The sequence below is a fragment of the Abramis brama genome, assembly GCF_963993115.1.
Source record: "Abramis brama genome assembly, chromosome: 7".
In the NCBI taxonomy this organism is placed as follows: domain Eukaryota; kingdom Metazoa; phylum Chordata; class Actinopteri; order Cypriniformes; family Leuciscidae; genus Abramis; species Abramis brama.
Window position 1 is genome coordinate 19,877,605 of NC_139969.1, and position 135,806 is coordinate 20,013,410.

The 135,806-nt window shown below is 38.1% G+C and overlaps 1 protein-coding gene across 1 annotated transcript; it reads right to left on the reverse strand.

The window, feature by feature from the left end:
• Positions 1 to 22,689: 22,689 nt before the first annotated feature.
• On the reverse strand, positions 22,690 to 75,355 carry LOC311086151 (cadherin-18-like). The gene is made up of 12 exons (XM_084118879.1): positions 75,233 to 75,355; positions 69,131 to 69,615; positions 55,658 to 55,952; positions 53,820 to 53,939; positions 41,999 to 42,166; positions 41,500 to 41,687; positions 41,106 to 41,359; positions 39,503 to 39,639; positions 36,616 to 36,737; positions 33,631 to 33,745; positions 25,244 to 25,495; positions 22,690 to 23,460 (listed from the first exon to the last, which is right to left on the reverse strand). The coding sequence occupies exons 2-12, from the start codon at positions 69,359 to 69,361 to the stop codon at positions 22,958 to 22,960; spliced, it is 2,385 nt and encodes a 794-aa protein (XP_083975005.1). The 5' UTR covers positions 69,362 to 69,615; positions 75,233 to 75,355; the 3' UTR covers positions 22,690 to 22,957.
• Between the last annotated feature and the right edge of the window lie 60,451 nt (positions 75,356 to 135,806).

Consider the following 135,806-nt stretch of genomic DNA (forward strand, 5'->3'; position numbering starts at 1 on the left):
TTATTTCAAAATCAAACCTAAACCATCTATGCATGAATCTGACCACTAGTCTACAAGACGTTTTTTTTTTTTTTTTTTTAAGTTGGTCTCACATTAAGACCAAGAAATAATTAGTGAAGTGAGAATATGCTAAACAAAAGGTTGAAAGAATTTACTCAGACACTGGATCTAATACAATCCAGTCTCAATAGCCAACAAAGTGATCAGGGTGAGCCACCTTTGTATCCGCTGCTAAGGGAGTCAATGCATTTGGCTCATACACAAAAGCTTTAATTGGCCGTACACCTCCCACACACTCCAAATGCCTAACACTACTGAGAGCTTGGCATTGTCCACAGGTGCAGTCTGGTAGGGTTCAAAACCTCTGGTGGGACTCACTTTTTTGAAAGGGACACCAGTCATTATTTACCTGATGCATGCTGAGGTCCAACTTTAGCTAGCTTTTTACAAACACACTGAACTTTAGGAGGGCAGACTGTCTATTGAGAGCAACCATAAAGGAGTCACTGACTGCTATTAACACAACTTGCAACCTTCCATAATTCATGGGTTTGAACGCTACTACAATAGTAATGGAAAACATAGCCTTGAGATGTTTTCTTGTGTTTTTCTGCTGCACCTAACACTTGGGTTGTCGGTTTATTCCATATCCTCCTCGAGCCAGATTCATAAGTGCATTTTTTGCACATGCTAACTCATTTACCTCATTTATTATGCCCTGTCCTGATTATGCCACAACAACTTCACCATGGGCTGATAGCTAGTCACAAAGCTCTGTCTGTAAATATGTATGCACTGTTATAAATTAACTACAGTGTGTTTTGTGTAGTTGAGCTACAGTTTTATTCATACAATAAGTATACATGACAATGTATAATCAAATATTGAATGATTAAATATGCATTGCACATCACCTCTGTCTTTCAAAGCAAAACCAGGATTTGTAGTTATCAAGCTACAATCACATTTTCTAGGTTTGTTAGTCCAGACTGGTATGACTTTAACCAGACTAAAGAGTTTACACAAAAGACAAATGTTTTAATCCGGATGAAATTGAACTGTCTGTGTTTCAGACTCTTATTTTCCCTAAAACTATGTGACCAAGATTACAGCAGGCTAATCAGAATATCTCCACTAACTCTATCTGTGGGGATGCCTTCGACTTTTTCTAGTGAAACAGCGCCAACTAATCTAAAAAGGTAAATGCTGTGCTGAATTTCCACCGTGCTGGGTGTAATACTCCCCAGAACAAGAGTGTAAATGTCCTGTTCCTATAGACCTCCAAGTGGATGCAGTTGGGAATAAATCCCATATTAAAATGTGTCTTGTGTGCCTCCGACGAATCTCTGCAGCTTACAGAATATGAACACACATTATTCACACAATTCTACACTTGGTGTGTTTGATAAATTAAACATTTGGTAAATGTGATTATTCTGTTTAAAACATTTAAAAATCAGATATCAACACATGTATTGAATAGTTATGCTTTCATTATTGACTTTTCAAGTGAACATCAACAAATCAAATTTTGTTAATGGGGGATATGTGGGGTAAGATGCCCCTTCAGTATGGTGCAGAAGTTTTTAATACATTTTATAATTCATGTAGTTATGAGTACATTCAAATTTGCATTATTTAAATATACTAAACTTCAAATTTACATTGTTAGTATGGAAACATTTAAACATTTAACATTTAAATAATCTTAAGATGCTAATTGTAAATGTAAATGCTAAACTAATAATTGTTACGAGAAGCATTGTTACAAATCAGCACACTGTTCTTAAGGGGAGCATATTGCCCATTATCAACTTCCACAGATTTTCCCATAGCAAATTCAAAAGATGTCTGCAGATTCTGTTGGGTGTCACAGGCGTTTGCAAAGAAAGTTGAAACTAGATCTAAATGCAGCAGTTTTCAAAATGTATTTGATCAAAACTCAGGGTCCTCAGGACACAGAACAGAACAACCATGTAAAAGCAACAATAACAGACAACTGAACTGAACTGAACCGAACACAGAGCTTACAGTGAACCAAAGAACAGAGACACATAATAATCAATCAATGAATAACCAAGGCAACTGGAAACTGAACTAAACCAAAGACAATAGAATTACACAAAACATGTCACTCGTATTGTTTTGAATGGGGAAATGTGCAATGCTCAATATGGTGGAATAAGTCCCACCTTCTAAATAATAGCCAATCTGCGTTTGGTAAAGTCAGCGCGTCACTGCAGCTGCCGATAGAAGCTCCGGAGTTAGTCAGATGCACGCTTCCACTGCGCATGTGCATTAGCTTGATTCAGCCTGAAACATTTATTTTTCTGTCATGATTCGAGTGTTTAGAAACAAAATTTCTTTTACAGTTGTTGTCAGATTTCATTGATGATTTCAAATATGAAATTTAATCGTAAGCTTGGCAAACAGTTTTGGAGAATTTTATGTTTCCCCATTCAAAAAGATTGGAGCTGCACTTGCATGCCAGAGAGGCGTTTCAAGATGGCCGCCAAGTGAAATGACTAGTCTTAAAGGGGTCATATAATGCCATTTTTGTACAAGTTAATATGATTCTTTAGGTTCTAAATGAAAAGTTTGTAATATAATTTAATAAAAAATTCTCATTAGTATTGTAAGAAAACACTAATTTTACCTGGTCAAAAACAGCTCTGTTTTCAGCACGCCATTTAAGTGCATGTGCCTTTAAATGATAATGAGCTTTGCTCACCCCGCCCCGCTGTTCTGTGGGGAGTTATGACACAACACACGTGGAGTGTTGCCTCATAGATATCATATATAAACGCTAGATGTCTTATGGCGCAGTCACTTCCGGCATCACCATTCGGCCATCTTGTCACAGTGAAGCTGTGAATTAAGGTGAGTGATCAGCATGCACACAAATCCTCTTATCTCGCTGAAATCTTGACGGATTTACAAACGGTTTGGTTTCTTACAAACGTTATTAACGTGGCTATAATTCCAAATGCTTGAACATGTATGTTATAATTATTCATATGTATGCAGTGTATGTATGCAGTGTCATAACTACATCTCTGACGTTTATAACAAACCAAACCGTTTGAAAATCGGTAGAAAATTGAGCAAGTTATGGTTATTTAAAAGTACATGCACCATTAAACGAGTGAGCGAGCACACTGTGTTGAAACGCAGCTGTCAATTAACAATCGTGGGAGGGACGTCCGACCGTGTGACGTCACACGGTCAGACGGCTCGATTTGAGATGGGAAAACATATAAGGAGATTAAAAAAACCACTGGATGGATTTTTATCATTATATGATGGTTGTGTACAGGCACTGCCAACACACATTTCAGTACAATCAACTTGTAAAAGTGCCTGTACCATTATATGACCCCTTAAAAGGGACTTTGACTAAACGTGAAAAATCACCCAAACACCCAATGAACAGATAACACATCCATGTGCACGCAGCTCAAACAAGCCTCCTTATTTCAAGATCAAGATTATCTGTTTACATATAACTTAATTTTCCATTTTGTCAGGATATTCTAATTGAAAATAAAACTTGTGAGATGGGCCAAACCCCACCTGCACGCTCTCATAGCAGCCGCACATTTTACAGTTGAGTAGAGAAATTATTCTCTTTTTTCCTCCCTCAAAAGGAGAGTAAACTGCTGCGCTTCCATAATAATGAGATCAATTACACTTCTCCATCGTGTTTTGTGCCTCCATTCCCAATCGATTTTTTTGAGAGTCCTCTTTGAAGTTTTTGCCGCTCTGTTTCCAGAGCCATTCTGCTATTTGTCCTTGACTTCATGGAGGTTTGTACCTGATAAAAACATACCCAGGGGATGGAACATGCATGGTAAGAAAAAAAATCTGCAATCCTTTGAAGGTGCAGTGAGTAAAACGTTTTGGAGGCAACCCAAAATAAAAATTAAACTTCTCTTCTCCATCTTGCTATAATGTAGGAACTCGGAATGACAATGCCTTAAAAGGAGATCAAAACCCCTAGGGTTGCCCTTTGAATATCAGTCAGTTTCAATGTATTGCAGCAACCTCACTCTAATGCCCTAGTTCCAAAGTGAAAGATCACATTAAAACTTTCAATTTCTTCAAAGTGTAAAAAATAATCCCTTCCAACCTTTTTAGCGCAGGTATTTCTTTCTTTCACTCGTTTTAAGTATTATTAAGGTGCCACTGTAGTGAAACTATCAAACCAAGCAGCTTGTTGTTGGTAAATGCAGCGAACCAGTCAACTCGAACCCGTCACGAAATTTGCATAGGGAGATATTGTGGATTTCACTTGAAATGATTGAATTTCGCCTGCAAAAAAACAAAACAAAAACAAAAATCACAGAACAAAAATGTGACCTCACCTTTATTCCAATTTTTAACATAGCTTTCCGGAATATTCAATTCTAGACTGGTAAATTGCGCAATCCATTTCGCTGTAGCCATGAGAAGAGTTCTTCGGCACTACTTTCATGTCTCGTATCACACTGCGGACTCAACCCCAAACGTTTTACTCAAACACAACAGGTGCCATCTTGCATCTCAGTTACCAAATGACGTTCAGTTTTAAAATGACTGCGTATTTTTACAGTGTTTGTCTTGTTGAAGCCGATTGTTTTGTACATTGGACTATTTTTTCTTGGAGTCAGCTTTATGATAATATACAGGTGAAATGATACATTAATTTTTAACTCACATCTATATTTTATGTCCACATATTTAAACATTTGATGAGTAGAAAATGTACACATGCCTCCCTTTTGCAAGTTTTGTGAGCATTTTCTCCACTGCTCTTCCTTATATGTCACCAAAATATCATCAACTTCCCCATGCATGCCCCCATGACATCTCCGGCAGACAGCAATATGTCAACTTCCTTCATCACTCTCGTGTCATCAATCATCCCGCTGAAGCAATCAAGCCAAGCCAGGGAAAATTGTTTTAGGAGGGATTGTGGTAACTCTGAAAAAACAACATGTCATGCACAGAACTAAGAACTGAATATAAAAAAAACAAAAAAAAATAAAAAAAAACAGTATACTGTAAGCTAATGCTGTTGCTGACTGCAGTTGTGACTGCACAGTTGTTACACTGTCCTCAGACATTATATTTAAGTCTTGCTTTCAATATTGCTGTGCCATTTTGACAGGCAGTCAGTTTTAAAGCACCCTGATAACCGAGTAAAACACATTTGAATTTTTGTAGGACTGATATAATGCAATCCTATGGGGCTGGGGTTAGACAGACCAGTCAAAGAGCTGTGTCACAGTGGACTGACATTATTTTCTCATCCTTTTTGTTTCCTCCTCGCCTGTCAGCCTCCCCACTGTGGTAGACAAGCAGGATAGTAATCCTTCTGACTCAACCTACCCTGACATTCACAAAGCACCTGCGTCTGGATACAGACAAACAGCAGGATGCTTGTGCCTCCATATCAAGGCATTTAAGATGAGCTGAGTTTCACGCCTAGCTTAAGCTCACTACTCTATATTGGCCCTCCTGTGGTGCCAACATGATTCATTACAACCGTGCATTAAAACACTTTTTGGACAAACAAACTGCTTTCTCACTGCCTGCTGTGGAGTGAGCCTAATTTTAGGAAAATAATAAAGAGGGTAATAGACTGTGATTTGTCTTTTTACAAATTGTACGATTTAAGCTGTTTAAAATCTCTTGATTTGTTGTGATCGGTAAATGCCACTTTAGATCATGGTTGTAAAACATCTTGTGTTGTTTGTGGCTGGTCATGATAGAACTGATGTGATGCTAATTTAACAGCATAGCTATGGCAAATCAGTAAACAAGGCATCACGGTTAAAATAGCAAAGGGAACTATTCATTAACTTTTTTTAAAGGGGTCACTTGGAGAATTAAATTGAAATTCCTATTTAAATTGGGAGCTACGGATACATACAAATAGCACAATTAAATTATACTAAAAAAATGTGTCCACAAGATTCTAAGTGTGTCAAGCCTTAAAGCTATACTTTGACTAAACTCTATTTTACAAAGAATGTTACCCTGACTCACCTGTCATATGGTCACTTTAATGAGAGCTTGAAATGAAGCAAAAGCTTAATACATTCTGGATTTCATTACACCTCAATTAAGGATGGAACACCTCATTTGACTAAAGCTTTAATTTAATAACCTTCATCTAGATCCCATTAGGCATGCCTGTTTGACCTAAAAAACTGCCTTTGGTCACTTATATGCCTATGAATAGAGCTATAACCTACTTACAATAATGTAAAATGTTCTGATTTAAGCATATTGTGTCATTTGGAAAAAAATATGTGCTAAATGCAAGTGACTAATGTTGTGTGGCCTTAACTGTTCAAATTTCTGTGAATAATCTCATTGAGGACATTGACATTATGTGTTGCAAGGAAATACTATACCATCTGGATACAGGCTATATAAAGCCATGTCAGAGAGAGAGCATACATAGTGTAAAAACAACAACAACAGAAAACAACAACACTCAAGATGGTAGTCTAGGTATGTCTAGTGCAAGCTTAATGACAACAGACTGTAAAGTCTTTACCTCTTTAACTGTCTGCCTTATGCTGGGAAATATTGTCAAACCCAGCAACAGTAACCAAGTGGGAGGGGCTTAACAAAGGGTCGTTTATTACATCTCTACAAACTGCTGGACATTAGTCAAAGGTTATAGGCCATTAGTGCTGCACGATAAGCAGTGAAGCACTGATCAATACTGTAATGAATTATTGTGACAGGCTAAATGTACTAATGTCTAATAATTCAGTATAATAGACTTAACTTCAATCTGTATAGACTAAACATATTTCCATTTCTACAGTTTACTTTATTCATTCTGCCAGTGTCATTCCTCATTCAAGATTTAACGGTACCAACTGTCTGCTTACCAATTTTTTTTTTTCATTCTTGATTATGTGGCATTTCTTTTTCTTGACTACAGAGGTTCTGGTTGACTTCAGAGATTTCAGTCACACAACAGTGGCAGGTAAAAATAGCTCCATGCTCCAGGAACAGAGCTGACAAAGAACTGTGCCCAGGTGACAGGCTACAGAACCTGAAGGGATGGGTAAGTAATAATAAATTACTATCTCTTATCATGTATACAATATGCCAGAAAGCCATGATAGGCATAGCTTAAAATGTTTACATTTACAGGGTATTTACCATATAAAAATGAGTAATTTAATTTTGAACTAATCTAAAACAACAATATAAGCCTATAGTATTATTATAATAACCAGTAACCATAGATTACCTAATGCTTTAAATGTTAACAGATTAAATATTATTGTAAAGTGTTTCCATTGTTTCTTAATTATTTTTTTAAGGTTTTTTTTTTTTTTTTTTTTTACCTTTCAAACATTTGGGGTTGGTAATATGTTGATTATAAGTATATGTTTAAAATAAGTATTTAATGCTCACCAAGGTTGCATTTATTTGATAAAAAAAAATGTAAAAACAGTGACATTGTGAAATATTAGACAAAGTCCTGTCATGAAACTCTAGATGGGGCAGGCTGATAGGTCCTTAACTTAACCTGTTTGTAATCACATTATTCTCTATAGAGCACAGCTGATTGGTTCCTGCTGTATCAGTAGCCAATGAGGTTGTGTGCTCCACATTCAAATATTTGGTTAGCATTTGCTTAGCAGTACAGTGTGCTTTCAGGAACCCTCCACCTTCCCAAACTCCACCTGCATAGATCTGCTATTGGTAATTCATGTACGCTATATTGTACAGTAGCCGCATGTCTTACTTCCAGCTTGTCGTGTATGTATTGGCAGTAGCAAGTCCTGTACTTACTCTGTAGCAGTAGCAGATCTATTCCACCAAGACCAAATACATGTACACTCACCTAAAGGATTATTAGGAACACCATACTAATACTGTGTTTGACCTCCTTTCGCCTTCAGAACTGCCTTAATTCTACGTGGCATTGATTCAACAAGGTGCTGAAAGCATTCTTTAGAAATGTTGGCACATATTGATAGGATAGCATCTTGCAGTTGATGGAGATTTGTGGGATGCACATCCAGGGCACGAAGTTCCCGTTCCACCACATCCCAAAGATGCTCTATTGGGTTGAGATCTGGTGACTGTGGGGGCCATTTTAGTACAGTGAACTCATTGTCATGTTCAAGAAACCAATTTGAAATGATTCAAGCTTTGTGACATGGTGCATTATCCTGCTGGAAGTAGCCATCAGAGGATGGGTACATGGTGGTCATAAAGGGATGGACATGGTCAGAAACATTGCTCAGGTAGGCCGTGGCATTTAAACGATGCCCAATTGGCACTAAGGGGCCTAAAGTGTGCCAAGAAAACATCCCCCACACCATTACACCACCACCACCAGCCTGCACAGTGGTAACAAGGCATGATGGATTCATGTTCTCATTCTGTTTACGCCAAATTCTGACTCTACCATCTGAATGTCTCAACAGAAATCGAGACTCATCAGACCAGGCAACATTTTTCCAGTCTTCAACTGTCCAATTTTGGTGAGCTCGTGCAAATTGTAGCCTCTTTTTCCTATTTGTAGTGGAGATGAGTGGTACCCGGTGGGGTCTTCTGCTGTTGTAGCCCATCCGCCTCAAGGTTGTGCGTGTTGTGGCTTCACAAATGCTTTGCTGCATACCTCGGTTGTAACGAGTGGTTATTTCAGTCAAAGTTTCTCTTTTATCAGCTTGAATCAGTCTGCCCATTCTCCTCTGACCTCTAGCATCAACAAGGCATTTTCACCCACAGGACTGCCGCATACTGGATGTTTTTCCCTCTTCACACCATTCTTTGTAAACCCTAGAAATGGTTGTGCGTGAAAATCCCAGTAACTGAGCAGATTGTGAAATACTCAGACCGGCCCGTCTGGCACCAACAACCATGCCACGCTCAAAATTGCTTAAATCACCTTTCTTTCCCATTCTGACATTCAGTTTGGAGTTCAGGAGATTGTCTTGACCAGGACCACACCCCTAAATGCATTGAAGCAACTGCCATGTGATTGGTTGATTAGATAATTGCATTAATGAGAAATTGAACAGGTGTTCCTAATAATCATTTAGGTGAGTGTATATCAACATTGTCATATACATTACCATGTCATGATAGAACAGATTTTTTCTTAAATATATTTTAAAAGAAAAGTATTCCGGTGATGGCAAAGCTGAATTTTCAGCATCATTACTCCAGTCTTCAGCATCATTACTCCAGTCTTCATTGTTACATGATTCTTCAGAAATCACTCTAATGTTGATTTGGTGCTTAACTCTTTCCCCACCAGCGTTTTTAAAAAAAGTTGCCAGCCACCACCAGTGTTTTTGATCATTTTCAAGGCCCCTAGAACATTTTGTTGTATGAATATCTGAATATGCAATTTATCAAAAGAGAGAACAGACCCTCTGCTTTTAAACAAAAATACCTGTTTTATCCAAGCTTCATGCATTCTTTTTTATCAACAAAAAAGCAAAATTTTGAGCAAAATTTTAATTTTTTTTGGTCAAAGACTACATCTGGATTGGATTCAGAATGATGATCAAAACATAGATGGAGGTAAATAGAGTACATCAACACCCCTAATGCTTGCACAATCCTATTTAATTCAGTAACTTTAGACAGTTTTGATTTATATGCTGTTTAATTTTGATGAGTTATTTTACATATGCATGTGATTACATATGAGATCGTTTTTTTCTGAATCTTCTTCACATGTGCTTTGATCAGGAGATTCGGTACTCTATCAGAAGATGTGTCATAGCGTCTCCTACGGTATAAAAGTGAAAACACAGAAACCCGGAAAATTCCATGTTTGGCGGGGAAAGAGTTAAGAATAATTTATTATTATTATCAATATTGAAAACAATGTTAATATTTTTGTGGAAAGCATGATGCCTATTTTTATAGGATTCTTTGATTAGTTTAGCATTTATTTGAAATATTTTTTATGTCTGTGTCTGTTTTGGATGGGTTTAGTTCAGTTTCTGTGTTTGAGTTTGTTTCTATGGTTTCTCATTGATTGATTAAGTTGAACACCTGCTTCTTGTTTCTGTGGTAGAAATTCTCCTACACACTTGACTTAAAGGGTTAGTTCACCCAATAATGAAAATTCTGTCAGTAATTACTCACCCTCATGTTGTTCCAACCCAGTAAGACTTTCGTTCATCTTCGGAACACAAATTAAGACATTTTTGATGAAATCTGAGAGCTGGCTCACTCCTTCATAGGCTTCTAGGCAATTTCATTCTGCCGGTCCAGAAAAGTTAGTAAAAACATTGTTAAAATAATCCAAGTGACTACATCTGCGTCATCTTCTCAGTTCTCGTGCATGCATGATTTAAGGCTGATTTATACTTCTGCGTTGGACCTACGCCGGAGCCTCTACGCTGTAGGCAACGTGTTGGTTTTCATTTATACTTCTGCGTCGTTGTCCGCGTTGACGCGCAATTACACATGGAGAGGGAATATGTGAAACCCGAGGGAGGGGTTCAAGCAGACCAATCACAGCGCTTGCGGTCTGCGTAGAACTGACGCATTGTTACATTTTTGGAGAGGTGCACGTCAGGGTACGCCGAAGGGTACGCGTACTACACACAGCCTACGACTTAGCTACGGCGTGAGTTTGACGCAGAAGTATAAATTGGGCTTGATCTTGACGGCACTCGCAAGAAAATGGATAAGTACATAATGAAATTCACAAATATTACACCATTTAAACAATATATTAAAAATACACACTGAGTTTATTTATTTATTTATTTATTTATTACAGGGACAGTGCATATAATAAACATTTCTGTCAATATGCCAGAGTTAGCCAGAAGGCTATTTTTCATCTGCAGTCCCTAGACAGATGGTAAAAAGTCACCATAAAAGAGAGTAAAATTACATATTTACATAACAATATAAAAATGACAATACATTTAGTAAGAAATACTATTATGTTAAAATGTACAATCGAAACACAGCAAACCAACAATCAAACAAACATTAGACAAAAACATGACACATACACACACACACAAGGTAAGAAGCCAGCAGTGGGCAGCGAGAGCAGGTCTAGAAGTAAGTTAATGTTGACAGCTCTGATAATCAATGAGCCATTTCTTTAACTGGATCTTAATGTAATAAATGTGTTTAGATTTCTGATGGTTATGGGGGTGAGGTTCCACTCAGTAGCTCGAACAGAAAAAGCAGTTTGACCAAACTGTTACTAAAACAATCTTTGTCAAAGAATACACTTGTTTGTTCACAGTTTGAACGCTCTTGTTTCCCCATTTGTTTAATTTCAAGATCTGAGGGGAATTATCCATTGTTGCTTTTACGACTACAAAGCTGGGAGCACTAAATGATATTCAAAGTCACATTACACGCTTTTAACATTAAATAAAGCACATAAACAGTACCTGAGATTATCATTGCCACACTTTGTTTCTTGTCGCCATCGTGGCTGGTTAGGACACAAACTCTGATTAATATGGAAAAGATATATTTTATTGAGTGTTGCGTCGTGTGTAGTTAGGACACGTGAGATCTTTAGTGTTCCACTAACGTGCTGCGCAGCAGTAACCAGACATAGGCCTACTCCAGACAATGCCTTTCAATATGCTTTAATCACAGCCGGTAGAATCTCAGACCAATTTCAGAGAATTTCCCCTGACAAAGAGAGTACAACAGTTTTTCTAGAATAGGAACATGGCAAAGGTGACATGATTCATAAAATAATTTTTCTCCAAATTGATTACTGGTCTTTGTTACTGGGTAGAAGCACATTTGGATATCTCGATCATGAGGTTAAATATACATAAATTTAGACACCTGTCTAGTTTTGTTTCTCCCTTTTGTTATTTTCAGAGACACACATTCATTTTGGTCCAAGTGTTAGGGGCGGGCATTCAGTATTCAAATGCAAGAAATCCTAAAATTAAAAGTTAAAATTTCCTCCACATTTCGTTGATTTGATTTGTTTGTGTATTCAAGCCCTGTGTTTTTTTCAGTTCCTAGTTTGTTCTCACAGGTGGATACCGGTTGTTCTGTTCCTCTTTATCTAGTCCAAGTATTCTGAGCATTTTATTTCTTTGAGTTTTCTTTTCTTTTTGCATTTAGATCCAGTTCTTTTCCTTCATTTTTGCAACCGAGTGTGACAGTGTATGTCTATTCCATCATTTTTGATCAATTTAATGCTTCCTTGCTGAATAAAACAATGATTTTCTTAATAAAAAATGACATGAAATAATGAAATGTGAATGCTAACAATGAAAGGGAAACCAGAATGTGATAACTCGATTGGACAGCAAAAGGTTGATGACAATAGACTACATTACATGTCCTCACAGTATGTCATAGTAGACTCATTGGATTAGTGCCTCTACAGAGGAATGTCCTGGTGTGAGTAGTCTTCCAGTGTCAGAGCAAGCGTCAGATCTATAAACCTGCTCCCAGCTATGCCCGAAGGCACCACTTTCCCATTCAGCCAACCCCACACCTAGCCTGACAAATGATTACTACCATGGACAGACTATACTAAATCCCTCTCATGTGACAGATATCGCTGCCTTGAAAGAAATCAAGAAGAGTATGGAGACCAGTGGTCATGGTTTCAGTTAGTGAAAATGTGTATAGCAAGGCTTGAGTGGATGGGAAGGATTTTACAGGATTTGGATTTCATTTTTAGCACGTCAAGAATCTGGACTGCTTCCATTAGCATGGCACAGTCGTGCTATTAACCTGCTTGTTAAGTGTCCGGATCCAATTATCGCCTGAACAATCTGTCTAATCACACTTGTGTCATATTCTGCAATTTTCACTCGCAAGGTTTAAAAGGGGAAACAGAAAACACTATTTGGGCAAAAATGTTTCACAGCATCCAGTTTTTGCTGCAAAGTGTCCTGCCCAAATGTTCCACGGGGATGACGCTAATTGTTTTTCATAATTTCCATTGTCTGGCAAAAGCACCTTGAGTTGTCGCTATCTGCTCTCTTGATCATCTAAAAGCAGAAGTTGTTTCATTCAGCCATCTGCCATTTGCAACATCACTAGCAAGTTTGTGTGTATGCCTCGGGGATGTCTAGACTTAAATGGTGCGTTTTGTCAGATATGAGCTGCATGATATGTGCGGGTCTTTTCCTGTTTTGTTACTGTATGTAAATACTTAAATACGCAAACACTATGTCAATGTAAGACAGTCTACTAATACTCAACTAATACTCAAGTGTATCCCATAATTATATCATTTAAAGTATGTGACTCCTATAAGGAATAATTAAGAGGCTTTTATTGTGTACTTTTTTAGGGAACAGAATATCCTACTAAATAAAAAACCTGGATTGACCTTGGCGAGAAGTTACCATGATGTATCTCTCCTGCCTAGATTGGCCCCTAGTGCTCCTGTGACCAACTAGCCTATATAGACTTAATTGGAGATGCTCATGTTAGCAGTTCACTGTAGTTCAATTTCATTGAACAGTATCCACTTAATCATATTCTGATCCCATCCAGTCTGAGCTTAAGGGCCAAAGTTTTAGAAAACAGTTTTTTCTGGCCCAACATAGTGTAACAGGCTCAGGCCTGTTGCCATATTTTCTTTCACTGAGGGTAATGCTACTACACACCACTAGCGGTGCTGGGATGCTCTAGTGACTGGTATATGCCCAGGTGGCTGGTAGAGAAAGTCAGATTTGTTGGGCAGAGGAAGCATGGCCTACCTGCTGCGTTACCACAAAGCGCTTTGAGTCCTGATTGGGAAACATTGGTTTTAAGCTCAATCAGTGCAAGGAGTGTTATATTTTCCTTCATTTATTCTATGCCTTTTCTGGTTTGGTTTGTAATCATTGCGCATGCTTTTTATGTATTGTATTTATTTTATTTTTTTACAAGAGATTGCTTGCTTACTGGCTTCACTGATAATGCTATGTCTTCTATTTAAGAAGGACTCTTTATTTCCACTAGCATTTATACCGCTTTCATTCATTGATAGGAGATCAAAAAGAGGACTTCCATTCATGAACAATTTCTTTGCATTATTTCACCTTGTGGATCTCTTGAATACAGTAGCACAAGGATTATAAAGAGGGAACTTTTCTGTTGGATTACCTGAATGTTTGATTTGTTTAGATTGTAATTATTCTATGTTCAAGATCACCATCTCCATCTTCTCCGGACTATCTTTCTTATCATTGAACGATATCAGATAAGGCCTCCACATTCATTTTAACTCATGCACTGTTGTTTATATTGCTCCATATTAGGCTGGATTTCATATAATTATAGGTTTCAAGGACTGTAGGTATTTACATCTGAGCCTGTCTACGTCTGGACTGTTTATTTCTTTCTCATATGCTCATTGTGGGTTTTGTTTTCACCATCCAATGCAGTGGTAGTTTTTTTTTTTTTTTTTACATTATTTTCTATAAAATTGCAAAAGCCAATTTTTTATGGTCTATCTGTTTCATTTGATTTATATCTGGTTTGTCTATGTAAATATAAGATGGTGGGTCCCTTCCTAAATACTAAAGTACTCTTTATATTCTGCATAGAAAGTCTAACACACATTATTTAAAACATTTTGATATCTCTCATAAAAAAAGGAAAGCCTTATAAGTGCATTTGTAGCTCCACAAAGTCTCTGCCCTCTTGTTGAAATGGTTTCTAGAGAGAGCTCATTGTTCTTAGCGGAAAAGCGGTAGATAAACAAGTCTCGCACTAGAGCACAATATATGTCTCGGAAAGGGCATTTAGGTCCCGGGAAGTAATTACCCTCAATCTACGCACAAAAAGGCTGTGTGTCATCTATGGGCCAGTAATGAAATGGTCAATTATGTAGTTCATTATTTTTAATGCAAGCTGCCATGTTGAACAGGGGCGTGGAGAATCCACCAGCGTTAGCTCCTGCGCCATAAAAGTAGTCATCAAAGGCAGCGTGGGAAATTGCTGCACACTAGCAAGCTCTGTGTCGTACAGCTCATCACGGTTTGATTCCCCAAGCAATTTATGCAGACGGGATCAAATACATTTGACATTGCGGGACTCATTCAAGGTCTATTTTTGTGGCAATAGTACATCTGAGGAAGACAAACAAAGAGGGCAAAAAAGGAATATGACAAAAGAAGCACTTTTAAAACAAATATCTAATACTTGCAGGGTTTCGCATATATAATTATGAATGTGAAAACATTTTCAAATGTAAACTATTAATTCAAGATACTTTGGCCTGTTGTCATTTTGATATGGATATTTTCCCATCTTAAATTATGATATTCACTACAGGTAAAAAGTTTGGGGATGTACTTTTTTTTTTTTTTTTTTTTAAGATGCCTCCTCTCACCAAGGTTGCATGTATTTGCATGTATCAAAATACAGTAAAAACAGGAATACTGTGAAGTATTATTACAATTTAAATGAACTATTTTCTATTTTAATACACTTAAAATGTAATTTATTCCTGTGATATTAAAGCTGTATTTTCAGCATTCCAGTCTCCAGTTCAAAAGAATGACATTTATTTGGAATAGAAATTCCAAACCATTATTATAAATGCATTTTATTAACAATTAGAACCATTATGTTTTTCTATATCTTTTTTAATTCTTTAGAATACATTACAATGATTCACAGTTCAGAAATGAGTTCATCTGATAGATCCAAACATTAAGTGTGCGACTGTGGAACAGAACTGGGCCACTCGCCTCAGCCATGGCATTGATGAGTTCCTCTAACACTAATTGGACTGTATAATTAGAACAGTGCAGGCAAAATGAAAAAGCTGAGGGATATTAAAGGAGAATCCTGTCAACAAAATCTGTTGATTAGGATTTTTTTTCCCTCTGAGGCACGGATATGAAATTGAACTGAAAGACTATACTAAAAGCCTGGAAACAGATGAGGTCAGGTCCGTTAGGGTGCCTGTCTTTTCAGTGCCATTCTATTTTCTTTATTCAAGGAATAAAAGGTGAAAACAAAAAACAAGGACATGAAATGTAACCCTGTTGATGTGAAAATAGCATTGTGAGCAGTAAGAGTATTACAAATCTGTTCACACTGTCAGAACAGAATAAAACAGTTCTTAGATAATCACATAATGACAATAACAACAAAGATGATGATTCATGCGCAGGCAGGAAAGAACTTAAAAAAGATCATATCAACAATATCTTTCATAGATGAATTTAATGCATTTGACTATTTATTTTTAAATTTATGAATACCTGAATACATCTTGTGTAATCCAGTGTCATTTGTAAGTCACGGTTTACAGGCTTACAAGGTTTAAGTTGAGTTCTTTTAAAGTTTTCAGTTCCTAATAATAAATAATAACGTGTTATAACTCAGTCAGCTCTAATGAAAAACATTAATAAAGAAATGTCTTGCTATATGGCTAATGGTTGATTTGTTCAATTCAATGTGAATTGCCATTTTGCTTTCATAATGTGATGTTTTTTCTGGCACAGGATGCAGGATATGAAAAAATGTAATTTGAAGCTTATCCATGAATAACTGATTGGATTAAAATGATGATAATAATAAAAATAATAATAATAAAAAAAAAATAATTGATTGTGAATTTTGGGTCCATGACATGCAAAGGTTTTAAATAAAATGCATTTAATTTCTTTAAAGAAACACCATTCCAAAACATCCAAGTTAACTACAGCAATCATAATGTATCTTTTGCTAAAAGCAATTAATTTGTTATGCTAACCTAGATACAGCCAGAATTACTCTATTCTATTGTCACTGATCACCGTTTCATTACAGGGACTTCTGGGATATTTTGCTCAATATGCGATTCATTAAAAAATGTGCAAGCTACATCCATCAGACAAGCAGGTCAAAACTGTGAAGAGTCACCAGATTGAGTCTAAATCACATGTAATTGTCACAAAGTCAAGTCTCTCAAATCATCAAATCCCCAATCTGTTATATTTTTTTTTATATTATCATACAATTTGAGTAGACTGGTCTCATACAATACCTGAATGATTTCCTTTCATGCTTTGAACAATTGGTGAATTGCTACACGCCAATTCCCCTTTGAATTCATGAACAGTTAGTGAATTGCTACACGCCAATTCGCTTTGAATTCAAATACAATTAAGAAAAAAAAAAAAAAAGAAAAAAAAATCAAAAGAAGAATGAAAAGCGACATGGCAATCTATGTGTACTTCATCCAGCGTCAATCACTCAAATTGAACAGGTCAGTTACTATAAACCCAATGTGTGTTAAAACATTTGATTTGCTTTTGGTCGCATGATAATGATGTATTCGGCTCACGATAATCAGAGAGTTGATGAGCTGCCAGATTGTATAGGAAAAGTCCATGTCTGTGATGAGGCTAATCAACAGTCTAGATCATCGTCCCCCACCACCACCATCATCATTAACAGCAAAATAGCCACTTCTTCACTTCAAACAAAAACAACAAATTATCAATCAACACTGAAGGCTGAAACAGGAAGAAAAATGCACTGGTGTGTGTGAGTAGGTTTTATTCTGTGTTTGGTGGATGAGTTCATAGAGGCAGAGATATATAATTTTTGTTGTTGTTTTTAAAGTAAAAAAAATAATAGAATTGAAATTATATTAAATTATACATTTAAATTATATAGTATACATTTAAAATATTATATTATAATTTCTTTAAATATTGTTATACAATATATTATCCTCTAATTTTTCAATACCTTTCATGTTTCAGTTTTAAACTACTCCTAAGCAGTCAGATCAGTCAAGAAGGATGCCTGGGGCACACTGGCCTGATTAGAGAGGTGTGAGACAAAAATAAGAGCATTGATGCCATTATTATCATTACAATTATGTTTTGCCAATTAAATGTCAGGGTCTTAAATACCATGACTCTTTGCTGGCTGTGCTGTTGTGTTCATGGCCAGAATGTAACACTTATAATGTACCCAGTCAGAGGACCAACAATCACATGGTCATGTAATATTCAAGATGTGAGCACTTGCATCATCCTTGCTATATTAAAGTTTGAGCTAAACCTTGCATAATTGTCTTACTCTTAAAGGGATAGTTCAACCTAAAATGAAAATTAAATCACAAATTACTCACCCTGGTGTGATTATGATTAGAAGTAGGTTGGATTAGCTCAATACAGCGCCTACTAGGGTCACATAATTCGGTGGGTCATAGAGTTAGGCACAACACTGGTCTGGAGATATTAACTCAGTGAAGAAAGTAAATGGATACTTTTTTTTTTTTTTTTTTTTGATTTCTTGGCATTGTATTTCATGTTGTGTTTTTATTAATCTTGATTTGTCAAAACTTGTATGCTTTTTCTGGCTGAGATGGAGTGAACTGCAGTGCTAATAGAATCACACGAACGTTGCATTGCCGTTGCACAGACCAACGGCCAAGGTCAGGATTTTCATTAAATAATACATTAAATTTCATATCATATACTTCCAGAACACTTGGAATATTCAACACGTGTAGCATCATTCTGTGATACTTTTGTGTCCTTTTTAAAAAGCTTGATGCAGGTCGCTATTTACTGGCATTATATGGACGAGCGCAAACAAGATATATATATTTTTAATTCTCCTTTTGTGGTCCATAAAAGAAAATTAATACACTTGGGCCAGTAAGTGAGGTAGGGTAATTTATAACTTAATTTTCATTTTAGGGTGAACTAAAGACCAATTACAATGTTCAATGACACTCAAATGTATTCCATTAAAATGTATATTCTCAGTAAACTCTTAATGAGTTGTTGTCCTTATTAAATGTAACTTGACATGGCATATTTTAAAATTATGCCTTAAATATTTACATTTCTTTTCAACTTCTTAAAGGAACACTCCTCCATTTTTTCATATTAAAGTATGTTATTCCCTTAACTAAGACGAGTTGATACATATCTCTCTCGTCTCAGTGTGTGCAATCAATCGCTCTGGCGCGCGGCGACACTTTGATAGCACTTAGCTTAGCCCAGTTCATTCATTAGGGACCAAACAGAGATGAAGTTAGAAGCGACCAAACACCTCCATGTTTTCCCTATTTAAATACAGTTACACGAGTAGTTACACGACCAAGTATGGTGACACAAAATAAAATGTGCCGCTTTTCTAAGCGGGTAAAAAGGATAACTATAATGTATGGCGGAATAGCACTGGGAGCACTTCGACTCGGCGCAGTAAAAAGTCACGTTGGTTCTAATGACAGAAGTGAGAGGGAGAGGATTTTTCAGGCGTGACTTTTTACTGCGCCGAGTCGAAGTGCTCCCGAGTCCCAAGTGTTATTCCGCCATACATTATAGTTATCCTTTTTACACGCTTAGAAAAGCGCCACATTTTATTTTGTGTCACCATTGTGTAACTACTTGTGTAACTGTATTTAAATAGGAAAAACATGGAGGTGTTTGGTCGCTTCTAATTTCATCTCTGTTCTCTAATGAATGAACTGGGCTAAGCTAAGTGCTATCAAAGTGTTGCCGTGATTGAGTGCACGCACTGAGACGAGAGAGATATGTATCAACTCGTCTTAGTTAAGGGAATAACATAGTTTAATATGAAAAAACGGTGGAGTGTTCCTTTAAGAATTTAAAGCTTAATAACTCAAGTACAAAACAATCAAGTATAAAACCAAGCCTATGGGAATACCCATAAGCCCTTGTGCTTGAATAATTTAATTATGCATACTTGGTCAAAGCATAGGAGATTATGCGGACATGAAGTAGTTGTTTAATTATGTTAATGTTGTTTGTTACAGTTGATAGTCATGTTTTGTGACAATTCGCCGTTAGGATGATTAGTTTTCCTCTGGTGAACTTGGGTCCTGTTGAATTCAAGCCTTGTCTCCCTATACATTAGAATAAGAATATATATATATACATATGTGTGTGTGTATACATATAATGTACACGTATACACTCAGGGGCGGTTCTAGAGGCGGGGTCTGAAATCTGATTGGCCCCTGATTGGCCCCCGTTCCTAGGGGTGGGGGAAAAATGTATTCTTAGATGCATCGCGATGCGGACGTGGACGATTCTGAATCGATTCACAAATGTCAAAAATCGATTTTCTAAATATATATATATATATATTTTCCTAATAACGTAATATTGACGGAAAGCAAAAGGCGGAACTCTAAAGCGGACGTGCAGTGCGCGGACAGTCTGTGGCGTGCACAACAGAGTCGCGTGATGATGGCTGAGCAACAAATTCGAACGGCACCCTCTTCGTTGAAAGCTAACGTATGGAAAATTGGCAATTTCTTTGTGACCTATTTAGTATTTTTTGTATGAGAGCTGCTTTCTGTATTGTTTAGTTTTAACATCAATATGCTGTAAACCGATCTGTTATACGTAGCCTACGTTATACTGCCCTGCAATATGTGCAATGTCAGTCACAAAAAGTTACATTTTGACTGTGCTCTCTGCAGATGTTCATTCACTTTTTTTGTATAAGCTGTTTTTGATTGTGGTATACGTATACAGCAAACATTTCAAGTCATAATTCTTTATTATTTAGTTGTGAATAAGAGCGGCTTTGTATGTTAGGCTACTAATTATTCCGAATATGCGTAAGTCCACAAGCATTATGTTTGTATGAGAGCTTCTGGTACGTAATTCTATATTTTTGAACGAAAACTGTTTGTGAATTTGCTACAGCAAAATGTTTTTTGTCTGAAGGATTATATTGCTCATTGGAAATAACAGGAGGATGCTGGTTAGAAGTCTATTATTAAATGCTAGAGATTCAGAATATGCTGAAGTGAAGTTTGTATTAATTTACTACAAGTAGCCTATGCTGCTAGTACAGGCACACATTTATTTTCCTGTTGGTTCTTTGCAATGTTGGGACATATGCTGGCAAATGTAACCTTACAGTTGACTTGCCAAATCACTTCCATTTGTTTTATTAATAAAATTAATATAGGAGGTATTGGAAGTAAGTTCGTTATGGGTCATCATAAATACTTTGCTTTAAAAGTACAAAGTAGTAAAAAAACAACAAAAAAAAAACAAAACCTTAATAATCGATAATCGTTACCCTCTGAATCGTAATCGAATCGAATCGTGAGGTGCCTAGAGATTCCCACCCATCAATCGTCGACAAGAAGAGCAACCGGAGAATTCTTCACAACGATCACAGATGCAATTCCACCCCCAAACAATTAACAATAATATACTGTTTATAAGCGACGACATGATTATGAAACTTAAAAGGTGGAATTCAGAAAGAAGTGCATTGTGTCCTTTATGCACAGTACAAATAAATGAAAAAAAAAATCATTAAGAACTTTACTGGCTCATAATTTTTTATTAGAGCGTTTGAAAAAGGAATGACTGCCGAAATGTATTTGCACCGTACTGAATAAATTATTTTGTGTGCTTGAATGTACCCTGTATTTGGCCCCTGAATGTAACATGTGGCCCCTTAATGGCCCCTGTTACAGAAAAATCCTAGAACCGCCACTGTATACACTAACAATATTTCTATTATATTTTATATTCTCATTCATCACATGAATAAACAAGAATAAAAAAATATATATAAAATAGTTTAAATGGAAAATGGACTGCATTTATAGCGCTTTCACAGACCTATAGCCACCAAAGCACTTTACATATAGCCTCACATTCACAGACGGCGGTGTCAGCCATGCAAGGCGCCATCCAGCTCATCAGGAGCTGCTCAAGGTGTCTTGCTCATGGACACCTCAACACTTGGTCAGGTGGAACCGGGGATTGAACCACCAACCTTACGGTTTGTAGACCTACATGAACCACTGAGCCACTGATACAATCATAATAGTTTAGTTTAGTTTAATAGAGACTATTAAAATACCACATTAGGTAAATTTGATTATATGAGTCTTGATAGACTTAATTAATTTGGGGGAATTAGTTACCTGAAATCATTTGTGTACATTAAACCCATTAGGTCAAAAGTGTATAAAAATATAGTCTTGAGGAATCAATTAGCAATCCAGTACATGTTAGCCTGTCAAAAACAAGGTTCTCATCTTATCATTTTAACCTGTCAACCTATCATTTGCTGTCAGCAGGTATGTTTCCGGAATTGGCTTACTAATTAGCTAATGCTGCTGTCAGAGGAAATGATCCCATTTTTGAAAGTCCCTCAGTATTCAAAAAGTTGTCATCCTAAACAATCAAACACTACAAGTGACAGCCGAGCGCATTTAGATCAGTAAAAGCGGCCGTTGTGTTGTCATCATCATCATCACGCTGGCTATTAAAGCAGTCTGTAGGCTATTTATCTGCATGTTGTGAGGCTCGTGGGAATTGATCAGGACTGGATTGCAACACAGACTTTTCACAGTTGATTTATAAGTCCTAGGAAAGTAATAAAAGGTGCCCACTCAAGCATTTGAATCCAATTATCTTTCACAGAATGCTGTTGTTATCCAATTAAAACTCTCTCTGCTCATGAGAATTATAATACGTTATTTTTTTTGCTTTTCACAGAGGTGATTTATACTAAATGTTGCACACTATGTTCAGTGTCGATCTAGTATAGAAAGGCACATCATATTGGGTGAAAAATGAAAACTTAAACACTGGGCTGTGAAAACAGAAATCAAATTTCTATTTTGAGAGGGAAAATGATCAGCATAGTATGAAAGATGTCATCACTAATCAGCCGGGATATTGAATTGAATGCTTTTGTAGCTGGAAAAGGAGGAATATACAATAAAGGCATGTTTTACTTATCTGGAATCATGAATTTTATTAAGCAATAGAAAATATACACCAGGGAAAATAGCTTCCTTTATGAGTTCTCTTTTTTTTTTCTCAATTTTAAACTTTTTCTTCAAAAATCAACTTACTTCCACTTGTAGAGGCCAGTGAAAAACAACAGTCAAATAATCCGACAGCAAAACTGGATGACAAAAAACTTCAGTCTTCACTGCAGTCCCCTTAGACCCGACATCAGGGAAACGACACACAACTTCTGGTTTACGAAACATGCGCAGCCATTAGGGGGAGTGCTGCTGGCCTTTCTCTTGAAAGACTCTGCTAAGTATTTGTACCTCAGGGCCCCAGCTGTCTACCTTACTGAGGTCCAGCTCCGACTGAAGCTCCGGCAGGTCCAGAGAGCTGATGGAACCAGACGGGGAGCCGCGGCCCTCGTAAGCGTACGTCTGAAGAGAATCGTACGGCGGGCCCCTCGTGTCCCGGTCTGCCTTGACCACTTTGAGCTTAATCACCTCATGGATGTCCTCATCCGGTAAGGTCAACGATGGACTGAGAGCCTCCGTACCCATTGCCCTCCACTCCAACTGCAGGTCCTTCCTTATTCTCATCTCCTCGGCTGCCTCGGGGTTCCTCAGTGCCGCTATGTCAAAGGCCTCTGTGTCTTCCTCGCCCCCCCCCTCGTCGTCGTACGTGACTACGTTCTCTCTGATATCCTCCGACGAGATGATCAGGGGCTCCTTTTTGCTTTTCTTGCTACGCAGAGTGACAAACAGAACCACGATGGCTACAAGAGAGGAGACACAAGCACAGTTTGCTCGTCCATGTAAATGGTGATGTGAATTAGCTTTACAACTATTGTGAGTTAGTGACATATCAAATGGGAGTGCAGTCATCTACCCGCTGACATTTTCATACAGGGAAAAGCTTTGTCTGGGTAAATAATTACCTTATCATTTACGTACTGATGTGAAATCAATGATGTTTTGTCATAAATAGCCATGAGCCTCTTCTTTTGAACAGATTAGCCCTGTTCTAAGACCTAGTTAGCTGCAACATTAATATAATTATTATTAAAGTCCCCCTGTGGTGAAAATCAAGTTTTTAATATTGTTTTTATGTCTATGTGGTGTTTTTAATGTGCTTTAAGTCAACACCAGTGCACCAGCAACTGCTGTGAAAAAAAGAGTCTCAAAAATGCGGTTTGAAATTGCTGGTGTTCCTGACGTCTCAAACTACCTTGTAACCAATCACACCAACATGCCGGCGGGCTTTAGCATATCATTTACACCAAATTAGCAAGGGAGTCTCGAGAGATGCCAGGTTATCCCAGTATATTCTTTTGTTAAGAAAAATCGGGTACATTTAACAATATACTGTGTATACTGAGAGCCTCAGTATACACAGTTTACTGTGAGAGTTTACTGTGATAAACTATATGCCTTTCTCCACTGACGTTCTGAGTTGTTCAAAGCATTTATGATGATTGTTAGAAGGCAGACGAGCCTTCGTGAGATGGCGAACAGGAACATAGTTTGTGTAGCAATAGCAACACATTATTGTTTGATAACATAGTCAGCAAAAGGCAAATCATATTAATTACCATTATGTGTCCGACATTGTAAAGAGCGACACCATTTACCTCAGTAAGTTGGCTGAGTGAATCTGTGAGCTGGTGTGAGTGGAGGCAGGGCTAATTTGCATATTTATAGATCTATTATACTTAGGTAAACTAGTCTATGTTCATTAGATGAAACATAACTATATTACAGACATTTCTCTCAACTGGATGAATGTTTTCACTGAGTTCCATGAAGGATACATGCAATAACTCAACCCTATTGAAAACACCCAAACAGCCTAAGCTGTTTTTTTCTAACCAGCTTGCATAATATGTTATCTTCAGAAAGGTAGGTAGGCAGCTCACTAGACTTTGGAATGGAGCTATTGTTTTAGAGTATTATGCACTGCTCAGACAAAATCGTCTATATTGTGTTTTGCCATAAATGGTAATGAGCATCTAAATTCAGGAAGACAAAAAGACTGTTAACCAATATTTGAATGTCTGTTCAGGTATGTGCATGTTACGATTGTTGTTCCTGGTTTCAGCCTACACAGTTGTGCAGCATTCCTGAGTAGTGTCTATATTTGGTGTCCTTGTCAGTGGACCTGAGTGAGAGAGGGGGATTTCACACGTACTGCAAGGTGAAATTTCTCATCTACAACCAGTGAATTTCAAGCAGTGTTTCTTAGGATGCCAGATAAAAGAAATAAGCAGAGGAGAACAACTTGGATATACTGTACATCCTCCCACGATTCCTTGGATCTTTATAACAAATGATCTGCAACAATGTAAAGTTCATATTTTCTTGGTTATCTTGCAGTATAAATCCATCCATCCATCCATCCATCCATCCATCCATCCATCCATCCATCCATCCATCCATCCATCAAGAAAGAAAGAAAGAAAGAAAGAAAGAAAGAAAGAAAGAAAGAAAGAAAGTCACGCTGATAATTTATAAATAAAATATAAAATATAAATATCTTGGCCCTTGAGTTTTCAGTCTTACCCAAGAGGATGATCACACATAGCAGGATGGCAATGAGGGCTCCAGTGCTGAGACCAGCCGAGGATAGGAAGGCTTGAGCCCTGCACACTGGCGTTCTGGCGCCGCGTTGGCACGGACACACCCTGAGCGTAAGCGTGCTGGTGCTGCTGAGGAGGGGCTCTCCTCCATCCCACACAACCACGGGCAGCTGGTACAGCTCCTGTTCTGCCTGGCTGAAGCCCTGCCTGCGCGCCAACACGCTCACGCTGCTATCTGTCAGAGAGAGCAGAGGTTTTTTTTTGCTGGCTGCATGCATGACGACGCCGTGCAACAGAAGCCAACAAAACAATTCGCTCCCCATCTTCGGCAGTTGCCTCCGAGAATGGAGAACAGCTTTTCAAATATTGCATTCTGTTACTTCATTTTCAAGCTGTCTGATGTGATTTCGGATTCCTCACTGTTGAAATGACAACAGATATAAAACAGCAGCCACAGCACTATGATAGACAACAATGTTTAATAAACGGTTACATTTATTAATAATGTGATTGTGTAATGTTATTGGTTCGAGGCCAATATATTTAGGCTAATAAATTATTGCCAAATGATCATGGGACCCCATCATTTTCTAGTTGGCCTATCCACCTGATTTTGGCATGAGGAAGTAAGCTATTTTCTGTGAATGTGCGAGACTTCAGAGTCATTAGCCGATATAACTAGAATATCAAAGTGCAGTAAACTGTAAAACTTTTTGTGCTACAAATCAGTGTGTTTATAATTATGACAATACATTAAAATAATATGTAAGAAATACCAGTTTGCATATCAAACAGCATAACAAGCTGTTTTGTACAGCTAAAATGTACTGGAAGTGAATTACACCGGAAGCCGGACACATTCAATTTACAAATGGACTTGCCCCAGTAACGTGCGGTGAAATCTTGTCATGGGTAGGCTGTGACCTATCAATGTGGCATATGTTCATATTCATTCAGTTAATGAAGCAACCCAAGTTCATATCAGGCATCATCACATCGCTGCCTGCATACAGCAAAGTCATATGTGAGGCTAATGCACAATCAAATCTAATAATCAAATTAATGGACACATCTAATGATAGATATATTATACAACAAACAAATGTTTTGTGCGGGACACAGTAAGAGAGGGAGGCGGCGCGGTGTCAGCGAACCGACAAGCAGCCTAGTCACTATTGTGCAGTTTGTATTAATGCCATGGTTCAAAAAATAATGTAAAGGTTAAATAATAATTCACTTAGACTTTATAAGAAGCAATTGCGACTTTATTTCACACAATTCTGACTTTATATCTTGCAATTCTGACTTTATAACATGCAATTGCGACTTTATTTCACGCAATTCTGACTTTATATCTCGCAATTCTGACTTTATAACACGCAATTGCGACTTTATTTCACGCAATTCTGAGAAATAATGACAGAATTGCGAGATGTAAACTCGCAATTGTGAGATAAAAAGTCGCAATTATCTTTTAAAATGTTTTATTCTGTGGCGGAAACAAGCTTCCATACCTCCTGGCCTCTTCCTCCCATCCATCCTCCCTGACGCATAGCTACCGGGCCGGCCCAGCTATCGGTAGGCGCCGGCGGTGCCGTGGTAGTTACCTGAGAAAACGTTTTGGAAAACACGGGCTATGGACCCAACCAACTCTATAGGAGGGGAGGGGAGAACTCCCTCACATGGTACAACCTATGCAGAGGCTGCGCGCTGCGGTGTCAGAATGCGGAACGTGTGTAGCCTAATGTAACTAACGTGACAAATGTGAAAAAACAAAAATCCTCGACCGGCCCAAAAGTGAAGCGGCCCACCGGGAATTCTCCCGATTACCCACCCCGGGCCTGTTGACAGCCAACGCTAGGCGCCGCTAGATCGGGAAGTGCGGATTGAGTGAGAGCGAGTGGATCACGTGACATGAAGCAAGCTCGGTCTCTGCCTCAATGTTGATGATTCAAGACAGCATGAGAACTGACTGCGCATGCGCAAACCTACGTAAACTACGTTCTATGGACCAAAGAGGCACTGCTAACCTCTGCCTCAATGGCCATGGCCTTGAATTTCCTGCATGAAACAATGGTTTTAGGAGCAAACAATGGCAAATTGAGTATATTATATGTGTATTCCTGAAAATTTTTGTTACAAAAATTAATATTTGGAATAAAATAAATGCAATTAATAATGTGGTGACTTAATAAAGTTCTTGGAATTAATAAATGTAATGTCAACATTTCCTTTGGTGAGGCACTGCCTACCCTGCCTACCCTGACCGCACGTCCCTGACTTGCCCGCTCCTACGTTAAAAATAAGGTGGATACACAAATAAAATAAAATGTTTAATCAAGATTATTTTAAGCATGTGTATTGCACTGTACGGAATTTGTGGTGTCAATTTAATCAAATCATCAAAAGTGACAGTAAAAGGTTCTTCTGAACTTTCTATTAATCAAAAAATCCTGAAAAAAATATATCATGATTTCCACAAAAATATTAAGCAGTATAACTGTTTTCAACATAAGAATATTGAAATGTTTCTTTAGCTCCAAATCAGCATATTAAAATTAATTCTGACGGATCATGTGGCACTACTGAAAGTTCAGCTTCAGCAGTCAGATCATCCAGTCAGAATTTAGAGTCAGAACTACATGTATGTGTTTTCTAAATGCATTTTAAGCTGGGTACACCAGGAAATAATGCAGTAAATAATCATATTCATGTAGTTTTCTGATTCACATTGGTCCATGTTTAGTTGTGTATGATTTAAAAAACAAAAAACAAGAAAACAACTGTTTGCTTTTCTGCTATACCTCCCCAACAGGAGTATTGAAGCGCTGGTGTGCTGACAGACTGTACTCCCTACGGTGCTCCAACTTTTCTCATTTTTTGAGAGGCTTGTGCAAGGTTTTTCACCTTCTCTCTAGCTGTCGCTAGATTTCTTTCTTACATACGCATGCACCCACTGACAGGCAGGTCCTAAGCACCTCAGTGTATGCATGGTCATGCAGCTTCTTCACTTTGTAATTGTGGTTTGAGCTAGTGTCTTCTGACTCTGCTACCTGGGAGGGTTTTAGGGGGATTGGGATGCAAGAAGATCCCTGTCTCCCTCTGAATATTAGCTACCTGGAGAGCAAGAGCGTGGGTTTGGGTTTAACATTGGTAGGGACATTTTAATGTCAATCAGGCTATACAAATGCACAATGTTTAGAGAAATTGCCTGTTTCAGCTGCTTATCAGGTGTATAGGAGTATTTACTGTACATAAGTATTTAGCCACAATCTTTTGAATACTAATAAAATCCAATATCCACTACTGAATAAAAATATCCAAACAATATACTAGATTTTGATCCACGCCTGGTATTTAAACTACCAACAATACAATTATTATTATTATTATTTTTTTTTAAATGATCAAACCTCAAGCATTATTATTAGGCTGTAACTGGGAACCAATAAATGACCAACATTGGTATTCTATGGCCTGGTTTCACAGACAAGGCTTAGATTAAGTAAGGATAAGGCCTTAGTTTAATTGGGACATTTAAAGAGATAGTTCACCCAAACATGAAAATCCTGTCATTATTTACTCACCCTCATGTCGTTCCAAACACCTAAGACTTTCGTTCATCTTTGGAACACAAATGAAGATCTTTTTAATGAAATCTGAGAGCTTTCTGTCACTCCATTGACAGCTACGCAACTACCACTTTGACACTTAAAAAAAAAAAAAAGTTAATATAGAGATCGTAAAACTAATCTATATGTATCGAGCGGTTTATTCCAAATTTTCTGAAGAGACACAATCACTTTATACATTGAACAGATTTAATTTAGGCTTTTATATTCACATATAAACTTTCATCAACTCACACATCAGTTGTGGAAAGATGAAGCTCAAGCATGTTCGCTTTACGTGTGAGAACCAATGAGGCTCATTCTCGTGTGTTATGCAGCATGGTTGAGATTCAGCAAGAACTAATGAGGTTCATTCTCGTGTGTTAAGCAGCGCATTTGAGATTCAACAAGAACCAATGAGGTTTATTCTCGCCATCAAGCAGGTTCGGTTGAGCTTCTGTTTATGTTCGCTGATCAATGTTTATATTTGAATAAAATCTGTTCATCATATAAAGCAATTGAGTCTCTTTAGAAGATTTGGACTAAACCGCTCAATTCATATGGATTCGTTTTTCGATATCTTTTTGAACTTTTTGAAGCGTCAGAGTGGTAGTTGCGTTTTACAACAGCTGAACTCCAGACTGCCTTGAGTAAGACCAAACAAGGGAAAGCACCAGGCCATGATTACATCCACCCTGAGTTTGTGACTCACCAGAGTGTAAGAACATCTGTATGGCTCTGCTCATTCTACTCGACATGCCTTCGGAGGTCCAAGCTCCCGAAGATATGGCGCCGCGCTGCTGTCATAGCCCTTCCAAAACCAAACAAGCCTGCTGAAGACCCCAAATCCTATCGACCCATCTCACTGCTCTGCGTCCCATTCAAAACCCTGGAGAGGCTGATCTATAATCGTATCGAGCCAATAGTGGACCCTCAACTCCCACGGGAACAAGCTGGCTTCCGGCGCGGTCGGTCAACGGTTGACCAGGTGACACTGCTCACCCAAGACATTGAGGACAGCTTTCAGGAAAAACAGAAGGCTGGAGTAGTGTTGCTTGATCTCACAGCCGCTTACGATACCGTCTGGCACCGCGGACTCCACCTAAAGCTACTAAAGATCATTCCCGACCGGCACATGGTGAAGTTCATCATTGAGATGGTGACGAACCGCAGCTTCACCTTAAAGACCAGTGACGGTCAATGCAGCAGGCTTAGAAGGCTGAGGAATGGTGTTCCGCAGGGTTCTGTCCTCGCACCGATGTTATTCAATATCTACATCCACGACTTACCGGAAACAACATCCCGGAAATATGGTTACGCTGACGACCTGGCCATTATGATGAGACGACAAACATGGGAGCAGATGCAGGCCAGCCTAAACCAGGACATGGACACCTTGGCAGCCTACCTGCGTGAGTGGCATTTACAGCTCAGCATCGGCAAGACAGTTACAGCAGCTTACCACCTGAACAACAGTGAGGCCAGACGGGAACTGGACATATTCGTTAATAACAAGCGCCTTGAGTTCCAGCAAGCCCCACGGTACCTTGGCGTACGCCTGGATAGATCTCTAACATTCAAACAACACCTTGAAGAAGTGACGGCCAAAGTGTCATCAAGGGTCGCAATAATTCAACGTCTCGCTGGTACTAGCTGGGGTGCAACTGCCAAGGTGCTTTGAATATCAACAGTAGCTCTCGTCTTCTCCACAGCTGAATACTGTGCCCCAGCCTGGTGCAGAAGCCCACACGTCAGGAAAGTCGACACTGCCATAAACACCGCCCTTCGGACTATAACTGGCTGCCTGAAATCTACCCCTGTCTACCATCTGCCAACACTAGCGGGAATTGCCCCGGCCGGCCTCCGACGAGAGGCTGCTACCCTCGCTCTTGCAAGGAAAGCCCAAAGATACAACTGGCATATCCTGCACAATACCACCACAACAGCACTGCCTCCTCATAGACTGAAGTCCCGCCACCCGTACAACAAGGCGGCACAAGACCTGCTCAGGTCCATCCCTGAGGACCTGTCTACAGAGGCATGGCTCGCGGCAGCCTGGAAGCAGGAGTGGGAGTCAGCAGGGCCCTCACGAATCCACCGTTACATCTATGACCCTGGAGGCGGTCTTGAAGGAGAGGATCTGCCAAACCGCCTGCGAACTGGGGTTGGACGTTACAAAGCATCGATGAGGAAGTGGGGCCTGGAGGACAGAGTAGTGTGTGAGTGTGGGGAGCCAGAGCAGACCGCTGAGCACATAATCACCACCTGTCCACTGTATAAACCACCCTCGGAGGCCGGCCTCTTCGACGTGGGACCTGAGATGAGAACGTGGCTGAGTTCTACTGAGCTGGACATTTGATGACGACACACGAAAGAGAGAGGTAGTTGCGTAGCTGTCAATACAGAAAGCTCTCAGATTTCATCAAAAAGATCTTCATTTGAGTTCCAAAGTTGAACAAAAGTCTTATGGGTTTGGAACGACATGGGAACAAGTAAATAATTATTATTTTTTTGGGTGAACTATCCCTTTAAGTAGCTTGTATAAACATGCCTTAGAAAAAAACTGGTGTGCATCTTGAGACAAAACAATGGCGCTGACATATTTTAAGATATGTCAGTGATAGTTGCCTTCAGTTTAAACAGCTCAAACATGCATTTTAGTCTAGTACTAGGTTTAAGCCTTGTCTATGACACCGGGGGCAAAAGAAAACACTAAAAACTAAAATCAGTCAATTGAATTATAATGTACGTTATAATGTACAGTACAAAAATGGATATTAATTTTTAAAATAAAGATATTTATGTGTTATTAAATTATTATTGCTTTTAAAGATTAATTTTAATTGAGTTTTAGAGCTTGAAGGTAATCTAAATGTAAGAACAGAGAAATGTGATTGCACAATAAAATAAAAATAATAAAAAAAAAATCTGCTAATATCTGCTTATAACTGATTTAGTACTGAAATATCATGCATGCAGAACCAGCAACTATTGTGCGTGCATTAGATACTACAGGAAGTACGATTTTCAAACTCAAAGTTATCGTTAACACTACCAAAATTAGCATCTCTGAAATATTTATGCATAAATCAGCCTTTCATGTAGTGACCCCTAGGTTTATCGCGTTTGTGTTTGATTTTGTGTTTTATGAAATGGCCTGCAGGTAGACTCCATTTAATCTGTCCAAACACTATTAAAAAATGAACATGAAATGACAGAGGGTGGAACGATCATTAGCGCATCTTTACAAACAACATAGAAAACGTGGTCTGTGATTATACATGGATGGGAAATTCACAGTTATGCTTTGATTTATGTAGCAGTGAATCGTAAACACTTTCCCTGTGAAAATACATGAGAGCGATTCATGCATGTACTGCGGATAATTAATCATCACTGTGAGATGTGTAGTGCAAAAAATATTCAAAAAATAAATAAATAAATAAGAAATAGCAACAACAACAACATCAACAACAACATATACTGCCAATACTGCAGTTCTGGCATGAGTCCTGATCGCTCTGTTATAACTTAATGTGAGTGTTTAAATGGCGGAGATAAATGGCCTGAGAGAGAACTGCAGTAAATTGGCCCAGGAGGGATCCTCTCGATGTAATGTGTACCATCCCAGATGACACAAACACAAACACTCTTGCCAAAGCTGTGGCATGCTGTCAAACTTGATGTAGGCTATCTGTGCGGATTCCCTCACCCATTCTACTGAAGCAGTGGAAAGCTTCATTACAAATGCTTCCTAGATTCAGAATATGAACTATGTCGAAAAACATAACAGGCAAGATGATTTTTATCCAGTTGAACTCGCTGCCATTTCCCAGGGGGAAAATAAGTGCACCTCCGGAGGGAATTTCCATCATATTTTTTTTTCCGCCTCACCCTGGCAAGCACTATGGTCATGTGGACGCTGACATAATGACTGCAGTGCCAGGAGAGAAACATCTACGTGATCAAAGATGACAGCCTTACACACCCACCCAATCACAGGAAGCTCAACAGAGCACTCTTCAAGTGTGTTCCGAGGAGTGCGCCAACCCCCAATGTGTAAAATTGTCCGTAATGGTAAATCCGCTGGGATATTATTTAAGGATGGAGTGGCCTGGGGGGAGGGTAGGGGGCTTGGCTAGGATACAAATTCAAATAAATCTCTGAAGCACTGGATCCTCTGAACTCTGGGCTTTTAGCATCTGCCTCTTATCTCCCTGATTGCCCTGTTAAACCCCAACCGGTCCACCTGCACCCCCGATTCATTGAAGCAGCAGTCTGGCATTAGAAGGAAATCATTACAGCCCGGCCGTCTCCACCAGGGATCCTTGAGCTAACATAAACACAGACCTGGTTTCCAGGGAAACGGCAACGTTGGCCTTGCAACGATATTAAAAAAAGAGCAAGAAGATGAGGGGAAGGCAGAAAATGTAGGTGATCTGTGTGACAACATGTGGTACTACTAAATATGTTTATGGAGAGGCACTGAGGGTTTGCCCTGAGAAAACATCAGGAAATCAGTTGGAAAACATTAGAAAGATTCCATTACAGAGATGCCATCGGAGAGGCTCTTTAGATCAGTCGGATCTTATTTGACTTTCATGAGAGCCTGTGCACAACTTCAGTACTGAATATGGAATTTGCTTTTATAACCAACTCCTAAATTACAGGCTTGCCTCATCAAACTATTTCTAATTAGATGTTATACCAAGCCAAAACAAATCCTATGGGAGCGGTTTTGTTATTGTTTGTATTTTACCTTCATTGTCCTTCAGAGTGAAGTTTGGATTCTCTGGAAGGTCTTCTGGCAGAGCAAAGGTGAACCGTCCATTGGCGAAGTTGTCCTTGTCTGTGGCCCTGATGGTCTGAATGACCTACAAAGAGAAAGAAACCGAACAGAACAAGAGAAAACAAGCTCAAGCTTAGCTCTTTCTTACTCCAAAATTAATGTTGAATGATAAGTGGCACTAAAAATATCTAAAAGAGATGCTTTTGCTTCTCTGAGAGGCGGGTTGTGTCGCTCTTTATAACCCAGAAATGTAATTGGACCACCTGGGCTTCTTCTTCCTCTCCAATTTTGAAAGACATTAACTTCAGACTGCTGACCCGAAGCCCCTTGGCCAGTTGGGTGTTTAGATTAGAGTCATTGAACAGATAGCTGGTTTGAAGCATTGCTCAGCCTCATGATGTTTTGTCAGCTTGTTAACCTAATTGGCTCCTGCTAGCACATCAGCTGCAAGTGGGAATTTCCTTATGCAGTGTCTGGACCAATTATTGAAGCCTTTCACCTGTCTGTGCTGCATGACCCATGTTAGACCAGGGGTTTCTCTCTCTAGGGCACTTTTACATCAGAGCATCTTGTGTGGATTCGAGTCGGTTTTATGTAAGAGTTTGGACAGTTTGTTTGATGTTTCGGTAGTTCGGTTTATATTTGTAATTGGTATGAAATCATCCGGTTCTAATATCAGAATTGAACAGATATTCTTTAAATATAATTATACACCTGTGCAAGCTACTTTTCACTCTTATTCAAATATAATGCAAATTTTAAGCTACCTGTTTCTCAATAAACTGAATCTTGGAACAGCTCGCATTTGTTGCTGTTTTGGTGGTTAACCAAAAGGGATGATTCAGGACTAAACAATACGATTTTTACCTGTCCTGTCAACATTTTTACTGGCTGCATCTTGTAAAAAATAGTAACAGCAGAAAAATATTACATTTTTAAATATTAAAATAGTAAAAGTAATTTAAATTGTAATAATATTTCATAATGTTTCACTGTATCAAATAATCAAATAAATGCAGCCTGTTGAGCATAAGAAACTTCCCTCAGAAACATTTTTATAAAAATTGGTAACACTTTAGGGTCCAATTCTCACTAGCATGCATATTACTAGGATATTGGCTGTTTATTAGTACTTATAAAGCACATGTTATTGCCTTAATCTGCATGACTATATTCTACATCTCTTAATCCTACCCCATACCTAATCTTAACAACTACCGTACTAACTATTAATTAGTTAACTATTAATTAACTATTAACAGCAATTAGGAGTTAATTGAGGCAAAGTCATAGTTAATAGTTAGATTCTGATTCTGATTCTGAGATAATAGTGAGAATTGGACCATAATCTAAAGTGTGACCAAAAATTCTACTGACCACAAACTTAAATCTGTAAATTCAACGCACTTTAGCTGTAAAGTCCTGGCATATAATGCAAAACATATGGATTTCTTTGTTTTAATCACATTCTTACTGATTCTTTCAAGACTATCACATGTAATTTTTGCAATTTCAATGGTGCAAACATAGTACACATTACACATCTAAAAGTAAAATGTGAAATAAATGATGCTGTTACATGCAGAAGGGAGTAGAATAAAACTTGGGTTCGGACCAAGCAAGAGTATGAAAACCACCAGTGTCACTGCATTACAGCTTTCTTCCCAAATTACAATGCATGGTTTCATGCAGCGTACTGTTGTGGATCAGTGCAGTGCAAATCAAAAGGAAAGAGCTTCCTGTGAGTTGATGCCAGTACAAGCAATGTGGTTCTGCCTTATCTCGGTGGAAACACTTAATCAAGGGCCACAGCATGACAGCAATCCCTGATTATCTTACAAAGTTACAATCACGAATTTCAGTAATTGGGAGGAGGATTTTATTTAGATGTTAGATGGACCGATTTGAGCAAAGCAGACCAAAAGTCATAATAAATAAGAGCCAATGTCTATGCTTATGAATGGACCTCTGCCTTATAAAAGACAGCAAATGGGTTACTGGGCTTGAATGAAACAGAATATGTATAAAAAAGCTCCATGGTGCTTTAAAAGCAGCCTTTAATTAAGCAAGACTCCAAAATAAAAACACAACTATCTATATTAATCACACACTTTCTTTCAGGCAGAATAATTGACCATACCTTTAGACTTCGATTAAACAGCTCTATTCATTTTATGACGCTTTTATGACCTTTTTGGATCTTCGAAGTTTTGGTTACCTGGACAATCAATGGAGGGACATAAACCTCTCGGGTTTCATGAAAAATATATGTTTATGGCTTTGGAACGTGATGGTGAGTAAATTATGACCGAATTTTCATCATTTACCCTTCAAATACCCTTTATGGTTTAGCAGACACAAATGTCTGGAGAGGACCTTTGATATTTAATCACCCCCAAAAAAAGAAGTATTGTCGCCCACTGTGTGTGAATTGTGTGTGTTCAACCGCTTAAATCATAATCTCATTCAAGGGTAAAGCTATAATGGCTATGCCGCTGCACATGGGCCTAGATTTCAACGTGCAATGATTAACATTTACTGTGAGCCATTCTTAGTGCGCTTGATGCTGACTCCTATCTGCCGGTGAATACATTGGTACACGCTGAATTATGTATAGGTTTAAAAACCGCGAAAGTCTGTCGAACCACAGATAAATCCATCCTTGATGGTGTCAGACATATCATAAAGGAAGCGTATGCGTTTCTCATTTATGCATTATATATGTGTCCATAGTATTTGTGTACATGGGAGTGTGTGGGTTCATACATATGTGAGAACTGAATGGCAGAATTAAAGTATGAAAAAAGATGGTTTGAGAAAATAATATGGCAGGAGAAAAGGACAGGATAAAAGTGCAGATAGGAAAACCGGTTTCAAGGGTTCAGATGGGAGCTGACAGGTCGGAAAAGAGTGATAGGGACACACTGAGAAAAGGAATGAGAGGCGATAACTAACCTGGCCTGCCTTGGAGCCTTCACACACAACCAGAGTGCTGTCTGTGGCAATATAGGGGGCATTGTCATTAACATCCAAGACCTGGATTGTGACTGGTACATAGCTCACCAGATTTGGATTGTCTGGAAAAAAAATATGACAAATATTCAATCATGGATATTTTCTGTCTGGACAGTTAAAAAATAACCGGCAAAACAACAATGAATGATTGATGTATGAGGGATTTCACATGATTGAAGTCATGCCATATCAGGACACACTGGCGTGAAGTTTAATTGACTCAGCAATATTTGCTGATGAATACCACGTTTTATTTACAATATAGAGATATTGTAACCCTTTTTGGGGTGTTCTTTAACTGTGAGAACCTACTAGTTTATTTGTCCAAAAGCAATGTCCAACAGTACATACATACATCGGCGTTCTCACTGGTTCGCGTTTTTGAAGTTTGCGCAGAAAGCGGTGTCGTGTTAGCGGCCCCTAAGTTAATAACTAATGATCGCTGCGACGGAAGTGAATCAATCAAACTAACTTTAGCTGGACAATAACTTTATTCTAGTTTATTCTTTACTTTAAATTTCCTATTATCAATGTAAAGCTGCTTTGGAACAATCTACATTGTTAAAAGCGCTATATAAATTAAGATGACTTGACTTGACATCACAGTTGTTGTCATTTTTGTTCTGAAACCACAATGTAATTTCCAGCACATCTAAAATACTCTGTATTGTGTTTAATAACATTCTGTCAAGGAAATGACATTTTGAACATTTATTGAACAAAATTACTGACTCATTTTTCTTGCCACAGCTAATTTCCCATTTGTATTTCAAATATGAACAATTAAATAATATTTTTACATTTTTGGCATAATTTGACAAAATTACACCATACATCTTTTTTTTTTTTTTCCTGTAACACTTTACAAGAAGTTTCATTAACTAACATTAACAAACAATGAGCAATACATTTGTTACATTGTTTATTTATCTCTGATGATGTTAGTTAATACAAATACAACTGTTCATTGTTGGTTAATGTTGGCTCAGCTTCATTTAATAATATTAAAAGATTAATAATTTTTTTTTTTTTTTTTTGCCCACCTCCTAACATAACTTTTGTTTTTAATAATGTATTATTAAATGTCCAAATTAAGCTTTACACTTTAAGGGTCCTATTTTAACGTTCTAAGCGCATGGTCTAAAGCGCACGACGCAAGTTCACTTAGGGCATGTCCGAATCCACTTTTGCTAGTTTAACAACGGGAAAAATGGTAGGCGCGCCAGGCACATGGTCTTAAAGGGGTTGTCATAATGAGTAAATTCTCATAATGAGTAATGGGTGTGTTTTGGGATTTACATGCGTTAAACCAATCAGAGTCTCATCTCCCATTCCCTTTAAATGCCAGTTGCTTGCACCATGGCAGATTCGCTATTTGCATGACGGAATTTGATAGTGGAATGACCGAATGCTTCTCCAGAGCGCAAACGGAACTGCTCGTGTGCGAGGTAAAAGTGCGCAAGCAGACCATCTACAGAACAGGCCGGATTCCACCCTATCTTTATGTACACAATAATAATCTTTTACATTGTAATCCTTTTATTTTAAATATTTGGCATGTTTGTGTGCTGCTGTGCGTCCCTGTGAGTTTAATAAGCAGAGTGTAGGCACAATGTGGACCCGCCTATAGGTGCACATTACTAACGCGCTCATTAAATAACAAAAAAAATATTGCGCTATTGACTTTAGACCAGGTTTTAGTTGGTCAACAGTCTATTTCTGTTGCCTCAAAATAGCAATGCACCAACAATGTGCCAGAACACACCTCGTTTTCAGACCAGCACACCCATGGGCGCGCAAATGGGCGCAAATGCATTTTAACAACGTGGCACAGGAGTTGAAAATGATAACTGCGTCAGACTGAAACTAGCAAAAAACACTTGCGTCGCGCTTGGCGCTGCATTGCGCCGGGTGTAAGATAGTGCCCTAAGTATTTTTCATAGTTTGTTGATGTTAACTATAGTGAACTATTAGTGAAAGTAAAGTGTTACCAAAGTGTTGGGATGGAAATGACACCATAACACCATAATAATTTTCACACAATACATTTTGAGAAGAATCATTAAAGTTTTCAACATGTAATTGCTTCCTGTCAAGCCTCTACTGTCCTTCACACTAAAGGCAAAAATGTGAAAAATAAATCCTGAAAAGCCTGAAGTTGAAAAAAAATATATTTTCATGATATAACATTATAGTAATTACATTTACCATGTTGAAAACCTTACAGTGAAAAATAAATAATTCATGCTTCTCTCATGGGATTCACTGAAGCATGAAGAGAATTTAAAATTGGTGTGGGAAACGTTAGACCCATTTTGGAGTTATGTGCGAGGAATGTCGTTCAGTATGATGGAACTGAGATTAACTAGTGACCTAACATTATCAGTTCACTATCAGCAATAACAGAGGACAGTTTCAGCCCATTAGCTGAACACCATTGTGAAGAAAAGTGTAGAGGAAATATAATTGCTTAGATAAACATCTGTAAAAAAAGAAGAAGAAACAAATAGGAAAAAGAGAAGAAAATTGATTGACCCTGTCCACCTTCAAAGCCACACCAGCATGCTTTGCAGCAGCCTCAGCATCAATCCCACAATGCAACACTCCTTCAAGGAGACATTTGTTTTGGTCAGTATCGATGATTCAGACTTCAGGGCCTATGATTCCCTCTTAGACAAGGTGTTCCCTCTCCAAACTTCAAGAAGAATGCTTTATTCAAAATGAAGTTATCATTGGTAAAATGGTTCCCTGTGTTTTCCTCAGAAACCAACATAAAAACAAAAATCAATGAATACAGACAGGATTCTGGCCCAAGAGCAGTACATACCAATCTCTGAAGCCATCACTGTGATGTTGTGCCAGGCTACCTCTTCTCGGTCTAGACTCCTGGTGGTTGTAATCAGTCCACTGTCAACATCAATGCTGAAAAGTGCATCACCTTCTGCATTTTGGTCAATGGAATACCTAAAATTGCAATACAGAAAAGTTAAACTCAAAGATATTGTTCAAGTTATGATGATATGTATTTTAGATACATTTCTGAAGAGTATAGTCATTTTAATGCTGAAAAAAAAAGTGTCCTTGAGAAAAAAAATACTAATTCTGTTAACCAATGATTATCAAAAAGCAGATTCTTATAAGCCTCTAACACAATTTCTGGTTAGACAGGACTTCAAGATGCTTTGTTTAATGATGTATAGTTTGTCAAGGTATAACATTAAATCTGATAGTAACTTTGAACTATATATAAATAAAACCGCTTCAGTGCGTCCGCGCTCTGGCAACGGTTAACAGGTTAACCAGTTGATGATTAGCGAATAGTTTTTATGCATTTAGCTATAGCTGCAGAAGAAAACCCTCAGATCTCTCTGTACAGTGACCTGGAGGGGACATTATTGATATTTACTGATAATAATAACACACTTCATTTGAATGCTGTCTATAGGCAACATCGCGTGAGATATAATAGGCAATATGTTTATAACCATTTCTTAATTCCGCATTTTTTTTTAATTAAAAATAAATATTATTTTAAGACAGGGTGCATGAGACAGGGCGATTTTTCATTATTAAGGGTCAATCCATTTCTGATAATTTCCGGTTTCCAGGTTTTGCAGGTTGTTTATGCATTTAACTCGTGGCCACGAGAAATACATTTCGTTCCCTGAACAATATGAAGTTGTGGCCACAGGCAAATGATGTCGTTCTCTCAACATATGATCTCGAGGCCACGACTTTACATCGCGTGGCCACGACATTAGGATGAAGCCACGACAAAACTAAGTAAGCCAAACATGTCCCCTCCCGGTCACTGTAATAAACCTTCAAGCCATCAAGGCTTTTTAAAGTTTTTTTTTTTTTTTTATTGTTTTTTTTTAAACAAAACTTTAAGATGAAGCTTGAAGGCTTGAATGTTTATATACCACAGAGATCTGAGGGTTTTCTTCTACAGCTAGCTAAATGCATTCATAAAAACTATTTACTAATCATCAACTGTTCAGGTTAATACATGTTTACTATAGTTGATAATATATACTATACTATAATATAATAAGTTGTAATCAACAGTTATTAGAAATATGACAGGAAGAGCTTGCCACTACTACAGTTTTCTATGGGAGAATATTCTACCGGAATCTCACATAGCACAGAGATTTTAACGCAATTGCATGCTTTTCTCTCGCTCTCTTTTTTTTAATTCATTTTGAATGTACATCCTTAAATTGCAATTCTGCATCCTATTTACTACCTCCATTGGAATTCAGTAATTTAATTAGAATTTAAAAGGCTTTCTCAATTTAATACTGAATGGTGGACAGTATTACTGATTGTACATACTGCCAGAGGCAGGCAATGACATTTGCTCTGATAGCCATTTAAAATATACCTCACGGCCGTATATACCAGCATTATTCTCTCAGAAAACTCACCTAACTTTGCTTCTAGTGCTGTCCGGGTCTTGAGCAGTTACCATGCCAACCTCTGTCCGAGCCGGAGCATTTTCATACACGTCCATTATATAGTAGTCCATAGTAAACACTGGGGCCTCATCAACATCCCCGATGATGAGCTTGAGCGTGGTGGTGTCTTTGAAAGGGCCCAGGTAAGAAAAACGAGGATCCAGATGGGTGTTGACACCTTCAATGTTCAAAGAGTACGCCTTCTTCTTCTCGTAGTCCAAAGGCTAGAAAGGACATCAGTAATAAGATCAAGGGAGAAGCAGAAATGACATTTTGGCCAGCATGGGAAAAGACAGGGCATGGCTGAATGAGCAGACATGAATTTACATGAAGCATCGGTTCTGTGTGAACATCTAGATCAGACCTTTCTGAGGGAGATGATTCCTTCTCTCTTGTCACTGTCTGTAGAGATGGAAAACATGGTAGCTCCTTCTTCATTGGTAATTCTGTATGTCATCTCAGCATTGACGCCAAGGTCTTCATCGTTCGCTTTGATTTTACCAACTGCTTTCCCTACCTCAGCAGATTCTGGCACATAAAGCTGATAGTTCTCTGAAGTGGAGAATAAACACAAACAGAACAGATGTGATTTTATTAAGCATTTAAAAGCTTTTGATGCAAATATTAAAAAGTGTTGCTTGCGCTCAGCTAATTTGTAGGGTTTATATGGGATAAACCTGAGCAAGCTCAATAAAAGTTGTTTTTTCCACAAAATAAATCTCAGACGAATGCAGCCATTTGGGATAAATTCAAAGTACATTCACAGGGATTTAGGGATTAGATGGTCTCTGTTGAAGGGCCGTGCCTAAAATCTTGACTGTATTTCAATGGTGAAAGATACTGAGTGAAGCAGAGACTCATACTTTGAGGGAATCGTGGTGGATTGTCATTGACGTCTGTCAGTGAGATGTTGACTGTGGTAGATCCGGACAGACCACCAACAGAGCCGGCCATGTCTTTGGCTTGGATGATGACGGAGTACATCTCTCTAGTTTCTCTGTCCATGTCCGGCAGAGCCGTCCTTATGACACCTGTGACCCAGAGGGTAGAAAGCATAAATTTAGCTCCCGCTGACCTAAATACCCCATATCCCATTGTTGGACATTCAAAATTGTATTTCCATTTTCTGCAAATTATGGTGTTTGAAGTACAAATATTAAATGTAAAGCGGCCTATATTTTGGGGTTGCATTATCCACATTATTTATATTATTGATCTGCCTTCATTGACACCATTATATGATAACTCAACTGAGCTGGACGATAACATCACTGTTTTCTCCAGAGCGGCTATATACATAAATGAACTAAATTAATAACTTTTTTTACAACAAAACTGAACCATCACTGAACTTATTTAAGCTAGACTATGACGCCATTTTCTTCTAGATCTGCAGTATGGCAGAAACAAACTTTGTTGCATCACTGTAAAGCTGCTTTGAAACGATCTGTATTGTAAAAAGCGCTATATAAAGAAAAGTCACTTGACTTGACAGTAATTATGAATCTGTATATAGGCCTAGTAGTTCTTATTATTCCTTCAGGAGGTATATAAAAAAAGAAGTTACTGATTAGTAGTGGACTACCAAATTCAACTGAGCACTTTTACGTACTAATTCATTAATCAGTTTCTTGTTAGTTATTAGTAGTAATTACTAGAATGTTAATATTGCGGCACTCATTTGTTCCTGTGTTGTTAATCATTAATGATGGAACAGTACTCTAAAGTGTTACCTATTATTTTATATTAGACTTACACTGCTATTCAAAGGTTTAGGGTCATTAAGGTTTTTCTTTTGTTTGTTTGTTTGTTTGTTTGTTTATTTTTAGAAAGTAATGAATACTTTTATTTGTCAAGGATGTATTAATTTAATCAAAAGACAAAGACATTTAAAATGTTACAAAGATTTCTATTTCAAATAAATGCTTTTCTTTTGAACTTTCACAGTATCTACACCATATTAAGCAGCACAACCATAAAAGCAACCTACAAGTCATCCACACAACTTGTGCACTATATTTTAAGTCCTTTTAAGCCATATTATATCTCTGTGTGAGGATTAGGCTGATAAGAATTAATTATTCACAGAACATCTTGCTTGATAGCCATGGCCAGCACTTTTCACTTTCATTATATGGAAAAGAGCTGCTTGAACATTCAGCCTAACATCTCCTTTTGTTTTCCACAGATGAAAGGAAGTGAAATGGATTTCGAAAGACATTAGGGTGAGTAAATTCATTTTGGGGTGAACTATCCCTTTAAATCAAACTTCTAATCGTTTGATGGCATTTCCAGCAATAAGAGCCCTGTTCACTGGAAGAGTACGTGTCCAGAATATCATGTGTACACTGCAGATATTTGACCCCTATAGTTATTCAGGTGGTGAGCTCACAACGGTTATCCTCTGATTTGCCCCAGCTCTGACCTGGTCCAGGTTCTTTTTGAGCTAGACAACACACCAGCAGGCGAGTGCTGACCCCTTACCTCTATGCACTGTTCTTATGTGGTGTAAGCCCTCAACATGAACCCTACTGTCCAGATGTGTGCACACACACATGTGCAAAAAGCATGCTGGTGATCATCTCCTGCATACTCCACAATTCTAAAGCAAAGTATGCCATCTGCTCCAAGTGTTTCCTCAGGAGATAGAGGATAAGACAGGGATGAAGGGAAGGCTGCAAAGCAGAACAGCTTGGGTTTGCCATTTGAACTTGCATTTGAGCCCCTTTACGCCATGCGATCCCATGGTGATATTTACTGTGAAATGAGCACCAACTGACAAGACACACTCAGGCACCAGTGCACCAACACAGCAAACAAAGGGTGTCTTTAAAAACAAATGGAAATCGAGTGCATCATTTTAAAAATCACAAACTCTGTCAATACATAGCACTAGGTACATTTTATTTACTTGTTAATGAATATAGCAGTATAGGATACTTCTTGGCGGTTTAATCAAATAACTGTATGAAATGCCTTGAAATAGTCTCACTCAAGGTTACCCATACAGCTTCAAATGTAAGACACATGCCATTCTTTTCTATTGATATTTTACAATTATGTAACCTGATGATGTACTGATATATACATTTCACATGGTGTTTATTTGTCTGGCAAAAACCTAAGAATACCTAAATGTATGTGCACACACACACACACACACACACACACACACACACTCGCACTCGCACTCACACACAAATATATTTACAGTATTAAAGGTAGTGTAGGTAGGATTGTTATAAAAAACTTTTTTCCAAATTTGTTTAAACTTTTTATATATATCAATGCATAATTAAAATGTAAGTACTCTGATAAAAAGAGTATAAAAATCGAGTGACTCTAGACCGTTTAATCTGTATTAAACACAGCTCATTATTTCCATTCGGGACGAAACAAAGGATTGGCTTAGGCGACTGTCACTCTCTCGCAACCATGGCAACCACCCTTTTGCCACACAGGATCTGCCCATATGCGCGCGCACCCGTTTGATTTGAGGAATTCAAGAGGCACGGAACCTAGGAATAGCAAAACAATGGCAGAGAAAGAGCAATCAAAAATTCACATTACCGGCATATGCAGTTAGCGAAGGCAAACAAGGCAAAAAAGGAAGACAGTACTAGAAAAGGTAACGAACAAAAAGTCTTTGAATAAAACGCGTGTCAATATCCTCGGACCCTAGTTGCACGGCCTCTTGCACGACCTCCTCTGCTTCGCCCTCGACCCGGACCTGTCCTCGTGCTGACGATGCGGTACTTGTCTCTGGAGTGTAGTCCTCATCAGAGTCAACAATGCTTTCATCATGGAAACTCTTACATGCAGAACACCATATATGTTATGAATCTTACACGAAATTCATCTTCATCACAGTGTAAATGATGGTAATGGAAAAACGTGTATCATGCAACCTGTTTTTAAGCTTTGCCTTATAGATAACTAGCTCGTTAGCGAATCAAAAAATATAATTTTAAACTTTACCAATATCAATATGCTAGCTTGATAGTGAGTACTAAAATACATCTTATTTGTTTATCTTCATAATGATAAAGTTAGATTTTTTTTATTACATGTGATTCTGACATGATGTCACTACATGCACTGCGCTCCTTCCTCTCCGCTCGTCTCAGGTAAATAATGCGTCTTCAGCTCAGCGGTCGGCGTCGCGCGTTCATGTGTTTTGGGGGCGTGGCTTTGGAAGGAGCCCAGAAGGGAGGGGGTGGAGTGAATGGAAATAATGAGCTGTCTTTAAAACAGTCGTGAGAGGTCTACAGACACTCGATTTTTATACTTTCTTTTTCAGAGTACTTACATTTTAATTATGTTTTGATATATAAATAAAGTTTAAACAAATTTGGAAAATAAGTTTTTTATAAAAATCCTACCTACAATACCTTTAAAAAATCTGATTCTGCATAATTTTATTGCTTTCAGCTTTTTAATTACTGTTTGCGGATAACATTTAAAGGGGTCATCGGATGCAAAATTCACTTTTATATGGTGTTTGCATATAAATGTGTCTTTGCGGTGTGTGGACACAACCACCATACAATGAAAAAAAATCCATTCACTCCTTTTTTAATCCTCAAAAAGTCTAAACACTCAATAATCTGGCCGTTTGGATTTTCTGAGCAATATGATGTCATAATGCTCATGCTCCGCCCACGACCACTGACGGACTGTCCCGTATTAGCATATTTCTGCCCTCAGCCATTTGACACCCCCCATGGAAGAGAGGGGTGGGTGAGCAGTTGCTCATTAGCATTTAAAGAGGAAACAGGTCACAGGAACAGGAACAAAGCTGTTTTTGAGGAGGTAAGAAGGGTGTTGTTTTACACAACCATTGAAGAATTCTAACCACAGTATATTACAAACTGTACATGAACACCCTAAAGAATCATACCAACTTGTGGAAAATGAGCATCCAATGACCCCTTTAAATAAACTAAAATGGAAATAAAAACAAAATTCTCTGTGACTATAATTGCCATGGGTTTACCTGCACATAACAATAAAGACGCTAGGGTGCTTTTTGCCCAAAAGTCGTGGACATGCGACATTTATGAGAACTGGTTAGAGAAAGTGGTCTCTTAATTGTCTCCAAGGGCTCTGGTGGAGCATTAAACAGTCGCACAGCAGACACTAACATCTCACAGGCAGGAGCTGTGTTCGAAATCGCCCCCTGTACTCTCATTCACTATTCCCTACATTACTCCACTAATATGGTGTGAATGGAAATAAGTGGGTGAATTCGGACACTGAGTACGCTGAAAGGGCTGAGCTTTTGCATAGTTTGTGCTTGCTGTTTAATAGTAGTAATGAAGAGATTTCTTGAATTATGTCATGGAAACAAGCATGTATAAACCTTTTTTAAACTATTTAATAATCAAGTAAAAAGGAATTTATACCTGAATGATATTACGCTGTAGCCACATTGGATCAGCGATTTGTAAAATGGATGGATGATTCAGCTGCGGGTGCCATCTTCTGGCAAGATGCGGGAATACATTAGGCGCGACCCTTACAGTGCATTATGGGTATTATCTAGCCGTAGAGCATACTTTAGTTGTACACTTGTTATTGCAGTGCATTATGGGATTGAATGAGTGCAGTCGATAACGTCCACAATGGTTTTGGACACCACTACAAATTTACGGGTATAGGGGGGCGATTTCGGACACAGCCAGGCTTATCGCACACCAGTCATGTCATTCTGTACTCGCATTCTCAAGTTCAAGGTGGCGGTCCAAAACATTGAATCTTAAAAAACATTGAATCTAATCTAAAAAAGTGGCGTCAATGAGTTTGAATTAAGGTATTTGGAAAAAAAAAAACAGTGTGAACGGAAAGAGAAAGTGTGATGTTATTTCTCTAGGAAGCATATTTATTCAAGCCACAAAAACAAACATGCCTAATGAAAAATGCACAGTACACAATCATAGGGTGAAGTCAAAATGCACATTTGTCCTACAGGTAAGTCATTGTATTTTAATGGAAACTATTTGAGTGATGCTGTGGTGCGGTTTTAAAAACACAGCGTTTCTCTCAGAGTGCAACCCTCGTTGTTTACTCGTTGTTTTGCTAATGTTTGAGGCTCCTTTTAGCGGAAGGGGTCTGATAGCGATGCCATGCAAAGTGACAGAACATAATCCAAATTGGCTAGTGTGTTGGTATGCATTACCCACCACAGTGGATTTTCACCTACATGTACTCATTTCCCATTAGTGAACTGACTAGGTCCCACATAGGGAGCCCATCTGGGTTTGCCCATGTTGGACCTACTTAGTTGACCCAAGTGGGCCCCAGATAAGAAGCCCATTTTGAGCCCATGTCCACTCTGTACCCCTGTAGCCCATTTGTAACCCATATGGGCCCCAGATAAGAAGCCCATTTTGAGCCCATGCCCACTCTGTACCCCTGTCGCCCATTTGTAACCCATATGGGCCCCACATAAACGTGTTGGCTGGGATTTGGCTGGTTGGTGGGTGTTAATTTCAAACCCTAATCGTAATCATTATGATCACAACTTGTAATAATTGGTTTAATGAGATCATTGTTTCTCCATTATGAATACATGATAATAACTAACTGCATGATTTGAATTATCTTAGAACTGTCCATTTTTTACATATGGACAGTACTTTGACACAGTCACCTCTGATAATGGATCACTCTAAATTGTAATGTAGAAACATTACTTTTTCTGTAAAGCTGCTTTGAAATGATGTGTATTGTGAGAAGCACTATACATATACTGAATGTACGAATACATGCACGCACAACACAACACAAACACAACACAATACATTCATAAGCAAGCCCGAAATTTTATCAAGGAGCTAACATATAAGGAGGACCTGTGAGGCAATGACAAGTTGGGAATTTATATTTTATATTATGTGTGAAAGTGTGAGACGGACAGTTTATATATTCGAACATGCAGTTCCCTTTTTAAATGGACACGACCAGTGGGAGTGAGAAAAAAATATGCAAACAGATACCTCAATCCGCCAGAACAAATAAACACACGCCAGTGTTCAGCCCCAGAGAATGTCATAGAGATTGCATCCAGCCCATTGAGAGCAGACACCACCTGCCAGGACAGGGGATTTCAGCAGACAACACAACGGAAAAAGCAAAATGTTCATGTTAAACAGGCTCTTAGTATTCAGCTAGTAGCCACAAAGCAGAGACAGAAAGTAAATAACGCAAACAGGACCAGACACTGATGCAGAACTGGGTAAGCCCAGCTCTATGTACTCGGGAGTTTGATTTCCTATATGGAACAACAGATAGTCAGCACTTCTTATAGTGAAAGTGTGAAACATCACGCAGGTTAAGCATCACCCGCCAGCAAATCTAACTACTACACAAAGGTAATTCTCAGCTAAGAGGATTAGACACAGTGATGCAAGTTATTGTAGTTTATATAGAAATTAATGGGTGGAAACAGTAGCTTCTACAGTTAGAAGAAAAACAAATAAAGAATACTCTACTATATCAAAATATACAGTACAATACTACACTTTACCATACTGTATACACTATTGTACATCATACTATTATATCATACAATACTACACCAATCTGTACTATACCATACCACACCACATTATACTACAATTATTGAAATTTTACAAGAATAGACTAGAACATAAAATAATTGAATAAGCAAAAAATAACCTGTAATAATGTTATACTATTATACTGAAAAAACACATTTTAACTTCAAAGCACTAAAAATGGCACTGAATTAATATACTAAATGCTTTTTTTAATTTTTTTATTTTTATTATAAATGTTTGTATACATTTTATATAAAAGTGCTGCAGTGGATGTAGGGTGTTCATACTGGTGCTTTTGTGTTGATGCGTGAACATTTAATTTGAACATTAAACATTACCAAATACAGACCATAAAAATGTGTTGGAAGTGGTGGTTGACTAATATGGATTTTTTGATGGTCGATGCCGATATCTGAGAGAGCTTTGTGGCCGATGACCGATACATATGATTTCACACTCTTTAATTTAATGATAGTAAATATAAATAACATATTAATCCTATTATAGTGTTTTTCACAAACAAAAAAATAGTTACTATTAACATGACTTAAAGGTACAATATGTAAGATTTTTGTAATAAAATATTCAAAAATCACTTGCACATTTTTCATTTTCATGCAGTTGTGTACTTACATTATTTGTAAATCCAGAGAAATTAGAGTTTTAAATAAAGGCTTGTCCCTTGTCATTGTCGTATGACGTAATATCCGCGCTATCCTCGTTTCTGCTTGTAGAAACCATAGATATAATACATAGATACCTCATTAGCGGCAATTTCAATGGGCCGCTATGTAAGCCGCTAATGAGGGATCTATGTATAGGCTGCATACCTATGATACAATATCTTGCACGCCGCTGTTGTGTCGTACAGTCTTCATGGTCCACTATTATTGATCGGCGAGTACAGAAATTCCAAAAAAACGTAAACGCAAATCAACTGAGGCAAGTAGGCTTTGGGACAAACAGAGAAATAAAACAAGGATCAATATCGCCGTGGCGTTTTCGAGATTGAGAGAGCTTCGCAAACAAACTTGGACTTCATCTGTAGAGTCTATGGCAGTGAAATTAAATACAGTATGTGGTGCACAAAAATATTTAGTCATTACTTGCAAATACTGTGGGTTTGTTCAAATGTACTTTTAAAACGATTATTTTAAACGTGTAAAACTGTGCATTAACCCACTAAATCATTTGACAAATAGTCACATATTAGTAACACTCTAATAGCATTACATTTTTATGTTCCTTGCAGCTAATTCATTACGATGACATAAAATCGTGTGATCAAACATACAGGTAGCCTAATACAAAAACTAATTTATTAGCTGATATATAATTTATATAATTCGTGAATTCCATAGATGAAAACGACATCTCCCATTGTTCCTCCTTCATAGCGTCATCAAGCTTCGTCTTTGTTATTGTTTTGCGACCTCTGGCGGTGAAAAAATTACAGATTGTACCTTTAAAAAGAAAGTAAACACTGTATAACCAACAATGCACGTAGTAATCTGGTAAGTCTGTGCACATTAGAATCATATTTTCTCAATGACCATGTAACGCTACTGTAATTTTACATACAGAACATAGTGAATATAGCAGCCAAATGGATATAGCACAGTAAAAAAGTGCGAAATCAAGGATGACAGAGATAAAGAATCAGAGCTCTGCGTGAAAAATAGTTTAGTTGTATTGAAATTATGAATGGGTTAAATACAGAAAGTGTGCAAAGTTATGTACAGACACTGATTTTTTTAAATATATACCAAACCAAAATACTTAAATATGATACAAAATACCAAATATTTAGTTATTTTGAGAGCATAGAAAGAGCAACCCTGCAGCCTTCAACAAAAGCACATACCATCGATTAACAACCTCTGAACTCTGTCTGTCTTTAAACATTTCAAACTTATTGTTAAAATAAATAAATCCAAATGGACAAAATTAATGTAGTTTTTACTTCTGGAACACAACTGTTGAACTCTATTGAGTGGATTCGGACTAACTTAAATGCTTCTGATTGGCCATTGCATTCAACACGCTCAACAAACACGTCTGTGATCGGCTAGAAGGCTCAACCCTGAAAAAACACATTGTAAACAGAAACATTTGATACTTTTAACAGAGCACTCACAGAAATTTGCATGGAGCATTTGAAACTGCAAAAAGGCTGGCATCGTTAAGTTTTAATATGCAAGTATCGACCTGGTACTGAAATACCGGCCCTTTTGACAACACTGACAACAAATGGAAGAAATACAAAATAACCATCAATCGCCCTCAGTCTGGAGCTCCATGCAAGATCTCGCCTCATGGGGTAAGGATGATAATGAGAAAGGTGAGGGATCAGCCCAGAACTACACAGGAAGAGCTTGTTAATGATCTCAAGGCAGTAGGGACCACAGTCATCAAGCAAACAACTGGTAACACACTACGCTGCAATGGATTGAAATCCTGCAGCACCCGCAAGGTCCTCATGCTCAAGAAGGCACATATAGAAGCCCGTCTGAAGTTTGCCAATGAACATCTAATGATTCAGAGAAGGCTTGGGAGGAAGTGCTGTGGTCAGATGAGACCAAAATTGAGCTTTTTGGCATCAACTCAACTCGTTGTGTTTGGAGGAAGAGAAATGCTGACTATGACCCCAAGAACACCATACCTACAGTCAAGCACGGAGGTGGAAACATTATGCTCTGAGGCTGTTTCTCTGCTAAGGGTACAGGAAAACTTCACCGTATTGAGGGGTTAATGGACGGGGCCATGTACTGTAAAATCTTGGACGGGAACCTCCTTCCCTTAGCCAGAAAACTGAAGATGGGTCGTGGATGGGTCTTCCAGTATGACAATGACCCAAAACATAGTGCCAAGGCAACAAAGGAGTGGCTCAAGAAGAAGCACATTAAGGTCTTGGAGTGGCCTAGCCAGTCTCCAGATCTTGATCCTATAGAAAATCTGTGGAGGGATCTGAAATTTCGAGTTGCAAAGCAACAGCCAAGAAACCTTAAGGATTTAGATAGGATCTGTAAAGAGGAATGGACCGAAATCCCTCCTGAGATGTGTGCAAACCTGGTGACCAACTACAAGAAACTTGCTTGCCAACAAGGGTTTCTCCACCAAGTACGAAATAATGTTTTGCTTGGGGATCAAATTCTTATTACACTCACTGAAATGCAAATAAATTTATAACCAATATATAATATGTTTTTTTCTGGATTTTTTGGTTGATATTCTGTCTCTATCTGTTAAAATAAACCTACCATAAAAATTATTGACCCTTCATTTCTTTGTAAGTGGGCAAACTTACAAAATCAGCAGGGGATCAAATAATTATTTATACAGTTTTTTAGCTTTTATGTTTAATACTTGTCACCCTTATAGATCTACGAATAAACTCAAAACGTGATAAGTTTGATGGTGGTGATGCTCAGAGCAGAAAGAGGTGAGCCTCCATCAGCGCTTTATCCCTTTCCTAGAGCAAAAGTGTCTCTCTAGACCTGGAGTATTGGATTATATGAGCGCAATTCAAACACACACTGCTCTCAGTGCTAAGGGTACAGGCACGTCCTGCCAAAACAAAGCATGCAACACTGATATGCAAGAGTGCAACGTTAAACCAAAACCCTATGATAAAACCCCCGATGTGAACATTATCATATGGCCTCTTAATCCCATCAAAACCTTCATAATAGCCACAAACAGGGGATTAGTGATGAGAATAGAGTTGAAAGAGTGACCGCGGCAGGATTACAGTCCATCCAATATCATAGTTCTAGCACCAAAGACACCACTAAAAAAACAAACCGCCATCAGAGATCCTCCTTCAGTGGAGGACGGCAACAATCCCATGGGTCCCAGTGGGAGGGAGACTGAATGAGCAATTACACATAATAATAAATTCATAGTGGAGTACCCATGAAGCAATTCTGTGTAAATTGGCGTGGTTCTGTGGCTGATATCTGAGGGATAGAAGTATGTATTGGTACTAAGCTGAGTCCCTTGGGTCAGCATCTCATGCTGTTGCTGACAAGGCGGTGCTGAAGAACTACGCACACAATAACAGCTGGAACAGATGCTACTCACCATTTTACCTTGTACACTGCTAATATAGCCATACGAGCATTTGCACCACTACCCTGGCACACTCGAACGCATATAAGCCAAGCAAATTTATCCTGCATCAAATAGGCTCTATCATGGGATAAACACTCTGCAGGTTGGCGCTTTCAAACTGGGACAAACACCCTCCAGGCACATTCAACTTGACATAAACAAACACCACCACTGTGGAAATTGAACCAAATGGCTACTAAGCACAGAATGAAAAAAAGGAGGGAGCAAGGGAACATTAAATTAGGATATACACTGTAGGCGAGAGGTACATCATAAGAAGTAGGCCACGGATCGGGCGTTTTTTGCTGCCACAAAACATTGTAGTCTGGGTCGCACGGTGCCGCACTCTCGATGTTTCAATCATGTGTTGATAATATTATGAAAATGATTTGTTTATCCACCCAGGCTTTGCAAGAGTAATTGAGTGTACCATGTAAGTCTCAGAAGAAAACCATCCATATTCATCGCCCTCAATGTAGGTTTATTGATTTATTTCTAAGAGACAACCGAGAGTGATATTTCCCACATTTCCCACATTATTTAACAGAATTTCAATGTGTGTGCCTGAGTCTGAGTGTCGTTCGAAAGAGCATACAAATCCAAATATATTATTTTAATGCTCAACTGACATTGCTGCAACAAAAGATGCATTCTGGTACTGGTCAGGATGGGTTTTTCCCTCACTCTTGGAGGCTTTTTGCTGTTTTTACATCAAAGGTTGAAGCAACATGTATGACAGCCCCTCAACAATTTGAGAACCCATCAATTATTATCCACATAGGGTAGCGCAATAAATTAGGAGTTCCTTTGTGAGCCTGAAAGCAGTTTTACAGAGAAACTGTATCTGTGTTTCCTACAGCCTATTATTGTGGAATGACTCATCTGCTGGTGACTTTGCACAAGCTTGCAGGAACAATCAGAAAATATCCAAGTGGAGCCTTCTACAATCGAAGGCATCTCAAAGCGTCCATAAAACATGTTATTCTGAGAAAGTGAGGTCTTTGTGTACCGGTTTTGGGGTCAACGGTGAAGAAAGGCTGCCCTTGGAGAATGCTGTAGACGATCTTGGCACTGTTTCCATAGGTGGGATCATCGGCGTCTGTGGCAGTGATTTGGAACACTGATGTTCCTGTGTGGACATAAAAAATATGTCCAAATTAAACTGCTAAAATTATTCACATGCTCAGATTTGCATTCATTCTCATTAATGCATGCCACAAGCATGCTCCAACAGAGGCAGATGCGGTACTCAAATGCCGCTTGCTAATTCAAGTGATTCATCTCATGCCTCCTTGACCTGTACCAGGTTGAATTCACCTGTCATGAGCCTCTCTCCTCCAAGCCTTAAAGCATCTAATGCTATTACAAAGTGTGTGGGGCTTTGATGGTGGTGATAACACTGCTCTAGCCTGAGACGCATTCTCGGTTTAGAAAGAAGAACACAAACACAAAAGAGAGAAGAGCCCCTCTTGAAAGGCCAGAGACCCTCAACTGACTTATATGGCTCTATGAATGCTGCTAGTGATTACTTCATCACAGATTGGTGAGTAGAGTCAGATAGCTTGCGAGCTCACTCATGGTGTTTGTCATGTACCCAAAACCAAATATCTTATTTGGGAAGGCACAAATAATGACCTGTGGATAATGAATTAAATTGACCAATAGGCAAAAAAGCTAATTATTTAGCAAAGAATAAAGTGATATTTAAATTAACATATTTAAAACGATTATGAAATGGCATGCCTGTGAAGCTAACAAACTAAAGTTAGAAATATATGAATGAAAATCAGGCCCAGGCCTCTCAACAACTCTCTACATGACAGGTGTGCATAAGAAACATCCCTCAAACATCTGAACGGTATTGTAGGCCTATAATATTTATATTTATATTTTATGTTAAGGCATATTTTCTGTATGAAAACTATAATTTAGTTTTGAATTGTCGCCCACATCTAGTTCTGTCTGAATACTGCACAGATAATTTTGTCATTGCAACAGACACATATAATAGCCTTCTGTTTGTTTAATATTTGTAAAGACTCAATGCATTTCATTAAAAACATGAAACAAAAAACAAAACAAAAAGAAAGAAAAGTGGTGGTGGAGAGTGACTCAAGGCCAAAAGTGAGAAATAAACCTTGCCCTTATCCTATAGCTGTGCCCGGGGGGGGAACATTGTGCCGAAAGGTTGTGAGGAATGATAATTTCACAGCTCTTTGGCTTGATTCCAGCCAATTGATTCGGATAGGAAGGAAGAACTCTACGGACAATTAATACTTTCCTGACAGTCCATTTACCATTTAGTTGATGTGCACTGCCATTGATGCAGATTGCATGCTCTGCATGTGGATTACTCATGTATTAGGGTGGATAGCACAGATCTATAAAACATTGACGTTTCAAATTGAGATATGGGTGTAAAAGATGTAAACACAGCTGTTTTTGTTTATCAAATGCTGCTTTAGATTGGAAGCACTTCAAAACATTTGCACCCCATGTGTGAGTGAACATACTTTTGAGGCTTTTATGTGAGATTCTGGTTTGATTTTGACATTACTCATGAAATCACTTTTTCTACAACAGACAGTACGCAGTATCCTCTTGAGAGGCTTTCTATAAGAAACAATAGCTTTAATAAATCCCACTATAAATCCACCGCAACCAACCAGCAGCATGTGATTCGTCCGGGTCCAGGCCAGAAAGGCTCTGATCTGCAGATGGACTCTATGGTCTGAAACTGATGAGGCAGCTAATAAAACCTATGCTCTACTGACACAACGTTCTTGTGTTCCCCAGGCACAGCCTCAGACAACCCCCCGAGCCAGGAGGTCCTGACTGTTGGCTCACCGATGTCTGCCATCTCAGGCACAGAGGCTGAAAAGAGGCCGTCTGGGAATTTGGGGGCATTGTCGTTCACATCCTGGACCTTGATGATGAATTCTGACTCGGGTTCCACGGCTCTGTTGGTGAAGCGGTCGATGGCCCGAGCATGAAGCACGTAATGGCTCTTCTTTTCTCTGTCCAGGCTTTTCTTTGCATGAATATCTCCCGTTAACTCGTTGATTATGAATATGGAACCGGCACCTTCTCCAGAGAGTAAATACTGGACGGAGCCATCACCTTCGTCTGAGTTTGAGTGTAACTGAAAGTAACAAAGAAAAGATGGTTTTATTTTCTGTAACACTGCTATTTTGCCTTAAACCAAATGTAAATGTTCTGTGGTGTTAAAACCACATAATTACTTATTCTGACACATCTTGGTATGTTGAAATGCAGATTATTTGTGCAGTTATTATCTATCTATCTATCTATCTATCTATCTATCTATCTATCTATCTATCTATCTATCTATCTATCTATCTATCTATCTATCTATTTCACTGGTGTCTAATTCACAAATATACTTATCAAACTTTATTGACTGTATTGACAAAATATGCTTATTTAAAAAATACAGTTATATTAATTATTTCAATTTCAATTAATTTGAATTCTACTTCCTAGCATTTAAATGTGAACTGTAATTCTACTACATCATCTCTGCCAGCTCAATTCAAATTCAGGAACTTAACTCAAATTTAAAATACATTCCCAATTCTGAATGGCGCACAATTAGAACCAGGATATAAACAAAGTTTTAGAATCTTGAAAAATAAGAAACATTTCAGATTCTGTATTATTTCTACAGTAGGTCCCACTAGTGACATTGATCATGTGACTCTCTGTACAGACAGTCATATGTTATTGCTTCCATTGAAGAACAAAATTATTTGGATACCCGAACCTCTGCTGAAGTTGGTCAAACCTGATGATCATGTTCTCCAGCATGATTTAGCCTATGTTAATTGCTCAATTCAACCTTTTATTCAAATTATGATGATACAACAGTTTCCAAGAAAAATGAGAAAAATTGCAAAATAGCAACATTTTCCTTATTGGTCTCAGATTTTTGGTCCCCATTAGAAATACAGCAACTTCATAGAATAGTTTTAAATGTCAGTCTTTGCACTTTTAAATCACCTAGCTTTAAGAAAACAGGAAATTAAATGACAAAGACCTAGAAATAAATCAGAAGTCAGAAGAAAAAGACATTAAAACACTCCTGTCATAACCTTTACATATGTGGGATAAATGACATGTCATACAGTTCAAGCATTTATTTATTTTTTTCATGACGAATCTATCACGATAATGACTGTGGCGCATCCCAGCTCCTGCCACAGAATGCTCTTGATTTGTAATTAGCATGCTCTTTAAATAGAACTCACATTACGAAATGAGCACAAGGATACCCCATGTGTTCTGAGGAGATACTTTACAGAGGGAATGGTTTCCTAAGAAGTTTTTTTTTTTTTTTTTTTTTTTTTTTCAGGGGTAAAAAGGCATAGTAGAGACTCAGCTACCCTGAAATTATGAGGCTAAAGCCTGTGGCTCCGAACCAAAACAAAATTGAGTTTCATGTGAAATACACATGCATCACAGGGGTGAAAGGATACCTCCTAATAAACATGGGTTAATCCCACCATATTCATATTATGCAATACGATTTTCTGTAACAGAATATTGCTTTTACTGCCTGAAGGTAAGAATTTTCTGTGATCGTGAATATAAATATCCAAACAAGTATTTAGAATTTGCATAAGGAAATATGCAGTCTACAACTATTATGCTGATCCTTCAAAGACCTAATTTTGCTTATTTATTTATTTACAAAGCAAAGTAAGTTACAGCCCTTGGTCTGTTGACTTTTTTATATGTCTGACTACTTATTTTATCTTCATGTGTCAACCACAAATGCTGGTTTAATACTATAACATTCTCTCACCTGCAAAATCATGTGGTGCAACCAATATGCATAAAAACTAGCAGGAAATAGCATCACAAAGATATCTCCTGCACCTTTTTTTTATGACAAAACAAGGTTAGTTAAGTTTGTGAAATGTCATGTAGTACAGCTCCCCCAAAAAAGTACACTCTTGTATGTAACTGACCCATATGTTTGCATAGATGTAACATAAACGATCACTTCTGTTCATGTCAGCTTTCAGTGAAAATCAATATATGAAACCATCTGTGGCACTCATTTAATTAGTATCACATATGCTATGCTCATGTAATTAAAGTAACACAAACCAGAAAAAAATGCATGCAAAACAGCAGAAAGCTTCACATGTACAGGAAGCTGGATGAGACCACCTGAAACGGAGACACACACAGCTATTTTCAGGCCACTTATCCAACAATAAATGTTGCCATTTCAGTTGCTAATTATCACTAATGTGGCCTCGAAAAAGGCAATGTGTCTGATCCAAAAAAATAAAACTCCGAGCAGCAGGAATTGGCAGAGCATGGCCCTTGGTGTGGAGAAAAAAAAAAAAACATTACTTGGCATGTTGCTGGTTTGCTATTCAAGCAGCTTTCTTTTCCCACCGTGTTTCCATAATTCTTGGCAGCCTGTGTAATCCCACCGCAATGAGCAATTAGTCAGAATGACATTCACCTTCCAAACCTTTTCCTCCTGGCTAAGAGGGGCATTCACCTTCTAAGATATATATGGCAGGCGGGCCTGAAACCACACTATTTCTGGGGCTTTTGCTTTATCTACAAAACTTTTTGTATATGCCTGGTTACAGCTGCAATGCAGCAGGGCACATACAGTATTAAACAGCACCAAACATGCGCTCTTGCACACAGCTAAACCCGAGACCCAAACCAATGCCATTGTTTGTCCACCTCTTTCATCCAGCTATGTATCCTATATGTTCACCTGCTGCATCCAGCATTATGAAAGATTGAAGAATCCTCCTACATTGTACTTGAAAATGAGTGACCCTTGTTTTGAACTTGCCTCGTATTTATGGAAGCACCATTCACTCCTCCGAATGCATTAGGTTCCCAAAGAGATGGATAGAGTATTTGAATAATGTGTTCTATCACTACACAATTCCTTAAACAGAAGATGAAATAGAGGTTTTTTTGTTTTGTTTTTGAAAATGTCCTAATGCTGTTCATTTTTCGTTTTATTTTTCTAAAATAAAGTATATACACCAAGAAAGATGATCTTCAACATTAAATTTACTCTACTGACTGGTCCTGGTCTTATTGTACATGATCAGTGCATGTTACTCCTAAAGAAAAAATTGCTTTCTTTTGTAATTTGAAACAAATTTTGTTTTTCTGCTGATGTCACACCAAACAGGCTATTGGTGAGTCAAGTTTACCACTAGCCAAATTACTATTAAGCCATTACTTTAGCATTTATAAAAAAAAAATCTAGATGAATAACCTGTGTCACTTGGAAATATGTTGCATCACCAAAATAAAGACATTCATTATTACTATTATTATTATTAGAAGTAGTAGTAGTAGTAGTAGTAGTAGTAGTAAAGTATTTTTTTAAAATGAAAATAAAAATAATATATATAGTTTTTAATTACCATAATTATAAATGATGACGTTTAAAACTTCTTTAGTAAGAAGAATATCAAATTGGATATGAAAATTGGCATTGTGTTCTAAATAAATAATAATAAAAAAATGTTTCGAATGCTGATTGGCATTCAAACGACTTTAAGAGTCAACATCCTGTGTCCAAAAAGTCACAAAAAACAACAGTAGAGGAGGGGAGGCAGATGAGTGGGAGATGCATTGACTCGTCCTGCAGAAAGTGTGACGCTGTACCCCTTCACAACATTACCACACAAATGAAAGGCTTTGATACCTGCCAGACAGATATAGACTCAAATCTGCAAGCAGCCAGCTTAGAAAATACAAATGCATAAAATGCGATTAATAGGATTATGAATCAAAGCAAACACTTGAGCACAATGAAAACTCATTAACCATTTGAAACAAACTGGGTGTGTTGCACATTTTGCATGCCAAGCAGACTGATCCGGCTCGGAATACATTCTGCCATTAACTTATAACGGTGACCACTGAGTATTTGCACACCCTCTCAAACATAACACATACACACACACTCTAGTCTACGCTTCATTCAGGGCTCTAAGACATTTTATTGTGGTGCTAAAGCGATGCATTTAGATGCATTAGAGCACCTATTATAGATCAGAAGCCTTTTTAATGTATGCATGTTAGGAGGTAGTGACACTACACAATCTTGCAGCACAAACATTTAAGTGCTTTAAATGGACAGAGACCCTCATGGCGTTCCAAGTCTCTTCTTTCTTCTGCGGAACACAACATGTATTGTGGTAAACAGTTGGTAAACAATTTCAGTTCCAATTAACTTTCATTGTATGGACAAAAAATGGGAACTGAAACTGTTTGTCACAAACATTTTTCAAAATATCTTATTTTATATTCCACAGAAGAAAGAAAGTCAAACAGATTTCTAATGACTTGAGAGTGAGTAAATTATAACAGAGTTTTCATTATGGGTGGACTATCCCTTTAAGAATACACTTGTGCACATATAAATTAGACTTTGAAGAAACAACCTATGTTGTCAAAACAAGCACCTCATTAGAGGTGTCTTGGTTTCGACCGACCTCATTCCGGCAGCTGTTTTAATATTCATAACAATGCCTACATTAAGAATGCACTGAAAAACATTTCTCTGTGCAGAATGCAGACATGACCGTGATGCAGGGTTTGCGGTTACTGCTGCCGCAGACCTGAGAGCACAGGTTGCCTTGTGCAGGGGCTTGATAAACTGCCCACGCTACAAGAAGGAAAGGACTGATTAAATCAGGGCTCAGCCTTCACCGCTAACCGCAAATTAAAGCCGGCGTGCTGATGGAAAGGTCAATTTTACACTGCACCAAGAGCCCTTCACGTCAGAATAAGGAAGTGTGCATGGGCGGCACTGAGTTTGGTAATTTGCCATTAGTGAGGAGGAGGTGAGCGGTTTATTGTAATCCTCAATTTTAAAAGCTGCAGTGACAGATATTCATCAGCCAGACCGACTGTAAGGTGAATAGGACGACAGTGGACTGATCTCTATTGGTCTTCCTCTTTTCCAAAGTCTATTTTACTGTAGACCCTCTCTAGTTATCACACATTCACACTAATGTGTGCTACCAGTCTGCTGGTAGGCAGATTAACATTGAAAGAGACTATCGAGAGCGCCAGCAGCTTGCTAGCTCTCTATTACAAATTTCAAAGCTTAAGCTGTTTGTGTGCGTTTGCATCTCTTTCTGTGTCTGGGTGTGTGTATGTGTGTGTGCTTTTCTACATGAAAAGGGAGCATATTTACCACAGCAATAATCTACAGTACGAAGAACAAATTGTATCTGCTAGGCTAAAATATACTAAACAATTATTTTCTCTTTTGCTTTTTTTTTTTTTTTCCCAAACTAAAAAGCGCTCAAGTCCATGCTGGCAACATTTTCACATTATTTATTTGATATAAAAGAGAAGCATGAAATAAATCAAAGAGCAGCTGAATTAAACCCTGTGAGAGTGTTGTGTCTCTCGCTCAGCCAGAAACTTCATCTGCTATTGTGTAGATTGCGTAACATATATATATATAAAAAAAAAACACACACACATATATATCTGAAGGATCTTGTGACACTGGAATAATGGCTGATGAAAGTTCAGCTTTGGATTAAATAAATAAATTATATTTTAAAGTAGGCTATATTAAAATAGAAAACCATTATTTTAAAATGCAGTAATATTTCACAATATTACTGTTTTTTTTTTCTGTACGTTTGATCAAATAAATGCAGGCTTGATGAGCATAAGAGACTTCTTTCAAAAACTTTAAAAATAGTAATGTTTCCAAACTTTTGACTGGTACTGTGTGTATGTGTGTGTACATACACTCACCTAAAGGATTATTAGGAACACCTGTTCAATTTCTCATTAATGCAATTATCTAATCAACCAATCACATGGCAGTTGCTTCAATGCATTTAGGGGTGTGGTCCTGGTCAAGACAATCTCCTGAACTCCAAACTGAATGTCAGAATGGGAAAGAAAGGTGATTTAAGCAATTTTGAGCGTGGCATGGTTGTTGGTGCCAGATGGGCCGGTCTGAGTATTTCACAATCTACTCAGTTACTGGGATTTTCACGCACAACCATTTCTAGGGTTTACAAAGAATGGTGTGAAAAGGGAAAAACATCCAGTATGCGGCAGTCCTGTGGGTGAAAATGCCTTGTTGATGCTAGAGGTCAGAGGAGAATGGGTCGACTGATTCAAGCTGATAGAAGAGCAACTTTGACTGAAATAACCACTCGTTACAACCGAGGTATGCAGCAAAGCATTTGTGAAGCCACAACATGCACAACCTTGAGGCGGATGGGCTACAACAGCAGAAGACCCCACCGGGTACCACTCATCTCCACTACAAATAGAAAAAAGAGGCTACAATTAGCACGAGCTCACCAAAATTGGACAGTTGAAGACTGGAAAAATGTTGCCTGGTCTGATGAGTCTCGATTTCTGTTGAGACATTCAGATGTTAGAGTCAGAATTTGGCGTAAACAGAATGAGAACATGGATCCATCATGCCTTGTTACCACTGTGCAGGCTGGTGGTGGTGGTGTAATGGTGTGGGGGATGTTTTCTTGGCACACTTTAGGCCCCTTAGTGCCAACTGGGCATTGTTTAAATGCCACGGCCTACCTGAGCATTGTTTCTGACCATGTCCATCCCTTTATGACCACCATGTACCCATCCTCTGATGGCTACTTCCAGCAGGATAATGCACCATGTCACAAAGCTCGAATCATTTCAAATTGGTTTCTTGAACATGACAATGAGTTCACTGTACTAAAATGGCCCCCACAGTCACCAGATCTCAAACCAATAGAGCATCTTTGGGATGTGGTGGAACGGGAGCTTCGTGCCCTGGATGTGCATCCCACAAATCTCCATCAACTGCAAGATGCTATCCTATCAATATGGGCCAACATTTCTAAAGAATGCTTTCAGCACCTTGTTGAATCAATGCCACGTAGAATTAAGGCAGTTCTGAAGGCGAAAGGGGGTCAAACACAGTATTAGTATGGTGTTCCTAATAATCCTTTAGGTGAGTATATATACACAGTGAGGAAAATAAGTATTTGAACACCCTGCTATTTTGCAAGTTCTCCCACTTAGAAATCATGGAGGGGTCTGAAATTGTCATCGTAGGTGCATGTCCACTGTGAGAGACATAATCAAAAAAAATAATAATCCAGAAATCACAATGTATGATTTTTTAACTATTTATTTGTATGATACAGCTGCAGTATTTTTGAACACCTGAGAAAATCAATGTTAATATTTGGTACAGTAGCCTTTGTTTGCAATTACAGAGGTCAAACGTTTCCTGTAGTTTTTCACCAGGTTTGCACACACTGCAGGAGGGATTTTGGCCCACTCCTCCACACAGATCTTCTAGATCAGTCAGGTTTCTGGGCTGTCGCTGAGAAACACGGAGTTTGAGCTCCCTCCAAAGATTCTCTATTGGGTTTAGGTCTGGAGACTGGCTAGGCCACGCCAGAACCTTGATATGCTTCTTACAGAGCCACTCCTTGGTTATCCTGGCTGTGTGCTTCGGGTCATTGTCATGTTGGAAGACCCAGCCTCGACCCATCTTCAATGCTCTAACTGAGGGAAGGAGGTTGTTCCCCAAAATCTCGCAATACATGGCCCCGGTCATCCTCTCCTTAATACAGTGCAGTCGCCCTGTCCCAAGTGCAGAAAAACACCCCCAAAGCATGATGCTACCACCCCCATGCTTCACAGTAGGGATGGTGTTCTTGGGATGGTACTCATCATTCTTCTTCCTCCAAACACGTTTAGTGGAATTATGACTAAAAAGTTCTATTTTGGTCTCATCTGACCACATGACCTTCTCCCATGACTCCACTGGATCATCCAAATGGTCATTGGCAAACTTAAGACGGGCCTTGACATGTGCTGGTTTAAGCAGGGGAACCTTCTGTGCCATGCATGATTTCAAACCATGACGTCTTAGTGTATTACCAACAGTAACCTTGGAAACGGTGGTCCCAGCTCTTTTCAGGTCATTGACCAGCTCCTCCTGTGTAGTTCTGGGCTGATTTCTCACCTTTCTTAGGATCATTGAGACCCCACGAGGTGAGATCTTGCATGGAGCCCCAGTCCGAGGGAGATTGACAGTCATGTTTAGCTTCTTCCATTTTCTAATGATTGCTCCAACAGTGGACCTTTTTTTTACCAAGCTGCTTGGCAATTTCCCCGTAGCCCTTTCCAGCCTTGTGGAGGTGTACAATTTTGTCTCTAGTGTCTTTGGACAGCTCTTTGGTTTTGGCCATGTTAGTAGTTGGATTCTTACTGATTGTATGGGGTGGACAGGTGTCTTTATGCAGCTAACGACCTCAAACAGGTGCATCTAATTTAGGATAATAAATGGAGTGGAGGTGGACATTTTAAAGGCAGACTAACAGGTCTTTGAGGGTCAGAATTCTAGCTGATAGACAGGTGTTCAAATACTTATTTGCAGCTGTATCATACAAATAAATAGTTAAAAAATCATACATTGTGATTTCTGGATTTTTTTTTTTTTTAGATTATGTCTCTCACAGTGGACATGCACCTACGATGACAATTTCAGACCCCTCCATGATTTCTAAGTGGGAGAACTTGCAAAATAGCAGGGTGTTCAAATACTTATTTTCCTCACTGTATATATATATATATATATATATATATATATATATATATATATATATATATATATATATAAACCCTGTATATTTGCTGTATATTTGTACACAGAAGCTCTTAGAATACAATTTGGTATTATATTACACAGCAACTTCAAAAATCATATTTCAAATGTTACAAAATCAGCCTTCTTTCACCTCAGAAACATTGCTAAAATACGGAACATGTTATCTGTTTCTGATGCAGAAAAGCTATAGTTCATGCATTCATGATCGGATTACTGTAATGCACTACTAAGGTGGTCGTCCTTTATCCTCAATAAACAAACTACAATTAGTCCAAAATGCAGCTGCTGGAGTTCTTACCAGGACAAGAAAATATGATAATTTTAACCCCAATTTTATCATATCTACACTGGTTATTAAGTTCTGTATCGATTGCAAAGTATTACCTATAAGCCCCTAAATTTTCCGGCTCCTTTGTATTTAACTGATCTTCTATCACCCTACATTTCATCAGGTCACAAAACTCTGGACTTTTGGTAGTACATCCCTAAATAACTAAAGAGTACCTCAGCTCCAGTTTGTATCCAGCCTCTTACAAATATTTCAGATAACCCAACACCTGAAGAGATGACGCCAACTCTTGTGAGGGCTTCAGAAGACTCAACATGCACCACAGCTAAATTTTCTATATTTTGTAATCATTATGATCACAACTTGTGATAATTGCTTTAATGAGATCATTGTCTCTGCCTAAATTAATACATGGTATTAGCTAATTGCATGATTTGAATTATCTTAGAACTGTGCATTTTTGACAAATGAACATTACTTTGACACAGTCACCTCTGAAAACAGATAACAATAATTTGCAATATAGAAACATGCAGAAACAAGCTGCTTTGAAACTATTGTGAAAAGAGCTCTACACATTAATGTGAATTGAATTAAATATATAATATACAAGTTTCTTTTCATTTGGCTGATGCTATTTTGCAAAGCACAATACAGTGTTTTGCTCAAGGATTCAGTGTTGAAAGACTGATTCCAGTACTTAATTAACTATAATTCACCCTCTTTTGGAGTCCTCCTGATTGGAAATTTGGTTTGGACTCTTAGAGGTTATTTTCATCAACTAACTAAATGATATGCCATTTTAGTTAGAAAAAAATAGACTCTAATTAATGAATGCAATATGATGAGAACATACTGATTAAATTTATGACATTTTGTCCAAAAGACAAAAACTGTGTAAAAATACAAACATTTAACACGGTTCACATAATTTCCATGGAAAAGGGTGTCGAATTGTATTTCAGCCAACACATTTCAGGATATTTTTTTTTTCTAACCAAATATCATATGTTGGTAAAAGATGGTCCCACTGAAATTTCTCATCTGTTTTTATAAAGTGACATAGTTTATGTTCCCATAACTAGATATTTGAGAACAGGCAGGGTTTTAGTAGAACAGCTCTGTCTGGGCCCCCAAAACCTCTTTTTGTCTGACCATTGAAGTGGGAGAAGAAAAGATGGTGGTCTGAAGGGACCAGACAGGAGAAGGTGTGAAAAAAAGAGAGGAGTGTAGGAGGCTACTGAGAGCCTCAACCCATTTATGTCACTGCAGTTTAAGAAAGCCTGAAAGAAAATATTCAGCTCACTCAAATCTATTACAGACAGGTCACACCACAGCAGCCTAAAAATTAAGTGGCACCCATGTGAGCAGAACAAGGGTCCTGTTTGGCTTCATATTTCGCAGTTCAATACAAGAATGTTCTCACACTTTGCATCCAGAAAGGGGCTAAGGATGACTGTGTCTGATGTCTGCAACAACAGCTCAATTGAAATGACTCCACTGATGTTTAAAAACTAAGTTTAAAAATACTATTTGGAGTATGACTAGTGTAGTCCAATTCTAGTCAAATCTCTCCGATGCCTAATCTCTCTTATGAGACAGTTCTTCTCAGTGAATCAAAATCATACATCGCAGCCAGTGTGGTCAGACTTTCAAAAGAATCAGTCATATGAGCGTTTCTATTTAGTGAATCAAAATCATATAGCATGAATGTAGTCCAATTGCATAACAAATGACTAATGAATCAGTTCTTCTCATTGAATCAAAACTATACAGCACAACTGATAGAACAATTACAGAACAAATGACTCTTACAAGCCAGCTTTTCTCTGTGAATCAAAATCAGTGTAATCCAATTACAAAACCAATTACTATAATGAATCGGTTCTTGTCAGTGAATCAAAACCATATAGCAGAACCAGTAATCCAATTACAGAAAGTGAATCCTACGAGTCATTCTTTCTAAAGTTCTTTTCAGAGAATCCAAAGTGGGACAAGTGTAGTCAGACTCCTGAGCTGACTGTTATCCTTAACTAATCTAGAGTACTGTTTGTTCAAATAGCAACTTTTTACAGTTATTATTTTTTTCTTTAAAGTAGTAAAAAAAAAATATGTTAATGGGACCATTATAGAAATGGGATTGTTTCACATCCCCAGCACACATACACATGTCTGTATAAGTGTGCAGATCTGAAGCAACCTGTCCAATGGTGCTTGAAGGAACATGGCACACACACACTTGGCTCAGTTCCTAAGGGATGTATGTAGACAATTGATGGCTCCTCAGCCATTTCTTCATAAACTCTGCTATCTTCACTTAACCTTCACCTTGCTGAGTCAATGTCAAAAGCTGTCAGTGTCACCCTGTATTATTCCAACCCATGAAACAGTGGTTTCATCTGAGCCGACAGTGTTGGCCAGTATTCACAGAAACGAATGGGCAAAATAATTGATTGTACCGCTGCTGACGTTTATAAGCCGCAGAGGGATCTCTGGATTTTTTCCGGAGTCACAGTATAAAAGGTGCTTCAAATGATTATCATAAGAACATGTTAGCTGTCTCCAACCTTCCGTAAGAAGACAGTGGAATAAATAGAGACAAAAAAGGCTTCTAGATCCTCTCGTTTCTCTGTAGTCGACAGTCAAAATAATTATGCTCTTATTAGCAGGGTGGATGTCAGCCACAGGTCAGTCTTTAATTTGCAAGCCAAATCAATTTTCTGACAAAACATGCTGTTCGGAGAAACATGGATTTTGATTCTGATTAGTCACCTGCACTATTTATTTGCTTCCAAGAAAATATGATTACAGGAATAAATTGACATCGCACATTTCAATTATATTCCAAAAACATGACGTACAGCCATTGTCTCTCATTTAAAACAGTGCTTTTTCAAAGAACCGTTTTCTCAACAAACCATACAAGGTTTATTTCAGATAATCACATGCACAGTGTAAAGGTAGGGTAGGCAATTTCGGAGAGGCTTCTCATACGGAAATGTAATATATATGTATATGTATATGTGTGTGTGTGTGTGTGTGTGTGTGTGTGTGTGTGTGTGTGTGTGTGCGTGCGTGTGTGTGCGTGTAGGCTACATATTTTGACTATATATGACATTTATGCTCATATTGTGTGAAAACATATTTGTACAAATATGCACAGCCATATATGAAACTTATTAGAAATTGGAAAAATCCCATATATTGACATGTACATTTATCTCATATAAAATATATTTTTATGTACGTATAATACATATTTTGACATATATGTCTCATATATGAAATATCCATATATGCTCATATAGAGTGAAAACATACTATGTTTACTTTTTCATATGATATAAACCTATAGAAAATCATATAGTATATCAATTGTTTGCATATATACTGTGAATAAACTTAAATGAGACATATATTGTTCACATATATGGTCTTAGCAGCATACAGTAGTATTGAAACAGTACAGTTACAAGTATACTTTTAGTACACTTGATAAAAATACTTTTATTGATATTAGTATAATTACTACATAAAGTATACTTAAAATATACTTGAACTTTACTGAACTTGAACTTTACTGAAGTACACTTAAAATTAACTTGAAGTATACTTTTTTTGTAAGGGAAGCTAGCTTTAAAGCATATAATCCCACCCTCCCTTCAGAGTGCCTTCCAAGCCACGTCTCTTCCAAAACATATGAACGCGCACAGCCAGAGCAGAGTCTGCAAAGCGTCATGAGACGGTGTTAAATTACTTCATGTCTCAAAGCACATAACATTACAAAAATAATGAACGTAAACAACTTGCAGAGCTCTTGTACTTGACTGCTGCAGATTAATTTCGGCGTTAACAGTGTTGACATAGAAGCGCATAAATCTGAGTCTGAGGACGGCTCGGGGTAGAACGTCACGGGTTGCCTTCTTGTACTTAAGGTTATGACATGTCGTGAACGCAGCATAAGCTCGTTGTTTTGGTTCAGGAGGAACTGTAAAAGGTGGCTGCTGTTTGTTTTCCAGCACTCGGTGACTGTCTGTCTACAACTCTGCATAGCCTTAAGGAACACGCTGATTGTGTGTGATGTCTGCGCAAGCAGGGTGTGCGGAGGTATGGAAATGCATATGTTGGAAGGAAGGTTTGACATCATATCATTGCATTGCATTGTTTTTGGTCCTGAGACTTCCACAGAAGATATGTAAATAATTTAATATTCAGACCACTTCTATTATTGATTGCTATCAAGATGTTTCAACCAGTCTAACAAAAGTGTTTTATTGAAAACAAATTGCCTACCCAACCTTTAAGGACGTTTCCCACACCTGCACACAGATCGAAACAAAGAAAGGGCTCTTACCTTCCCCACGTACTGGTCTTCCGGCCCGATGTGCTCTTCCAAAACGAAGAATTGATTCCAGATCCAGCCTCGTTTGGGACGATGGTGCGAGTCCTTGTCGCCTTCGGGCAGTTTGGTCTGGTTGTGGGTGAACGTGGGGCTGGGTGGAGAAGGGGTCCCATAGCTCCTCTGGAGCACACATAGGCACAGCAGTAGAGGGGACAGACAGGCAGGGCTGCTGGCTGCTCTCATGTTAAAGAGTCGCAACGTTTGAACTCCCACTCTCGCTCACCCAGACAGAGGTCTCTCTCACGGTGGGCGGCTCTAGACGCCGATCGGACCAGTTCGCAGGACTTGGCTGACGGCCATGGTTTAAAATCCTGTTGTAGCAGAGACCCAGCGGGCAGCACTCACATCGTGGGCCAAGAGCAAGACGTGTTGATTCGTTGGGGAGTCGCCGTCAACTGGAGACTCACTGGAGGCAATGGCAGATTTCCACGAAACATCTGTGTGAAGGAAAGAGGACAAACTGTACTTTCATGGAGGGAGAAATGAAACACAGCCAGTGATTACATTTTAATTCCACAGAAAATTTCAGATTAACTGTTGCCTGTGAAGACATAAGATATGAAATTTGGCCTAAAACCCCATTGCGATCTTGCTGTTTGCCTTTCAATGAAACATCTAATACATTTTTGATGGAACAGCTGTTCCCGTATAATAGCAGAGATCATGACTACTGGTGCACGGGACATGTAATGAGAGCTCCAGCGTGGCGAGTTTATTCAAACGGCTGAACGGCATTACGAGGATCAATGGTCTGCAATGCATGTCCATAGATACCTCGTAAAAAAAAAAACGGATAGCTCTCATCTCTTCTGCCTCCCTAACAATTCGGATTCATCACTTGTTGAAGAGAAACTCACTTGTCCTCTTCATTCCTCGACGGCATGAGGGTTATTGACATAAGTGAGTGAAAGCGCTTTAGGGTTAGACTTTTTGTCGCTAAGATGCTAAAAAAATCAAAGAACAAATAAACAGATATCAATAGAAATGCTGGGGGGGGGGGGGGTATTTCCTGTCAACTTAGCTACATCTGAACATTTCATTTCCAAGCCGTGTTTAAAATAGTCACAGTAATACTGAAGCCTTGTCCCAGAGGTCTAACATTATATGACCGGAATAAATATTTCATGGTGCAACACAAACTGACAGTGAGATATCAGAGATACTCATCAGAGATTTTTTTTTTTTGCATAAATTTTACAGAAAATGTATATGATATTGCCAAAATTCAGCATTTTAGGATGTGTATTTATTATTTGTGAATGAATTATCCCACATAGCCAAATAAAACAGTAGACAAAATAGAAGTGGTCAGAATTAATGAATGAATTTAAAACACTGCGATATGAGTCTGAATGAATTTCATTAAAAGTGCTTGTTGTTATAGCTATTATCTCAATGAAAGAGCCACTGATATATCAAATGATGAACATGCTGAGAGAATCGTTTTACCAACACTGGCAGAACTTTATAATTATTATTCTCTAGAAGTTTTAGTCATAACAGATTGACTACAAGAGAATAATAATAAAAAAAAAAAAACAGTTTGGTTAGGTTAGGTTTAACAGCCCATTAGCATGTTCTTCAAGACTAAAGAGAGTTTGAGCATTAATAGGTCAACACATCAGTTTCTTTCAAAAGCAACTGCTATAAACCATACTGTTATGGTAACTGTATATTTAATGTATAACCACTTATTTTAGTAAAATAAATAATCACAAGGTTTTATAGAAACCTCTTTTTAAGTTCAAAAGATAACTCTATATTCTCTGTTTCCTTGGAAAAGCATCAGTGTAATAGTGCTTTTGAACCCCGCAACCTACTAATCAGAAGAGCAAACATCGGTTATTGTTAAGAACAGGGTTTTTACGGCCTAAACTTGAATAATGTTTATTTTGTAGCATACAGAGTCATTCAGGTACAAGGCCGCATTCTTATAACAGTTGAATAAACAAGGAGTTAATACGGAGTAAGTTTAGACACTCTTTTGCCAATTTAGACACACTATTGCCAATTACTTCATCCATTTTTGCTCTGCAAATGTAAATAGATCCCAACAAACAGCGCCAAACAATCAATTGTTGTGAGTGTCCGAGCAACACAGCGGTGATGTTTCATTCCTAAAAGAATCGATTAAATGGATTACTGTTTATGAACAAATCAGTTAGCGAATGAATTACTGACGCTCTCATAAAGACAGGGGCTGCGTCCGAAATTTTATATTGTCTTGAGTAGGTACTTATTTTTAGTAAAAAAAAATCAATCGGCCATCCGGTTACTTTTTTGCCTACACTTTGATGAGTACTGTGAATTCGGACATTATACTCATCACATACTGATTTTCACCTACTATAAAGTAGGGAAGTATGTGATTTTGGATGCAAGGCACTTGCACAGTTAGTTTATAAATGAATCAGTGTTTTTGAACAAATCAACAGAGTGACTGATTTAAAGACTCACTTAATTAATTCCTGAATGAATCAGTGTTTTTGAACAAATCGGTTAGAGAATGTTTTAATGACTCACTCATAAAGACAGGGGCTGTGTCCAAAATCACATACTCTCGAGAAGGTACTTATTTTGAATAAGTAACTTCATGGGCGCTAAACAATTTCTATATAGAATGAATGTGTGTAGTATGAATACAATCTGGAGCTGTCATTATCGTGTGACCTACCAGCGTCAGTTGTGTCGCATTACCGCCTCATGGGATAGTACAGTGTCCGTCTATTTTATTATTTTGGACACATAGTGACCCTCAGAGTGGCTCTGGAGATGAAGTTTATGCATTCATGTCCTCATATAGAGGCAGCAGAGGCTGAAAACACTGCGAGCGTCACACGTGCTTCTGTGTGTGTGTGTGTGTGTGTGTGTGTGTGTGTGTGTGTGTGTGTGTGTGTGTGTGTGTGTGTGTGTGTGTGTGTGTGTGTGTGTGGTAAATGTAACCGCACGTCTGCACCATTCATTCAAACAGACACAAAGAACATGCAGGATTCATATTTAAACTGTTTTTTTGCTGTTTAATATTCAGACACTAGTCTATATCGCAATTTGATTTAAGTGTACTGACTTTTATTTATCTATCAAAATTGACAAATTCCGTGAAATTCCACATTACACAGTAAATTCCGTTTTTATGACTGGATTCCACGATTCCGGCTGCGTTTTCTGCATTGCGGAAATCATAGGGCCCTACATACTGTTTTTCCACCTATAGAAGGGAAGTATGTGATTTTGGATGCTGTATATACACAAACAAACTCATATGAAGAACAGTCTCTGACTTTTTGACAAGGAATCTCAGAATTTTTGACACCTTGTAACTCAATTAATGGGAGCATGAGTGGATAAATGTTGGATTGGACACTACTGTCTAAAAACGGAACAGAAAAAAAACAGTCCCAGTTTCATCAATGCATGCTAATTACACAGAAATGAATTCTAATTATGTAAATTAGTTTATCTATTTTGTATTCCATATAAAAAAAAAAAGTTGCCATGTGACCCAGATGTGCTTTTAAAAAACAAACATCTTTTAAAAGGAAAAAAAATAATAATAAAAAAATTTGGTGATTGCTTTTTCCTGGCTAAACATGAAAGAAAAAGAGCAAAAAAAAATACTTTTTCTTCTCAAAGAATAAAAGCCAGAGTCTAGTTTCGAAGGGAAATGAATATGCTAGCTTCTCATTCAGAATAATGTCCATCTGCTCAATCAGAAGCGCAATTTATTTACTGAGTCTTGCTGAAGATTTTTCAAGAGGAGGAGGGAGGGCAAAGCCTTTACTCGCTCTTTCAAGCTTATTGTGTTGCCTTGAAAAGAAATTGCTTTTTGAGTGCATTTTGACTAATACTGGGTGACAGCTCCCTTTCCTTTCATGATGTTCCAGTGGTTCATGTTAAAACAGATGGTTGTAAAAATTTGCAGGTGCTTAACCCACATCCTTGCAATTTGTCATGCAAGCTGCATCTATCTGTAATATTGACGTCTAGACCAATGTGACCATTTTATATAATGATCAATTTCAATTAAGTTTAAGCCTTATTAAAAGGTGATTTTTCATTTGTATTTTTGGACTCATGCAGTAGTGTGAATTTGATTAAAAGAATCAATTCATTAGTTAAGTGAATTAAGCTGAGATTCACAGGAACTGTCAAAACACAAAGGTTAAATAATGAAATTTATGAGCAAGAGAAAAAGGTGTTACACATGTGTACAAAACACTGCTCCAGCAACACTTAAAAGCACTGTAGGCCAGGAGGCACCGATAACACGCATGCCCTTGTTCTGCACTTCAAAAGCAAAGGGGTCTCGAGTGATTCGCGCAGGTTTCTTGAGGTCTTCAAAACAAATTTGTAATACTGATTAGAATCCAGTGCAGCTAATTAGGATGCTAATTGGAATGGAATGAGGCTCGGATGGAACAGTGGCTGAGAGGCGTCTTCTCACAATGACATTTTTCCATGTTTGTTCCTGTCGGCTCTCTACCCCACTCATTGCTTGAATTAATCTCTTTATACATGCAAATTAAAAGAAACATCATTGATGGAATTTTAATCTAGTAGTCATTCTGTATTGTGAGATAGTGCTAAACGAATATTTTCCGGGTTCAGTGCAAGTTAAGCTCAAATGACAGCACTTACTACAAAAATTAGTTTAGACTTGTCCCTCCTTTTCTTTAAAGGAAGCAAAAATCTGGGTCACAATAAGACACTTACAGTGGAAGTGAATGGGGCCAATAGGCAAACATTAAAACCCCCTTTCTTTCAATAGTAAAGCCAATAATATATATTATTTTAGTGTGATGTTCACATACTAACCTTTGGTGTGTAAAGTTATATCCAATTTTACAACTACGTTGTACGGGCAACATAACACCTAAAACCCTAAAATGACCATAAAAATGATGAGAAAAATTTTGCAGCTTAATAATACACGCTTTTATAAAAGTTTCACGTGTCTCATTTCTGCTTTTAAACTGGCCCCATTCACCTCCGTGTTAAGTGCCTCACAGTAAGAGTTTCTATTTAGTAAAATAAAAATGATGCTGATTGAGCTTAACTTTTACTAAACCCACCTATTCCTTCCATGTATTCCTTCCATGTTGAAGTCAGCTCATGCATCATAGAGAACCTTCGAGACATGAAGCGGTAAAATTTCCCCAGTGTAGTTGATTCAGCCCACTTTATTCAATTTAATATTTTTTCTCTCTACTTCTCATGTCTTATTCACTTCTCAGCAGTAAATTGCAGTTCTTTATATAGAACTGAAGTGGTTTTATAACCTGAAAGCTCTCTGTCTGCACTAAATCCAGTGGCATGAGGAAAGGTGATGCTGAGACTTATTGCCAGCTACAGGATTAGTAATATCGGGGGAGGGACTCCAGGGGTCCATTAATGTGCATTTGTCACCTTGGCATGTCCACTGCATGGAGGCATTGGTTAAAGCACGCCACTTCCCCCATGCATCAAATACAGGCTGGTCTAATCACTCAGTCATTGTCAGAAAACCCTCAATGTCTGATTGTTAGGCACCCCCAATTTACTCTGAATGCTTTTCTAACAATAAAGAATGCACTTCTGTATATACAGCACACTCATTAAAAAATATATATATAACAATAAAGCATTTTCACATGTGGAGTTTTGAAGTCCACTGCAACCATTTATTTATCATCACAGCTGTAAATGATTAGCAGTAAATAAATAAAAAAATACATTCAATATTTGTAGAAAGAAAGCTTGACATCCATTTTCACGAAGCAATCAAGAAGCACTAGAGAATCAGACAATGACTTTCAACAGCTTCACTTGCTGTGCTTTGTTCACTGGAAAGTGAGACACGATAAAGTACTGGAGTAATGAACGAGGCACAGATCATGGACAGACCCTTTCTTTCCCTCGTCCCGCTGCTCCGTTTCGTCTATGACCACATGTACACTAGAACAACTCCCAGACTTTCTCTGAATGCCTCCTCACCACAAGCCAGGCAAACAGAGGTAGCACACTCAAGCTTCAATCAGCAGATGAGTAAAGAAAAGCACACAGAGTGTCTCTTACCTTCTCAGTCTTTCCTTAAAAGATGACAAGGCTTTGGAATACGGAGGAGCACTCCTGATGTTCCACCACATTTTTTTAAGTCACACAGAGAGAGTGTGTGCAGCAGCACAATCCAGTCCAGAACAGAACCGCTAGAGCTCCCAAATCTGCCAGCCTGCTGCAGCTCAGGAGGCGCGCTCTGATTGGCCGGCTATACGCGCTGTCATATCCACACACACACATACACAGGGAAAGTCAGCTCTGCTCCCCCCCCCCTCTCTCACATTTCCTATCCGTTCGCTCGCTCTCTCCCTTTCTCTTGCTTTACATCTCTGACTCTACCTCCGTCACTTTATCTTCTAGTCTCTCTCTCTATCTCCCCCTTCATTCCGCAGCAAGGAGAGGCACACATCTTCTCAGTGGTGAGCAGTGCAGGCAGTGTTTGGTTTAAGGCAATAATATGGCTCCAGAAGGAAACCTAATTAATAATATAGGGAGCGTGGGGAAAGCAAGAGGGATGTGAAGCTTGTGTATGCTGAGCCCCTCAAGACCGAAGGCCAGGAGGAAGCTCTGTCAGCTCATAACATAACAGAGGGCATCAGGAACAGGGTAGTAGCTCTGTGGAAAGGTAAAATGAAAATGTGATAAAACAAAGGCCTTGAGGGAGAAGAAGGAGCTTTATGTACCGCAACTCCGAGTCATCAAACTCTCAGCTTGCTCTCGGAGGCTATCCATCATTTACCTCCAGGTTTCCCCCTTTCCTTTCAGCCTCAACACCAGCACAGGTTGATGATTTATCTTTTTGACTCCATTTATTTATTTACATTCTCTCCACCATTTTTTCATCTCTGCTGGTGTCCTTGCAGGTGGGCTTGAGGATGGCTTATGTAAAATGAAGATGCAGAAAGATATCAAATGCTGTCATTAAATATAAGCATATTTTGATTCCAATTTTAAAGTATACAAATTGTACAATTGTAATTGTGCATAGATATAAAATAATATAATGTTAGAAGTGTTTTCAAAAACAAAACTATTATATAATCATGGCATATCTAAAGCTGCAACAGAATTATAAAACAATTAATGACCAGGTGTCCAAGTTTATGCTATGATAAACACAGATTTGACAGATCATTTTGAAAAAAGGCTTGCTAGGAAACAAATCTGTTGAGCTAGTGACTTTTGTAAGTGTTATGAGGTTAAAATGAAACAACAACAAAGAACATCACCTTGACAGTACAACAGCTGGCTAACTATTAGAAACATTACTGATGGTGTTTGTGAAGATGTGCATAAGACAGCAAATGGGAGTTTGGATATTGAATAGACCAGATCATTGCTCAGCAAATTGTGGGGAAAAAAACAGATTATTCACTTGGATGAATCTTACATCAAACTTTAAGGTGGAGTTTAAGCATGAGTGGGTGTCAATAGTGGAGATAAATGACCACATTCACTCACACATTTGAAATGGATTCCATTTTTTACCTCTCTTTTTTTCCTCCATAGACTTATTTATTTTTGCAATATTTTATTGTAAACCATAATGTGAATGAAGAGTATTTAAGTCTTATTTTTAAGACTGATGACAAATTTCCATTAAGTTCCATTACCATTTGAGTAATCTTTAAATGGTGCTCATAATGAGAATTCAGAATAAATGTTTTTAATAAAAATAAATAAAAAAATCATACAGAAACGTCTTGAAACTAATTAAAGAAAAGTTTTAAACTATGCAGTTCTGATAAATTGCAAATAACCCACAGTTTCGGTGGCCTTGAATTAAACGAATTTAATACTTAATTTTATCATATTTAAATAAATGTAATTTAAACCATTTGTGTAGCTAATTATTTTGCAGTGAATATGTTTGGGTGAATCAGAAAAGGAAAACAAAGACTAATATATTCAATATGACAGCATTTTAAACTAAACAGATTCTTGAACCAAAAATAAATAAATCTAAACTCACAAAAATTTAACTTAAACTCAAAATCAACCCTGAGGACTAGTGAAAAGGTAAAGTCAAAGAACTGAGTCTTCACAACTGAACACCTGTTGACTTTGAGAGCAAAGATGTCTGCAAGAGGATTATGATCTGTACAAAATAGCATTTGAATTCACTGTGCAAATGGCACCAAATGCAGGCTACATTCCAGTGCGAGAAAGCCTCTGCATTTTACGCTTCTACTTACATAATATTATATAAACATCTCAATCCAATATCTGAAATGCCTTCTCTCCATTTAAGGCTCTATTGAGATGCATGTTTAATTGGGTTTGGGTGGAGGATTTGTTCCGAGGCCCGTCCTCACACGCTTTCATATGTCACTTTAAGCCCAGAGCTGCAAAACAAAAGACCACATTGCACACTGTCCTACTGTTATTCTCTAAAAAAAAATTTAAGATTATCCCAATGTCGAGAGAGAGATCGAGATCGAGATCGAGAGAGAGAGAGAGAGAGAGAGAGAGAGAGAGAGAGAGAGAGAGAGAGAGAGAGATGCTTTTCAATGAATATGACATATAACATAAACTACTTACTGCTAACAAATGTATATATTTTGCCATGAAGGTTCGGGTGGCTACTCATTTTCAAGACTGATGGACTGCCTCTTTTTCCATTATTCTTGGAGGAAATTATCTATATTCCCCAGACTGGGTTTATTCATTCAACATGAAATTATACTTAATGAAAAAGACAATCAAGATTTCAATTACATCCTTTGTTCCTTTTTATATTTTCAAACATCCAGACACACAACAGGATGTATTATATTAGGGTAACCAACTATGAGTAATAACTGTGTCAGTGTGATAATGACAGTAAAGGTAATGCTTTATGGGTTAGTCAAGTGACCGTATACTATTGTAGGAGCTGCTTTTGAAATGAACTCTGTCTGAATAGTCTTTCCCAAAAAGCTGTAAGAGTACGACCTCTTACATTTGGCCGATTCCATATAGTCAACTTTGCAACTCTCCAATAATAACAAATGCAAATAGAAAAAGCATAAATATGCAAACTCATGGCAACACTAGTCACAGTATGTTACATACAATAAATCAATTTAACAGGTATCAGGTTAACGACCCGTGCTCTCAAGACAGAAGTGAACATTAGCTTAAGCATTAGATTAAGCACTTAGTCAGTTCATTCATATGCATGAATAGCGTACTTGATGGTTTTATTATATTTTATTTATTTATTGGTAGACTCATTGTCAAGATAAAAATAGGAAGGAAGGAAGGAAGGAAGGAAGGAAGGAAGGAAGGAAGGAAGGAAGGAAGAAAGGAAGAAAGAAAGAAAGAAAAAGAAAGAAAGAAAGAAAGAAAGAAAGAAAGAAAGAAAGAAAGAAAGAAAGAAAGAAAGAAAGAGCAAATGAATGAATATAGAGCATTAATACTTGTCTTTTATTTGAATGTGTGGCTATTATCGATTACTTATCTATCACATTAATTATGTAAACCGTTTCAAGCCATTTTCAAGCCTTCTATCGACACATTTGTGCACTGACTGCATTCTGCAAACGGACATCATTTCCATTTAGTAAAGCTAGGAGCCTCATTTTTGCAACAGTCAGATTCTTGAGTCAATTTCAATCAAGACCTCGTGGCTCTAATTACTATATTCTTTCCTATTACAGAGGTAGTGTGAGAGTGTCACCAACAGCCCCATAAATCACTTGACATCTGTCCCTGAGGTTAGGCATTTCAGTGTATAATCTGAGCTATCTCCTACAGACACTTAACGACTCTCTAGTGGTAGTGGATACATCTATGTGCAAGAAAACTCAAAAACTCATCTGATGGCCTTATATAGCATCAAATTCTAAACTTTCTCTAAAATAATTTATTAAATATAGTACATGTATATGCAATTACAGGACTTGTTTTATTTCAGAAATGTGTAGTGTTTTGCGACAAATGACATCATAGCTGACATTGTCAGCAGTACTTGGCCTGTGATGATAAATACATTTGGCTGCGTGATCAGAGTATGTTTTAGGCTTAATATAAAGGGATCTGACATCCCAATACTTTCAGAGCGAAGTTAAACCAGACCCTCCAGCCATTGCAATGACTTAAAATGAGCAGATTTGACAGGGGCCCATTATCCAATCTCTTAATCTGGCATCTGTGTTACATAGTGTCAGAGAGCATTTATCCCTGAAGCAAATCAAAAATTTAAAAACTAAACTTGTTTTCATGCTGTACAAAATCAGTGGCAGGACTTTTCTTATAATTACCAACTTATATAATTACCAATTACAGTTCTGCTTTAAGAAATATGTAAAACACTAAATCTTTGAAAGATAATGAATTATAATGAATTATACCACAGTTACTTCCAGTCCTTGAATTTGTATGGCTGAACAGAATTGCAACAGTGTTGATATACAGACTAACAGACTGGGACTTTCTTACTGTTTGTTTCATTCTGCTTTTCTTTTTTTGTGTTCCTCACAGAATGTCAGTTCTTGCATTAGTTGTGGAAATTTTGGTAACACTTTATAATAATGTCCAATTAGTTAATATATTAATGTTTTACAATAATGCATGAACATAGTTGTGTTACTAAATCATACATATTTTACGAGTTGCGAATTCATACGAATCAGTCACATTTTACTCACTCGTACAAATTCGTACAAATTGGTCGTGAGATAGCGTTGGTTTTTGAGATAATTCATTGATTCATTCATCATATTTGTTTAAAACACTGATTCATTCAGGAATGAAACAAGTGAATCATTGAATCATTCATCCAACCGATTCTTTCAAAAACACTGATTCATTCAGCAACCATACAAGTTTTCTGTATGATGGAGTCATTCAACCGATTAATTCAAAACACTGATTTAATCAGGAAAGAAACACAACAACGGTTCAGCTTTGGATGTGTTTGAAACTGTTTTCATTGGCGGAGCAAAAATTGGCAAATAACTGGCAATATTGTGTCTAAAATGTAAGTTACTCAATATTAACTTTTTGTTTATTGATTTGTTGACATGATATTCCGTGATTGCTTGTAGCTTGTGTAATAGCTATTAATACTAATAATAGCTATTGCTTAATTGTAAATATACTCTCATTTGACAATTATATACATGATAGCTATTCTTATCCTCACCAAATGTGATAAAGTCCACACAGTGTGAAAAGCAACAGCAAGACAGTGCATGGGGTCAAAGTGTTGACACAGACACAGAATTCATCACAGCGGGTAATGGTCCGTTAGACAGTGGGCTAGTCAGAGGCCAAGCTTATTGACATTCATGGGGCCACACGGTGCTACGACATACTGGCAGGCTTCTATACTGCTGTGACAAAACACAGACTCTGCTGAGACAATCACAACAGTGTGTTACACCTCAGTGAAATGGAGAAATGCCTAGCAGTGATAAACATGATAGCCTCTCATTTCATGTGATGCCCATCTTGTATATGTGAGCACATCAGTGTGTGTATATATGAGCAGGAAAAAGGCATGATTTTTATCATGGCATGTTCACAAACAAATAAACATTTTTATCCTGATATGGAGCTTTCATTTCAGCCACGGTGTATATGCCCTGGCAGATTATCTGCTACCTTGTAATACCTCAGTTTGTTGCTTGGATTCTTCTTCACCACATTTACTGTCATTTTGGCTTGACTCCAATAAATGAACACTGTTCCATAGCCAGAAGATGATAATAAGAGTCTGTCTGCAGTTGAAGGAGGTAAAATCCAGTTTCATTTGCCTCTTTGAGAGAAACTGAATAGCATCATTAAGCATTTATTGTATAGCATATGGAGACAAATCATGGACATTTCAGGAGGATTTAAGTATAAGCTATAAATTGGTAGCTGGCAAAGGTGATGTGTTTGTTGTTAGAAGGAGTGTTACAACCTCTTATGGTCTAGTTGTCTACTTCTAGTAGAAGAAGTAACATAGAGGTTACGTCAGGGTTGGGTGAAGGTATTAAGAGAGGACTCAGAAATGCAGAAGTAAAGGGCTTTTATTCTTCTTTTTCTTTCGGCTGCTCCCATTAGGGGTCGCCACAGCGGATCATCCGTCTCCATACCACCCTGTCCTCTACATCTGCCTCTTTTACACCAACTACCTGCATGTCTTCCCTCACCACATCCATGAACCTCCTCCTTGGTCTTCCTCTTTTCCTCCTTCCTGGTGGCTCCATCCTCAGCATTCTCCTACCAATATAATTCATGTCCCTCCTCTGCACATGTCCAAACCATCTCAATCTCGCCTCCCTCACCTTGTCACCAAAACGTCCAACATGCGCTGTCCCTCTAATAAACTCATTTCTAATCTTGTCCATCCTCGTCACTCCCAACGAAAACCTTAACATCTTCAGCTCTGCTACCTCCAGCTCCGCCTCCTGCCTTTTACTCAATGCCACTGTCTCTAATCCATACAACATCGCAGGTCTCACCACAGTCCTATAAACTTTTCCTTTCATTCTTGCAGATACTCTACTATCACAAATCACTCCTGTCACTCTTCTCCACCCACTCCACCTTGCCTGCACTCTTTTCTTCACTTCCCTAACACTCTCTCCATTACTTTGCACTGTTGACCCCAGGTACCTGAACTCCTCCACCTTCTTCACCTCTTCTCCCTGTAACCGCACCACTCCACTGCCCTCCCTCTCATTTACGCACATGTACTCTGTCTTACTCCTACTGACTTTCATTCCCCTCCTCTCCAGCACGTACCTCCACCTCTCCAGGCTCTTCTCAACCTGCTCACTACTCTCACCACAAATCACAATATCATCCGCAAACATCATAGTCCAGGGAGACTCCTGTCTGACCTCGTCCGTCAACCTGTCCATCACCACTGCAAACAGGAAAGGGCTCAGGGCCGATCCTTGATGCAGTCCAACCTTCACCTTGAACCAGTCTGTCGTTCCTACTGCACACTTCACTGCAGTCACACTGTCCTCATACATGTCCTGCACCACCCTCACATACTTCTCTGACACACCTGACTTCCTCATACAATACCACAACTCCTCTCTTGGCACTCTGTCGTACGCTTTCTCTAAATCCACAAATACACAATGCAGCTCCTTCTGTCCTTCTCTATACTTCTCCATCAACATTCTCAAAGCAAATAAGGCATCTGTGGTGCTCTTCCTCGGCATGAAACCATACTGTTGCTCACAGATGGTCACCTCTTCTCTCAGCCTGGCTTCCACTACTCTTTCCCATAACTTCATGGTGTGACTGATCAACTTAATTCCCCTGTAGTTACTGCAGTTCTGCACATCTCCCTTATGCTTAAAGATCGTTACCAGCACACTCCTTCTCCATTCCTCAGGCATCCTCTCACCTTCCAAAATCTTGTTAAACAATCTGGTTAAAAACTCCACTGCCATCTCTCCTAAACATCTCCATGCTTCTACCGGTATGTCATCTGGTCCAACCGACTTTCCACTCTTCATCCTCTTAATCGCTGCTCTCACTTCCTCCTTACTAATCCTATCCACTTCCTGCTTTACTAACGCCACATCATCCAACCTTCTCTCTCTCTCATTTTCCTCGTTCATCAGCTGCTCAAAATACTCCCTCCATCTTCTCAACAAACTCTCCTCACTAGTCAACACATTTCCATCTCCATCCTTTATTGCTCTAACTTGCAACACATCCTTCCCAGCTCGATCTCTCTGCCTGGCCAGTCGGTACAAATCCTTTTCTCCTTCCTTAGTGTTCAACCTCTCATACAGCTCCTCGTATGCCTTTTCCTTGGCTACTCCTGCCTACTTTTCTCATCACCCTGTCGATCCCACTTTTGTTTTGCTAACCTCTTTCCCCTTATGCTCCCCTGCACTTCCTCATTCCACCACCACGTCTCCTTGTCTTCCTTTCTATTTCCAGATGTCACACCAAGTACCTTTCTAGCTGCCTCCCTCATCACTCCTGCAGTAGTTACCCAATCATCCAGCACCTCTTCACCACCACCGAGCCTCTGTCTGACCTCTTCCCTGAACCTCACACTACAGTCTTCCTCCTTCAGTTTCCACCATCTTATTCTTCTTTCAGTCCTTACTCTCCTCCTCTTCTTCTTCGCCTCCAAAACCATCCTACAGACCACCATCCGATGCTGTCTAGCTACACTGTCCCCTGCCAACACCTTACAGTCTCCAATCTCCTTCAGGTTGCATCTCCTACATAGAACATAGTCCACCTGTGTGCACCTTCCTCCACTCTTATAGGTCACCCTATGATCCTCCTTCTTCTTAAAATACGTATTCACCACTGCCATTTCCATCCTTTTAGCAAAATCTACCACCATCTGCCCTTCCACATTTCTCTCCTTTAGGCCATACCTACCCATAACCTTCTCATCACCTCTGTTCCCCTCACCTACATGTCCATTAAAGTCTGCCCCAATCACCAATCGTTCATTTCTAGGTACATCTACCACTTCATCTAATTCACTCCAGAATCTTTCCTTCTCCTCCATCTCACAGCCGACTTGTGGAGCATAGGCACTGATGACATTTATCATCATCCCTTCAACTTCCACCTTCACGATCATCACCCTATCAGAAACTCTCTTCACCTCCACTACACTCTTACTGTACTCTTCCTTCAGAATCACCCCTACACCATTTCTCTTTCCATCCACACCATGATAGAACAGTTTAAACCCACCTCCAATGTTTCTGGCCTTACTCCCTTTCCACTTGGTCTCCTGAACACACAACATATCTACCCTTCTCCTCTCCATCATATCAGCTAACTCTCTCCCTTTACCAGTCATAGTGCCAACATTTAAAGTACCAACCCGAACCTCCACTCTCCTACACTTCTCCTTTCCCTGTCGCCTCTGTAGACGTCGTCCTCCTCTCCTCCTCCTCCTTCGGCCAACAGTAGCCCAATTTCCACCGGTACCCTGATGGCTAACGATACCTGTGGCGGTCGTTGTTAACCCGGGCCTCGACCGATCCGGTATGAAATTCTTATTCGTGACCCGCATATTTGATTTGGCACATGTTTTACGCTGGATGCCCTTCCTAATGCAACCCTCCCCATTTATCCGGGCTTGGGACCGGCACTAAGAGTGCACTGGCTTGTGCCTCCCTAATGGCTGGGTTAAGTAAAGGGCTTTTATTAATTATAAAAATAAAAATAAAAACGACCCGAGGGGGAAAAGACTAAGCAGCAAGCCTTGAAACAGAGGGAACATTCAATGGGTAACATGTGACAACGATCTGGCACAGGACTACGACCACAAGGAAAATAAATAGGGAGCAAACAAGGCTGGTAACGAGGGAGGACAGGTGGGGTAAATGAACCAATAATCAGGTAACAAGATGGGGTGGGGTCAAGACAATAGACGCACTCACACAAAACAAAAACAAGCACATGGCCAGTGAAAACAATCTCAAGCCATGTTCTCACACAAAACTAGACATGAACATGCAACTTTGAAAAACTCATAAGCTACGTGGTCACACAAATCATAACACGAATTTACATGAAAGCATGCGGCCGTAGAAAACGCGAACTGCCTGCTGCACAGAAAATAACACAAGAGCGCCGCTAATGAAAAACATAAACTAAACGCTCACAAAACACACAAGACAAGAGCCGCATGGTGAGTGAATGAACACACAACCTGTGTGCTCACATGAGAAACAAGACATGGAACGCGAGCGAAATCGAACTGGACATGAGTGCCAGAATCCGAACATGAAACAAGGCATGCAGACAAGAGAGGGGGCACGGCTTGGACGGGTCTGGAGTCCTGGCAGACAGACCATGGAGCCTCTGGCCAATCAGGAACCCCAGCAGATGTGGCCACAGTGGGACCGGAGGGACGAACCAAGCAGGCTTCAGTGGATCTGGAGTCCAGGCTGAGGGCCAGGGTGGTGCAGGAGGGAGAGACCAGGCAGGCTTCAAGGAATTAGGGTCCTTGCAGAGGGCTAAGGCAGTGCTAGACGCGTGGGAATGGCCTCCGTGGAGCACCAGAGATAGAAGCCTTCTTTCTCCTTCTCCTTCTCCTTCTCCTTCTCCTTCTCCTTCTCCTTCTCCTTCTCCTTCTCCTTCTCCGCTTAAGTTGGCAAGCAATGGCATGGAGATTGCCGCCTCTGGGGGAACTGCATGAGAAAAAAGACATGGAGCGCAAGTGCTCGAACCCCGACACCGGACCGATACCGAACTATACATGAGTGCCGGAATCCGATACATAAGTAAACCCAAGAGAAAAAGGGACGCAATTAGTGATGCCAAAGAAAAGAAAAGAGCAGAACTCAGTCTAACTTGTAATTAAACCTCCAACCTAACTAATAAGAAATAAAAGAAAATAAATCAAATCTTCAGCGTCAATCGCCTTAACTTACTTACTCTAACAAATACAAAACATACAGAGGGTGGCGTTCACTTTCTTAACTGGGGTATGTACATCGAGTTCCCTATTGTTGTTAGTCACGTGGCATTTAACCTGTCCACTTTATTCTTGGGCAGAGAATAACGCCATCAAAAAGCAGAAAGAAAAAGGGGAAAAGTATCAAAATGCTGGCGGGAAACTGATTGGCAGCGGAGGAGTTGACTTCATGCCATTGATAGAGATTGACAGGTTCCCAAACCAACAGAAGATTAGAGAGGTGGAGCCTAAGAAAATGACAGGGAGCGAGCGAGAGAGAGACGTAACAAGGAGAAACATTACATTTTTTAACGTACGTAAAATGAATAGTTAAATTGCAGTACAGTTGCCATATTCACTAATGAAGACAGCTGGGATGAGAATGGATAATTGTAACACTTTTTGATTTTATTGTATTTAACAATAAAATTCCCCCCCACAAATTAAGGATGATTTGAGTTAGAGTTATTGCAAATAAATATGAAAAAGTATACAATTTAATCTGCTCAAAACAGATATTAAAAATATATATATATTTGTGTTGATTGTTAAAGTAACTGTTTCTTAATTTGGGAAGTGGTAGAGGATTGAGGTATTTGAGTTATTACAGATGTTACATGTATTGAGTGTTATAGTTATTCAAGCTCTCCTATAAGATTTCACATAATTGCCTATTTTCAGTTATGAATGGCTAAATGCCTTCACATATATTTATATATAAAATAATTTAATTTATCAGCTAACATTTATCAGCTAACATAACATTAAATGTTATGAATGAACAAATGAGAGAATTAATGAATTTATGAATAAATTACTCTATGAATGTTAATAAGACAGCTTTTTTTTTTTTTTTTTTTTTGCTAGGCAGCTCGTGCTTGTGTTTATTTTTAATCAGGGTTTTTTTCTTCTTCTTTTTTTTCCTAAGTACACCCTCAGACATTGATTGAATGTCAATGTTGAAAGAAAATGCCGTCATGTGTTTATGGCCACTGTTCTCCTGAGGTTTTATAATGAGATGGGAGACCGCACATCTCATATCTTTTGAATTTGGGGATAAGTGTCACATTGAAATTCTACACTTTGGCATTAGTTAAACATGATGGATGGATGCAGCAACTTGTAATTTATTTTCATGGCCAGGGCAATGGCTCTGAAAGACGAGATCACTAAAGAGGAAGCATTAATCTGGACACTGTCACTCTGGTGGCCATTTGAGTTACAAGGTCAGAATTGAAGTTTATAAATAAAAAAACGGCCATAATATTAGGCAGGTTGAAATGTTTTAGAAATTTTACAATTGAAGATATTAGAAGTAGAAGTATTGCGTCTTAATATACTAATGAATACAAGGCTTTGATTACCAACAAAAGAAGTGTGGGCATGTTTCCTTTTATGAACCGTTAATGTAATTTCTAGTTAAGCTATATAATAGAACTGTAAGGTGCAGTATTTAAACCTAATCCATTCATTCAAGAAATCCATTCATTAATTTCAACAGCTGAGGAGATAATTCAAAACCAGCGAGCAATGAAATCCTTTCTGGAGAGGCAAATGCAGCATGAGTCCATGAGTTTGGACATGCACTTCCAGGGGAGGAAAGTGACTCAACCCCTGCTGGAGTATTACTGGTTGCTGCTTAAATTCACAGTCAACACAAAGGGGGATAGCATTCAATACTCGGTGTTCTATTAGCAGCCTTGACAACTTTTATCCTACATAAGCTTCTTTATCCTTTATTGCCCTTCCTCCTTTGGAAATGAACAGGGAATGCCCATTGCAATGTTGCAAATGGTTACTGCACTAATGAACATTCTCTGTGGTCTGACGCAGTACACACAAGTGCACACCAGCAGGTCTATTAAACCAGAACACAGTAACTACTACAAGTATAGCAAGCTGTTGCTAAATTTTATTTAAATGTTTTTTTTTCCCTTTTTTTTTTTTTTTTTGATCAAATTGGTCTCAGAGAGAACTCTTTTAATCTTCTCAACCACTGACATTTTCTAAATTCTGCATCTACTTTAAAATCATCCTGACATTCATGTTAAAAAAAACAAAAAACAACATGTATTGTTTTATTTAGTTATAATGCAGAACCCAGTGTGCAATGCCTCACTACAAAAGTCCACTTCACATGCTTTTAACATAATTAATGTGAAAGCACAAATGATTGTAGTACAACAATTCTGGCATTTCAATTCTAACTTCAATCCAATACCCATTCCATTTGTTTTTGTTTTTTATTGTAGACCTTTTTTTAAAGTTATTTTGCTATTACTATTAAATGAATAGTTTGTATTCTGTCATCATTGCTCTCAAGCCATTCTAAACCTGTATGATTTTGTGAAACATAAAATAAGTTTAGCTATGTGAATGCTATTCTTTTTCATATCAAGCTTCAAAAATGACAAAAGCACCATAAAAATAGTCCATATGATTTGATATTTGGCAGAGAGAAAGGATTTTGACTGGGTAAACCCAGCCCGATCTGCCGGCGATTTGATTTCGCCCTGCAGCTCAGGCTGGAAACCTGTACATTTTTCTATCCTGCTTCCTTTACAAATTTGCGGGACCAATCACAAATTGGCTTATCCACCTGGTGCACTATATACGTCACTCGGATCGTTGGTCTGATTGGTTGAAGGACTATCCAATTGCGTACAGAGTCATTTGAACTATGCCCGTTGATCACGCCTTTTGTGCAGTAGAAAATACAGAGCAGACTCCCCAGACCAATGTTCAATCTTAAAAGATTGAGCTTGGTCTAGTGATAGCCAGACTAATAAATAATGGCATATACTCTGGTTCGGGAATATTTCACACAAGTTATATGGCCTACTTTTATGGGTATTTTGTTTCAGTTTTGAAACTTGTCAGTCTCTGGTCACCATTTGCTTTCATTATAGAAAAGAGCAATGTCAACATCCTGAGCATCTGTTTGTATTCACATTCACAACAAAGAAAATCACACAGGTTTGGAACAACGTGGAGTAATGATGACAGATTGTTCATTTGTGGCTAAAATATACCTTTTAGACTACTGTATATGTAGAATTATCAAAGTGTCTGTGTTTAAGAGGAAGCATCAATTCTGACTGGGTATTATCTCAAAAATACTGAAATATCCTGTTTATTTTGAGCTTAAACCTTGGATAGTGTTGATGCAGACACCCATTATTGTGACAGTGATGGATTCTAATGTCAGCCGCACTGACAGGGATCGAAGGAGGACTTTATTTCTGTACAGCTTGCTTGTTTTCCAAGGGTAATACTCCTGATCAAAGTGAAGGGGTTGTCTGCTGTTGTGCTCTAAACTTTATCTTGCTCAGTCAGATCCAGTGGACTTCCCATCAGGAAGCTATGGATGAATTATTTATTTTTAAAAGTGGGATCTCATAGGAAGATGATAGTTTATGCGTTTAGGACACATGCAGTTACTTTCAGATTTAAGTTTCAGTTGCTTTTTTTCTCATTTGAGGCAGATAAAAAAATCTTGCAAATATATATTGAAAATATATGTGGATTTTAACTCTTGAACCCATGAATGTTTTGTCAATCATTATTACATATTCGTGTCTTTAACAACCTGGATCTATATCTAACATGGATGGATCTCTACCTGTCTCGACAGTATAAACTCTCCTGATATTAGAGTAACAATTGCAGAAGAATAAAATAAAACATATTTTGTTAACTTTTGGAGTTTGGAAGGGTTCAGTTTGAGCAGATGTTTTATACCATCATCACTATCCTCGTCAGAGCTCATTTCCCAGTACATTCAGCATGTGGCTCATATTCGCGATCTCAAACATATTATGAAAAAATAAGCGATTACAGTGTGGAAGATAATTGGTAACTATTTCATTTTGAAGAAAAACATTGTATTTGTTGTGCTTCGGCTCTGCGTGACTGTGTGGATGAATTTGGGTCTTTTATACATAACTATAACTAAAATAGGGGAGAGAGAAAGAGAGAGAGCAAATTCATTTGTGTACAGTAGTAGGCTACAGCTAAAACAAATCTTTCAGCTGTGCTGCCATTCTGGATAGCAGAAGGACACTTACTACATCAATAAAAACAAAAACTGAATCATCAGAGGTCAGCAGCAAAACATTGGTCAATAAAGATAAATTAAATGCATACAAATATTTGTTTTATTTAACATATTTAATTGTTGGAGGTTTGCGTAATATTCTGATTTTGCATTTCACTGATTTTATTCAATTTGAGGAATACTGAATACTTTTTTGTGAGAGTGAGATGACTAAATGCTTACATTTAGTCTAGAACTACAATAACTATTATGTTCACACACAACGCCCCCACACTTAGTCCCGATTTTTTTCTACATAAAGACAGGAGAGCTAATCAGTCAATAAATAGGAAAACAAAGTAACTTGTGTTACTTATTTGAAAAAGTAACTCAGATATTTTTCTGTAAATTGTAATGTATTACTTTACTAATTACTTAAAAAAGTAATCTAATTACGTAACTCAAGTTACTTGAGTTCCCCAACACTGGCTACAACAACCATAATGAAATGACCCTTCACAAAAGACACTGCTTTACAATCAATTATGTTAGAGAGCTACATATGACAAATTATATGTTCAATAAAATACATCGTACTCACCTGTTCAGTAATAAAAACGTAATCTCCACACCATTTTTACAACATTCTAAATCCCTCAGTTCTCGCCATCTCAGAAAAGCCTAGCCAAATGTTGATTCTTGTATTTTATGAGCTTTCAAAAGACTCTCTTCTGTTCGTTTTTATTTATTTATTAAAACCGGTGATTCCCCGGATTTAGCGTGCTCCATGTCAACTTTTCTCGCTCGTTGTGACAACTAACCTAAGCCACTCCCACACCATACAGGTATAGCTGGAGCAACATTTCTCTATTTACGGATATGACGAGACATGCACGGGAGAGTCACCAGAGAAACAAGCGCGCAGCCATCTTTAGAATATTGTCTTTGAACTTCCGGTTCTGCAGTCGCTCTGTATATTTCTATGGCATTGTTGTCGAAGAGTAATTAGCTGGTGAAATGGATTTACTTATTGTAGAGTTAACGAAAGTTATCATGAGCATTGTAATGTTTAAAGCAGATGTCTTAAATGTCAGTAGACCGGGAAGATTTTAAAACGGGCAGTTCATTCATAAATACGTAAGATCGCTGTGGAAATACAGACAAGAAGACAAAACACAACAAGTGCAGTGATGAAAAGGGGCGGGGCTACATAAGGTCTATATACTCCGTGAAGATTATCCCGACAGGTCTAAAATATAAACACTTATAATAGGCTTACCATAGTCTCAGCCTCAGACTTCACACCCACAGACTGAATCTAATGCATATTGGCACACAAATGATGTGTACGAAAGCTTAAAAATGCTGCCTTTGGAGGATACATTCCAGGGTAGGAAGGCATCAAGGCATGTCTGAATGCAATGACTACGTTTACATGCAGCCAATAACTCGTTCAAAACCGGGATATTAGCAATAACCCGGTCACGCACGGCCATGTAAACACCGGCAAAAACCCGGATATGCTCATATCCCGGTTTTTAAAAACCCGGATATGATCCCTGAGGTACCCCTTTTCTAACCCGAATATTTGGTCATGTAAACGCGTATCGGCATATCCCCATCAAAAGGAACATTGATTTGTGTTCTGCGCATGTTCTATTCGCAAGGAATCTTGGTCTTTTGAGTAGAGACGGCGCATACAAAACCCCACGTGCAGTATACCGGAAGTAAACAAGAAGTAGAGGTAAACATGGCGAGACGCAGCACAGCACCACACTTTTGGAGCGAGGAGGAAAGCGCAAACAAAGGCGATCGCTATCTGCCCCGAACTATTCATTATCCGCGTACTGCTGCTGTTGTTGTTGTCTTTGGATACAGGAAGAAGAATCGGAAATGACGCATATTGCGTCTTAAGGTTGTCCGTACGTCCAGACGCTAACCGTGTGTCGCCGTTTACATCGGGATATTGCCAATTGATTACAAATTCCATGTATACAGGAGTAACTCTCTCTGCTCACGCATGTAAACGGGTTATTCCGAATGTTTCAGAAACCCAAATAGTGACCTTAACCCGACCATAACCCGATATTTGACAGCTTGTAAACGTAGTCAATGTTAGTTTCACCTCCTGTCTCCTGAGACATCTGCATCTGATCGATTTTTGATGGCAGCATAGTTGTATCCTTCTCTGTCTTTGATATCCCACAAATCCTGCAAAGTTGATTGATACAGCAATGACTTCGAAACTCCTTAAGCATTACCAATTTTGTCTGTGTCCGAAAACTTAGGCAGCTAATAGTCCAAAAACAGGAAATATATTTATAAGAAAAAATTATTTAAACATAAAAAAGCATAAAAAGGCTATATATATATATATATATATATATATATATATATATATATATATATATACACAGCAAAAACTCCAGTGTTAAATTAACGCTCCTGGGAGTACATGTGAGACCACACTTGTAGAGTGTAAAGTGTTAAAATATGAGTGTTAAATTAACACTCAAGAGCGTTAAAGTTAATGAGATAATTAAGTGATTAATTGAGTGATGATTGATCATTATTGAAGACACCTGATGTTAACAAGCAGAATCACTGAAGGAGAAAATCACAAATTGTAAGCCACCGTTATGGTGATCAGTGTTTGCTTTAGTTGGACTCTTGACCATTATATTATTAACTTTAGATTTTGTTTGGTTGTTGTATCTGAGTTATAACTGCCAGATGAACAAAGAAAAAATGTGATCTGATGGTGTTGGTTATATTATGACAATCATCATTTGAGCTTGATCACTGAACTCATATTTCTGACTTAGATTTATGTTGTTGGTTACAGCACAACTGTGATTCTGCATAAATATCCAGAATTTTAGATATAATACAAAGGACTTCTTAAAAAAAAAAAATCTTTCTTTTAGGCACACACAGACATCAATATTCAGTCAATGCATCTCAACAATGGTGACGAGCAGATTATTCAATTAGGAAAAGTAAATTAGACAATTCAGATCATAATTTATTCATACCGCAATGCATGATGGGAGCCATTAATGAGTTGTGATTGGTGGCAGCCACTGCAACATGCTTTATTATTGTCACCATTGTTGAGATTCACAGGCTGATTATTGATATCTGTGTTTCTAAATAAATTAATTAATTTGAAAGTCTTTTGATCAGAACAATGTTAATTAAATATTTTGGATTACATGAAAAATACTGAAAATCATATGCTGCAGAATCACAGAGCTGCTGTAATTAACAAATCCAAACTATCTCAATAAGTTTGGTTTTTCAGATCACAACATGATTATGTCAAAACATAACCAACACCATCAGATCACATTTTTTCTTTGTTCATCTGACTGTTATAAATCAATAACAGCAGACAAGCAAAATTTAAAGTACACATATAATGGTCAAGAGCCCAACTAAAGCAAACAATCATCACCATAACGGTGGCTTACAATTTGAGATTTTCTCCTTCAGTGATTCTGCTTGTTAACATCAGGTGTCTTCGATAATGATCAATCATCACTCAATTAATCACTTAATTATCTCATTAACTTTAACACTCTTGAGTGTTAATTTAACACTCATATTTTAACACTTTACACTCTACAAGTGTGGTCTCATATGTACTCCCAGGAGTGTTAATTTAACACTGGAGTTTTTGCTGTGTATATATATATATATATATATATATATATATATATATATATTAATGGAATAAATTACATTTGAAAATATTATATATAATATTAAAAGTAAATATAAAGTAAATATAAAAGATAAATTACAATAATGTTTGACAATAAACTATTTTACTGTATTTTTAATAAAATAAATGCATCCTTGGTGCAGCCTAATCATATACAGTGTATTATTGTGTCCTGCAAGTTCATTATAAATAATGTAATCTGAAGCACAAATTACATCTGTGTGTTAAGTGCATGTTATTTTGTTATCAGTGGCAGATGAGCTGTTCCACTGATCTTGCATTACACTTCAAAGTTGAGCATGTTATTGTGTTTAAACAGCAGCGATACATGAGACGATTCACAGCATGCTCAGTCCTGAAAAATAAAACGCCGACATAGTGACCTCTCTTCCACTCCATTTCCTCCATGCTCTCCTGCCCCATGTGAACGGAAGCTTTGTTCTCTTTGCTTTCTTGCTCCATGGCTGGGAGCGTAAAACGTGCTGATTATTTCACTGAGAGTTTCCATCACAATCTCTCCCTCTGCCTTTCTTCACTGTTAATGTCCTCACACTGTCTGCCCCTACAAGTGGTTCAAAGCAGTAGTAAACTGTTGTGAATGCCAATCTCCAGGGAGACCTTGAATGCAGTCAGTGCATCAAACGTTTCCTTTTCTTCATTCTCTGTTTTGTGCCTTGGCTTTTTTCCTTGTCTGAGAATTCGACCCGCTGTCACTCCACTTTGTCTTAACCCATGGCGCTGTTGTCAGATATGTAGGAGATGGAGAGGTGGTTGAGAATGTTAATATTTCCCCTGCCCTCATCTCTGCTCCTGTCACAGGCCAAATGTCAGAGGAATGTGAGATGTCTGTGGGATGATGCTTAGAGGATAATAAAGCAATACTGTCAGGGGCTGAAGAGAAAACCAAGAACAGAACAACAGGTCGCTCATCGTAGTATTATTGTATTATATAGTACATAATACTATTCTCAACCATAAAACTTCTACAGAAATACTTTATATACTAACAGTAACTGTACATTATCCTACTTAAATAATTTTTACTAGACTTAGATATATTAAATAAATTATATAAAAATATAATACATGATATAATATTTAATAAAACAGTTTTAATAATATAAATTATTCATGCTATTATTATTTTTTTCTTTTTCTTTTTTAATACAGCAGAATTTGACTGCCAGGAATTCTTATTTGTTTTCATAGATTAATTTTCTTTCTGAAGCAAATTACCTTCTGAGGCTGTTAATTTTTCTCTTTACCTACAATATATTTGTGCAAGAATCTGAATGGGAAGATGCCATCCCAGTTTGACTGGACATGACACATAAGCATGCACATCTCAATAGTGTAATGTAATATGGATTTTTCACAAGGAATTATTCATGATATTCTTCAAACTGTCATAATTGGTTTTATTTGTTTAGCACTTTCCACAATACATATCATTTCAAAGCAGCTTTATTGAAAAGACTGCCTTATAGTAAACAAACCAAGAGTGCCTATAGCAAGGTAAAAGCTGTTACTGTAAGAGGGAGAAAATTTAGCAAGAAACCAGACTCAGGCTCAGCTACACCTATAACACTTCTTCTCTATAATTATACCAACTAGTTGTATGATTCACTTCTAGATCCATAGATTCTGCAACTGCAATGGGTTTCCAGTGTTATGACAAAGCATCTGTCCATGTGAGTGACACAGTGACCAGAGAGAACGCTGTAACAGAAGGCATTAATCACCTGCACGTTCAGCCTGAGAGCTTTTTGATCTGGGCTAGAGGCTAAGCCCTGGACGTGGCAGCAGGTTTATGTCACCGTAACAAGACAGGTCAGTGATCAATGTCTTTGGCACACTGCAGACGCCCTGGCGGTGGCTGCCCTCACTCTTTGTTCTGCCCTTGAAAAACATAACGCAAATCAAACAGAGTAAAGTGTTATATATATATATATATATAATAATGCATGAAAAAAAGAGATATGTCATTATTAAACTGACAGACTTTCTAAAGGTCTTTTCCTGAAAGGTATTGATGGACCTGTTTACAGTTGCCTGCCAATCAGCTGCTCGGTCTTTTCAATTCACACAACAATAAATAACATACAGAACTTTTGCGTTTAAGCCTTGGATATGCACATTCTCCTGACACACAAGGTTCTGATTGCTGAAAAAAAAAAAAATCTATATACAGTGGGGAGAACAAATATTTGATACACTGCCGATTTTGCAGGTTTTCCCACTTACAAAGCAGAAGTCTGTAATTTTTATCATAGGTACTCTTCAACTGTGAGTGACGGAATCTAAAACAAATCCAGAAAATCACATTATATGATTTTTAAGTAATTAATTTGCATTTTATTGCATGACATAAGTATTTGATACATCAGAAAAGCAGAACTTAATATTAGGTTTGCACACACTGCAGCAGGGATTTTGACCCACTCCTCCATACAGACCTTCTCCAGATCCTTCAGGTTTCGGGGCTGTCGCTGGGCAATACGGACTTTCAGCTCCCTCCAAAGGACCAAAGGCCACTCCAGGACCTTGAGATGCTTCTTACGGAGCCACTACTTAGTTGCCCTGGCTGTGTGTTTCAGGTCGTTGTCATGCTGGAAGACCCAGCCATGACCCATCTTCAATGCTCTTACTGAGGGAAGGAGGTTTTTGGGCAAGATCTCACGATACATGGCCCCATCCATCCTCCCCTCATTACGGTGCAGTCGTCCTGTCCCCTTTGCATCCCCAAAGAATGATGTTTCTACCTCCATGCTTCACGGTTGGGATGGTGTTCTTGGGGTTGTACTCATCCTTCTTCCTCCAAACATGGCGAGTGGAGTTTAGACCAAAAAGTTCTATTTTTGTCTCATCAGACCACATGACCTTCTCCCATTCCTCTTCTGGATCATCCAGATGGTCACTGGCAAACTTCAGACGGGCATGGACATGCGCTGGCTTGAGCAGGGAGACCTTGCATGCGCTGCAGGATTTTAATCCATGACGGCATAGTGTGTTACTAATGGTTTTCTTTGAGACTGTGGTCCCAGCTCTCTTCAGGTCATTGACCAGGTCCTGCCGTGTAGTTCTGGGCTGATCCCTCACCTTCCTCATGATCATTGATGCCCCACGAGGTGAGATCTTGCATGGTGCCCCAGACCGAGGGAGATTGACCGTCATCTTGAACTTCTTCCATTTTCTAATAATTGTGCCAACAGTTGTTGCCTTCTCACCAAGCTGCTTGCCTATTGTCCTGTAGCCCATCCCAGCCTTGTGCAGGTCTACAATTTGATCCCTGATGTCCTTACACAGCTCTCTGGTCTTGGCCATTGTGGAGAGGTTGGAGTCTGTTTGATTGAGTGTGTGGACAGGTGTCTTTTATACAGGTAACGACTTCGAACAGGTGCAGTTAATACAGGTAATGAGTGGAGAACAGGAGGGCTTCTTAAAGAAAAACTAACAGGTCTGTGAGAGCCAGAATTCTTACTAGTTGGTAGGTGATCAAATACTTATGTCATGCAATAAAATGCAAATTAATTATTTTAAAATCATACAATGTGATTTTCTGGATTTTTGTTTTAGATTCCGTCTCTCACAGTTGAAGTGTAGCTATGATAAAAATTACAGACCTCTACATGCTTTGTAAGTAGGAAAACCTGCAAAATCGGCAGTGTATCAAATACTTGTTCTCCCCACCTGTTAGCTTTACCTTTGAAAAATGAATGTTTTCCTTGAACAAAATGACTTTGATTATCATTATGAACCAATGGAGGCTCTCATTACGAGTAAATATCTGCATACACTTCTGACCTTTGGTAAATGGTTAAAACTTATTTGCTGTTGATAAGAGCAGCCATTTTCTCCAGCTCAATCATTTAGGAAACAAATACCCACCTCTCTGACAAACCACTGCTAACTGGAGCAAAGAGCTCTCACTCAGTCTAATCTAATCTCTCTTCATATGGAGCAATACTGTGCTTAGATTTCATGTGAAAAAGGTAAAAGCTGATTTGAGAGCATTTAATGGTGACCATTATCTGATACACACCTTGTGATGCCAGACCGTTTCACATCTTGCCCTTAATGAGAACTCTTACAAAAAAAAAAAGGCTCTTATAACAGATAATCCCAAAAAAGGACAATTTTAATACTGTCTTTGGTAATTGGCCTTATAAATTATGAATACTCTCGCTGTCATTTTCAGCCTCAAATTAGAGGGACAGTTAATATACCAAAGCAGAACCGATGACAGTTGGTACATAACGTTATAATGGCCTGCAATTAATTGAGGCTATCAGCATTTCACAGTCAAATCGTTAAGTGCTAATTCATCATTAAAGATTACTTATTCCAAATAAATAAAAAATCTCCTGAACACTTTAAGATTTTCTGCTAAATATAGTCCATTACAATGTAGAAAGCAATCAGTAACAACATTTCTTTCATGACAACTCTTGGAGTGTTTGGCATGGTAATTGAAATGACAGTGTTGATATGTTTGATCTTGATGGAATACATCTGCTATGCTGCTGCTGTTATTGCTGCTGCTGAAGAGCAAATACAGGATTTTCTACTGCCAGTACATACACGACATGCTGCTGCGAGCAAGTAAGACATGCTGTTGCTGTACAATATACCATACATTAATTACCCATAGCAGATCTTTACAGGTGGAGCTGGGGAAAGTGGAGGGTTTCTGATAGCACGCTGCAACTGCTACATGTTGAAGCGGTGATGATCGTGATGCGTTGAACACACTGTTCTGATGACGCAAGAGTTGCAACTATGGCAGCTGAGAAGGCCATTCTTTGTGTTCTTTGTGAAGAATTTTCGGAGCCTAATGAAGTCGGTATAAATATGTGTTTAACCCTCTGAGGTCGACAAACGCGCCGGCGCGTTTTGCTGGATTTTCTCCACATTGTAGCACTATAAACTTAAATTTCTTCGTCATTTATGGTCATACAGAAAAAAGAAATATAAAAAAAGAATCTGTGATATTTCTACTTTTGTATGTGTCCACTTACAACCAAATCAAAACATTGTGCTTTTGTAAAATAAAGAAAATAGACAGGGTGTGCGTTCTGCCTCTCCATCGCGGTGAACTTTTTTTTCTTGAGCACCTCTATAAAGTGAAACAAAACTCAGCGAATACTTGTCACACATTTATGAGCCATACACCTTTATAAACATTTAAGTGTGTACTTTTAAATGATCGGATTCAAAACGAAAACAAATATTCTCTGTTTAAGTAATTTGTATAAAACCAACAAGATGTCCAGCTTCTCAAACGCTTCCTAATTATTTTTTAATTTACCACGCCCACTCGCGCAAAAGATATTCACATGCAAATCTCCACATGGAACGCGATCGCGCTCATTACCTCAACAACAAAACACTTCACTTAACTTTTCGTCGAGTTTGAAAGACGTGCCTGAGCTTACATTGGATTTACATCAGAAGAAGAAGAAAAGAAGACAAGAAAGATAAGGTAAGAAATTATATACTTACATATTAGTTTGCTATTGTTGCATAAATTTCACATTGCAGTTGAACTGTTGCTAGATATATGGTGAATATTATAATATTTAGACCCGTGTTTACTGTTACTGTGTTTGTGGATATCTGCTCAAACGTAGATATGTATATGGTAACCATAATGTTTTATATTTGAGCGCGATCGCGTTTGAATGTATCATATTTTGGATCGTGATCACGTTTGAATGTATCATATTTTGGATCGTGATCGCGTTTGAATGTATCATATTTTGCAGCGCGATCGCGTTTGAATGTATCATATTTTGCAGCGCGATCGCGTTTGAATGTATCATATTTTGGATCGTGATCACGTTTGAATGTATCATATTTTATCCAGCACTGCGCATAGCTTATGTCTACAAGGCACAACAAACCTGGTGTTCACTGTTCATTATATTATATTGGAAACATTTGTGTGTGTGTGTGTGTGTGTGTGTGTGTATTCTGTGAATTTTAAAAAGCAATTTTAACCAGAAAAATCTAAAATTTATTCCCAAAATCGTGCAGGCCTTTCTCTTGATATCAGTATGTTCACTTTTTTTTTTTCAGGGCCCAGATGACACTGAGTCCTGCTGAATTCAACATTCACATGAGTCTCTGTACATGGTAAAGTGAAAATCAAACACCTTGGAAATGAAAGGTATGTACAATGTTTTTAGGAATGGCACAAAGGTCTCTGTCTTTGGATCATTGTTTTCAATAAGTGTTTTTTTGGCACTTGTTGTGTATCTTTGGACTATGCTGTGTTGTAAATAAATCCAAACAATTTAAAAGCCATTATTTTCTTTCTCATTTTTAGGAAAAGCACTTAATTAGCCTACCATTGTTTATTTCTATACCAAATGTCATGCACTTGCAATGAAGCTAAAAATATAAACAACTACATCATGTTGATAATATCCTATATTTTTACAATAAAACTTATGACAAACGTGTCTTCTAATATCCTCAGTTGTTGCGTATACCGAGCTGCATCGAACACATTTGTAAATTACTTTCCTTGAACCCATTGTGCGAGTTCACTTTAATACCGCGTGCTTTATATAGGCTACATGTTGCTGCTGATTGGACTGCAGTTCTGACACACCCACCAAACAAGAGAAAACGTATCTCAAACCCCGGTGCACGCCGTTTCCAGGAAACATGACGTTCAACCCGGAAACCGTAGCAAAACGTTGCGCACCGTTTTGAACTTGAACATGCCCCTGGTATCGCGTTGAGCAGCGAGCTCATTGGTCACTGATACAGCAGGAACCAATCAGATGTGCCCTATTGAGAATGATGTGATTGCCAGCAGATTGAGGTAAGGACCTATCAATCTGCGCCATCTGGAGTTTCATGTCAGAACTTTGTATTATAAAATATATAAAATATTACAAATATTAAATATTATTTAAGATATATTTTAAAGTTTATTATAAAACAATAAATTGTATTAAAATTAATTAATGCAAATATGAACTGAATATTAAAGACTGAAACTTCACTATAAATGTACCATAATTCAGCATGACTCTGACCAGTTACTTTTGTTTATTTGTTTGTGTCCTTTGTAAGAAACTTTTGCAAGACAGTCTGTACACTACGGAAGCCCTGAACCGCAACGTAAAAAAAAAAAAGTTAAAAAAAGTGTGTGTGCATGCGTGTGCGTGCGTGCAGACATGCGTTTGTGAAGTCGAAGACATGGATCTAAACAAAATAGTAGCTTTTTACTTTTATCTGGGCTTTCAACAAAAGGAAATTCAATAATTGCTAATCTACCAACATGGCATTACCATTTGTTTTAGGACGTTACAAATTAGACCTATGTAGGCTACTGCGCCGGAATAGACTTTACAGGCGAAAACACTTTTCAGACTGGATGGAGTTATCCAGCTTTATATCTGAGGTAATCACGGGACCCGGCCAAATGATTGGATACAGAATGATGCACTTAAAATGTATCCAGAAAGGATTTACGGTGAAGAGGGAGACAGTACGGTTAAAGGTGAACTAAGTAACTTTTTTATCTTAACCGAACAGCTTCGGAGTCATTGGAATGGTTATATGACTGTTTTCGGGTTGAATGGTGGTCTTCTCGCACCCCTGAGCGCCTGTGAGACGAAAAACCACCCTTGCAACTTTGGGCCGGCGGGCAGCCGGCCGCAGCATCAGGAAGTATTGCGTGATATCAGGTCTTGCGATGTAACAAACTGCTTTACGGCACTGCACACATATACTATCTAAACATTTATATGCTAGCCTTCTGTGTATTATACATACCTCAGTGGACATGGCTCCGTGCGTTCGCAGGGTTCTTTGAAAACAAATGCACATGACCAGCGGGAGAAGATGGGACGAGCCAACGAGTTTTAACGACAGTGTTGTCAAATATCTATTCCGAAGCTGTAGGGGGAGCTCTACAGAGAAACCCGCGAGCAAAAAGCGAGAAAACAGCGAAGAAGTTGGCAAAGCTGCATAATGCAGCTTTAAGTGTTCTCGGCCCAGATGGCGTTGCATAGATGAGCACAAACACAGGCTTCAAGTCAACGGGCCACATAAAGTTTGGACCGGCGGAGTCTTTGTGCTCGTCTATAGGCAACGCCATGGTAATGCCATGTTGGTAGATTAGCACCTGTAGAATTTCCTTTTGTTGAAAGCCCAGATAAAATTAAAAAGCTGCTATTTTGTTTAGATCCATGTCCGAGGCAGTTCGACTTCACGAACGCATTTATTTACACACACACACGCACACACACACGCACACGCACACACACACACACATATATATATATATATATATATATATATATAGGCCTACAGCCTACATCTCCAATAAGGTGCGAGTTTGGTCTTTTATATCACTGTATTAGTCCTTTAAGCTACATTAAGCATTTTGTCCCGACGGAAGGGGAATCCTTGAGTATGATGAGGTATTGAGGGAAACCGATTATAATCCTGTTCATGGTAGAGAAAGCTGATAACATGTAGGCTACATAGGGAAAGGAACAATGAAGTTATTGAATGAAACATAAACACAGCTTTTGTGTCTTATCATCTTTTCCGCATATATACTGACCCAGATAATCATCACAAAAACGTAATGCATGCTCAATTGCTGTAAATGAGTTTTTATGAATGAATGGCTTGCTCTAACTGTTGCTGGTCTTCGTCTACAACACGCGCTTTTGCACCACCTGATGGTGAGGTAGACTAACAGCAGAAGAAGAGTATGCTCGGCAATATACTACTTTTCCTGCAGTTCCTGGATGTCAATGTTGAATTTTCTGTCAAATTTGAACCACTGAATTTGTGGAAGCGAATTTGTAAAGCGAAATAAAATGGACCAAAAATTGCCTGTTGAATATTACAGGTTGTATTTTTAATAATGAAAATGTGTTTGAAATGTTTTTAATTGAAATATTCACAGCTTAAATATTCAACCATGTTGAATTTCAGCCCATACAAATGCAAGCCTTAAAAATACAATGCATTAATATGCAAGCATGGTTAATGCAATGCCTTTTTTCAAGTACTGCAATTCAACTGGCTTTTTTGTTTCAAAAACATTTGGCATTATTTTACTTCCATATCCGTAGTGCACTGTATATTTAATTGGATATTTTAATAAACTTTTCAGATAGATTCTAAACTAAACTTTCAGGCATGTGCACCCAGATACAGGCAGATGAAGCTGTTTTATATAATGGAGGAAGTGAAGATTGGCAGATGTTGTGATTTTTTTCTGATGGTAGATGAAAGGCTGCTGTTTTAGTAGTAGCCTTGGTGTAGAAGACATCTCTTTTCAACACCGATTAGTGTTTTTGCTGGATAGGTAATAGCTTGTTTTGTTGTCTTCAAAGCAAGATTTTACTTTTTTTATTATTATTTATTGCAGGGGGAAAATTTTCCTTCTTACCCTTGCAAAGGTGCAGAGTAATTTGATTGCTATCATCTTTAAGGAAATTCTTCAAAAGCTTTAATGTGTTTTAAAGCTGTTGGGTTGATAAACATGCAAAAATGCCTGTTTAATCCATTTAAATACATTAAATTGTCTAGTCTGTTTTGGTGGATGTGCATCAGTATCACCTTTAAGCTGTGTTGAATTAGATTGTACCCTGAGCAGTTACAGTGAAACATTAACTGACCCTGCCAAGTTAACATGCATCCACTGCATTATCTCACCCAAGGATAATGTCATGTGTCTCAACACATTTTTAATATAATTTTAATGAAGACTTATCCTTAATTTCAGTTCAGTTCAGAATTAGCTGGTTATATATAATATAAATAAATATAAATAATATCCAGTCTTTTATCTGGATAGTAATGTGTAATGTCCAAGATTCAACTCAACAAAGATTGACTTGATTAGCTATGCAGGGATGATTACCCACAATCCTTTAGCATATAGAATTCCAGCAGTGTAGGCTACGTGCATCTTAACACATGATTAAGCTCTTAATAAAAGTCCACTTTGGTGGGTGCTTTCCACACTTTCAAATGAGAACATTTTCTTTTGCAATTAGTATTTTTTTGTGTGCTGTGAAGTGCTTCAGAAAGCACATAACAAAATCTGCAAGTTAAATAAAAACATACATATGCATGTTCTCAGTGAAATGTCTCTATAAGATTCTTAAAATTCCTCCAAATTGGCTGGCAGCAAATTCATTTGACAGCATATAGCACTGTAAGAGGGTAGGACATCCAACAAAATGAGGGTGTTGTAGGTGAGGGCTCTTTACTGTTTACTGGAATGTAGAAGCAAATACTGTGCTTGTTATCAAATATGTTACTGCTGTCACGAGTATGTTAGTTTCAATAGCGGTGTTTCCACTGTCGGGCCATTGTGAGCCAAGGCTTTAAACGGGCCGTGCCGGGCTAAAAGCTCCAGGCCTGTAGCACAGAGCCCAAAATCTGCTGCGTTTTCACTGTCGGGCCAGAAGCTCTGCAGCACTTCACTAAAACACGCCCGTAACACGCCTCTCTGGAACAACGTCACACAAATCCATCATTTCACCAACAAATGGAAGTTTTATCAGAAAACTAATCAGAAAGAACCCAGATAGCATGGTGACACACAATGTTGAGTTTTGATCCAATCCATCATTTTGGTTGAGAATTACATTTCAATGTTTAAAGTGTGTTGGATCGGCATTGAAATTTTGATGAAATCCAACAGCACATATGGGTGGAGACAGTGACATTGAACTAACAGTGATTTGTAGTTGATGAGCACAAGATCATTCAGGAATGCATCTCTGCAGAACACTAGTGGGTGTTTCTCAATCAGTGGGGCGTTTTCAAACCACAATGGGCATTATCAACCACTTTACCCGATTTGCTCTAATCCATTGGGGGCTTGGTTTAGGGGCGGGCCTTCATGATTTTAGCAGGTCGGTTGAATAATGGTTGAAAAACATTTATTGTAGTTTGAATTTGGCCACTGATTGGTAAACGCCCATGGTTTTGCATGTGCACTTCTCAGTAGTCTAATGCTTCCTCATTAGAGAGAAAACATAGGTGCATCCTATACAGAAGTCTTGTTTGTTGAAGCACCTGACATACTTACATGACTTCTCTAGCACAATTTCAAACAATGGTGCATCTACCTTATTTCTTTGTTCCTTTGTTTTGCGTGCTTATTTGCGTTTAATTTGTGTTGTTATACTCACTGTAATTAGATAGATTAAAAAGTTATTAAAGTGTTTGAATAAAGCATCTATTTTTCTACATTCTTAAAAAATGCACCTTGCTTTAGTAAAGTTTATTAGGAATTTCCTGAATAAAGTTCTAACGTCATTTAACAGATTTCTTGAAATGCAGGAGACATGAACATGAGAAAGAATGTTACACTGCAAACATAGCCCATGTCTTGCATCCGTCAGTGCTTGCATGCAGAGCACATTGCTCCTTTAGTAGGAGTGAAGGTAGATGAAGATGGACAATAAAAAAAAAAAAGAAAATAAAAAAAAGAGAAGCACCCTTCTGATAATGCTGACATTGATTATACACTGAGTTGTTGTTGATAGCATAATCAACCTGACCTGGAACTTGATGATATCATGTGCCTTATCACTGCTTAATCAGGTAATCATATTCCTGAATCTGTATTCAATTTGAGAAATGTAACTGATTTCCATTCAGTTTAGCTTGTTTCCACTGAAACACAATAACAAAAAACATATTGGGCCCTATCTTGCACCCAGCGCAATTGACTTTGTACACCGACGCATGTATCATTCCTATTTTGCACCCACGCAAAGCGGACTTTTCCCTCCACAGACACACGTTAACTAAGAAATACACTTGCGCTCCCCGGGGCGGTTCAGCGCAAAGAGGAGGCGTGTTCTGGCGCAAACGTTCCCTGGTGCTATTTTACAGGTTTAGAAAACAATTCCGCCACTGGCCGAAAAAAAAACCGTTTAAAGTAGTGGTGGGCATAGATTAATTTTTTTAATCTAGATTAATCTCACTGTAATCTTGGAATTAATCTATATTAATCTAGATTAAAATGGCTCATTTGAATTCTGCCGAAGGCATTCAGAATATGCGTGCTACACAAATAATGACTAAAGGGCACGTGTTTCTTAAATACAATGTGACATTTAAAAGAACTTGTGAAGAATTGCCAGAGATTTTTTTATTATTATTATTAAAACTAACATAATAAAGTATGATTTTTTTATTTTTATTTTACTTTGAGCAATGATGGAGCTATAATACTCTTCTTATGAGCATACAAAACAGCTCCTTGGAAAAAATGAAATGTAGCCTAATATTGTAGTAGTTATAAAGTAGTTAGTTCAGATTAACATTTGAGGGCAGCAATTTTATTCATAATGTCAAAATAAAACCAACGTAATGTTACTTGAAGGCATTATAGCCTACTATTCCTGGCAAACTTCCATGGTTGCAGTTAGTGTTACTACAGTAAATCCATGGTAAATGTTGCAGATCTGTGGACACTGGATAGTTCATTCATGGCACAATGTTTCTTCCTGGCTTCCACGCGCTGTTTGATCCGTTAATAACGGAGAAATGTGAATGTTTCTCACTAGATCTCGCAGCAATGTTATTACTTAAGTAGCGAATTCAAATGATTTATTTACTGGATCTCTTGATCAAGATCGGCTCGCGCTGCTTTGGTCCAATCTGATAAACAACGGTCCGTCAACCACACAATAACGAGCAGTTTCGTTCCGCTTGCATTACGTTTGCCATTTGATGTTGGGCAATGTTGTGACCCGCCTACATTTGACGAAATATTGGTCGGCAGGAAAAATGGTCCAACGAACCGTTCGGTTTGAAAATGCGTACCGAACACCGAACCGAATCCGCGCTAAAATATCAAGGTGAAAGTCATCATAGCTTGCATAGTAAAGACCCAGCTCCCAACCCAACTTTGAGAATAGATTAACGGCGATATTTTTTTTATCACCCGATAAGAGTCTCACGTTAACGGCCCACCACTAGTTTAAAGTCAGTGGCCCGTTGCGCATGTTATTCATATGCTATTTTAAGGGCCATTGTCAATGTAGCGTGTGCTCAACGCGTATAGACTTTGATTCTCTCATCTACACACAGACGCAGCAGTTATCATTTTTGCAAATCATACATTATTACGATAGATAGATAGATAGATAGATAGATAGATAGATAGATAGATAGATAGATAGATTAGATAGATAGATAGATAGATAGATAGATAGATAGATAGATAGATAGATAGATAGATAGCTAGATAGATAGATAGTTTATTCTAAAAGCATACATCTAGCTTACACATTTACCCAAATTATCATACGCCTGTTTAATCGAAGTTAATCTGGGTGTGTTTCTCCATCCCCAACGTCCCTGATGAGAACGTCGGTCTCCTCGGCTGTGAACCGCTCCTGGCGTGCGCCTGGCAAATCCGCCGTTATAATAGGAATCCGCTATAGAACAAGCGTGCCTGCTCTTAAAGGGAATGTGAGATGACGCTCTGATTGGTTTATTTCACGTCTATCTATCTAATAATGAAGCTACTTCAGACCAACCGATTTTAGATTTGTGTCGGGCGGGATAAATGACTCTTGCGCCAGGCGCAAATCTAAAATGGGTTGGTCTGAAGTAGCTTCATTATTCATAGGTGTGGTTTGGGCGTAACGTGAAATAAACCAATCAGAGCGTCATCTCACATTCCCTATAAGAGCAGACGCGCTTGTTCTAAAGCGGATTGCTATTGTAATGGCGGATTTGCCAGCCAAGGAGAGCAACGCTCTAGTCACGGCCGTAAAAGAGAGAAGTTACATTGAAATGGAGAAACCCACCCAAATTAACTTCGGTTAAACAGGCGTATGATAATTTGGGTAAATGTGTAAGCTAGATGTATGCTTTTATAATAAATTGTCTATCTATCTATCTATCTATCTATCTATCTATCTATCTATCTATCTATCTATCTATCTATCTATCTATCTATCTATCTATCGTAATAATGTATGATTTGCAAAAATGCTGCTTCTGTGTAGATGAGAGAATCAAAGTGTATGCGCGTTGTGCACACGCTACATTGATTATGGCCAAGCATGCGCCCTTAAAATAGCATATGAATAACATGCGCAACGCGCCACTGACTTTAAACTATTTTTTCCTGGTTAGTGACGCAATTGTTTTCTAAACCTGCAAAATAGCATGAAGGAACGTTTGCGCCGGAACACGCCTCCTTTTTTGCGCTGAACCGCCCAGGGAGCGCAAGTTCATTCCCTAGTTTAGCGACGTGCTTCTGTGGAGGGAACAGCGCGCTTTGCGCGGGTGCAAAATAGGAATGATACATGCGTCGGTGTACAAAGTCAATTGCGCTGGGTGCAAGATAGGGCCCATTGTGTTTATTAAGAAAGTGACTGACAAGGCTATTTTGTGATATTTAAAGAGATTAATGTCTAAATAAGCCTGAATTTTTAAAACCTGCACTGTTGGACCACCTGTAGTTATGACATCAGACTTCTAAAGGTTGAAATGCTTTTGTCCAATTTCTCCCCCTTTCATTTGTAAAGAATGATCTTTCAATATATTTTTGTCATTGATTGATTGAATAAAATAAATTGATTAGGTCAAAGATGTCATTTATATTTTAAAGGGTTTTTGCCAAATTTTGAAATGGTCAGGAATTTGTTGACACACCACTGAAGTGTAGTTGAAATATTAATGTTGTTTCATTAACTTGGTACATCAGATGGCAACATTGTTTGACATTCAGTTGTATTTTCAGTGTTTCAACAAAATGTATTTAGAATCAACATCACATTGTAACATTGATCAAACCATTTTACCAAAGATTATTTTTGTTAATTTCAGTGTTAATTCAACAGCAGTGATGTAGATTCAACATCATAGTGTAACGTTGATTCAACAATATTACCATTTATTATTTTTATTAATTTCAATATTGATTCCGCATCGGTGATGTAGAATCAATCATAGTGTAATGTTGATTCAATAGCATTACCATTGATTTATTTTTTGTTCAACATTAACTGAGGGTGCAAAAGTGATGTTGATAAAATATCACTTTGTAATGTTGAATCAATACTATTACCTCTGATTTTTGTTTGAAATCTCAACATTGCTTCACCATTAACTAAGGGTGCAAGAGTGATACTAAAGTAACATTAATTCAATGCAATTAGTGTTGACGCATCAACACTGAGTCAACATGTTTCCATGCTATCTGGGAAATCACTGCGTGATCGCAAAACAAACCTGATAAAAGCGAACTTTTGCTGGCTTTTTTATTGTTTACTTGAATATTTAAAACCCAAGCACTGATGTTTTACCACAGGTTTACAATTAAAAAAAGTGATACATTGATCATAATGAATTAATTTGTCAAAATTGCACATTGGTCACACAGAAAGAAAGTGGTTTACCGTTAGCTATATTTCCAGCCCGTTCTCATCCCAAGGCGTCATATACTGACGCTTTTGAAATTTTTTCAATATCCGACACACAGGGCACCCTTAGGCGTCAATATGAGACGCAGATAAATATGAGTCTAGGAGGCGCCTCCTAGCGGTCTAACCCTAAACCTACCCCAGACCTAAACCTACCCATAACCGGCGTCTCATATTGACGCTAAAGGGTGCCTTTTGCGTCGGATATTGAAGAAATTTCAAAAGCGTCAGTATATGACGCCCTAGGATGAGAATGCGTTGATATTTCACAAAAGAAAGAGGACATACTTAGCATACAGATTCAGTCACTTCTATTTATTTGGTAGTTACAGGACATATTTAGCCAACATCACATTTAGAAAGAATGATAATTTCTACAAATATGCCACCAAAAATACGATCTGAGGAGCTTTAGCACTCTCTCCCAGTAGGTGATCAGAATCCACATTGGATCACAAACAGAAGGCATTCAAACATGAAAGTGAGTTTTGAGGTAAATGATTTTAAAAGTCTTTAATGCTGACGTTAGCTGGTATATGGAATCATCCGGCGCTGCCGTCTCCTGACTCAGGTAAACTCCGCCTTTGTTCGTAACCACTCCTCAAGCCCGAGCTAGCCTTGGATCAAGGTATTCGTCGGGCCAGAAAACCCTGGCCGTTGGCCCCGAGGAAGCCCCAGTGAGGCCCGATCAAGCCCCGGAGGTGACAGTGGAAACGCGACTGGCCCTGGTCCGCACTAGCACGCTTGCTTTTGGCCCGACAGTGGAAACACGGCTACTGAGTTTTGCTCCTGTTTTGTTCTGTTCCTGTTTTCCTGTGCTCCAGATCCTTGTTTTTTTGGTTACTACACACACACACACACACACACAAAGTAATAATACAAAAACGTATGACTTAAAAAAACGATCCTCCATTTGGGAGTTAAAATAACACTTTTGAAAGTGTAAAATATGTACATTATACTCACAGAGTACATTTTAACACTGTAAGGGTTTATTCGTAAATCCAACTGAAGTGTTACACACACTTATTGTCATATATACATTTCAGGAGTATTAAATTTGACTCAAATTGAGTGATATGTACACTGTCTTTTTTGCTGTGTAATTATATTGCACACCTGGCTCTAGTTCTGTTGATTTGCACTTCTTGTGTATGTGTACGTAAACCAGTGTTCGGTTTCATTTTAGTTTGCATGTGGTTGTGCTATTCTGTTTTCTGTTTTATTTCCTGCATGTTACTTTTGTATTTATTATTAAAGACTGTTTTTTTTTTGTACCCCATCATCATCATGCACTCATTACAGCCACAGCCTGACAACTGCCTCAGGTTGAAGGAAATTATTGAGCAAGTATTAAACTTCTTTATACTGTAGAATCGTGAACCATATTAATTTAAGTTATGCTTAAACAATTGTGTTAATAAATGACAGCTTATATTAAAACAACAACTATCAATAATCCATCAAGAATTCAGATGGGATACCATTTTCACTTTAATTTGATCCTGTTACTGTCAAATCTGCCAGTTATAAAACACTGCAGGACACAAATAGAGATAAATGTTATTCACCCTTTTTAATAATGTTATATAATCTGGTGCTAAAACAAAAATCCTCTTTTAAGCATTTGTTACTCTGTATACTTTCAAAGATTTATGGCTTAGTTTTACAGGACAGATTTGATGTTATTTTAAATATATAAGCCTCTATTTCTCTAGTCTCTTTATATACTGCCATCCACAGTGAATGCTATTTGAGAAGAATGTGCAGCAGTATTTATGATTAGCCGGTGCTCTTGTACTAACATGTATGTTTATCTGAATATAATATGCATAACTCTATCTATTTATATCATTTTAGCATCACTCAGTGATCTCAAACAAAATAATTTGTTAAAGAAAATATTTCTACCCAAGCAAGGTTTAAAAAGGCAAGGCAAATTCATAACTGATGCCTCACAATGCCTCAGAATATAAATGTTCATTCTGAGATGTGTGAAGAGGAATGACGATTTCTGTTTTTTGTTTTTTTTCCCTATAAGCCATATGCTTCTTCTCTTAAGCACGGAAACAATTTAGTGAGTCACAAAAAGAGACAAGAACATGTGACATCCTACACTCCAGTCCAGTGAAGTCCAGTATGTAAATAATAACACAATCAACAGTGAATCTTCTGAATAAGGCATCCGGCACTGAAGACAAAGTTTAAATCCAATGCATTTTCATTTCTGCTTCAGCTGCCACTGATAAGAGTACTTACACGTTTATGCATTTTTTTTAAAAACAAAAATGTATTTATGTTGATTCAAACATATCTAATAACACTGGACCCCACTGACTGACTAGACAGACAGATAGATAGATAGATAGATAGATAGATAGATAGATAGATAGATAGATAGATAGATAGATTTTTTTCATGCTATGGTGCTCACTACATTGCAAAAATGGGTTTTGTTCTGGTTTGTCATGTTTCCTGTTTTAAACAAGACAATAGAGACATTTATATGATCGGGTATTAAAAAAATCTAGATTTCTTGTTATGGATCAGACAGTCCTGGTTTATCTCTTTATATTTGATATGGTCACACTGATAATAACATAACATATTATAAGTAATATCATGTACAGTACAGGGACAACAAAAGACAGACATTTTCAAATAATGTTCAAAGTGTACAGAAGAAAGTCACACAATTGAAACGTCATAAGGTTGAGTAAATGACAATGAACCATCCCTTTAAATGCTATGTAGCAGGTGAATTAGTTTTTGGTTTGTCTAGTTGCTCTCATGTTATCAGCACTGCAGTGTTACATCTTGGCCCTGTTCAGGCTCAGAGCTAAATGTCTGCCTCTGGTCAAATGGCCCATTACACTGTCTGCTCCTCTCTGCTCTCCTTCATTATTATATACCATTGGATCAGACCCAGCTCAGATACTGTGCCAAGGTCACATGGCTAATACAATTTAGTGATTCTCACAACAGCACTTCCCACTGGCAAAGAACTGCACTGTCAGGTGGTCTACAATAAGGTGCCAAGGTTCCTCTGCAAGGTTTTTGTTCAGCTACTTCAAAACGTTTTCATGAATAGGCTGTACATTACTTGGAGTTGATGATATATGTTAGACAACATAAATTAGTTTGTTGTTTGCTGTGCAAAATATTTTTTTATTTTATTTTTATATAGTTTTTTGCATGAAAAATTAATCATTTAATTTATACATATGGTACAAAGGGGCCTTGAGTTCCTCAAATTCCTCAAAATAAAAATCTAGACTATACACTGTAAAACAAATATTGTAAAGGTAAAACCCATTTTTAAATGTGTAAAATTTTCTGTTTTAAAATTTGCTTTGCTTTCTTTTTTGACAAGTTGCTTTCAGTTAAAACAGCTCAAACATGCATTTTAGTCCAGGACTAGGCTTAAGCCTCTTCTGTGAAACCACGGGTGTCATTTGAAGTAAGGAAGAAGAAGAAGAAGAAGAAGAAGAAGAAGAAGAAGAAGAAGAAGAAGAAGAAGAAAACACCCGGTATTATCGTGCGAGAACGACAAAGAACTGGAAGAAACACAGGGCTTAAAAACACAAACAAACTAATCAACTAAACAAGCATCAGGTGTACAGCTTAATCAACTAGAAACAATATAACCAACTCAAAAACAAGAAACGAAAAAAAAAAAGAACACAAGCACAGATCACCCATGACAGTGGGACATTTCATGCACTTTTACAATAAATGTATTATTATGCATTATTAAATGATATCTTACAGTGTTTACCTTTGTTGAAGATAGTGGTTAGTGATTAACTGATTGCAGTCAGCAGGGAGAGATGGGAGTCAATGGATCAACCTTCCATCCACAAGCCAATTAACTCTGTGTGGTTACTCTGATCTGCTGGGAGTTGAGCTTAGTCTAAAAGTGGGTATTTATGAAACACATTTATTTATCCCTAGAGTACAATCTCTGTATACAAACAATTTAATGAGAACCTTGGGAAAAAATATTCTTCATTTTGCAAAAGTAATCATGGGTATAACGTTTCAATTCCCAGCACAGGAAGTACGTGACTGTCACGTTGATGTGATTTGGAATTGTGCAACAAATCAAGCCCTTATTACTCAAGAATTGTTTGCATCTAAACTTCTTGATGCTGTTATGAATGTTGTGTTGGTAACTCTGAAGCCATAAATTGTGAACTGGCAGTATTTATATTCTCAAAGGGCAACATGCACATTCATTTAAGCATTTCAAAATGACCAGCAGTCAAATATTATACCAGTATATCATCGTTTGTTCACTCTTGAACTGAATCCACACTAAATAACTGCACAGCAAAATCTAATTATGTTTTTCATCACAACCTGGAAGATTATTTCCTTTTACAGTTGCATGTTTGATCTGTCAGATACCTGATTTGATGTTTGGTCATATAGCTACATACAGTGTCTTGGGACACTAGCTTGCCTGCAGCCTCTAGCACATTTCTTGAGGCCGGGGGAGTGAGGTTTACTTGCACAACTCTTACTAGCTGGCCTCCGTTACACTCACTCCCCTAAACCTCACTCCCATCCGGGTCATGACACCAATGTAATCCCTCCGGACACTCGCACTGCTCCGAGCGTGATTCAGCGTTTCTGGCATGGGAGGCAGGCACGCTAACAAGGACGCTAAAGATCGCAGCCTCTAACATCATAAACCCTACTTTTCTTAGTCTTTTTTTGTCCATACAATGAAAGGCAGTGGGGTTCAATGTTGTTTTGCTCCCCACTAACTTTCATTGTGTAGACAAAAACAGTTAAATTCTTGAATGAGTAAATGATAACAGAATAAACATTTTTGGATGAATTATCCCTTTAAGGGCAACTACAATTATGATAAAATGCTCTCAAAATCTGCATTTATTGTTGTTCGCAATGAAATCCAGGATTCATTATTTATTATGTTATTAAATAAATTAATAAGTATTACTCCTAATTGTAAAAAGAAGATACATCAGTGTGTTTTATGCAACTGCCTATACATCTGATAGTTACAGTACATCGTTTGATAAACTGTCTGTAAGAAGTTCTAGATGGAAATTGTAAAGTGGATCAATCTATCAGAGCTTTACATTACCTGGACAGGTAAGCAGAAGTGGTCTTTCACCATTACACAACAACCATTTTACTGAACAGGCGGCCTATAAGAGGCATTCTTAGATTTCATTTCTGTGTCTGGATGACCATAAATCCACTGCAGGGCGATCAATAAAAAACAGTGAACGTTTAAGTTAGAAAGAAATGGGGATGAATGCACACCTCAGTGCACTTCACATTTAAGGTCTTTTCAGTAATACAGCTCCGTATTGCTTTGTAGGCCTTTGTCATCCGCTTTGAATATCTGCAGTTCTGTGCGTGTGCACCAGTTGGATGGAGTAGAGATTGTGTGGTTTAGGTTAATCGGGTTGAATATTATTCCACATGTGGTATTCCAACCGGATCTCACGGCAATTCGTACGATTTTCACGAGGTGGCTAATTCGTACGAACTCATACAACCTCACTCGTACGAATTCATATGATGTTTGCTAAATCGTACATATTTTACGAGTTGCCAAATTAGTATGAATTCGTACGAATGACCTACCCCTGACCCCGCCCCTAAACCTACCCATCACGTGGGTTTAGACAAATCGTACAAATTCGTATGAGATTGACCAGTGTGAATTCTGCTAGTACGCTGCATAGGAGTGTGCATCTGACAGCTTACATACTGCTGTTGCTATGGTAGCCTGTTCTCCTCATGAGCTTTTGTCAATGAATGTGTAGACCTCTAGCATGAAAGCAAATTTACCAGCTCTACATTCACTTTGCTGAGTTACTCAAGCAGCCCACATCATTCATAGTTTATTTTAAACCATTGTGCAATGATGAAATTCATTAGCACAGAACTTACATTTTGTAAAGGTGCAGTAAGCGATTTCTAAGAAAGAGAGTTGAAAGTGGATAGGACCAAGGACCACAACACACTTGTAGCCAATCAACAGTAGGGTGTGTGTCCACTTATGATGGAGGAGGAGAGAGAGTGAGCAACACTGAGATTTGAAGAAAGACTGTAGAAAGAGATATGGCTGAGAGACATAACAAAAGAGAAAAGGTCAGAGAATTATCACTAGAAAAAGAAGGGTTTATGATCAGGCAAGAGCTTTAGGACCAGTATTAATATTAGAAAAGCTTTCCAGCGCTGGAGAGGCTTAAGCAGGAAGGCCTGAAAATGGACACAGAGCTGTTTCTGCTACAAACGTGAGTACCATTGATTGTGCCATGTTTCACAGAACCAAGACATGCTGTTTAAATGTTAGCTATAGTAACAGAACAGATTCGAGTGTCTTTGTTTGTCTGGAGCTGGTGTGCACAAATTTTCTTCAAAACTAAATTTTAGTAAGCAAATTCATTAAGTGCTATTGTTACGCTTGAAGATTAGTCTCTGGCATTCCAGAATGTTACTATACTGTCAGGGTTTGGGGTTGAGGGATGAGGCGAGGACATACAGTAGATGCAGGAAACAATGGGCTTTTTATATTTAAAAAAAAAAAAAAAAACTAACCCGAGAGGGAAACCAGGACAGACTTGAAGTCGTACTTGAACATACAAAGTCAGATCCTCCTGGACCACCAGACTCAGGACCATCAGAATCGGGTCCTCCACAACCACTGGAGTTGGGGGAGCGACAGGAGCCCTCCTTCTCCTATGCTTATGAGGGTGAGGCGTCACATAGATGGCCGCCTCCGGGGAAGCTTCATACAGTAGCACTCCACCTCCTCATGAAGTGCTGCAGTGCTCTCGGGCACCTCAGGAAAGGCCACAGCGGCCAGGAATGTAGCCGGGTGAGCTGCAGTGGGCTCGGCCAGCTCTGGGTTGGTGGCAGATGAGGTGGACTCGTTCTCTCTCCTCCTTCTCCCCGAAGGGATCATTGGAGGACTGGGGACATAGCAGCTTGTGAGGGGAAGTGGGGGAGGGTCAAGAGGAGAAAGGCCACCTACTTCTCCACAGTGGTACAAGACTGATAGTATACCTAGCATCCCCATCTCCCAAGCACAGACGGGCTCATCAAAGCTGTTGTTGAAAATCTCCTTTAGCACTGCGTCGCTAATGATACTACAAACAGGAACTGGTGAGCAAACTCCTTCAGACTGTGGAAAGGAGCTTGCTGCGTTGATCCACCATTTGATGAGCTGAAGGACAGGGAGCTGGGAACAGGAAGATGCCCATTGTTCTGCTGAGTCCTCTTTTGGCCGGATCATTCTGTCAGGGTTTGGGGTAGAGGGATGAGGGATGAGGTGAGGACTCAGATGCAGGAAATAATGGGCTTTTTATTTAATAAAATATAAAACAATATTGACAATACTAAGACAACAGACTGGAGAGCACATGGCACAAGGAAACATACAAGACAAGCCACAAGCTCAAACTAAAACAAGACACGAACAAGGAGAACACTCATAAGCCATGTGTTCACACAAAACATCCCATGCGCTCACAACAGAAGACAATCACATGGAGCATGAGTGTCCAAATCGCAAAACACAGAATCAAAACCAGACTAGACCGAAGTGCCGGGATCTGAACACAAGGCTGCGCACACAAGACAGCTCACATGGACAGAAAAGCGCGTGGCCCGAGCAAACTCAGAACAGTTTACTCACAACGACAAGACAGAAGGAGTGTCAGAGCTCTGTCGCCAAACCAAGAAAAAACAGACCGAAGTGACAGAACCCTGACGTACAGCAAAATGAATGATCCGTTATAGGAGATTCATAGTAATATTGTGAACAGGAGGATACTATGTGTGGAATAGAACATGGTATGTTGTATTGACCAATCAGCATCCAGGACTGGAACTTTCCATTTTATTATAATAATGTTTTGATGTTAGTCAGTAGTCTGTTTGTAGGAAACAACAAAAAAAAGAGACCAAAACCATGTATATACTCCAAATGGTTCAAGAACAGCATGCAATTTATTTTGGGAATGCCTTTTTAGGCGTTTTAGGGCAAATTTTACAGGAATGCTAAGGGGTTAATGACTCTTCTCTTTGGCTTCATGTCCCGATGGCAAATTTGACATTTTACTCTTGTTTTAAGAAATTTCCTCCTCTCAATCCACTTAATCAGTTTCGGCGTGTTCCTGAATGTGCTCCCATTAATAAACCTCATCAGCATATTTCTTGAGAGAGAAATATAACAGTTTTCTACTGACTTTTTGAGCTTTTCATTTAAAGGAAAGTTTTGCAAAAAAGGACTTACATAATGGAGGGTGCCGCAATGAAACACAGCTCTGAAGGTACACAAATTTACTTGCATTTTTAAATATTTTGAATTGGACAACAAAGGGCTGTTTCAACCCATTTGCTCTTCATTAGACAGATGTTGAATTGATGCTGCCTTCATGTGCTATCGGAATTATTGTAAATACGAGTTTCCTGGTTAAAAATTGGACATGAAAGTATTTACCACTGGGAAGCTTGGGGGTAATTTTTATACCCAAGTTCCAGAGTTGGGCAGGCCACAAACTTTACGAACAGACTGGTGTAAGAACACTCCAGATTTTTAAAGTGAGCCACAGAGAAGAGTAAAATGCATGGGAAATCCTGTTTCAGGTATTGTTCTCTCAAAAGATAGTGCTAAAGTTAACTGAATCTTCCCACTGATGCAACAAAACAACCAAGATGAAAGAAGTCCAGAATTCCTTTAGGGCTGCTTGTGCAACTGCTGGTTGGGAACATGGAAAAGCTTTATCCAGTCTCAAGTGACTACACCACCATGCAAGGATGACAACTCGATTGTAACTGGTTGTTCTTTCCCTTTCTCTTGATTTTTGTTGTCATGGAAGGCTTGAACATGTTGAGGCAGCTCAATGTACACTTCTTCCCTTCCACAGTGAAGCAAAGCAAAGAAAAGCAGCAAAGGTATCATCCAGATCCTTCATGATAGCAGAAAAGATTGTACACAGATTCTTTCCAGGCAAGTTTAGCTTCTTCCTTCCACTAGCATGGATAAGACGTCATTTGCAATGCAGCATTTGTTCTGCTGTCCTCGAAATTAGTGTCACTTTGTATATACAGAGCTGCTAAATGACTAACAACTAAATACTTCAGCAACATTTTTCCACATTAAATAAATACTTGGCACTTCTCCTATTTCAGCTATTTCTTGCTGTCAAAATGTTAAATATACTACCTAAAAAAATGACGACACATTTCTGCTTATCCAAAATAAACCAAACATTTTCCACAATATTCCGTATGACATAGATGATTCAGGAATTTTTCATAAATCTAAAATGCAGTTATTATTGAAATTGTACCTTTATGCGAATGAGATTTTAATCAATGTTTTATCATGCCAAATGAAGCTGAGAGAATGGACATTTGCCTCTAGGATGGTGTTGAACTAAACTGGCTTCTAGACTTGATAGACCAATCACAGAAAGATCTTTGATCGAGAACACAAAGACGACATTAACCACACCTCATAAAAGCAGGGGAACCCCACACAGTCCACTAATCAAAACCTGTAAAATAAAGTGAATGAAGGGAGTGACTCTCAGACATCTGCTAAGCCATGATTTACTGTATAAACTGCATCACACTGAGATTTGACTATTCAGATACTATCAAATTACCAACACTATTTAGAATGAAACCCAATATTTTGAACGAAACATGCGCACTATGTCTTTTACACAAAATGCATGACTAATGACCCTAGAGTGGTGCTTGTTTTCAGCCACTTCAAATATTATGAAAACTGTTAATGATATTTTTTGTTTATAAGTTAGTATCAAGCTTATTAACATACAGTCCATGGCATCTGATATACGGTTATTTGTTTGAAGTGACCATGCTCGTGACCTCTGATTGAGTAGGAGTACAAACTCAAGTAGCATTGCAAAATTTGATTAGGTTTTGTCATGGCAGAGCATAAAATGAGCATACCTATTTTAATATATGGCCCTCTTTAGAACTATAACCTGTCAGCTCATTTTCATTCTCCTTGAAAATAATTGTCTTTTTTTTTCAGGGGGCTTGTAGGTGAGAGCGGCTTATTTGGCCAGATAATTTTGAGTTTTATAGCGTGCACTGGATACTTGTTTTGTTTTATGCGAGACCTGTCAACTGCTCCGGGCCCATGATGAAGCATCTTGCCTCAGGTTTAAGTGATAACAGAGAAGCTGCTAGGCCATAAAACCACATGCTCAGAGTCACTAATCACAGCCATTCATCAGCACCACCTCATTTCCATGGACCACAAGGTTCCTGCTCCCATATCTGCGTTTAAACCACAAGTCTTATTGGCAAGGGGAAGCCTCAGATGACATTCAACAGTTAGATACTGACAGTGGAAATGACTTTTTTGAGGAAGTATATTGGTTTTTCGCATACATTTAGGTGAGATGTAATGCTAAGCAACATAATGCTAGTAGCAAACAGTAGTATGCATAACTGCAATCCAAATGTGAATTTTTGGATGTAGCATTGAAATTAATAGAAGATTAAAAGAAAAGAAAAGAAAAGTTTGTCAAGATAAACTTTAAATGTTGGCTTGACAGATGGATGGATGGATGGATGGATGGATGGATGGATGGATGGATGGATGGATGGATGGATGGATGGAATTTCAGAATCATGTGTTGAACCCTCCAACCAGAATAAGTATCTGCATATTTTTAGGCAACCACAGATGTGCTGAGATTACTCTCCAGAGCATGTTTGTGCATGACACCTCACTCTTGTGCTACTGATTTAGCTCAAAGATGCGCTTCATGCCAGAATGCTCCAAGACAGCATTTTGGTGAAAACAGAAAGCCGCATTGTTTGCTTATTAAAAATATGCTCCACTTGGATGCCCAAAGCACTATTCATATCATTCAGACTGGGTAGATGGAGTGTGCTGACAATACCCTGTTTAATATGTTCCCATTTCCTCTCAGCACAATGCCTCATAGTGGCACAACCTCCAAATGTAATGAGACAACAAGGGTAATGAATGATGTGCGATATGAGATCATTGGTCTTTGTATGGAACTGATAAATAAGTAGCACTTAACCTGACTCTCTGTAAAAAGTCACATACAAATGACTATGCATATATACCTTGCAAAGATATAAAATCTCATTTAATCCACATAACAAACCACACAATGTATTTTCCCCCTCCATTTTGTTCCTCTATTATTCCTCCATATATATTGAAAATATTTTTTTAAGAAATTAATACTTTTATGCGTTCAAGTGACAGTAAAGACTTTCTCATTGTTACCAAAATAAATAAATAAATTAAATAAATATATTTTAATTAAATGCTGGTCTTTTGTAGCTGTACTTTTAACTTTTTTGCCAAATAATTTAGTCAGATAAATAAATACCTTAACCAAGTTTAGTGTTTTGCTCTTCCCTTATATTTAAAATATTAAAAAATATATATTATCCTTGTATTTTGATCATTTAAATCGAACTTCATTAAAAATAAATCCCCAAACCAATCCCCTCTGGACATAACTTTTTGCCACTACTGTATATATATATATATATATATATATATATACACACACATAAATAAACTAAAGATTTTTTTATGCAGTTTTAAATACATATTTTTAATGCAGATTTGTTTATATGTACTGGCTGAATAATTAATCTCTAACAAAAATTAAATGAGATATGTTCCAAGACTGATGTTTTGCATCAAGGTAGGTCTGATTTGACAATGTGGAAAAGAAAACATGAGAGTAGTGTATATCAATAAACCACACGTTGGCTGCCCTCTCACTCTTTATAATCCATTTGTCGGTCTATCATTGCGTCAATCAAAATATCAAAATGCAAAATTTATCCGACCAAATTCAGCATCTCAGTCTATCTTTGATCAAATGTTTTTTTTCTATGATTTAGCTGTTAAATTGTGCAATATGGCTGGACACAAACTTTGTGCTTCACCGAATGAAGATAGCAGCAGATTGCATTGTCTGAGGCAGAAGTTGAGCCGGGGGCTGCTTTGGGTACTCACTCTTTCAAAGACATTGCCTCTAAATTGAACACAGCTGCAAGATGCCATATTGCTTGGCAGAGACCCAACTCCCGTATCATCAACATAAATTCACTTCACACCTGAGCAACAGCAGCCATATTGGCAGTCAGCTTGCGTTGTATTGTGGGTGTTTGTGAATGCTCACAACTAATGAGCCATGATATGCATGTGCACATGTGGCATGTACACTCACACTCAAGAACACACACACACACACACACACACACACACACAAAGCGTTCACTTGACAGATGGCCTCAAAGGGAAATTTACCTGAGAATGGATACTGGCAAACAACATGCAACAATTGGATGCAGCAACAATTGCACTTGAAAAAAAGTCGCATGAGAAACTTCCTAAAAGTTGAAACCTATTTAAAACTGCTATGATGTACTCAAAACAAAGTATGCAGATGCACTAAAAGTGTATACAACTATTACATCGAGATTTGGTGAGACCTAATCACCTTGAGAGCAACATCCGATCACTAACTCATATTTACCATTGATATGGATTGAGTCAATACGCTTAATTGCCTGCTGTCAACCACAGAGCTCCAATTTCTACTGCAATCCAGCTGGATTAAAGCTTCAGGTCCCGAATGGATATGACAGGAAAGTAATTAAACATCGTTTGCTGCGATTACACATCTTCACTGAGCCTGAAACCTTATTTTTATCCCTAGATACTTCCAGTAACTAAATTACAAAATCACACCAAAAGGGGTTTTCGAAAAGATAAATATTGGCCATATGACTGTCAGAGTTGTGCTTAGTTGAAGTCCCATGCCTCACCTGCTCATGTTGAACGCAGTGCCTCCAGCTGTGTGGAGGGGAGTAACAAGCTCCAGGGACCCCAACTGAGGAATTTTCTCTCTGCTGTCACTCTGTCCATGAAAGGTTATGTCCTCACTTGTGTATATCAAGCTCACAGCTCACTGAGAACTGCGTCCACCCGTGGCAGAATATGATGAGGGGACTGATAAGGAATAAAATGTCAGAAAAGGAGCACAGCCTTCTGCACTCTGCCATGCTCCAGTTCCTCTTTAGTGTTGTGATCCACTCAGTGTTATGACTCTTTCTCCCTTCATCGCTCTCCTCTCCTCTTTATCTCTCTCTATCTCTCCTCTCTATATCCCTCCATTCTTCTCCATATCTGCAGCTCTTTTTAACCATCAGTGTGAATCTAAAATGTGCTTGTAGTTGCCAAGTTACTTATAGTCAGTAGAATGTGTGTTGGGGGACCATCAAAATAAAGTGTTAGCAGATATTAAGCAGACAGTCTACTAATACTCTAATGAGAGTTAGTTGACATGTAGTTGCAAAGTTACTTATAGTTAGTGTCTAAAGTGGACTATCGAAATAAAGTGTTACCAAATTATATTCATAAACAATATAAAAAAAAGTGCTGATAGAAGCCTAGAAACAGCTCTGGTAGCAGCCATTCAGATTTTAAAACCATTTAATTTTAATTATTATAATTATTATTATTATTATTATTACAATTCAAATATATAAAAAGTATGTTAAATTAAACAAATGCACAAAGCACTAAATCCTTATTTATATTTGTAATGATCACCAGCTGGATTGCCACTCAATCAAACTACATTTCCCATAACCCATTGCCAGGTATCCCTGATTGCTGCTGTGTCTCATTAGCCTGTTTAGCTCACCCTATATAAGCTATCAATTATAATTACATTGCTAATTATCAATGGCAAGGCAATTAATATCATCAGAATTGTCTGGACAAAATAATACAGTTTACTCTTTAGCCTAAATGATCATATCATGAAGGTGAAAAAAAGGTTATTATTACCTGTTTAAATTGGTTGTGTTGTAGGTGACAGTTTACATTTAAAAGCCTAAAATGAATCTCTTTATTCACAAGAAGTTCTTACACGCAAATAAAGCTCTCAAAGTTTACTCTGTATGCATTACTTTACAGAGACATCATAAAACATATGATTATATCAAACATCTGTTAATTTGAACATTTAGCGCTATGGTTTCCTCTTAGAGCCAGGGAAGAATTTACTAAAGTTAAATGGCAGAAAATTGGTTTTAAAGTGCCAAACATACTCAGCAGGGGAGGGCTTTTATTTATTATTTATTTATTTATATATTTGTTTAATGGGTGAATTCTCTTGAGTGCTGCAGGATACATTACAGCTTTATCTAAATACTAATCGATGTAGCCTGTCAAACTTTGGAAGATTATAAATGAAAACATATAATTCATTTTAAATAAACTAGTTTTAGACTAATGTGAGTTCCTTGCATCAAGCATTTTTCATGTATTATCATTATTATTGTTGCAGAGAACGATTAATAAAGAACCCCTACCATGTTATTTTCCACAAAAATTGGAGATGCCTTTGTCCAGGCACTTATCTGCACAGAGAAGCCATAAATGCATATAAGCTGCAATTGCAGATTGTATACAATTAAAGTAAGAATACAAAAAGTATAAATTATAAATAAAATGTGAGATAAATAAATTAAAAAAAGAATATGTACTCTGTCATGACAATGACAGGCTGCCCTGTTGTTGCAGTTCAAGATTCAAGAGAGCTTTATTGTCACACAGCCATAAAGTAAAAAAATATCAAGACAAAAAGTACCATATGGCACTAGAACAATTAGTAAACAATTACACATAAAAAGAGGCAAAGCAGCACAAGGTGAGACAGAGCCGGGTTATTTAGTATGGCTTTCGTGCGGCATTGTGTCTGTTAAATTATCTTATGACAATTGTTACCATTCTGTAATATTATTTTCACATAAACCTCTGAACCGATTTGGGCATTTGAAGGCAAAAGTCTTGACACACTTGTAATGAGGTTAGATGAGATATAGTTGCAAGGCCGGCGCGACTCTCATCATTAGTGCACCTGTTTTTCAGAATCACTACCATGCAACCCCAGTGTGAGAGCTTTGGGGTCAAAATAAATTAGCACCAGTGATTCTGAAGCCTTGTAGAATGGCTGAGAGGGCTGTCAGAAAGTCCAGATGGTGTTTTCAATGGAAGGTGTGCAGACAGAATCAACACGCCCTGCTTTTCAGAAATACCTGGAAGTGTGAGGCTGGTAACAAGCAATTTTTATGGTTTCTGGGGTAAAAAAAAAAAAAAAAAAATTACAATGCCACGCAATAGCACACTGAACTCTAGTGACATGTGAGAGGAGAGCAGCTCTGTAGAAATAGATACCATTAATTACAAAGCAATCGTATGACGGATCCTATGGTTCTGCTTGAGTTTTGCTTCATACTTGATGGAGGAATGTCATGCTGGATGATAAAAAAAATGTAAATAGAACTGTACCCTGTACTATTCAATAGTAGTCAGCATGTGCTGGTCTGAAGGTGCTGCCTGAGGGAATGAGCAATTTCGGGCTCCAGAGCAGCAGTGTGGAGGGGTCCCCGCTCATGTGCTCTGAATGTGGATGATATCTGCTGGAGAGAGTGTTATGGAATATGCAATTATTCTATTATAATTATGCCTTTTGGTATATGAAGTACTTATGGGTCATGGTAAACCACAATTGTAACTGTATTAATAAGTGGTTTTATAAAGAAAGGTACCATAAGTTGTTGTTAAACAAGTTATTAAGAAAGTGTCATATACTGTAAAACACTTAAAAATAATCATTGTAACCAAAGCATTACCGTCTATGTGTTGCGGACGAGACGCAGAAAATACAGCGATGAAGAAAAGGTCCAGAAGAAGGAGGACGAAGAGGCAAAGGCTTTATATGACCAAGTCCTAGGGGGTTTCCAGGAGGGGATTACCAATGAACAAGTTTTAGGGAGTTTCCAGGAGGAGATTTCTGAAGATGTCAAAAAGTTGATGGACTTTAAAAAGAGCTGGAATGACATGTCCAGTCAGACGCTGATTCACCAAGGACGTCTCCGGTGTTGGATGCCTTGCCATTGCGCCTCATGAAGTTAAAAGCTTGTAAATTATTTGGTTTTGATTTACTTTTGTTTTTATTTTATATATTAGTACCTTTTATGTAAACTAGTTAATCTGTATTTAATAAAAAAATATAAATAATTGAAATTAAGAAGCTCGCCTGCCATAAGTCTCTGTTTTACAAAAGATTGAGTTGAACTGACCACGGAGAAGTCTTCTGTGATCTAAATATTGTAAGTATGGAAATTCAAATGCTTATTATTTAGGACAGATTTGACTTACTTTACCTAACCTGAGAATAATTAAAATAAGGTTAAAGGTGTTTAAAATTACGCACCATAAAACAAGAGACACCATCTGATGTAGCTGTATTGTCCCTGTCCTGTGATAGATGGATGGATAGATAGATGGATAGATAGATAGATGGATAGATAGATGGATCAATTAATAAGAATGTTTAAAGAAATGTATTATTTTATTTATATCATTTTATCTAACTTTCTCTGTCTCTCTCTTTTTGACTCAATTTTAAAGAACCCTTTATGCAATAAAGGTTCTATAGAGAAAAATGTTTCAAATGATTTACTGTTTAACATGTTATTTCAAAATTGTCTAGTGATAAACTATTTTAAGAGATTTTTAATTCATAAAATGTAATTAAAATTGAAAACGAATTGAAACTTAATTAATTTAAACTGTATGTGGTTACTTTTGGAGTACAAGTGACAATCTGCTTATGCCTAAACTCTAACATGTTTGGATTGAACCCTGGGTATTTCTGTCTGGCAGTGAATGGTTAGACATTTATAGCTGATTTCCTTTAAGTTCTTTCTTTTAAATGGCAGAAAATATACAAGGGGCACACATAATTGCAGCGACGTGATTAGTCTGCTTTTTAGAGGTGTGCAAATGAAGATGAATGTGCATTTCTCCAGTGCTAATAGCAAACTAAAATGGAAGGGGATACAGGGTTAAGAGCAAGGTGAGTGGCAGTATTCTGAGAGGAAACAGTCTAATGATGACAGTAAGACAGGGGCCACCCTCACAGTGGGGAAGTGGAGGAGACAACCGGTTTTCAGCTCACACACGTCAGACATGAGACAGATTGACATGTGTAAGTCAGTGGTGTTAGACATTCTTTCCAAGGACACCATTGTGTGAAGTGGCAGATATAAGAAACCTTTCACATCACGACCACGACAAAAAGATTTTAATTGGTTTGTAGACTCTAAGTCTCCCTCGAAGGTATATAAGACCCTTAGCAGAGACAGTGTTGTTATATCTTAGAATGGCACCTGAAAATTAGTGTTATGACAGCAACTAAAAATCAATGGAATACTGATATTAAAGAAATACCAAAAAAACTAAATATTTTTTTCTTATGTGAAATGAGAGTTTGGATGCAGATGCATGAGACAAGATGATTGACAAGACGTTGAGTCACCGAGATAGATGTAGGCCCTTTAACAACATCTCCATTTACAACTGCCACTATCAATTTTTACAAGACTTAGAGAACATTGACCATGACAGTCAAAGACTTTCTTCCACTGAAGCGAAATGAGAACCTTGACCTCAACCTTTCAAACAAAGACCACTTTGTCATCTCCAGTTACCGTTGTCATGGCCACCATGGCTTTGGGGGGCTTGGTTCCTTTGCTCTATATGGTCCATAAATCTGGCGAGCGAGTGCTGGTTCGGTGGGCTCCGGCGGAGATGAGGAATAGTGCCGCTGAGATTGATGGAAAGGAACTTGATTAAGGGACAAGGGGTGATTAAAAAGCTTGCGGAGAAATGAAAATGACTCCCATGGGAAGTGGATGGAGGACTCTGACTCTGAGCTTTGGTATTATCAAGCAATATATTTGTCTTCTCATGTGCAAGCAGAAATGTGCTAGCCTCTTCAATATGCTAATGCATCTCATAATCAAATGCAAAATATGAATATTGTTTTCATTATTTTGTGAGTTTGCATGCATGAAGCAAACATGCTGATATATATTCTGAATGTAAAAAACAGGATTCGTACGGGTGCTTGAAATCCTTGAATTTTGATGTTGTGTTTTCAAGGTTTAAAAAGTGCTTAAATTTTGGATAAAATGCTAGAAATTGTAACTGTTTCTTCCACAACAAATACCTATCTGACTGAATAGTTTGTTTATTAAATGGAGAAATAAAATGTAGCCCTTCAGATACAGAGTGATTTGCCTACGCTGGCCAGAGCAAAAGTAGGCGGAGTTTTCAATTTGATTTCCGCGTTTGTTTGGATGCCCCGTTTTTATTGGCCGAGTGCGCGAGAGACCGAGCGTGTCTGCGCGCGAGAGAGACAGAGTGTGTCCGAGCATTAGTAATTGGTACATAGCAATATTATATACTATATAAGAGGCATAGAAGTACGATTAATGGACAGCAATAATCAGTACAACAAACGTCTTGTTTTGAACTATTGTTTAATAAATATAAATAATTCGAGCACATAAACTTTCATATGGAGGATTAAATAAGATTGAATTTATGCAGTAAACAGTAAAAGTAGTAAGATTTCATAACTATCCTAATCACTGACACTGTACCACAACCAGTTTTTACGTTTCTTAAGCGTCAAATAACAATGACTGAATTGTATTCACCGACATCGAGATCAGTGCTAGTCATGGTACCACGGGAGCTGTGGAGAGGATAATGGCATAGATGGTTATATCTGCAAAGACATGCCTTTGAAGAGAATGCAGCAAAATATCTAACTGGCCTGACTAGGCGATGTAACGGTAGGAAATGTTAAAGTGTTTTTGTGGGTTTTTTTGTTGTTTTTTTTGTTTTGTTTTTAAAAGATGTTATAATCTTTAACAAAATGTTTGACATTATTTGACAAGCATACATACATGCACACAAAATAACACTGGAGTTTGGTTTATTAAATAATAAGTTATAATTAATATGAAATAGTGTGATTTCAGAGAGGTTTGACACCAAATTGAAGACAACATTATGTTAAAGCAGCACCAGGTAACTTTTCAACCTTCATAATATATTTCCAAGACTCTTGTGATGGTACATCGACTTACAATAGGTTAAATGACACGTCTGCCATAGCCTGACGGGGTCTGTATCGTTTTTAATCGTACTTTTAAACTTCGGGTTCGGGTAGTAACCCGAGCACAAAAAGAACTACAAAATTTGACTGCTTTACGGCATAGGCTACCTCACTTCCCCCAACACGTCCTCACATGCTGTTGGACTTGTAAGTATATTGCTTATATTGTATATCACTCGGACAAGCTTTCACTCGTTGGTGTGAGCTAAAAAGCACCTGGCGTTCTTGTTGATGGATTAGTAACTTAGACATCTTCGGAGGCTAGCTGTGCTTGTTCGATGTCCGACGATTGTAACGCGTTGTGTTTATTCCCCAATCGAACTCATGTAACTGTCTGTCACACGTTCTACCGTCCACAGCATTACTTGATAGACAAAAATAGGACAAGAATGAGCATCAAACAGAAACAACCCGCTTACGGGGTGTTCGAGGCGCACATGATACAATACAGACTGCCGACAGTTAAACAGGGCGCGCGCAGCTCTTAAAGGGGACACACCTTATTTCCACTCTTTACAGCTTCCATCCGACTGAACAGGGACCGGTATAAAGGGGGGAGGGGATCAGGCCGTGAGTGAAGAGCATAGACTGTAAAAAAATATGGACGTAGTGTCCGTGACGTCACCCGTAGGTTTCTGAAGAGCATTTTTGAAGCCTAAAGTAGACGGAGCCGGCCGTCGCCATCTTGGCCTTGCGTCACTCCCGGATAACAGAAAATGGGCAAAGAGGCGGGGCGTGACGGGCTTTGGTGGAGCTGAGGAACCTGGCCATAGATATGAGCCTGCCTGGCTATCTGAAATCACTAGCTCGACGTGATCGAGTTAGCTGATGATGTAAAGCCAATTAAAAGTTCCTATTTTTGCCCTTCGAAATATTATAATAGTTAAAAGACATGGCTACAAGTGAGACTGTGTATTGTGATTCTGTACTATTCTGCTAGTTGAAAATGTATTATGCACTAATATTACTTCGAGAGTGTGTGTGTGACAGTGATTTATGTGCATACATGTCAGTCACTCTTTCTTATGGTCCGTCAGCGCGGCATCGCTCAAGTTCGTAGAGAGCTTATTCAGTCCATTTTAAATTCTGATTTTGGCCGCCTCTCAAATGGGTTAAACCATAGATATATTGCCTTTGAAGTGCAAGTAAATGCGCTAGAAAATCCGCACTCATTCATGTGCATTTATAGCACGGACGGAGAAAGCACCGACGCCTGCAGGATTTCATCTGACAGCATAAACATATATAATCCATCTGTTCCGTGAGAGCAGAATGAACGAGCCTTTATTGACGTTTTTAAATTTGAAAACTCCAAAAAGCAACAAAATTGTCAGACATCCATTAGTGCATGTTCACATAGGAAAACAACTGAAATACAGCGCTGGTTGTTCTCTCGAACGATACTCGACGACAACGACGGAATCCAAAGCCGTGGGCTTTGTACCCAAGTAATGGGTGTATTAAATTGTATGAAATAATCCCGAAAAAAAGCACATACACTGCAGAGAAGGCAAGTTCAGCAGCTAACACTTGCTGAGGTAAAGTGACGGCTAGTAACAGCAGACAGACGCACGGCTAGCATTGACATCAGCGACAACCCACCTGTCACTCAAGTGGCCACACCCTTAAATTTAAATATTAATCAACTAAACGGATGAGTTATAAAAAAATGCACCCCCCTCACAGTTGTTATGAAGGGCAAAATTAGCTGTATAGACCAAAGCCACATAGAGAACCAGGCTATGAACATGTTTTTTTCTGCTGTAAAGTTGGTAATTTTAACATGGGGGAGATACAGATTTGACTCACTTCTGCAGCCAGCCCAAGCGGCCAGTTAATGAATTGCAGTTTAACTCACTTCCGTGTTGGTTTCAAGAGAGAGACGGGGAGGTTGCCACTTGGTGAAGAGACATGCTCTGCGTGAGTGGTATTTATGACAGTAACATTAAATACAAGTAGTCCACAGCGACTCTAGGGGTCGTTGTTTGACCAAAACGGAATTCCTACCTAGTGGGGCTTTAACCGAGAAGTTTTTGTATACTGACCAAAAGAGAGAAAGTAGCCTAATACATCCTGCTAATTCAGTGGTAATAATTTAATTGTTGTTTTTATTTATATTGTTGCCCATTAATCGAACGTCTATGCCTCTTATATAATAATTATCAGAGATGGGGGATTTGAGTCACATGACTTGACTCGAGTAAGACTCGAGTAGCAAATTTAAGGACTTGAGACTTGCTTGACTAAATTAAGAAAATTACTCGACTTGACTTTGACTTGAGATCCAGTGACTCGAGACTTGACTTGACTTGAACTGTATGACTCGAGAATGACTTGATATACATTTTTATATAAATCATCGCAACATCAATTGATGAACAAAATGAAAGCAACAGAACCATTGACGCCAGTCATCAGATTCTGCGCAATTGCGTGACGCTGCACAAGCCCAGAAAAAACATACATCGCGGTGAGCGCGCTAAATACAACATCTCCCAGCATCGTGTCTTTTTGGATATAAACACTAGAAATTGACCATATTCATACAAGAACATTTGCTGTACGCATAATAACTGGCAAGGGATAGCCTATCGGACGACCATCACAACCTCGAACAGTCGAACTTCATTCACCACGTCTAAAAGTAAGCTATGGCTTGTTTAACCTGTTTGTTATAGTTAATTTGACTATCTTTAAATCTAGAGAGAATATTGGTCAAAACAGCATACCTCTTTATACACAATTATGTTTTCAAATGTAGCTTAATGTTCAATATTCAAATGATAATTAATGATGGCATATGTTTTGTATAACATTTGACACATTTCTTTCCAATCATGCTTTAAAGTCAAACATGTAGTTCTTTCCAATGACAAAAAACAACACAGAAAACTGTTAATGTTTTTGTCGTGTTTTATGTTTCTCTTAAAGCAGGGTTAGATGTTATCAGGGGGTTGGGGGCAAAATGCCAGCAGAATTAATATGCACCCAAAATTCAAAATGTGGTGGAAAAATTGCCCTATGAGTTATTTTTATAATTATAACATATGATATTAAAAACATATTTCCAGAATATTGGCGCGATTGCAAATGTGATAAATGATTTTATAAAACAGTTCAGTAAACAAAGAGTGAATATTGTGATGTGACATTTTAGACATAATATTCCAAATATTCTCTGTTTTTGCTCTATTTCTCCAATGACAATAGTTCCAAACAAGCCACAGAAAGAGTTATGCGTATTTGTGATTCAGTGACCTAGTTGCTTAGTTGAAGTTCCAGAAGGAATCTGCCGTTTTGAACAGATCAGTTGAATGAATTCTTCTATGACTCGTACATTAAGACGGTGATTTGGCGCCACCTATTGGCGTTTTTAACTTCATAATTAAAAATAGCCTATTTAACTTATAGGCTATAAAGGGGATGCCAGTTTGAAGAATGCCATTTGGTGGCATAGGAACCATTATACTTGAATTGTGAATTGTTTAATACCTTTTAATGGTCATCTGCAATGTTTGAGGCATATTTATTTTTTAATGCTTTAATGTTGGCCTAATTTCAGTTACATTTACATTTTAGGCTATGTAGTTTGAAAATTTATTTTTATTTTTTAGATTTTTATTGTAGTAACCACTCAGCTGTATGTGGAAATGCATATTTAAAAAAAATGTTGCAAATAAAACCATAGTCCACAACTTATGTAATTTTAACTTATTTTAATATATAAATTCAGTGAAATCATCAAACGTTTGTATGACTTGCCAGTGACTTGTGACCCAAGCTACGACTTGACTTGACTTGCTTGACATAAAGCAGTGACTTGACTTGACTTGACTTGACTTGCTTTTCACAAAATTGACTTGGACTTGCTTGAGACTTGAAGGTTAAGACTTGAGACTTGCTTGTGACTGTCATGTGTGACTTACTCCCACCTCTGATAATTATATATTACTATGTACCAATTAGCCTACTAATGCTCGGACACACTCGGTCTCTTTCGCGCGCAGACACACCCGGTCTCTCTTGCGCATTGTCGCTCGCTTCGCTTTTGTCCAGTCCGGCGCCTCATACAAAACGTCCTCACGCGGCGCAAGCCATTGAAATAATTGGGTGTCATAGCACAGCGCATTCCGCGTCCTGTCTGAAAGGGCCATTAGTGACAGAGTACTTGGTGTGATAATGTAATGTTATATTGCATGCCCGTTATGGGACGTTCATTTGTGGAATATTCAGTGAACATAGTTGATTGCTGAACAGAAATCGTGTCAGATCAGATGGAGTGTCATACAGTATACTGTAAGATTGAGGATGGCTTTATGCAATATTTACACTGCTCTATTCCAGTAGATACATGTCTTGGCAATGAAATACACATATATATATTTTTTATTAATAGGCTATTTATCAGGCAGGTGCCTGTGCACTGAGTCTTCTGGGTTAAAATGGAATTACATGTTGTTGTTGCACTGTCTCAGATTGTGTTCAAACCTTATATCAAGAATGTGTCCCAAAACCAAGGCCTGTAAAATATTTCTGTTCAAATCCTATGTCTTCATATTTTCAACCCTTGAAATTACTTCAGTTTTACAGCCTGAAAATCACATTATCTGGGAAGCAATATTTGGACATTAATATAATTAAAAATATTATTCATAGGTATTATCTACTTAGTGATACATTTTGAAAAATAAAACTTGTGATTTGCTTAAATATCTGATCCTTCTGCTATTACGAAACACAATTTGGGCTGAATAGCATTATCTCTTTTAATGTGATAAAAACACTAAATAATAATTTTTACTATGTATTGGTATGTAATTTACGGTGGTGTAAGGTGCTGGAAAAAGCTTTAAAATGGACCTTGAAAGTGCTTGAAAACTGCTTGAATTTGACCTTGGAAAAGGTGTACGAACCCTGAAAAAAAAAGCGAAGGATAGCAAAGGGTCCTCTGGCCTTTAAGGATATGCGTTGGATTCACTCGCGCATGACCAGTCTAATCTGTAATAACTTACTACTCACTAGTGAGGTTGTGTGCACATGGTAAAATTGGAAGGATTTGTTGCCTAATCTGGAGTGTGCTCTACCTGAATGAAATTCATTTGATGTTCACGTTTGCAGATGCATTTTCTTTCCTTCCTCAACATAATTGCTTAAAGGGAAAGTTCCCCCCAGAATGAAAACTCACCCTTTCAATGTCAATCCAGCTGTTTTTGTTCATACAGTTAAAGTTAATGGGGTCCAAAGCAACATTTTGTCCTCATTGACTTACATTTTATGGACAGAAAAAGAAAACACTTTTGTGTTCCATAGAGGAAAATATAAACAATGACAGAATTTTCATTTTTGGTTGAACTGTCTTTTTAAACATATACTCGCACCTCGCAAAACATGCTGCCCTCTTTACATGGAAAATCAGAGGCAATTGCATAGAATAATTTAATGCTGTGACCGCAGCTCCTCAAAACACTTTCTCCCTATTAAAGCGGCGCTATGCAGTTTTGGCAATTTCTTCGCTGTTTTCTCGCAGGTTTCTCTATAGAGCTCCCCCTCGGAATAGATTTTGACAACATTGTCGTCAAAACTCGTTGGCGAATCTCCCCCCTCCCATCTTCTCCCTCTGGTCTTGTGCATTTGTTTTCAAAGAAGCCGGTGAACGCACGGAGCCATGTCCACTGAGGTATGTATGATACACAGAAGGCTAGCACATAAATGTTTAGATAGTGTAGCCTATGTGTGCAGTGCCGTAAAACAACTCATTACATTGCAAGACCTGATATCACGCGTATTCCTGACGCGCCGGCCCAAAGTTGCAAGGGTGGTTTTTCCGCTCACAGGCGATAGAGGGAAGCGAGATGGCCACCATTCAACCCGAAAACAGTCATATAACCATTCCAATGACTCCGAAGCTGTTCAGTTAAGGTAAATTAAGCTAAAAAAACCTGCATAGTTCCCCTTTAAAGGAAAACAGCCTGATTTTGTGATGGTGATGAGTTCACTGATCCATTTTACACTCCTAACATAATATAAAACAGTAGTGAATGGAGTGCTTTTGCAGCTTTAACATAGTTTGTAATTTGTATTTTTTAGGTGTGTTGATGCCCTCTGGGGAAAATACAACACATTGTTTGAATCTGTAGGCTTAAGGTTTACAATGAGGCTTAAAATAAATTAAATAACACTTGCTTTAAATACTTGGTTCTTGGTACTAGACATGTAATCATTACAAATACAGTATAGAGTTGAAGGAAGCCTTTTGATTTACCTGGATTTTTGTGCAGTCATGAAATTTAATCAGACTCATCAGTTATTTTTCAGTGTGTAAGTAAGCTATTTTCTGTGAATGTACAAGACTTCCGATGCATTAGCTGCTATAGGGAAGAGGAACTAGAAGAATGAGAAAGTGCAGTAAATTTTAAAAGTAGTTGAGCAAAAACCAGTGTGTTTATTATTACGATAATCATTTATTATATTTTAAAGACCCCCCGTGAAAATCAAGTTGTTTATAATGTCTATTAATGTTGTATATATATCTATGGGGTGTTTTTCTACATATTATAATATGCTTTAAGACAAGCATGTGCAAATTCATGTCAACACCATTGCTGAGTATTTTCTCCTTAAAAGTGCAGTAAAAAGATGTAAAAAACCCCAACTTGTATCACAATAGGTGTAATTGTGATTGTCAAAACATTTGGTAACTAAACAGAATTTTATTAAGTTTAGTGACACACAATGTTTACATGGTACAATGACTGGTAGGCTGTTTGTATTATTGCTAGACACAATTTTCACGATTTCAATTCAATTCTTGGGATTTGATTTCAATCTTGATTCAATATTGACTCATTTGGATAAATATTATGTAGGCGACAGTAGATAACATGTTCATTTTTCTCAAGAAAAAAAATATCTCACATAATGCTACATACAGAGAGCCCTCTCAGCTGGTATTATTAAAGGTTAAAAATAACAAATGAAATATAATGTGGTTTTCATTATAATAACAATTATTTAATGACACAAGTAAAAATATAATAAATATGTAATATAGTGCACATATTTAGCAAAATACTCCTCTCTATAGCTATTTTTTCTAGTCAAATAACGTGCTATGGTCATTAAATGGCTTTCCTGGGGTAAATGTAACATTCTGTGCCATAATTGTTCTCCTGCTGTTTTATTGACCTCTTTCCGTGGTTGAAAAACACTGATTGGTCGATATTATGTATGAGGCATACATTTTGGTAAGTTGTACTGTATCTTTAAATAAAAAGTAACAGATGATCGGTTTACTTGAAATGAGGCGCTACAGCGATCTGTCACGTCTGAATTTCGTAATAAAATGGACAGAACATGAGAGCTGAGAATTTGTTTCATATCAAAAGTAACCTGCTCTGTCTTGTCTGTCGGTGTCAAGCCCGTTCACACCGCCAGCGACACCCCAGCTAACACAGTACGTTGTGACGACGTCGTCAGTTAGTCGTCATTTGGTCAGCGCGACATTACTTTATGACAACGTTGTGAGGACGTCATGGTAAAGTTCCATTTTTTAGAATCTTGGCTAACGTTCCAGAAACGTTGTGGGCACGTCCTCAAAAGATGTTGCTAGTTTATCCCATGGAGAACGTTGTGAGGACGTCGTGGTAAAGTTCCATTTTTTAGAATCTTGGGTAAAGTTCCAGAAATGTTGTGGGCACGTCCTCAAAAGACGTTGCTAGTTTATCCCATGGAGAACGTTGCGAGGACGTCGTGGTAAAGTTCCATTTTTTAGAATCTTGGGTAACGTTCCAGAAACGTTGTGGGCACGTCCTCAAAAGACGTCGCTAGTTTATCCCATGGAGAACGTTGTGAGGACGTCCTGGTAAAGTTCCATTTTTTCCCATCTGGTCCGCAGATAACTTTCCAGAAAATTGCATTACAAGTACTATCGTA

Excerpts from the sequence above, each read along its gene's own strand:
- LOC311086151 (XM_084118879.1), bottom strand. The coding sequence starts at position 69,361 with ATGAGAGCAGCCAGCAGCCCTGCCTGTCTGTCCCCTCTACTGCTGTGC. Across the intron at positions 53,940-55,657 it reads GCCTGAGATGGCAGACATCG|GAACATCAGTGTTCCAAATC; the intron begins GTGAGCCAACAG and ends ATGTCCACACAG. Across the intron at positions 23,461-25,243 it reads ATGTGTGATCATCCTCTTGG|CCATCGTGGTTCTGTTTGTC; the intron begins GTAAGACTGAAA and ends CCTCTCTTGTAG.